A 144,179-nucleotide genomic window follows, 5' to 3' on the forward strand; every position below is an offset into this window, starting at 1 on the left:
CCTAGGGTGTTAAAGAAGATAGAGGCAGTGGACTTGGCCCAGTGGTTAGGGAGCCCGTCTACCACATGGGAGGTCCGTGGTTCAAACCCCGGGCTTCCTTGACCCGTGTGCAGCTGGCCCATGCGCAGTGCTGATGTGTGCAAGGAGTGCCCTGCCACGCAGGGGTGTCCCCCAGGTAGGAGAGCCCCATGCACAAGGAGTGCGCCCCATAATAAGAGGCGCCCAACGCAAAGGAAAGTGCAGCCTGTCCAGGAATGGTGCCGCACACACGGATTCCCATGCCGCTGACAACAGAAGCGGACAAAGAAGACACAGCAAGCAGACACAGACAGCGGACAATTGGGGAAGGGTGGGGGGGGGCGGGGGAGAAAAATAAATAAATAAATAAATAAATAAATAAATAAATAAATAAATACATCTTTAAAAAAAAAAGAAGATAGAGAAGATATCCAAGATCCCAGTCATGGGCCCTTCACTGTTTAGAAAGAGCCAGGGACCGAAAGCAAGAAGGAGCAGTCAGTGAGGTTGAAGACAGAGCAACAGTCACAGAAACCAAGCAGAGGAAGTGTTGGTAGAAGGAAGGGGTTGTCAAGAGAATCAGTGCTGCTGAGGGCAAAGAAGTGAAGAATGAACTTGACCTCATTGAGGTCACTGGTGTCCTTGGTAAGAGCAATTTCCATGGCATGGTGGGAGCTGAGGCTGGACTGAGTGTGTTTGGTGGACTAGTCAAGTGGAGAGGGGAAATTCCAGATGCTGGAGAAAAGGGAAGTGGTGTGGGGCAGGATCCAGAATGCAGACCAAGGGTTCAGCTTCAAAAAGAAGAAAGAACATTTCTACCATTTTAACTTGAGGAAAGCAGCAAAGGTTGAATGCAGATGCAGGCAAGTTAAGAGGTTTGGCGATGGCAAGATGAGGGAATTTCCATTTTGAGTCTTTTAATTTCTAAGCCGAGTATGTACAAGGTAAGTTTGAGGGAAGTGAGAAGTCCTGGGGAGTCAGGCCATGACAGGGAAAGAGAGGAGAGGGGGCAATTACAAGATGCGTCATGGATCAGAGGGCAATTGGGAGGAGAAGACAAATGCTTCAGGGAGCTGACTGATGGTTGGACTGAGCTCCTGAGAATAGGAAGCGTTTGGTTCAGGGTCTGGCACAAAATAGGTGCTCAGGAAATAGTAACCAGAGGCCCCTGGAGAGATGCAGTTCTGACAATAAGCGCCAGGGGGAGAGAGATGACAAGAAATGAGTCTGGCCATACCCTGCCCAAAGTTTAGGGGTTCTGTGGCCCCGGTCTCAGTGGACTTCCTGTCTGCTTTGAGCTTCCCTAAGGCTTGGAGGAAAGTGACCCTGCCTCTCGAGCTGAACCCTGCTGTAGAAACCATCAGCTGGTTAGTGGAGGGTGAAGGGACAGGGACAGAAGAAAGTCCACTGGATGCTGCAGTCATGAGCTCTTTAACTGCAGATAAAGGCTTCCCTTTTATTTGTTCCCTCTTGTGCTCCTGGCCCACGTCTGGGCTCTGGGCAGCGCCCCAACCCCAAGTAGCCACAGAAAACAGCCTCTGAGGAGTTCTGGGCACCCAAAGGTACTGGAGCTGGTACCAAGAAGTCCATCTTAATCCTCCTTAATCCTTAAAAGCCTAGGGCCATGGAATATTTTCTCCCGCTGGCCCTGGTCCAGAGGGCTCCTCAGCCGGGAAGTGTTTTCTAGAAAGGCTCTAGTGGAGGGAGCCCACTGAGCAATAGACATTCCCTGACACTCCAGAGCTGGACCTGGGGACACAAGACAATGCATTCATTCATTCACCATTCATTCATTCACACTCTCCCTGCCAAGGTGACAGGCTTGCGAGGGGGGCATGTGTTTAGCTTGAGTGACAGGGAGGATTAAGGTGCCCTTTCCACTGAGGAACAGCCATGGGGAGATGGCCAATATGTGTCTGGGGGCCAGGGGGGAGGGCCGGGGTGGAGGTCCTGAAGTCTGGGGGTCATAGGTCACTTCCCAGGCAGGCACTGGGGTAGGAGGCACAGGAGTCAGACTGGCAGGAAGATAGCCTGGCACTCTTCACTCAGTCACTCATCAGTTCCTCGGTCCAGAAGGGCTCCAGTGCCAGCCCCCACTCTCAAGCAGGAGTTTTATCTTCTCTGCTCTGTTTCTGGGAGTCAGCAGAGGTTTCCCAGCAGGTGGGCAGTAGGTAGCATCTGGCCTCCCCCTGCACCACACCCCAGATGGAGGCTGGTTGGGCAGGACAGGCAGGCAGGTGAGGGGAAGAGCATAAAGTGAAGCACTGCACTGTGTGGCCCCACCACCTGTCTCGGGGCTTCCTGCTGTCCCAGCAGACCACAGGCTCCAAGGCCCTGAATGCAAATCTTCCTGTGAGCCTGACTCTCACCCAGAGTCTGGAGCTTATTTCCCTGTGGTTGCTAGGGGTAATCTGTGGGCTCCTTATTCCCTGCGGAAACCCTTTCAGCTAAACTGCCGGCACCTCTCCCACCTACCTTCCCCACAAGCCGCATTTGCTGAACTCTACACATAGTACACACATACTTTGCTGTGCTCTTGTAATACAGCGATTTGCCTGTCCGGTTTGCCGACCTTTGCCTCACTGCATTTGTCATGTTTTCATTCTGCAGCGTTGTTGGGATTGTTTCATCAACCAGGTGACCAAGTGGCTAATTACCCTTTGAGCTTCAGGATCAGGGCCTCCATCTGGGCTGGAAACATCTGTGGCTCCAGGAGTTTCAGCCCTCCTGGCAGTCGGCTGTTGCTGCCAATTCCCCCAAATTCTGGCCTCGCGTGTGCCCAAGGGTCTCTACTGAGGTTGATCAGAGCCACCACTGGGGATGGCACCAACTCTTGTGCAGGACTGATGTCCACAGAGTAACCCCCCCACCCTGCCCCGTTCCCTCCCCTCCCCTGCCTCACCAGCTTGAATATCCACTAGCAGCTGGTTCTCCTTTGTGAAGCATTTTCCAGGTGACTGCTAAGGACCTAGATTACAAAGATGTTCCTTTGCACATTTGTAGAGGGAAGATAGTGTACTACGAGGCCTCCAAGATCTGCCACAATCGATGCCTTAGCTGGAGCTGGGGAGGGAGGCATGCTTTGGGGAAAGGTTTGGCAATGTAGATGGAGGTAAGGGCATTCAGGTGTAAGGGACAATGACAAATAGGTGGGGGCTTGTGTCAAACCCAATGGCTCAGTGAGCGTGAAGGAAGGAGATGCTGCTGCAGAAGATCAAGGCCGGATCATGCCAGGCTGAGTGCTTGGATTTTGATAAGCCATGGAGAACTGTGATGCTTACCCATCAAAACAGGAAAACATCCCAATTATTTAATAGCCCATAGGGGACATTTACTCAAGTCTTAGCTGAAAACCAGAGTTTTCATGAAGGTTGCTGGGGCAGGTATTGAGAGATGGGGCTGATGCTTGCTGAGGTCTTCCCCATGGTCCTAGGTCTTGGAGGAGCAACAATCACCTTCCCTCCCTTCCCCACCCCCTGACTTTTCTCCCTTAACCTTTCTTCACAGTGATTTTGGCACACATACCAGAAGAGCTTCCTAAGGCTACTTTTATTTTTATTGTCTTCAAAATATTTTGCGCACTCAAGACACTGCTGCGACTCCTTGATTTGAAAAAATGTTGGGGAATAGGTACACTTATAAATGTTTGATGCCGTTGGAAACAAGAACCTTCAGTCATGAATCTGAGTGTGGGATGCTATGTTGCCACAGCCTTGCTCTGTGCTGGCCATGCCGCCCCCCTGGGAATGCGCTGCCACGGGAGACACAGCGCATCTGGAAACTCTGCCCTGTGTGGCACCTGGGGCACTTCTGCCATGTTTTTCCAACCTCCCCTTCCCCACCCCTCCCCATGTATAAATGCACCTCTCTTCTTTCCCAGACAGGTGAAGCCAATCAAAACCAAGGGCAGCCCTAACTCTTGCTGGAGGGCTGAAGGAATCCAAACCAACACAAATCAATGGTTCTTTTGATGAACTCAGCCAGGCAGAAAAGTGCATGGGAATGGGGGGGGACAGGGAGATCCTGGAATCTTGGGGCCTGCTGGAGGCTGTGTTGAGGGATGGAAGAGGCCAGAGCCTAAGTCTTCACTTCCAGGTTTCTTACCTGGAGATGTGGTACCTGGCCCCACCCCTGCTGTAGGACCTCCATGGCCCCCAGGCCTGATGCTCTAGGCCCCTCTGGTCCTTTCCCTCCCTGCTCTGGACAGAAAGGCAATATCAGGAAACTGAGGGAACAGGCAGCCCCTGTGTCCCAAGCCCAATGTCCAGATACTGGGGAGTGTGTGGGCCACTGTGCTCAGGGCATGGGGCTGCCCAGGACAAATGCTGACACCAAGGAGACCACGAGTGCTAAGGGTGGGGGTCTGGGGGGGCCTGGGAACCAGGCCTGCTGTGCGCTGGATTCTCCCAACCTGGGTCCTGTCTCCCTCTGCATGTGGGGGCTGGGGAGGTGAAGGACAGGAAACCTCTGCCCTGAGAAGTGCCCACTGCAGCATCCTTTTGGAGGTTTCTCTGGTGAGGCTTTGCAGAAACAGTCTTCCAACACGGTATGGTCTGCATAGGCCCCCGAGCTCCAGGAGAGTTCAGTACACATCCCGGGAGCAGTCACAGCCATTTCTGGACTGAGCTGGGGCCCTGGGAGCATGTCTGGGGTGGTTCTTCTTGACCCATGTCATGTGCAGATTTCTGTTGTGCCCTGGAGGCTGGCACCAGCCCCACAGCTCATCAGACAACCCAGCACCCAAGCAAAATACTCTCCTTTGTGCTGGCAGCTCTCTCCCTGGGCTAGAATCATCAGGAACTCCTCTGGAGGTAGAGGAATTGGGTTTCATGCCAACTGACTGCCAAGTCTAAGGTCTTGACTAGAAGCAAGACAGAGGGGGCCTTGCAGCTGCACCATGGTTCCCTCAAGGCAGGGATTCACCTGGGACCTGTGTAAGAAGCCGTCAGTGACACACAAAAGAAACTCACAAGCAAATGAGCCAGCCCATGGGCACTGGTACTGGGGCTTGAGGCCCCTGGAGCCCCTACTCCCTACATCCTATTCCCCTCAGACAGGCTGTTTTTGGACCTGCCCCTCTGCTCTCAGCCCACAGGAGCCTGGCATTGCCCAGTGTGCAGTCCCCTCTCATTTGAGCTTGTCACTGCAGGCCACGGGTGCCCAGGCTCACTTCTGAGGCAGGAGGCAAAGCTTGAGCATCATCAAGCCCAAGTGACCATCTGTTCTGGGGCCCCATGGGACAAGTGTAGCAGGGAACTGAGGTGTGAACCAGAGGCAGAGCAAGCCACCCCCAAGGGGCCCATTTCCTGCTGAGCCAGCACCATTTCTAGGTTCCAAAAGTCAGGCATAAAATTCAGAGACGGTTGCAGCGAAAACCATTTTTATTGAACAGTAAAACTCCACACCAGTTATTTTAACTCTGAAAACGCCTCTGTTCACCTGATGTCAGGTCCCCACAGCTGGAAACCTGTTCCTTCTGGGTTTCCCCACCAAGAATGTAGAGAGGCAAGGCTGGATCACCCAAGGCCATGTCTCAGAATGTTTGCGGCTGAGGCAGAATAGCTTCCTACTAGGTTCTAACCACTCTGAAAACTTTGTTTTGGCAGAAAGGGCCTCCCAACTTGGCCAGACTCTCTGCAGCTTGCCCAGCAGGGCAGGCAGAGGACAGCAATTACACACGACATCTAAGAAACAGGCTGGTGTGCAAGTAACAATTACAAAAATAACGCATCAATTACAAAAATAACGCATCAACTACAAAAACAATGCATCAACTACAAAAACAACGAATCGACTACAAAAACAACGCATTGAGAAGAAAAGTAGGTCCCCTCCCCCCGCCCCTCTGGCAGGAGCTGTGCGCACCCAGATGCCCCAGCCCTGCAGCCCTGTTTCCACGGTCGGCCACCCCTCGCCTCTCACAGCTGAGTGTGGAAGTACTGCTGCTGCCCCACGTCCTCCTCGGGCTGCTCCCCGGGCGGGAAAATCCCCATTTTGTCTGGTAGCTCTGCAGTAGGGGCCGGGAAAGCTTCTGGATCTGGATGTTCCTGGGCTGCCGCCTCAGGAACTTGCATCTGCAGGGAAAACGAGAGACAATATAGAGGTCTTTGCCCCCATTCCTGGACCCCTGCTGCTGCTGTGGGAGGACCCCTTTACTTCAAGTCAGCAAGTTGCCGAGAAGTGACTCTGGAGGGTGGTCCTGCCAGGTGGTGGTAAAAGGCAGAGCTGGGGAAAATGGGGTTCCTCTCCTTACCTCCCACCCAGCAGAAGCAGGCATGGGCCTTCCTAGAGTTGCCCTAAAGCATCTGGTGACTGGGTCTTGTCTGGGTCTGACCTTCCCCTGCCCAGCCTCTCTGTGAGCCACAGCTAGCCGAGGCCTTAGAAGGCCTTCTTGTCCCTGCCCTTGGACGTCGCTATCACTCTGCCTGGATTCAGTCCCACCAATGTTGGGGAAGGGGGGGTGGTAGTGGAGGACCGACGACACAAAGAAGAGTGAGCTGCAGGGTCTTTTCTGTTTCAGAAGGAGGGACCCCTCAAGCTGGGTTTAAAATGTGCTGCAATATTTCAACAAGCAGACCTCAAGAGGAGTGGAGAAGAAGGCCAAGGAAGGCTGGATGGAGCAAATCTGGGCTCTGGGCAGGAGGCTGGAGGTGAATGAGGACCTGCCAAGAAGATCCGGTCTGGGCAGTGGGATAAACTAGGGGTGGGGGGAAAACGCTAGAAAGCCCAGGGTAAGGTGCCAGAACTTCATCCTGAGGACTGTGGGGAGCCACTGCCGGCAGAAGTGGGGAGCCCACACGAAGAGACCAGAATGGTCAATGGTCCTGCAATTAGGTTACCAACCTCTTCTCTAGAGCCTCTTCCTAGCAGCAATAGTGGCCCCAGACAATCAAAATGTGTGTGTGAAAATAATCACACCTTTAGCCATTTCAAATATCCAAACCCCATTCCCCCTGCCTTAACTTAGGTGTAGGCGTTTTTTTTTAAGTCTCTAGCTACATTACAATTTCTAAAGCCAGAAGAAAAACACTCTTTCTAAGTGAGTCAGTTGGTCAGTCAGATTGAGAGTTTGTGGTCCCCACAAGGCCTGCAGGGAGCCTACCTGGGAGCAAAACCGGCTCCACGACTGCTATCTGTACACACTCCCACCAGGGCAGTTCCTGGAAACAGGGAATTCCAGATGGTGCCCAAGGCAGGGTCTGCCTTGCCAAATACAGGGCACCCTCACACCCCCTGAATGGACATCAAGCATGTTTGAAAGAGAGACTGCTGGTTTATTTTCAAGTGTGGGGAAAAACACCCAGGGTGTGTGCTCCACGGGGAAGGGACCCATGCAAGGCAGAATCCCCTTGGCCTTGGGCTAGAGGGAAAAAGCAAGGGCTGTGGCTTACCTGGTGCCAGAGCACGGGGACAGGCTGGACTGTCTCCTCACTGGCTGCCTCCCCACTGTCAGGACAAGAATTCATTTTGATGTAAACATAATGCTGTGGATCTGGTGGCTGTTGCCAAAGTTGGATGTAATCCCTTTCGTCCTTCAGGATGGGAAGTTTTGAGTTGGATTGTAAAGAAGACTGATCAAGGCCTGGAGAAGATGTCACCTCAGAGATCGGGCCACAAGCCACTGACTGCAGATCCATGGCAGGTGCCTGCTGCCCCTCAGGAAAAAAACTGTAAGAGAAACGATGGGCTTTGCTAACTCAGATGCTCTCTCCTCCGCATCTGCCCCAGCATCAGTACAGCACTTCAGGTATGCTGGATTTTCATGGCTAGATCAGATCAAAATAAGACTGAAAGTACCTAAGTAAAGCTACTATAGAAACTGAGAGAAATTACAGTCCTTTATCTCCAAAATTAAGAGAAACTCTTTTATTTCTTTTATTTGGATGGCACAACTGTCACCTCTGTGGCCTTGTGCAAGTCATTTGCCTACCCAAAAGCATCAGTGACTTACAGTTAGTCACCAAATGAGTTAGAGATGGAGTGGAGACTACAAACCAGATTTCTTCATCCCAATCCACTGTTCCCTCACCATTACACTAAGCCTGGAGGCCTTGTGATAAATACAGATTTCCAAGTCCTGTCCCGGATTCTGAAGAGGGGCCTAGGGATCTACGCATTCAACAACCTTTTTTGGTGGATTTCCATGATAACACCAGTCAGGAAGCAAGGCACTAACCTACCCATGTCAGGGTCACTGATTCCAATGTGATACCCAGAAGAAAACCCAGAGAGCTTTTTGGAGGTCTGTCTCAGAGAGGTGGCATTCATTCATTCATTCAAAAAAATTTGTTGGTCACCAAGTAAGTACTAGGTAATCCTTTCATTTCTGTCCAGAACCTCCTCTTTCTGGAATTTGGGACCAAAGACATTATTACTGAGCAGAAAATGGGTTCATGTCCTCATACTGCTACACAGGACTTAGCCCTGATGAGTTCTTGGCCTACTTAGAGACCAAATGGCAATCTAGGAACTCTTCTGCCCCCACTGCCCTCACACTGATTGTCAAGGCTATGGAGACCCTTTTGCTTGGTCTCTCCTGAAGGCAGGGAAGTAACCCAAGAGCCCAGAAGTTATTTGGCTGTGGGCATACAAAAGCTCTCTGCAGATACCTCAGATCCATCACGGGATGGTTGGCAGGGTGGCCAATGGCCACAAGGAAACATGAATGAGATCAATCGTTTTTGATGAGGGGCCTACTGGTGCCCATGGCAAGTGATCCATCAGCTCAGGCTGGGGTGCAGCCACAAGGAGAGATCAGTGACCTTACGTCTATGGCCATGTAATGAACTTCTTACCTATCATGCTCATTTCCATGGTTCTCAGCCTCCATCTCAGATACTATCTGGACAGGAACGAGGATGGGCTCCACAACCTGAATTTGGTTACTGAAGAATGCTACAGGTAGGTCGCTGTGGGTTGGCAGGCATATCTGCACTGGCTGGCTTCCCATCAGGACAGCCTGCTGCTGCTGCTGCTGTTCCTGCAGCTGTTGTTCCTGCAGCTGCTGCTCCTGCAGTTGCTGCTCCTGCATCAAAGGGCAAGCCATGAAATGCATCAGAGCCCTCAAGAGCCTCCCCCCAATTTATTTCACACTCCCACTCCATGCCCACTAAGCAGAAGATGACAGTCCTCTTTGCCTGGGCACACCCAGGTGCAGTCACACTCCTGGCTGGTGCTTGGGTCTAGTTAGTCCAGGATTATTTACTATCTCAGGCCAATGAATTGCAGTCACCTGGGTGGTCACTGACCCCTCAGAATCAGGTGAGTCCAAATCCTCATGGAAACGAAATCCCCTTTCAATTCCACAGTTATCATACGTTTTTCCATACCTGGGGGTAGGCAGCACAGGGCTCTCCAAGGATTCTGAAAGAGTGGGCTGCACGCGAGCCACAGAAATATTTGTCTTCCATGTGATCGGGTTGATCTCTCTTTGTTGGCGTAGAGGGTTGTTCGTGGGGCATCATTCCTGACGCCTGGAGCTGGGAACCATCCACTTGCAGAGATGTGCTGGACTGCATCTGTAAGGACACAGCATCACAAAGGTCTCACCCAGGCTCCGCACCTCTCCTTAAGGCATGGAGAAGGGCTGCCCACAGGCAGCCTTGACTTTATATGAGCTACCTCTGCCACTTTGCAGGCCCCCAACACATGCTTTACTTTGATAAAACTGTACCCAGTTCCCACAGCCAAGAGGAAAGGGGAAAAGCCATTGGTCTTCATGGAAGATCAATGCAAATGTCCCACGCCAACCTGTGAGTGGTAACACTCCATACCAGCAGGCTTTATTCACTACCTCCTCACCCTTCTGCCACTTCTGTGGAACTGGGCTTTTACCTGAAACTTAAAATTGTGTATGGTCTGAAGCTGTCCCTTGATCACCTCCAATGCTTCCTGCTGGCTTCTTATGCCAGACTGCAGAATCTGAGTCCTTTCTTCCAGCTGCTCCTCAAACTTCTCTATCATTTGCAGCTCACGGTGCTCAATGTAGGATGCAAGTGATGGTGATGGTAGTGGTGGCTGTGGGGAAGAATCACTTAGGGTTCATCCATAGAACACCAGACTCCCTAAATCCAACCAGAATGGGGTTTTCCTTCAAAATTTGAGAGACCGTGGCACTCCAATCCTGAGCTCATTTATTATTAGAAAGTTTGAAAACAACAGAAGACTTCCAGAATCCAGTAATTCTAGATCAGAAATGGACCATGAGCATGGGATCATTCAGTCTGAAATTTTTTCCTCAAAAGACAGATGAAGAACTGGCCCAGATCACAAACCACTGTCCAGCAGTGAGCCATGCCAAAAACACCTAATTTGACCGATTCCATGGTTAACAATGGAACCATGATAATGACAGTAACTGGGTCTTCCTCTGCTCCAGAAATTCTTCTCAGCCCTGAACAGAAATTCACAAATTTCATCTTCTCAAAGCATTATAAAATAGGTGCTGTTATCCTTCCCAGATACAATAATAGTATCTGGGCGAATACTTTCCTCTTGGACCTGGAAGTGTAATTTTTAAACTTGGGGAATGCCTCAGATCTGGAAATGAACTCATCACTAAGGTAGAACTCTACCACAAAATGCATCGCTATATAGTAATAGCTTGTTACAACATAAGAAGCCTACAAATCCAGTGCAAGGTTCCCTTTTCTCCCTAATCCCCTCTCCTCTCTCACCCTTTCCTTATCTTTCTGTCCTCATTCACTGTCTTGGTTAGTTACTTACTACTTCCTAACTGTAGATTATGAGATTTAGCTCCTGCACAGCATTGATGTTTGAAGAAATCTGTGTTAAAAAATTTGGGGGGATATGAAGAAACAAATGAAGAGGTCTATTTTTTCTCTTTTTTTGCAAACTCCAAGGGATTGCCAAACATTTATGAAAACTCATCCCTTCACTTGCTCTTCTGTTGCACTATGAACTGGTGTCACTGTCATGAGCCCTAGGACAGGAGACAAAGGACCAGGAAAGCTCAGAGGAGGAGGAAAGCTCTTGTACTTGAGGGGATCTGAAAAAGTTTTGTGAAAGGTGCCATCTGTACTTGGATGCACAAATCCAATACACTTGACTATGCCTATTGGTCAAGTGGCTGAGCAAATGGTGACTCCAGCAGAGGGAACAGCATGAAAAAATGTACAGGTTTATCAAAGTAGAGAGTGTGTTGGGGGGTAAAGCAATGCTCCCGGTTGTCTGGAATGGAGAGGACAAGCCAAGTCATAGGTGGAGAGGAAACGAGAAGGCTTTGAGCAGACCATCCAAGGCTGTGGGAGGGTGTGTCCTATTACACAGAACTGATCAGAGAAGGTCAGGCCCAGATACGCATGGTAGAAGATGCTTTCTGGTGTGCAAGATGGACTGATGGAGAGTGTGAGCACAGAACCAATTGGGTGTAGCTAATCAGGGCCTGAAATATTCCAGGGGCAAGAGACACAAGAGAGGAAGAACTTATTTGAGAGAAATTAAGAAAGTGGAGAGGAGTTGTCAACTGATTAGCTGAGGGAGGCAGGAAAGAGACAGGATCCTTGGAAAAGAACTGGCAAGCTTTTCAGGGGGCCTGGACACAAATGCTGTTCTATTGCACTGTGGCCTTTCAGTGCCCTTTATGATTGATGTAAGCACATGGCAGAGTTAGCAAAAGAGAGAAATCACCAGATGAGCTGTTTTTTGGAATGAAAAATTATACATGTTTTTAATCCATTGACAACTGCCCAAAGGCCTTCATTCACCAAATACCTGTATGTCTCTACCTATAAGAAAGGAGGCATTCATTAGACAAGAAAAACTACATTTCAGACTGAAAGAGACAACATTTGAAGGTCATGGCATTCACCCACCCTCTCCAGGCAAGAACCTTTTCTCAGCTATCCCTGGCAGATGAGCTGCCAAGCCCTGGCCTTAACATTTCAGCATTTTAGGAGCAACCCAACCCATATGAGAAAGGCTAATCATGCTAGATCACTTCCTTGTAGGTAGCTAGAAGCTACACGCCCTGGACATTCCAGCTCTCAGCCCTGCTTTGATTCTCTGGGGCTGTATGTCTTCCACTTCATGAGCCTGTCAGCCTTTCAGCTGTTGGGATAAAGTTGTCTTATGCCTCCTCAGTCTTGCCTTTTCTAGTTCTTTCAACTACTGACTCTATGATGTTTTTCAGCCATCTTACCATCATGGTTTCCAACTTCTGGATACACTCCAGGTTGTAAATGCACGACAGACAAAACTGAGACTAATAGATTCTCTCATGCAGAGTTAGATTCCACACATTCATTGCCAGTTATTTAGGCCCTTTTAAGCACAAGATTTAATTATAAATTAATTCTAAACAGGAGAGAAACAGGTTGACAGTGAAAGATTAACCATAACTTTTAAGCATAAATAAGAACAAAATGGTTTTACCCAAAGATTTTCTTTTAAATAATTCATAACAAACGTACCATCCACATATAAAATGTTATTATAGGGCAATGGGAAAAAGAGGGAGGATACTGGGTATTTGGGAGTCCCCTGTATTTGGTATGTGACTTTTCTGTAATCTAAAACTTCTTTGAAGACAAAATGAAAAAAGTAAAAACTTGTTGAATAAACTGAAGAAAATGTCACTGTATGTAGAGGACAACAGATCTTACAGTGATGAAAATGTTAAAGAATTTTTAAAACAAATATTTTTCATTAGTTTATATTACACTAAATTTTTTTAAAAATTGTATTTTATTTCTTATTCTTATTTTTTATTTTTATTTTTGTCTTTATTTTTTTAATGTTACATTCGAAAAATATGAGGTCCCCATATATCCCCCACCCCCCTCACCCCACTCCTCCGCCCATAACAACAATCTCCTCCTTCATCATGAGACATTCATTGCAATTGGTGAATACATCTCTGAGCACCGCTGCACCCCATGGTCAATGGTCCACACCATAGCCCACTCTCTCCCACAGGGCACCCAGTGGGCCATGGGAGGACATACAATGTCCGGTAACTGTCCCTGCAGCACTACCCAGGACAACTCCAAACCCCGAATTATTTCTTATTTTTAAAACTGCCATTATTATTTCATTATCTTATTAATTGTATTTAGCTATTTTATTGGCTTCATTTTTGAAGAAGTTCTGGATCACAAAAGGGTTACAACTGTGGCAGGGGAGGATCACTGATGCGGGGTTGGAGGAAGCTCACTTGGGTATACGTATAAAGCATATGAATGTGTTCAAATGTTCATGGGGCATTGTCACAATAGGTGGAGATTCATACAATAACTGAAGGAATATAAAATTTCCATCCTGGGGCGCTCTGCCACTTTCTCTAATGAAACTCCAAGAATCTCCCGAGTACAGGGGCATGACTAGTGAGGGAGGATGGTCCTTTGACAGGCCCTTGATATTGATGACTGTGCTTATGAACATTTACTCTTAAAATGGAAACTTAGCATAGTATTATAGGGTGCCTAAGAGTTGACTCCTGGGAGCCTCCTGGTTGCTCAAATATGGCCTCCCTTTAAGCTGAACTCATCATATAAATACATTACCTTCCCCCCAGTAGGGGCCATGACTCCTGAGGAAGAGCCTCTCTGGCACTGAGGGGGTTACTACCAAGCACCAACTAGCAATGCATCTGGAAAAAGACCTTGACCAAAAGGGGAAAAAGGTAAAGACAAATGAGTTTATATGGCTAAGAGATTGCAAAGTGAGTTGGGAAGTCATTCCAGAGGTTATTCTTATGCATGTCTTAGCAGGATCTCATTGACTGCCAAAGTAGATACAACCCCAAAGAGGGGAGTTCCTGAGGGTTCTGAAGACATCCAGACACTATAGTCAGGGCAGATATCTCAAGAGTTTGGTACCTTGCCAGTTGGCCCTACTTTGGAATTTACACTCCCCAGAGTGACAGAGTCGGACTCAGTTATGGTTTCCCTACACATAGCTCTTCGGCTCTTTTATTTCAACCTATAATTAGTACTAGAGTTGGTAGGTGTATGTCCAAAAGACTTAAATCTTTGGGCTGTCCATGTGCCAGCTTGGCCTCGAATCTCAACAGAGTTGTTACACTTGCTCTCCAGTTCACTGGACTCACCCAGGACAACCAACAAGGAGGTGATGATGGACAGCTACCATACAAAGGAACTGAGAGAGTTTACAACTGCAAGCAAAAGAGTCCCATCCATCGGCCCTAATGGATCATAGCCCCCTTTCAGTTAGAGGTGGAGTGGACATCATCATCCCAGAATCCTCAAGATTGGGGAATGAACTATAGACAAAAGTAAATGTGCTGGTATTCTCCTATAGACTTACTGCAAGTCTAGCAATGGAAGAAATTATATCATTGATGTGGAGGCAGTGGCCACTGGAGGTTTTAAGGGCAGGGAGAGGGAAAAATGTGTAATACTGGGGCATTTTCGGGACTTGGAACTGTCCTGAATGACACTGCAAAGACAGATACAGGACATTATATATCCTTCCATAACCTACAGAATTGAGTGGGAGAGAGTGTAAACTACATTGTAAACTATAATCCATGCTAGTGACAATACTCCAAAATGTGTTCATCAATTGCAATGACTGTACCAGACTAATGAAGGATATTGCTTATGTGGGAAAATGTGGGAGGTGTGGGGAGTAGGGCATATGGGAATTCCCTATATTCTTTATGTAACATTTTTGTAACCTAAGTATCTTTGAAAAAAATAGACGTAATATGGTGGCATTTTTGGGACACTGAAATTCTCCTGAATGATGTTGCAGTGACGGATATAGGCCATTATATATATAATCTTGTCATAACTTATAAAAATATGTGGGAGAGAGTTTAAACTATAATGTAAACTATAATCCACACTTAGTGGCAATGCTCCAATATGTGTTCATCGATTGTAACAAATATACCACACTAATGAAGGATGTTGTTAATGTGGGAAAGTGTGGGAGGGGTAGGGAATGGGATATATGGGAATACCCTACATTTTTATGTACATTTGTGCAATCTAAGTATGCTTTAAAAATAAAAAAATTAGTAAATAAATAATTCAAGTAATTTTCATAGGAGTCTAAAAATCCCTACATGGCAAGCAGACCATTTCAAAATGGAGAAACTGAGGCTCAGGGACTTGCCACGGTCATACTGTTGGGAATGAAGTCAAACAATTGTCTTCAAACCCCTCAGTGTTTTCATGAGATTAGGATGCCTTTGGCATTAAAAATGGAGTGACTCATCTTAGGCTCAGAACAGACCATAAACTCATTATCTTGGCTACCAATCCTGATTTTGATAATTCTGTCTAATATAAAAGATCATTCAAATCTGTGTTTCTGTACACAAATTGCAGGGTGGAGAAACAACAGAATAGTTAATCCAACTGTTCTGACTTGGCTTTGGACCATGTATTGATACTAATATCTTAAAGTTGGTTATGTCTAACACTCTGAAGTGCACATTTAAAACCTAATAAAAATGTCACTGAGGAAACCTAGCTGGGAGTGGGGGTGGAGGTGGGAAAGGCAGGTAGGAAAGTTGTCTTCTCTTGAAGTGGCTAGCATTCCCTCAGAGGTGATGAGAAGCAGGGCTCTTAAAAAGACTGCTTTTTCTTAATAGTTGTTCTTCCTATTTGGCTTAAAATCTCTCTCAAGCACAAAGCGTTCTGGGGTGTTTCACATTTGAGGAGAGCAGGGGTTTGGTTTCTCTGCCAGGGCCCACTGGTCTCAGTTACATTTAATAGTCCAGGGAAGACAGAAAAGGCAACACAGTTTAAAAAGCAAAGTTCATGATTTCTGCAAAGTGAAGCTGAGCAAGAGAGTAGACAGGGCCTTTGAGGGGTTAGAGGTAGAGACAAATATGCCAAGCAAGATTCCCGGAGGTACCTGATAGCTGGTGCTGACAACCACACTGGAGAAAGGGAGGGTCTCTGGCCCCACACAGCCCATCTGGCCCATTCGACGTCTGACTTCAGAACACCCCATACATAAGGCAACTGAGGAGGAAAGCACAGTGGAATTTATGACCAAAAAAGCAAAAGTATCAACATGATTAGAGAGATTATACCGGTTTCTATTTCCATATACATACACACATACATATGTATATACATATATATATATATATATATATATATATATATATATATAAGTACATACTTATAAATCAGAAAAACAGGAGAGTCCATTTTAATCCATGTTAAGGCCGAGATGTACCAGGGGCCAAGAGTCATTCCTTATTGAAATCTGTCATCATTTGAAAATGAAGAAAAGGGAGGTAGTTTCAATTTTCCTTCTCCCACCCCAGCATTAGCTGGTGTCCAAACCCGTTTACTCCACATTGGCACCTAGTTGTCAGTGCCTTTTCACTGTAAAATTCTTTTGGCTCTGCTTCATGCTGATAAAACCAAATTCAACCTTTTCATAAATCACTTCGGAACAACTGGCTCCCCAGAATGTGGAGCCTCAGGAGAGTCCAGAGTGCTCTAGAAGGTGTTATGACATGACCCTCCTTCAACAGCCCCGAAAGGCTCGGTGGAGAACATTATTAGGGTAAATAATGTCGTTTGCTGTCTCTCAACAACTCCACTGGCCTAATCCCATGTCCATCAATTGCTAGAGTCAGAGACTGGTCTTTGAGCATCTTCACTAGATACTTATCTTGTCATCAGACCTATCTCTATGCTCTCTGCTTTTCATCCTTATAGACACTTGGCCCTGTCACTGATGCCACAGGCACAGAGCATTAAATAAAGAATTCCATATCTCTTGTGTCCCATGCCCAGCAAGGCTGTCTTGCTTCTTGACTATTGGTTTCCTACTCAAGATAGCTAAGATTTGGCTGGATGGCAAACAAAAGGGCTCTGTGACTCCTGGACCAAGAAACCACAGCTACTTTCACTCGTTACAAGTGCCTTGGTGGTTCTAGAGCTTGAAGGCATTTTCTCCTCATCACATTAGAAGCCAGTGAGTTTGGCCTACAATGGAGATAAAATGTAATTAACTTCAGTCTTGAGTCAGAGGTTCACAACAACTATAAGCTTGTGAAATTTGTTTGTTCAATATGATTGAGGAACAGACATCGAATTTACCCTCCCACCTGAAACAACCAAAAGAAAAAAAAAGCCAAATAAATGAAACAAATGGTTTTCAAGACACCAGACCGCAGGCAATGAAGAACAGTGATATGAGAAACAAAGTGAACCCTATGATTGTCACGGTTTATATCCCAGATAGTTTCCAGGTCTTGGAAAGAAAAGGGGAACTAAGGCAGAGGCCTGAATTGAGAAGATGAACCTGAGAGTCCAGGGATACCAAAGTGGCTAGAGTTGGCAAGCTAGAGTGCAAGAAAAGAGAGTGCAACACAGAAAGCAAACTCAAGAGACCTGTGCAAAGTCCTTCTTGAGCATCCAGCAGAGTAATGAGTGGTACGTGTGTATGAAGAAACACTCAAGACCAGAGAAAGAACCATCTGGAAGAATTAGAGGAAAAAAACACTAGGTGCTCACCCAAGGTCAAGAATAGAGCCTGGTCTTATTGGTCAGCCCAGAAATCCTCATAATTCACAGGGCACTGGGTAGAGTACTCAGAAGGGTCTTGCCTCAGTAGTGGGGAAACATTAGTCCTAGACAAAAAATTGCTCTACTCTTGCTTAGCAATCTTAAAAACAAGACACGAAAGGATCATCCAGTTGCCAAGCAACTTAACTGTATTCCCGAAGACTATATATATAGGAAAAATACAATATCCAGTACTTGAACAAGGTAAAATTCGCAATACCAGGCATTTAAATAAGAACTGCTGAAGCATGAGAGGAGGCTTTAAAACACGATAAAAATTAGAAGAGTTCATCAAAACAGACCCAGACCTGACACAGATGTTAAAATTAGTAGAGAAGAATATTACAACAACTATTAAAATTGAATCCCATATGTTTGAAAACATGGTTTTTCACAAAGGTACCAAGGCAATTCAATTGAGAAATGTTGGTCTTCTCATCAAATGATGCTATTACAATTGGATGTCCATATACATTCATATAAAAAATCAACTGAAGATGGATTTTTAGATCTAAATGGAAAACATAAAACTGCTAAACTTCTGGAAGAAAATATAGAGGAAAATCTGCTTGACATTGGGTTTCACAGGTAATTTTTTAGATTCCACACAACAAGCATGATCCATAAGAGAACAATTTTTGATAAACTGTATTTTGCAAAAATTTTTGCTTATGCTCTGCAAAAGACACTGTGAAGAGAAAGACACTGAAAAGACAAGCTACTGAGTGAGAAAGTATCAGCAAAGCATATATATGGTAAAGGTTATATACAGAACCCACAAATCTCAAGAGATAAAAAACAAAGAATCCAATTTTGTAAGTGGGCAAAACGGTATGTTGGTGAAGGGTTGTTGTATGAGAATTCTATACTTGCCTATGACGATTGTTTTGTAAGTTCACAACTTCTGTAATAAAAATATTTTTTTGAAAGTGGGCAGAAGATCTTAACAGACATTACTCCAAAGAAGACATTTGACTATTAAAAAAGCACATGAAAAGATGCCAAGCATCACTTTCATTAGGGAAATGCACATTAAACCACAGATGAGATACCACTGAACACATACTAGAATGGTTAAAATAGTTACAACAAAAATATATGATGAACTAAGTGCTGATAAGGATGTGGAGTAACCAGAATTCCCATACATTGGTGCTGGGGATGGCAAAGTGGTTTAAGCTTTTTGTAAATAATTTTGGCAGTTTCTAATAAAGCTAAACACACACAGAACATATGACACACATGAGGCCCTCCTCCTAGGTGAGTTGCACTCCCAACTTAATTAAAAACTATACTCACATAGCAAACCACTATGCAAATATTTATAGTAGCTTTAGGTATAATCACCAAAAATTAAAAACTAACTTAGATGTCCTTCCATGGTACATTCACAAGGTGGAATTTTCAGCAATAGAAAGGAATGAACCACTGACTCAGGCAACAACATGGATGAATCTTAAATACATTTTGCTAAAGTGAAAGAAACCAGGCCTCAAAGGCTAGATGCTATATGATTCCATTTACATGACATTCTGGGAAAGGAAAACCTATGTGGATGGGAAGGAGATCAATGGTTGCCAGGTATTCAGGGGACAAAGGTTGACTATAGAGAGTCAGCACAAAAGAATTTTGTGGATGATGGAGTTGTTCTGTTTGGTATGTGGTGGTGGATGTAAAACTCGTTGCCTTTGCCAAAACCCATAGAACTGTACAACCCCCAAAGTGAATTTTACTGTTTGCAAACTTAAAAATAAATCTACCAGGATGTGGGGGCAATCCAAAGATGGAATGCAAACTGTGATAAGTAAATCTAACCATATTACAAATGAATGACATATCCACACTGAAAGGGTGAGGAATAAAGAAACTGACCTAAGTAAATTTGGAAAAGTGTTTTGCCTGGATACTGTACAGCTAAAGACAAAAACAATTACACACATGCTGAACTTAAAGGGATGTGGGTTAGCAAACTTAAAACTACTTTCAGTTATACTAGTCTTAAGCAAGTCAGTAAATATAGTCAAGATAATAGAGTCAGATTTCTGTCAGAGATAAAATTGACAAGAAAAGGGAGAAGGCTAGAATGAACCCTGTGGTGCTGGACTGGAAATAGGAAGTGTTGATGTGAACTCCTGCTGTTTTCTTGAGATCTACATACGACTGTAGAGATAACTAAATAAATATGGATGGGTGAGTGTGCATGCATGGCTGAGTAGGCATGCATCTATTTTCTAGCTTTGTCAACTGAGAAGGCACAGAAGCAATGGCACACCAGTGCCAAGAGCACATTCAATGCCCTGAAATTTCTTTCTATCTACCACTCTCCAATAAAAGGACCAAGGGCTCCTTGAAGAAGAGGCTGATGGCAGTGGCAGGGCTGGGGCAGGTGAGCCTGGAGCATCTTGTGGCACCAGAGGTATGGAAGTACAAAAAGAAAAAATGCAAAGATGTGGCCTCTTGAAAGGACATGGGAGCCAATCTAAGAAAAACCCCGATGGCCAAGCTGGAACAAATTGAGAACGAAACACAATGATGGTATTGGGTTACAAACCAAGGGTTGAAATAAATATCCACAAATCCATCTTGATATAAAGAAATAACTGAAAGAAAATGAATGAAAGGAGGATAAGGAACAACTCTTCCTTACAGAAGGACCCCAGCTAATAAAACAAGGGATGTAGAAAATCATCATTAGGACACAGTAATACCTGCTGCAGGCAAGAGCCACCGATATGCCAAATGTAGTGGGTGAAAGTTTAAGGAGAAACAGGACATCTGCATATTCTCAGTGGAAAAAACAGTAAAAACGATATATCAACATCATGTGCCCTTGATATAAGGCACTGGGAACGATACATGACACTTTTTTCTGAGCTCAACCAACGTAAATTTGTTCTCCGTTGAGCTTCTTTCCATTCACCTCATCCACAGTTTTCTGTTACTCTTCATGCCTTTTGAAGTGCACAAATCCAGAACCTTCAGATTTCCCAATTCCATCTGACATGACTTTCACAGTTAAGGCAGGTACAAAGAGATGCTTAAGACACTCACCATGTAGGTCTTACAACTTCTTATGAAAATATTGGTGAGCTCTTTTGCCCTAGCTCTGAGTTCTGCTCCTAGTTCTTTATAAGAATTAACCCATTCAACAAATACTTTACTATCATTTAGAAGCATTCCATTCATTTAAAACATTTTTTTCAACTGTTTCCTGTGTCTCACAGCATACAAATCTACAGCCCTTGGAACCATTTTCATTGCAAACCACCTCACATGAAAAAAATATTACCAAAAGCAGAAAATATAACATACAGTGCTTTATCAATGGATTTGTCCAAATTTTTAATGAGTATGTTGCTCATAAAAAATATGGAACACATCACAAAATTGCATGTCATCCTTGTGCAGGGGCCATGCTAACCTTCTCTGTATCATTCCAGTTTTAGTATATGTGCTGCTGAAGCACAGTACAGTCTGTTAACAAGAGGTTTTTTGGAACGAAACTACTGTGCCGTAGCAGAATAGCCTGCATGAATATAAAAAGATTAAGTGCTATTCCTCCAAGGACTGAGATTTAGCACAATCTTTAGAATATTAATATTAAATGGGAGAGAATAATACCATTTCCAAGCCCTTGAACCCTTGATGAGATATCCATTCTACTGCTCTCAAATCACTGACTCACAAAACTTACAAAAGATAAAGGAAGAATTCCCTCTTGTGATCTCACACCTTTATAAAAGAGAATATGATATTCATTTCAAAACTTTATCTACCTTGTAGGGCACTATTTTTCTTCTGCTATCCCTCATTCAAACACCCCAATGTACTTACCTTGAAAATCAGGAAACCCTTCTGTGGGGGGCGGGTTGGCCTCACCAGATGTTTCAAACTCGTCCTTAATGACAACCTCATAAATGTTTTCATGTGATCCACAGTGCTGGATCTCTGCACTATTATTTTCAACCTATGACATTCCAAAAGAGAAGGAGAAAATGCCATTTCAGTTTGGAGATAAAGAGATAAACAGTAGGAAATACAGGCAGAACACTGAAAATTTTATTCATTTCACAGTCCCAATTTCTAACCCCTGCTTCATTCAGTGGAGTAACAAAAGATCATTATCTGACATGTCTTTGAATAATATGGCTGAAAGAAAACAAGCAGAGATTATGGGTGCCTCTTGCTATACATTGTCAAAACCAAGACTAAAAGCACAAGTAAAAGAAAAACATTTAGAGATCAAAGGCATGGCAAAAAAAATTGCTTTTCTGTGGTGTTGGTCAAATGCTACATGGTAGTCAAGGATAGCAATCTATTCATCTTCCTTCTTCATCAGTAGACCCAATCCACGGGGTCAAAGAGAGGTGGAAAGGTTGTGGGAAGACTGTGCTATCACAAATGGGGCCATTTCTTCCAGAGGTGCTGCAGGGGCAACTCAGGGGGATAAAAGGCCAACTGGGGGCTGCTTAACAATTACTGCATGTTCTTTAGGCAGATTCAAGTTGAAAGCATTATTTGAGAAAGTACATTTATTATAGTATCAGAGAGATGGAAAGATACCTGGAGAGCACTTAGCACAATCTCTCCATTTGACAGTGTCAAAGAGGGGGAAGTCATACAGCAAGTTAGGAACAGTATAAGAGACAGAATCCATTGACTTCAAACCCTCTCCTCTTTCCCCTAACTCAGGCTGCCTCAATTCCAGCCATTTGTTGCTAGACTCCTGGATGAGGGCACGAGTGAAGTAGGTGTAGATAGAGACAAGGACCTAGGACTGAGCCGTGGAGTATTCCCAAAGGTAAGAGACTAGGGAGAAGAAGAGGAATCAGCAAAGGAGACCGAGAAGAAATAACCAGTGAGGTAAAAGATAGACAAGTGAAGAAAATATTTCCAGGAGGACAGAAGGAGAAACAGCGCCAGATATTGCTAATAGGTTAGGTGGGGTGACAAATGAGATGTGACAGTTAGATTCAGGACTTGGAGGCCACTGCTGATCTTGTCAGGGTGAGTTTTGGTGGAGTATGGAAGTGTATGGGGAGAGAACATCTAGTAAGCATTTCAGACATAAGCATGTCCAAAATGAAGTCTCTGCTGTTACCCTACTTGCCCATACCCAAATGCCTCTAAATTTTCAGTTTCTTCCCACAGTTTTCTCCATCTCAGTTAATGAAACACCATCTCTATTTCATGCATTGGTGATCTGAGCACAGAATATACACAGTGGCCAAAGCAGTTAACCCTCCCACTGCCTTATCTCCTCTATGTATAATACAGGTCACCTGGTTCTCCCATTTGGAGGGGTGAGAGCCTCTTTTGTCTCTCATGTCTGAAAATTAAGAGAAATGAAATAAACCAGGGTTCACATCTCTGTCTCTCACCAAATACGTTAGTAATCTCAGACTTCTCTCTTTTTCTCACATCCTTCATCAAATGCCAGCAAATCCTGTGGGTTCTTCCCTCAATAGATAGCTAGAATCCAATCACTTCTCACAACTCCACTGTAACTGCTTTGGTCTAAACCACCATCATCCCTCATCTGGATTGCTGAGAGAGCTTTCTAACTGGGCTACCAGCTTCCGCACTTGCTTCTCCTCCCCAGAGTCTATTCTCAACACTGATTCTCTTTTACATTTTTTATTAGAGATGTTGTGAGCTTACAAAACAATTATGCATAATGTGCAGAATTCCCATACATCACCCCTCCACCAACACCTTACATTGTTTTGGAACATTTGTTACAGATTATGAAAAAACATGACCAGACCATCACCACTAACTATGGTGCATAGCATACACTTGGTATATTTTTTTCCATACAGTCCCTATTATTAACACCACGTAGTTGTATTTTACATTTGTGATAGTTCATGAGAGAACCCTCATCTTTGTATTGTTAACCACAGTCCAAATTTCACCACATGGTTCACTATGTTATCCAGTCCCATTCCTTGTACATTCTAACCAAAATGTACACTCGGTGGCTCTTACTGTCATTACAGAGTTCTAGTCATTGCCCCAGTAAACAGTTGAACCTTTCCTTTAGTCCAAAAGAAAAAATCCCATATCTCCCTATTATTGACCCTTAGTGTTGATATAGCCCTTTTGGCACTGATGCAAGAACATTACAATATTGCTGTTAACTACAGTCATAATATACATTAATTATATTTTTCCCATGCATCTCCATATTCTTACCACTTTATAATTGTGATGTACATTTGTTCTAGTCCATAGAAGAACATTCTTGTATTTATATTATTAAGCAGAATTCTCATCCACCTCTGGGTTCACTATGTTATTCAGTCCCTAGATTATTCTCTAGCTTTCTTTCAATTGACATTTGCATCCCAAGACTACCTTTTTCAGCCACTATCCCACTGATAAACCAGCCATGTTAGTTATGCTCACTATAATGTGTTACCATCAACTTTATCCATTTTCACACTTTTATGGTCAAGTTCATTGAAAATTCTATGTACATCATCAGTACCCCTTCTCAGCCCTCATCCTATCTCCTAATAACCTGTAATCTAGATTGTAAATCCATGTATTTATTCTTCATATTTAGTTCCTATTAGTGACACCATACAATATTTGTCCTTTTGTGTCTGGCTTATTTCACTTGGCATAATGTCAAGGTTCATTATCATATGTGTCCCAATTTCATTTCTTCTTACTGCAGTCTAGTATTCCATAATATGGATATACCACACTTTGTATTTCCTCTTAGGAGAAATATCTAAGTCTTTGCAGATTTTTAAATAGGATTGCTTGCTCTTTTATTGTTGAGTTGTATGATCTCTTTATATAGCATGGGAATCAAATACTTATCAGAACATTGACACTTCTTAATAAGTAAATCATACCATCTCACTCCTCTCTGTCATTCAGAGTAAAACCCAAAATCAGTACAGTGGCATTCAAGGCCCTACTCAACTCAATCTCCATTATGTTGCTGATCTCATCAACACATACTCATAACTTTTCTGACTTTGCCCCAGCCCCATGGCCTGCCCGCTGTTCCTCTAAACACCTTAAAGCCTTGGGTTGGTTTTCCTTTTTCTTGGAATAGTCTTTCTCCTGGATATCCTCATAGCTAGCTTTCTCACCTGCTTCTAGACTTTGCTCAAATGTCATTTTCACCATATTTAACACTGCACCCTCCAGTTGTTGTAGTCCAATGTGCAGAATTCCCATACATCACCCCTCCACCAACACCTTACATTGTTTTGCTACTCTTTTCCCATAGCTACTCTTTTCCCATGCTACTCTTTTCCCATAGCTACTCTTTTCCCATGCTACTCTTTTCCCATAGCGTTTATCACTTTCTAATATATGATTTATTTACTGAATATGCTTGTCTTGTTTATTGTGTATCTCCTTCTGCTAGAATGCAAGCTTCTCCAGGGCAAGGAAAATTTTCACTCTTTTGTTAACTGCTATATCCCCTCCCCTCCCTTAAAACAGTGTCTAGTACATAGTGGGTGCTCAATAAATATTTGTTCACTGAATCAATAAATGAAAGACTATGAAGTGGCCTTTAAAATAAATGTTTAAATTGTTCAAAGATATAAGGAAAGAAAGGGAAGCCATATAACAAAGAATAGGACTATGTGGAAAAATCAGTAGCTTTGAAAGTAGATGTACCACTGTGCACATAAGAAACATAGATTTTTGTGTGAGGCAGCCCTGGATGTGGCCAGTCTTGAAGCCAAACTCAGCATGAAAATGTGTTGCCTTCCCCCCAGCGTGGGACATGACTACCAGGGATGAGCCTCCCTGGTGCCGAGGGATTACTACCAAGTATCAGCTGATGATGTAACTAGAACATGACCTTGAATAAAAGGGCCAACTCGGACCAGCATAATATCTCGTCTACATATAATACCAGGAGTTAAAAATGCTTTTTGACCTGAATCAAAGGGGGAAATGGAAAGGACAAATGAGTTTATATGGCTGTGAGTCTCCAAAAAGAGCTGGGAGGTTATCCGAGGGGTTGCCCTTATGCACACCTCAGCAGAGTCCCAGAGACAGATAAAGTAGAAACAACCCCAGGTATTGATTCTTCTGAGGGCTACAAAGACCCACAGGTTCTATGGTCATGGCAGATGGAGTTCAGTGCCATGTCAGTTGGCCCTACTTTGGAGTTTGGGTTTCTGTGTGATGGAGCTGGACTCAGATGTGATCTTTGTCCACAAGCCTCTCCTGTTACTTTTACCGGATCTGTAGTTGGTGCAGGGGTTTAGTGTATACCCAGGGGACTTGAATCTCTGGACTGACCATGTGATAGCCAGGTCCTGAGCCTCACCAGACTTGCAACCCCTACACTCTAGTTTATTGGACTTACCCCAGTCAGCTAACATGGAGGTGAAGAAAGTCAACCACAACACCAGGAAGCCAAGAGTGCCTGCACCTGAAAGCAGGAGAATTGCATCCAGCATCCATGTGGAATCTAAGCCTCCTCTTGATACAGATGTAGAGTGGACACAACCATTCTAAGGTCCACAGGATGGAGGAATAGAGTATGGATTAGAGTGGACTTACTGATATTCTATTCATGAACTATTGTGATTAGTAATTGAAGAAATTGTGGCATTGGTGTGGAGAAAGTTGCCATGGTGGCTGCTGGGGGTAGGGAAGGGGAGGAAGAGGTGTGATGTGGGGGCATTTTCGGGGGTTGAAGTTGTCCTGGGTGGTGCTGCAGGGACAGTTACTGGACATTGTATGTCCTCCCATGGCCCACTGGCTGGACTGTGGGAGAGTGTGGGCTATGGTGTGGACCATTGACCATGAGGTGCAGCAGTGCTCAGAGATGTATTCACCAATTGCAATGAATGTCTCATGATGATAGAGGAGGTTGTTGTTATGGGGGGAGGAGTAGGATAAGGGGTGTGGGGGTATATGGGGACCTCATATTTTTTGAATGAAACATTAAAAAAATAAAGAAAGACCAAAAAAAAAAAAAAAGAATCCTGGCTCTGCCACTTATTGTGTGACTGTGGGCACGTTTTTACATAACAGGAGCCCAATTTTATCATCTGTAAACTTGGAATGGCAATACCTCATAGGACTGTGGTGGGGGTTAAGCACTTAGCTTAATGCTTGATACATAGTAAGTCCTCAGTACACTTTTTAATTCTTAGTATTACTCTTATTCTATAAGGACCATACTGTTCTCCAGGTTGAATGAATGCTGACCTTCTTAGACCACATTTTAGACACTAACATATTTGTTGAATGAATAAATGATTAAGTGCCTACCATATAATAGGTGTAAAATCAACAGAAGTTGCCCTCATGGTTACTCTCTAAGTCAGCTTTGTCTTTTCCTATCTATTTACTCATAATCATTTTAGGTAGACTGCTTCCTAGTCTGATGTGTACTATGGCCTTCCTACCCTACCCAGTCCCTGGTTCCAGCTCAGGGACAGGTGCTTCTGAAGACTCGCCTGCAACCTCCTGCCACACTGGATTTGGATGAGAAATAACCTAATAAAGTATAAGCTCCAATTCTTCGAAACACATCTTTTATTCCAATGCAGTCCAGGAGCAACAGATTTCTAGGAATGGATGGTAAACGTCAGCTGCTGCTAAGATAAGTCACCTAAACTTGTCATCAAAAGAAATTATTAAGGATAGAGTCAATTACGAAGAACTTGCCTTGGATTGCCAATGATGCTGAATTAGACACTGTTTGCCAAACGGTGATGTAGTGGTTTTGTGAAGATGACTTTGTACCTAACAGAGCCACCCTCTTCTCATTTCCTTGCCAGTCAGCAGCTTTTCTCAACAGAAAATGCTTCTTTAAATATAGGTTTGTCTACAACAGCTGGCAGAGCAGAAGCTGGTGATCTCTGGCAGAAGGCAGGGAGGGGCACTCTAGAAACTTCTCAGCAGTGACATAGAGGCCTCAGATACATGAGTGTGGCTAGTGAAAACACAGATGGGCAAGCCCTCCTTCCTTGCACTAAAAGTCACCACTGCCACTCTCAACCAGACTGGGCACACCAAAAGAGTAGGAGGCTGAAAGGATAGTAAAAAATCTGCTAATAATGCATAAGTCTGGTAATAATGTAAAAAAAATGCTTATGCATTCTTCAGCAGGGTCCCAGAGACAGCCAAAGTAGATACAAGTCCAGGTACTGGTTCTCCTGAGGGCTACAGAGACCCACAGGTTCTATGGTCATGGAAGATGGCTCTGGAGTTCAGTGCCATGTCAGTTGGCCCTACTTTGGAGTTTGTGTTCCTGAGTGTGATGGAGTTGGTCTCAGATGTGTCCTTTTTACACATGCCTCTTCTCTCACTTTTACCGGACCTGTGGTTGGTGCTGGGGTTGGTGTATACTCAGGAGACGTGAATCTCTGGACTGTCCATGTGACAGCCAGGCCCTGAGCCTCAGCAGACTTGCAACTCCTACCCTCTGGTTTATTGGACTTACCCCGGCCAGCTAACAGGGAGGTGAAGAAGGTAAACCACCACACCAGGGAGCTAAGAGTGCTTACAACTGCCAGCAGGAGAATCCATCATCCATTTGGAATCTAAGCCCCCTCTCAATATAGAGATCGAGTGGACATAACCATCTGAGGGTCCACAGGATGGAGGAATAGAGTATGGATTAGAGTGAACTTACTGATATTCTACAGTGGAACTATTGTGATTAGTAATGGAAGAAATTGTAGCACTGATGTGGAGAAAGTAGCCATGGTAGCTGCAGAAGGTAGGGAGAGGGAAGAAGAGATATGATGTGGGGGAATTTTTAGGACTTAGAGATGTCCAGGGTGGTACTGTAGGGACAGATGCTGGACATTGTATGTCCTGCCATGGCCCACTAGGTGGAGAGGGGGAGAGTATAAACTACAATGTAAACCCTTATCCATGTGGTGCAGTAGTGCTCCAAAATGTATTCACCAAATGCAATGAATGTGCCACGATAATGGAAGAGGTTGTTGATGTGGGAGGAGTAGGGTGAGTGGGGTGGGTGGTATATGGGAACCTCATATTTTTTTAATGTAACACTTTTAAAAATAGAGAAAAAAATAATGCATAAAAGGTGTTATCAGAGGCTTCACAGCCTCTGTAGAATACTACATTAAACAACTCATTCATTCATTTCCAACAAGTGTAACAAGGCAAGAAAAAGAGACAAAAGGTAGACAGATTGGAAAGGAAGAAATAAAACTGCCCCAGTTTGCTGGTAACATGATTGTCTAGGAATAGAACCCCAAGGAATCTAAAAGAAAAATTTCTAGAATAAGTGAGTTTAGAAAGGTTACAGGATACAAGAATCAATTACGCAAAAATTAATCGCATTTATATATACTAACAATGAACATGTGGAAACCAAAATTCAAAACAGAATACCATTTACCATCACTCCACAGAAAATGAAATAAGTGAGTACAAATGTAACAAGCCATGTACAGGATCTGTAGAGTGCAAACTGTTGAGAGCAGGGCACTGAAATATCTGGCTATATTTGTGTTTCTGTCTGCTGCTGCTTGCAGTTCCATCAGTTTTTGCCTCATACATTTTGAACCTCTTTTAATAAGGATATGAACATCTAGGATTGTTATGTTCTCCTGATTAATCCTGGCATCATGTATTATGAAATAACTATTTTTATCTCTGGTCATATTATTTGCTCTGAAATCTTCTTTGTCTGATATTAATATAGCTACTTCAGATTTCTTTTGATTAATGTTAACAAGGTATGTAACTTTCTATTTTACTTTTAATCTATAAATATTTTTATATTTAAAATATGCTTCCTGTAAGCAGCATATTGTTGATCTTGCACCTTTTTAATTCAATTTGACCATCTCTGACTTTAAGTGTTTATACAATTTATATCTTCCTATATAATCATTGACAGGGTTAGTTTTATGTCTGTCATGTTACTTGTTTTTTATTTCTCACATTTGGTCTTGGTTCCTTTTTTCCCTCTTTTTTGCCTTCTTTTAGATTAATTTAACATATTTATTATTCCATTTTATCTACTTTGTTGACATATTAGGGCACTCATGTTGTATTATTTTAGTGACTGCTTTACAGTTTACAATGTAAGTTGTTAACTTACCACAGTCTACCTTCAAGTGATAGTATACCACTTCACATATAGAATAAGCCTCTTGAATAGTGCATTGCCATTTACTGGTTTTGAGCAACTTTATGAGGAGGTAACTTGGTGTGATTTTCTTCATGTTTCTTTTGTTTTAGTTTAGTTGAGATCCCTGGATCTGTGGGTTTACAGTTTTCATGAAATCCGGAAATTTCCCAGCCTATATTTCTTCAAATATTTTTTCTGCCTCTCCTCCCCTGCTTTGGACACTCCATTTACAAACATCTCTAGCCATCTGATGTTTTCCGCAGTTCATTTATGCTCTTTTTTAATTTAAATTTTTTCTCCATATGTTTCATTTTGGGTAGTTCCTATTTCTGGGTCGAAAATCCACTAATTTTTCTTCTACAGTATCTAATCTGCTGTTAACCCCGCCCAGTGTATTTTTCATCTCACGAATTATAATTTTCATCTCTAAAGTTTCAATTTGAGATTTTTTTCATATCTTACATATCTCTACTTAAATTCTTAAACAGACGTAATACATATATAGGGGCTATTTTAATGTCCTTGCTCACTAATTCTAAAAATCTGTGTCAGTTTTCATTGATTGATTTTTCACTTCAATTAGGGTCATATTTTTCTAGTAATCTTTGACTGAATGCCAAATATTGTTAATTTTACTTTGTAGGGTACTAGATATTTTTGTGTTTCTAAAAATATTTTTTATATTTGCTCTGGAATGTAGTTCATTTACCTGGGAACAGGTAGATCTTTTTGGGTCTTGCCGTTATGATTTGATACCGGGGACCAGAGCAGCATGTAGCTTCAGGCTAATTTTTCCCCACTACTGAGGCAAGACCTTTTTGAGTACTCTCACCTAATGCTCTGTGTATTATGAGAATTTCCTGTGTGGCTAGTTGGAATGGGCTTTTCAGTTCTGTGTGAGTTTCCCTGTAATCTTCTAGGAGAGTTCTATCTCTGACTCCAAGTAGCTTCCTCAAGTGCATGCATTAATCAAGAAAGATGCTGAATATTCCAGGCGGACCTTCCACAGACCTCTAGAACTCTTTCTCTACACAGCACTCTCCTCTTTGGGGTGTTTTCCTTGTTTTCCTCCAGTTCCAGCTACCTTAGTCTGCCTAGACTCTCAGCTCTGACTGCTCCACTCAGTCAATCCACTGGGCTCCATCTGTGTTCTTCCTCTCTGCTACATGGCCTGGAAAGGCACTAGATATTAAGATGTGGCAATTGTAGGGCTCACCTCGTTTCTTTCCCATCTCTCAAGGGTCACTGTCTTCTGTAGCCTGATGTCCATTATCTTGAAAAGCATTATTTATATATTTTGTCTGGTTATTTTTGACTGGAAGGTTACTCTTGGATGGAAGCAGAAAGTTCCCCAATTCTATGGGATATTGTACCATTATTGAAATGATCAAAATCAGAATTGTAGGAAAATCGAACTTATTAGTGATAAGTGACAGCCACAGTATGTAGCAGCATGCAAGCTGTCATTATAACTGTGAAAAATATCTATGTTGGCTAAGACTGAATCAGAAAAAGAAAATTAAACAAGCAGTTGTGCTAAGGTAGGGGAGATTATGGGTACTTTTAAAAAACAACGAAGCAGGACATTAAATATCCTGCCATAACCCAATGAATGGACTGGGGGAGAGTGTAAAATGAGAAGTTTTAAATCCAGCTTCCTCAAAATCGCAGGACTGAAGGACTCTGGATTCTTTACACACAGCATACTTTAGACCTGAGTAAATATTTGTTGACTGACTGATTGATGAAGTAGGTTGACAGCGGCATGAATGTTGGACTGATGGCTGGGCTCAGCTTCCTTTCCATAGCAAAACTGCAATTATTCTGTGTGTAAACAGAACATTTCTCTGTTTAAATTAGCCCTCTTCTGCTATTTTTCTCCCCGTTTTTATGCTTTCTTGAACAGAATGTTAGGTCAAGCAGAGGGGCATCTTGAGAAGGGAGAGTTTTATTTATGTAGAGGGAGCTCATTAAATGAGCAATAGTTGAAAAATGCAACAGTTGAAAAATAGGATTCCTTTGAGTCTTATTACATTCCTATGAGGTTGCCTGGCAGAAATTATTTCCCCCATTTTGCAGGTGAGGGAACAGAGGCTCTTCTTGGTAAAATAACTTGCTCCAGGTCACATAGGTGGTAAGTGGAGGAATCAGGAATCCAACACTTCTCTTCTGAGGCCCAGGCCATTCTTTCGCCTCCACAGCACTGTCACTTCTGCAGCAACCCAGCCTAACAGCATGTTACATGTACCCATGGAGTGGCAGGTAAGGTTAAGGACCATGGTGCCACTTTGCCTCTTTTGTCCTTCTAGACCTCTTCTATTCTAATCTCATTTTCCTCTCAGACTAGAGTTTCAGATCCTTGAGGGCAGATCCAGGTTTTATACTTATATTAATGTGTATCCCTACAGGACATAGGATTCTCTCCAGTCATATCTGGTGAATGCATTAATTGACGATATACTGGATGACTCAGGGAAAGGATGGCTAGTTTGAGACTGGGTTCTGCCCACGATGGATGATGCAGTGTGGTGTAGCCTAATACAGCAGACAGGTCAGAATACTTTCGTTATGTAATGCACACATAAAGCAAAAAGATCTTTTTTTTTTTAAAGATTTATTTTTATTTATTTCTCTCACCTTCCCGCTCCCCCAGTTGTTTATTCTGTGTCCATTTGCTGTGTGTTCTTGTTTTTGTCCGCTTCTGTTGTTGTCAGTGGCACGGGAATCTGTGTTTCTTTTTGTTGTGTCATCTTGTGGTGTCAGCTCTCCTTGTGTGCAGCGACATTCCTGGGTAGGCTGCACTTTCTTTTGCGCTGGGCAGCTCTCCTTATGGGGCACATTCCTTGTGCGTTGTTCTCCCCTACGCGGGGGACACCCCTGCGTAGCAGGGCACTCCTTCTGCGCATCAGCACTGCATGTGGGCCAGCTGCACACGGGTCAAGGAGGCCCGGGGTTTGAACCGCGGACCTCCTATGTGGTAGATGGACGCCCTATCCACTGGGCCAAGTCCTTCCCCAAAATGATCTTGAACAATGTCTTTAATAAGCTACTACAGGGGCCATTTCAAACATGGCTGCTATTGGCTCCTAATAAGAAATGTCTACAAAATGGCAATTGTGGGACACTGCTTGTGTGCCATGCCCTTATGGGGTAATTCTCAAAAGTAAAACCATTATATTATAACACACATTAACTAAAGAATCAGCACTTCAGGAAAAGGGTCCAAACTTTTAGTCTATGGCTTTCAGTGTACATACATTGACGTCGACATCTTCATCAGGAGAATCAGCAGGCTCATCTTCTGTTCTCGTATCCTCTCCTTCATCTTCAGAGCTTCTATAAGTAGGTGAAAAGAGAGATGGTAAGCCTATCGTACTTTCTACCGAAGTCTAAATTCTCTATAATGCAATAAAATAATGCTAAATAAGAAAAAGTAGTTGTTTTAGTTTCCTTAATATATATTAACACCCATTCTTGGTTGAAGTCTCACTTATCCCACAGAAAAAGTTGTTTGCACCATATCTACAAAATAAATCATCTGGATCCTCATTAGAATGAAGTTTTCTGCAGGTCTCATGACCTAATGCCCCTTTTTTGACAGCAGTGAGCAAAGCAAGCTAAAAAAAAAGCCAAGGTGCATGAGTGAAGTTCTTTCTCAATTTTAAACCAACAGAAATGACAAAGAATGCCTTCAGGTCAAATTTAATTTTGTTTCCTGTAATTAGAGAACCTCTCCATTCTCTGGTTCATTAACAATTCATTTCTATCAAAATTAGAATTTCTATGCCCAAGGTGAGACTGCAACTCCATGGAACATTTGAGTCTAAATACTAGTTTACTTCATACCAACGAAGTGGAAGATGAGAGAGAAAAAAAGGGAAAGAAGGGGAGAGAAGGAGATGGGGAGATGGGGAAAGGGAGAAAGATAATGGAACTTGTTTTTAATATTGAGAATAGCATTTAAAACCTAAAAATAATAACTTAGAATCTGTTATTAAAATGATACTTTTTGTTTTCAAGAAATTTTCTTTTGCAAACCAGAGTGAAATGCACCATCACTCAACAAAATGAGAAAACTGAAGTTTGATAGCAAACATGAAAAAAAAAAGACCTCAGAGTAGCAAGGTGGTGATATCTATGAACCTTTCCAATGCATCCATTCAGAGTACGCAAATTAATGAAATAACTTTAATATTTTGTATAATTCAAAATATGGATACTTATCCAACTGAGAGAAATTTTCCATTCTAAATTTTACAAGTCCCAGCCAAAAATTCATTTAATATATTCGTTTTTAATGCTAGAAAATACATCCAAAAGATGTATTTTAGATGTTTAAAGATGTACATTAAGGAAATATATGTTTACACAGCATGAAAGAACTTAATTAATTCAGTCATCTGTGTGTGTAATTGATTGGACTAGAAAATATGTAATGTCTTTCTTATCTAATATGACTTTCAGTGCCAAGTAACTTAAATACAAACTGAGTTACCCATAAATTTTCCCATATCATTAAAAATAATATTCTTAATAAAGATAATCTAAATTTTTTTCAGTATTTGACTTAATTTAGTCAATTGTTTTCAAGGTCCACCTGAGGAGTATATCTGTTCCTCAAAAGCAATTTAATGGCTCCACACTGGCTTTTAAGTAGTAATTATCTTTATACCTGAGATAAAAGGCATGCAAATGTTATTGCTGCCCTATCCAATATGGTTGCCACTAGCCACATGTGGCTAAATTAAAATTTAAATGAGTTTAAACTAAATTAAATTGAAAATCTAGTTCCTCACTTGTCACAGCCACATTTCAAGGGCTCAGTAGCTAAATGTGGCTACCAGATACTATACTGGACACAGCAGATTACAGAAAATTTCCATCATCTCAGAAATTTCTATTGGACAATGTTGTATCAAAGGATGCAGTGAAGACTTTTATTAGCCAAGATACTGACTTCGAGAACCAAACACTGAGATGATTATGCTTTGCTTTAAGAGCACTAACTTGGATATCAAAGATGGTAGAAGTAAAGGAAAGCAAATGTTTCCCAAAATCTTCAGTGAATTTATAGTTCATGTATTTCTATAAGTCCATATAGGTGGCAGATATCTGACTTAAAATCATAATGTACAAGTGACAAGTAAGCACAGACATTTCGGAAAAAAGCGTTAAGGACTGTTTCATGCCTACCTAGCCAGTGCGTGTAAAATGAGTTCAGCATGGGCATAAGCCATGCAACAGCGGGTTTTTTTGCAATAGGGTTTGCAGCTATGGCCACTGCTAACCTTTGGTAAGGAACAGATACAAAAAGAACATTCCTTTTTCAAATTTCATTATGTAATTTTCAAAAAGAGAGAAAGGAAATGATGAAAGAGCACTTTGTTGGTTTTGTTTACACAACCAAAACACCTTCTAATTCAACCAAGTAAAGTACTTCTGTCTCGTTATGTAAAATCTCAAAATATTACTCTCAAAATTGGGTCCTTGATGTTTCTTATTCTTTCTCCATTTTAAATCTTTGCCTTCCTTTGGTAAAGTACTCAACACTGCTGAATTACTTTAATGCAAGGTTGTTCTTGGCTCAAAAAGTCATCTACTTCTACTTGCTATATAAATGAAGCTGTAAGTATGAAAAAGACATTGAATGAATACTGTCCTTTCATACATCGATGGAGTACAAACCAAGGTGTGTTTTGAACATATTGTGGCAGAGAGTCAGCAAAGTGATGACAGTAAAAGATATAATCCTAAATGTCCCCCCTTGTTTAACTTACAGATGAGATGATCTAATCTGAAGCAAAGAGAGAAAGGAAAATCAGATACATCTTTTTGGTTGCAGGTTGTGACCAAAGTTTAAGGGGCTAATATTTAAGACTACTTTAACACTAAGGCTAGTCTGCAAACTCCCAAAGGGAGCTCACTACCGGGCCTTGCCTGTAATGTGAAATCAGGGGTCAAGTGGCAGGCATCCCTCTTTCCTCCTGGCCCACCTGCATCTCTGTCAGCCCTCACAACCAGATTGGTTCGCCCACCTTCGGAATTACCATGTTCTTAGGAGAGGATTCTTGTTAAGGGACTCCCCAGAGACCAAGCTGAAACAGCCCCCTCTCTGCTCCAGCCCACACTATCCGTGCCCAGTATTCCAGAGATGTCATGGAAATTTGACAGATTTTGGGGTCACACAGACTTGGGTCTGAACGTCAGCTGTGAGACGTACTTATTAACTGTGGGACTTTGGGCAAATCTCTTTGTCTCTCAGAACCCCTATTTCCTAATGTTTGAAAGTGGGACTCATAGCACATGCCTTGCAGGGTTCTTGGAAAGAAAAAATAATGCTTGGAAAAAGTGCTTTGTAGTCTGTACAGTCCTATACAAATGTAACCATCTCAGATGCCCTCATTAACCCTTCTCCCTCTGATCGTTCCTGTCATCTAAGTTTCTTCTTTACTTACATACAGGATTTGGGACTTACGATACTGTAAAAGTTGCTTTGCGATTGTACTTTTGTGATTTTGATTCTCTCCCCTAGAAAAAGTGTTCCTCAAAAATGAGTTCCACATCTGTGATCATTTCTCTATTCCCTTGGAGTCAAGAAGCAGTCTCTCCAGTGGAAAGAGAAGCTTTCTGGGGACTGAGAGAGTCTGGGTTTTGCAGAAATGCATCGAAAGAGTTTCAAGTGTCGCCACCGCTATAGATCTCCTAGGCCAATACCCTCACTTTGGGGGGTGGGGGTTGTGTGCGCACAGGCTCTGCATACAATGCACACCTGTAACTGCCCACTGACTCACCCTACACATCCTGATCCTTCCTAATAGGAAACAGTTGCCTTGCCCTTCAAATATTTGATAGCCCTTTCTCTTCCAATACAGCACTTTTTTGTAAATTACCCATTGAGAAATGTCATCTGGATATATTTGGTTTAGTCAAAGATGGAGTTAATTCATTTTAAGAAACTTATCCAAAGGCAGAAATTTAGGCAGTGGGGATAATTTTGATAGATGCAGGGAATCAGTTACTTAAATTAAGTGCTTCATCATGACCCTTAATTATCCTAAGGTACTGCTGACTAAACCTGCCCCTTACCCACCACCAGTCTTAGCCATCAGGCAGGGGCAATACTATCATTTACTGAGTTCCTGCTAAGTGTCAGATATCGTACACATATTATCTTTTTGAATCCTACAGTAACCCAATGACATGGGTTCTGCTATCATCCTCACTTAGATGAGGGAAATGAACTCCACAAGGTGAATAGCTTGTACAAGGTCATAACTTAATAAGTGGCAAAACCAGAATATGAACCCAGGCTTCCTGACTTCTTTTAACATTGTCGTCAATAGTGCTCTCACCACCATCAGAGAATAGGAGAAATGACAGTCTCTAGTTTTGCAGAACTCCAGCCAGAAATGTCTCAATTTTGCCATGCACCTGTTCAATATGACTTCATTTTCATATGACATCAAAGTGTGAGTGGGGCTGCATGTTAATGTCCGTTCCACTCCTTTATAGTCACACCACAAGGTAACCAACGGACATCCTCCACAGAACCAACTGCAAGTTCAGAGTGAGCTATTACCAACTTTGCCAAATAGTTTGTGCACATTACCATTCTCTCCTTTCTTTCCAAAAAGGAGCCCCTGCTGGCTCCTTCTCCACTTCACTTCACTTTTGGAAATACTTTGCTTTTTTTTCCCTTTGCTTTTTGAGATGAGAACAGACCAATTTACCAAAAGTCAATCTCTTAACATTCAATTTGCCAAAAGCCAACTGGGCAAAAGATGAAATTGCTGAACTGGCCAGGATGAGAAGAGCTAAGCTTGTGATAGGGAATCAGGATTTCAGGGTTCTAGGGCCTGCAGACTCCCCCTGGACTCTAGTCTACCCCACCAACCTCTGGGATGGGCAGCCCAGGCTATGCTGGATGCTGGGCTCTACTTTATTTCTTTTTCCCAGCACAAGTTCCCCTCTTTTGACTCCTGCTCCACCTAGCTACAGCAGTACAGAGCTAAGCTAAAGATAAATGGAACCTTCCCTAAAATGTTAAAAGGAAAAACGATCAAGCAAATTATCACTGCTGTCTTCAAAAAAGCTGTTAAAAGCTTTCAAGCTACTATATATCACTGAAATTTATTAGAGTGAAGATAAACAACAGTTTGGGTAAACTTGGAAAATGAACCTTTAGTGACATGGGTGATGGAATCTGAAAAGTGCTAAATCATCAAAAAAATAGAAAGTGAATTCTTAATATAATTAATACTGACTTAGTATAAACTAAAAACTCACATGAAATGCTAAAATTCTGTTTCTATTCATAAGAAGAATAGTAAAACATTCTGTGGATTTTTACGTTTTGATAAATTGAACATTCCTCAAAATGCTAACAAGACTATATTCAAGAATGTAGTCATTGCATTTAATTAAGAATAATATATCCTTATGAAAAATATTTAAATTATTTAACAATATAGGGGTCTGGTCCTCAAACTGTGACCTGTAAGCCAAAGTCGGGAGCTAAGAATGTTTCTTAACCTTTTTAAAGGTTATAAAACAGATCAATTATGAACCTGCATGCTGATACATTTCCAGGGAAAATGGTGCGGTAGGAGTAGGAAGCTCCAGAACTCACCAAACAACTATTATATGGTAGGAATAGTCTGAAAAAATTATTTTCCAACTCTGGGGGCCGGAAGAACACTGTATAGCACACAGGAAGAGCAGGAGGAAGAGGCAGATAAATTATGGTAAAGAACTATAAATTGCTCTATGTGGCAGCTATCTCAGAAAGCTAAGTACAGAACTACCATATGACCCAGCCTCCCACTAGTAGGTAGAGACCCAAATGAATTGAAGGTAGGAGCTCCTACAGATACTTGTGCACCAATGTTCATAGCACCATTATGTTCAATTGCCAAAGATGGAAGTAATCCAAGTGTCCATTAAGTGATGAATAGATAAATAAAATGTGGTATACACATATGATGGAATATTATTCGCCATAAAATGGAATGAAGTCCTGATATACGCAACAACAGGGATGAACCTTGAAAACACCATGCTGAGTGAAATAAGCCAGACACAAAACGGCAAATATTGTACGATCTCACTGATTTGAAACAATTAGAATATGCAAATTATAGAGTCAAAATCTAGAATATAGGTCTCAGGAGATGGGGCGAGTTTAGGGAATGGGAATGGGAAGTTAAGGCTTAATATGTTTAGGGTTCCTATTTGGAATCATGGAAATGTTTTGGTAATGGATGATGGTGCTGGTAGCATAAAACTGAATGCAATTAACAGCACTGCAGTATATATCTGAAAATGAGTAAACAGAGAAATGTACGATTGTATATAGAGTAACAGAAAAAAAATTAATCTATGGAACTACACTACACAGTTAATTGTAAATTAAACAATGTACTTTAGTTAATAGTACAGTTATAAAAACGTGTTATCATCAATTGCAACAAATGTTCCACAGCAATGCAAGGTGTTGATGGTGGGAGGGGGGTTACACAGGAATCCTGTATTTTAAGCATGATTGTCCTGTAAACCCACAGCTTCTCTAATAAAGAATAAATAATTTCTAAAAATTATACATGCTATCCTACAGAGAACTTCTGTAGCCTGCAAAGCCTAAAATATTTACTATTTGGTTTCTTTCAGAAAAAAAATGTTTTCCAACATTTTTAATATATTCAAGAAGATTATTTCTTAAAACATGCTTTTTAATGAATCAGTAAATTTGTAAAATTGGTCATTTAGTGGATTGCTTTCAGTGAATTGATTTTGGTCACTGGACAAACCAGTCATTTTGAAGAAGGCTTCCCAACAATTTATTTTTGGTGAAATCATCTAGAGCTGGTCGTGACATCTCTCCAATGAAAGATTACGGATAAATAGACATCTCAAAATTTGAAAACAACACAGGCAGGTTAATTGTTTCTTTCCACCTAATGACTGCTGAAGGCAATGGGAAGTCCAGTCAGTTTTAACTTGGGAAAGATCTTGATGGCCTGAAATTCTTCAAGATCACATTTTCTTACTAACAAATGGACAACAAATACCAATTTTTACCATTTTAGCATTTGCTTATGTAAGCACTTTCTGAACGACTGCTTCCAGAACTTTTTTTTTTTTTTTTGCCTTTGCTGAAGTGGCCATTTTCAGTCTTGCAAATTTTTCTTTTCTTTCTTTCTTCTTTTCTTTATTGACCGTGTGTGTGTGTATGTAAGAGAAAGAGAGAGAGAAAGAGAAAGAAAGTATGACATTTCATTCAGATATTTTGGTAGAAAGAGTGGGCTATTTGAATCTGCTAAGTCTACTCCCATGGAGTAACTTAGACCATTTGTTAGCCTATATTTTAAAGACCTTGGCCGTTTTTAGGTGCAAGTTCTGGCAAATAGAGTATGGATTTTTTCCACCGAGTACTCCAGAGACAAAAAAGGATGGATTGATGTGAGTGTGTGTGTGTGTGTGTGTGTGTGTGTGTGTGCCTGTGTGTGTGTGTGTTGGGGCTGGAAGACAGGAAGAAAGGGAAATAAGATTGCTTGGGAAATAATTGGCCTTTCTTCTCCTCTCCAGTTCCCTGCTCTGAGTACCACACTCCTCACTGCTCCTTAGCCACAGTGAGAAGAGGATGGGTGCTCTTACGTGGAAGACAAATGTGCCAATGGCATCTTTCCCCTTCAGCCTTCCCTTTTTCCTGCTCAAGCCACAAATATGGGTGATATTTGTATAAGTGAACCTACAGCATACAGAATAGTTCAGATGAGTTTACATATTTAAAAAAGTGTTTAAAACAAATAAAATGTTGAGTTTCAACTATTTAGAATATGTGGTCCCTTTAAAAATCATCTGGCAAGCAAATAATTTTATCGCATAGGTAAGAAAACTCAATTCTGTTTTAGTTGTAGACTAACAGACTTGCTTCCAACCACTGTTATTATATAACTAAAAAAGAACAAAACTCAAATGCTCCACCCTTCATATATTTCAGGCGATTTGCAATGGATGGAGTCCAAATGGAGGAACTGCTACCAAAAGTACACTCCATTTCATGGAAAACACTACTCTCTAAAGGGTCATCCTGAATGCCTCTAATGTGACTTTTGGTTAGACCAGATTTCCAAAAACACATCAAAAGAAGAAAAATCTCTAACAGCACTCACTGATATTTCCTCACTAAAATGGAAAAACAAGAAATGCACAATATTCCTAACACTTAGGAAGTACATACAGATCATCCTAGCCTGATGTCCACAGTTCCTCAGAGGGCAAAGAACTTATGATAAGTATTACCTTAATGCCAAAGAAAATACGCAAGTAAATAAACACCAGACAACAAAAACCTTCCTGCAAAGATCAAAGAATCATCTCAAAAACAATATTGCTGATATTTACCTCTTCTGAACACTGCAGAAATATTACACAAACAGGAAGCACCATTAGAATCTGATTAGTGTTCTGTGGTCTGCTCCTTTTTCAAATGTAGAGAAGGTAACATATAGTGTTGGCTGGTGAGTCACTGGAACATGCTTGGATCCCAGCCAGAATCCCAGTTGCTAACACTAAAGACATTCATAGGCTAAATGAATGTCAAGGCCGCACAGTTTCCCATCATATATTTGTGGAAAACTCATTCCAGGAGAAATTCATAAATCAGACAGTAGACTATACTAAGACCAGCACTGTGTGGTAAAATATAAAGAAAGTTTGCTCTGTTCCCGCTAACATAACTCTTTAAGGCCAAGCCTTCCAGCTGAAGACAGGGTGTTCTATAGGGATGCATCGCCCAATCTAAGAGTAAATAAGGGATCTAAAGGACTCAAACAGACAGTTCAGCTTTGATTTTTATAATTCATCTGGTACCTTATTTGCTTGTATAGTTTCTTTATTTCATATTTAGTTCTGTTATCAACTTTTTTTTCCAGCATGAAATGGCCCCAAAACTATTTTATGAATTAAAGTGTATTATTGTTTTTCAAAATTATGCCCTTGACAGCACTTCAAAGGAAGGAAATGCACACATTTTTACATCACAAAACTCAACAGAACAACTTTTTAATACAGCCGGTGGCTTCAGAGGGCCTGGCCCGAGTACATATGTTCACTGCAAGGTTTGCCAAGCAGCCCATGTTTTATTTGGCATCTCGCTCTTTCTACTTTATAGTCTACTCGCTCAACCATTTCTCCAAGATGACATTCAAGGTGTGTCTTCTGTTACTTTTATAAGATGATTCTTAAGCCAGTTGGAGAAATAAAGCAACAGAGACTGGTCAAGTCCCAGAACAGGTTAGAAAGAAAAAGTCTTTTATGTGTGGAGCTTATTAAAACAATGAACGGTCTAAGCATTGGCTATATAAATATGATATGACTTTAAATTTGGGCTAAAACTTATTTTTCATTCTGCAGATAAGTCCCGTTAGTTTTTGTGGCAAAGCTGGGCGCACAGCTAATCACATGAATGGATACTAGAAATCAGAAGATGAGTTAATCAGATATGCAGAGTGGCTACTCTGTTTTGAGGGAGACATAAGCTGAATGCAGTTTGGATCCTGCCCTCATGGATCTTACTATTCTTAAGAGAAGAGCTAAGTCAGTTGCTGCAACCTCAGGGCAAACTGGAGAGTGACAAAAGAGCTCTCCCAACCACAGCATCAGGAGAACTTCAGAGAGTGGAAGCACTGAACTGGGTATTGAATGATGAGAAGGATTTGAGTGTACAAAATACAGAGAGGAAGGGCACTGTAGACATTGGAGAAAGCAGTAACAAAGGTACTGAAAAAGAGCCTAAACAACATTTATATGCTATGGTGACTTTACCATGGTTGCTTGTTTACTTGACATTTCCTCACTAGATAGTAAGTTTGATGGGGGCAGGCACTGGAATCCATACAATGAACAAATAGTTCAGAGATGGGTATACAATTATAAATTTTAATATGCATAATGAAGGGAAAGGGCAGAGTGCTATGGGAGAAAGCCAAAAGTGGATCTAAGGGGATCAGCATAAGCCAACTATGGGATAACACAGTGGGAAAGTATTCCAGTTAAGGAAATACCTGTGCATAGGCCCAAGGTTGGAAAAGAACTTTCAGAATTCACAGAATAGAGGGGAGGCCAGTGTGGCTGGCGTATGGTAAATAAGTGGAAGTGCAGTAAAAACTGATGTTTGAAAAGTAGATAGGCAGGAGAACATGGATGTCTTATGGACCACAGGAAAGAATTTGAAATTTATACTAAGTAAAATGGGAAATCACTGAAAGTTTCTGAGCATAGAGGGCAAGATCATATTTCAGTTTAAGATCTATTATAGTGACAGGTGAAGAATGAATGGGAGAGGGACAAGAAAAGAAGCAAGCAGGCTGTTTTCCGTAGTCCAGGTGAGAGATGATGGTGGCTTGGATCAAATAAGAGAAAAATCTTATAATCAGCAGAACCTGAAGCCAGGCTCTACCTGTGTGGAAGGGTGACAACAACAGGGCTATCGCTGATGATAAACTGACTTGATGTGGAGTCATTATTCATAATAGCCCTTTTCTCAAACTTCATTTTGTGCCATATTCCTTCTTACCTACCAGAAGGCACAAATTTTAGGGAAAGAATCAAGAAATTTGTTTGGCCATGTTACGTTTGTGATACCTATCCATGGAAAGGTGTAAACTTAGTAGAGAGATTTAACCTGATCAATAATAGTACATAGATGGACATTAAATCCAAGGAGAAATCATCCAAAGAGGCAGAGACAAGAGAGTGGTCTAGCACAAAGCCTTGAAGAATTCCAGCTTTAGGATTCAGGTAGGGGAGGAGGAGCTAGCCAGAGAGGTAGGAGGTAAGAGGTAGGAGAGTGATTGCCAGGAAAGCCAAGAGAAGATTTCAAGAAGGGAACAGTCAATTGTATTAAATTCTTCCAAAAGAAGAACTGCGATAGGGAAAGAGAAGTGACCAGTGGGTTTGGCGACATGGTGTAGTCTTTTGAAGACCTTAGCCCAAAAGTTTCTATAAAATGGTGGAACCAAGTGAAGCTGCTGTGGTCTGTGTAGTGCAGCATCTGAGCAATTAAGAAAAAAAAAGTATTTAACATTTCATAGGAATGTGTAACAGTGAGCTGCGTTGGAGTTCCTATGGTTAAAAGAAGAAGAGCATAACAAATAAGTTGGACTTTAGTTTTGGTAGAGGTATGGGACTGGAGGGTGATAGAAAATAAATATTTCTCAATAAAAGGCAAATGCTGTATGTTGAAGCATTCCTAGTTCTTGAGCAACTTTCAAACTGTGTGAGAACACAGTAAGCTCTCCATAGGTATTATCTGATTTCAAATAACTGTAGTAGAGACAAAAGTATGTTGGAATGAATTTAGGAGCTGTGAAACAGATTTCTAGTTTTAAGACAGAGTGAAACCTGGGAAAAATCACTTTTACTGTGCTTTATTTTGTACCTTTATATAGTGGATGCAAATCAATATTTATTACTTATTTTTCCTTAAGCATGCTGGGAAGGTTAAAAAAGGCAATGGCATTTAACACCACTAAATTGTATAATTCAAAGCGGTTTAAGTGGAAATTTTAGGTTGTAAATATATTACCAGGACAATTTAAAAAAATAACACCACTAAAGAACAGGGCAACATAAAGAGTGAATTCTGATGTGAACTATGGACTATAATACATAGTGTAATTATATTAATATTGGTTCATCAATTTTAACAAATGTACCAAACTAATGCAAAGTGTTAGTAACGGGGAATACTGTGGGAGGGAGCAGTATATGGGAACTCTGTATTTTCTGCATTATTTTTCTGTAAATCTATAATTGCTCTAATTTTTAAAAACAGCAATAGGGGGAATCTCCATTTTAGGAGTCAGAAAATGGAGTTCCAGATGCCAGAGAGACTGGAAAGTGAAAGAGGAAATCCTTGAAAGGAGGAAAACACATAAGGGAAAATCCCCAAATCCTTGGTTATTACTGAAATGTGCACGCATGGGGGATAGTCTAAGAGACCAACTAAAATCTCAATTGAAAGGCCAAAAATAGACACATAGAAATATGCCAAGTGATTTTTGACAAAGATGCAAAAGCAATTCAGTGGAGAAAGGATAGTCTTTTCAACAAATGATATTCAAAATATCAGATATCCGTAAGTACAAAAGACTGAAACTTGTACAAAAATTAACTTAAAATATATCACAGATATAAATTTAAAACCCTGAACTATAAAGCTTTCAGGGTCACACGGGTTTATACATTTGTCAAATCTCATGGAATAATACATTTAAGAGCTGTGCATTTCATTTTATGTAAATTTTATATAAAAATGAACCCTGTGGTGTTGGTTTAGAATTGGAGGTATCAGTATGAACTCGTTTTTGTATTATTTTATATAATAAAAAGCGATATTGAATTCAATTTAGGAGGTGTATTTTTCATAATGACATGAGCTAGAAACCCTAAAACTACTTTCTGGGCATTCTAGACTTGAAAAAGTGAGGAAATACATTGGGGTTCATGGGAGCCAAGAATCTGACTGTTGGAGAAGAGTGTTGGAGAAGCATGGCTATTGGAAGACTAAAATGAAACCTGTGGTGTTGGTCTGGAATTTGAGATATCAGTATGAACTCATGGTTTTTATTATTTATTACTATTATTATTATATACACATGCAAACATACACACAAAGGATCTCACAAAGATCAATGGACAGATATGAAATATACATATATATGTAAACCTATATATATACAGTTATATACATGCCTAAGTGTGTACTTGTATTCTTTTCCTATTTCTAAAAGTACCTAGAAGCAATAACATTTGTGTAGTTGTGAGTCTTGGTAAAGGAGTATACATATGGTAGTTTTGGGCAATATTCAAATGAAAAGGGAAAAAAAAAGGTAATGGCACCAAAGCAAGGGATTGCTCTAGTATAAAAACTGGAAAGGCAAAAATCATTAAGTTAAAAGACAGCTGGATCCTGACCCATTTCTTCAGATGGTTAATACTCAGCCCAACATCTTCATTGCAGGATAACAAATGAATGCCATGAGAAAAAAATCACATAGTTAATTGTCTGAATAGAGAAAGCAGCTGCCAGCATATTTACCCAAAATTACTCTTCATGAAATAGTATAATACTTCAGATAATTTGGCCCAGATTTTTCTAAGCTTTGATATTTATTAGACTCCTTTTCATGAGTCTTTAAACCTTTAGTAATTTATGTGTTGCTTCAATGAGTTTTGAGTACAAACTCTTACATATAGCTTCTCAAAAATATTTTAATGACTAAATTGTTCTTATCAATTCTAAATATGAATTTAGAATATATTAATTCTAAATCAAGTTAATAATTTTATGCTTCTAGATGAACAAAAAATTTGTCATGTAGCTAAAGATGGAATATGGGTTGGCTAGAGGGCACATAAGCACAATGAAATATAAAATCTAAAATCCTGGGAATGTCCCTTCTTCTACATACTTCTTTTGATGTCTTCCATTTTGAAGAACCAAAAGCCCTGTTCATGTCAGAAGGAAGAGTTAAGGGGAAATTGAGAGGTTGGCTCCAAATCTAACAATGACAGCTGTACTGGGATGGGCTTGAGGATTATTTTCCTTGATGACAGGCTGAAAAGCAACAATGCCTTGCCTCATTTGCTAATGCCAGGTGTCAACCTGTGAGCATCTCTCAGGTGGGTATGAGAACATGGAATCATCTGCTTGGAGTTGGGAATTCCACCATGTTCACTCTTGGCAACAGCCCTTTCCTACCCCAAGACATGGATACTTTTCATGGAAAAATTTGTGTGTTAATAGATAAAGGGGGAAAAAAACTATCATAAGGATGGAATTTCAAAATGTGCTGGCTCTAAAGAGCAACAACAAAGAACAACCTTAAATTAATAGAAAAATAATAATGGTATTGATGAATCACTGTACACAGACTTTGGACCATATGCCTTTCCAAACTTAGCCCCTTGCCCTTAATGTCTTTAGAGCTCTGTGTAGAAATAGTAGTTTTAAAATATAAAATGTGAATATAAAATTTAACTTGAATTTGTGACATATTTTACAAGGCTCACAGCTTCTTGGGAACACGTGGCCTGCAAGACCCTATGTGATCTGATCCTCTGTTCCTCTCTGCCCTGCTGGCCCACCACTCATGCCCTGCTCATTCTTCTCTGGTCACACAGGCTTCCTTGCTGTTTCTCGAGCACGCACACTGTGCTCCTGTGTCAGGGACTTTGCATCTGCTCTTCCTTCTGTCTAGAATATTCCCCCCTAAATATCCTCCACTTTCTTCATGTATTAAGTTAAAAGTCCCATTCTTATTGAGACCTTTTCTGGCCACCATAGCTGTGACATTTTGAAGCAGGGTGGATCCCAGAAGATCATATCCTTAGAGCTAAGCCATTCCTATGGGCATGAACGTGTTTTAGGTGAGACCTTTTGATTGGATCACTTCAGTTAAGAAACTTTGATTGGATCACTTCATTGAGCAATGACCAAGGGTGGGTCTTAGTTCTCTTGCTGAAATCCTTTATAAACAGATGAATACAGAAAGAGGGCTATAGAAACAGAAAAATTCCTAGAAACTGAGAGAAGGCCCAGGGAACCAGAAGCTGAAATCAGTGGAACACAGAACCTGACAAGTCACTGAAGCCAGATGCTGGAAGCAAAGAGGCCTTGAGGAGAGGGGAGAGGTGAGTGGACATCACCATGTGCCTGATGGCCCACAGCTGCACATCAGGGAGAAAGCATCGCCTGATGATGCCTTCATTTGGACAATTTCACAGTCTCAGAATTAAGTGTATAAGTTAATAAATCCCCACTGTAAGAGTCAACCCATTTTTGGTATATTGCTTGGCAGACTGTAGCAAACTAAAACAATATATGTTAGGTTGAACCATAGAGAATTGCCAATATTAGACCATTATCAAACTTGGGAAAATGAGAAATTAATATTGTAAAAACTTAAATTTTTACCACACACACGCGCACACACACACAACATGCCCTATTTCCCTTCATTGCTTAATGTTCCCTTGAACCTCATCACCATCTAACCTACCCTTTAGTCTCTATAATCTATTGAAACACACGTAACAGTCAAAGTAAGAGAGCACCTATTGTGGACTTTTGCCTCCAACAGTGGTTAATTTAGGAGAAGGCTACTAAGGATTCTCTTCTCTACCTATCCCATTGTAACTCTCATGTATTCCTCTCTTCACTCTACCTTCAGTGGTCTGAGACAGCAAGACCTTCCACTCCAGTGCATCTTCAGTTTTAATGGAAAATACTCCAGCTGTCAAGTGTCTCTCCTGGAATGAAAGGCTCTGTAAGCCTCAAATCTGAAACATGCAAGGAGGAAGATCTTACATGGAAACAGACCCTTTCCTCTAAACACTTGAAAGCCTCCTCTTTGTGTTTCTTTCAGGAGCATGGATAAAACCTTCAAACATCTTAGCAAAATGCTCCTTAACCTTTTAAAAATATGTGGAATTACAGAGTAAAGGGAAGCATTTTGGTAGCTCTTGGTCCCTATGACTTTGGTACCTTACTGCTTTTTTAACCATCTCTCCAATGGTTTCTTAGTTTCCTAAAGGCTGCCAATGCAATATATCAGAAATGGGTTGGCTCTTTTAGTGGGAATTTATTAGCTTAAAAGCTTACAGTTCTGAAGCTGTGAAAATGTCCAAATCAAGGAATCATCTGAGATGTTGTCTCCACCAAAGGTCTTCTCCTGATGATCATGGACTCCTGCCACGAGGTCAGGCAAAATGGTGGCCAGGCTCTGCTGTCTCCTCCAGGCTCACTTACTCTCTGAGCTCAGCTGTAGGCCAGCAGGCACATGGTTCTTCTTTCCCTTCTCCTTCCCGCCTCATCTCTTTCAGCTTCAGGCTAAAGTGGCTTCTTCTCAACATCTGTGTTCCAGTAATTGCAGCTTCTGGGTTCTTCTCTGTTTCTGCCACTTCTTTCTCTGTGTCTGCTGTTTTTAGTCCTCCGTTTATAAAAGACTACAGTAAGAGGATTAGGATCCACCCTGGGTCCGGCAATCTAATCAAAGGCCCTTAGCTGAAGTGATCTAATCAAAGGTGATCTGATTGAAAAGTCCCTTAACTGAAAGTTACTGGACATTGTATGCCCTCCCATGGCCCACTGGGTGGACTTTGGGAGAGTTTGGGCTATGATGTGGACCACTGATCATGAGGCGCAGTGGTTCTCAGAGATATATTCACCAAATGCAATGAATGTCTCATGATGATGGAGGAGGTTGTTGTTATGGGGGGAGGAGTGGGGTGAGGGGGGTGGGGGTATATGGGGACCTCATATTTTTTGAATGTAACATTAAAAAAATAAAGACAAAAAATTAAAAAAATTTAAAAATTAAAAAATTAAAAAATTAAGTCCATTAAATGAATCTAACCAAAATGTCCCATGGACAATAGGTTTACATGCACAGGAATGGCTTAGCTTAAGAACATAATTTCTGGGGTCCACAAAAGATGCAAACCGGCATGGGTGGTAAAAGAGGAGCCAGAATATCAAAGGTTGTTTAGAGTGGATGCAAACCATGCCCCTGACATGCCACTATCTCTTTTCTTTTTCCTTGTATTTGAAAATGTCACAAAAACAAGGGAACAATCCATGAAAAAACAAGCAATTCTGGTTTGCCCTGATTTATAACAATAATGCTTTATATTTGAAAGGTCTCTCAGCATGGAATGGATTTTCATTTTGATAGAATCGATTAATCATTTACTCCATGAGAAGACATTCATTTCTGCCTTCTGGTGGTCAGGCCGTGTCCTCATCAGGGATGAGGAAGTGACAAGTCCTGCCTTACAGAGCTCAATGTAACGGGCCAGTCAGGTCCACCAACAATCAATTAAATGAGAACTGAGGAGGCTGGGGTCAGAGTTATGGCACAGAGATGGAGGAGAGTGGGGAAAGATATGAAAGGGACAGGAGATTTGGGGAAATTCTTAGTTAAATGCTGTTTTTCCTAAATGTCATTTTTCCATCTTACTTTCTATGCATTAAATAATCCATTGCTTGGTTTTTGAAAGGGTTTTAGTAAAATTTATTAAAGTATAGAATAGATGAATCTATAGTGCATTCATCTACACTTAAGTCGTAATTCCTTACAGTATCAGAAAAGATATGATTTTAAGCCTTAAGAAAAAGTTTTTCTTCTATTCTATGAAGAATGGTGTCATAGATGCATCAGAATATTTTTCCTCCAATTAAAATCTATTTAAAAATAAAATACAAGTGTTTCTGCCCTCTTAACTCTCACTATCTATTTGGTATAATAATCTGCTCATTTTTTACCCAAAATTTATTACCCAAACTTACTAAACAAATCTGTTTTAGGTTGTAAGCAAGAATATGTTTAAGAGATGCACTCCAGGTAAAAAGGGTATGGGTTAGCTGCCATTGTAGCTCAGCCATTCTCCTGGGAGAATAGTTTCTCATGTACACGATGTTAAACATGTTATACCTTATAGCAATCCTCTTCCCCACATTATTAAGTGAAAGTTCTTTTAAGAAAGTAGAGAAACCAACGGAGGAAAAAATTGTGCCTAAAAGGCTGATGTAAGCCCACGGACTACAAGAAAAGTTAGGAGAAAGTGCATTAAGAGAGTTACACGGCTAAAAGTCTTAAGCTTGGCCATTCACACGACCTCATCTCCTATGAACCACAAATATGAAGTCAAATCTTTATAAGGAATTTTAGATTCTGCGGAAATAAATGCAAGCTGGCTATCACATAAATGAGCCAAACAAAGATGGCTCCTGTGTACTGATCCTGTGTGCTCTTTAATCCTTTATAGCATCCTGGGACCATTAGCCCCAAAAGCCCACGAGAACCAAACTCAAATTCTGACAAATCCAATAGCTTTAAAATAGTCTAAAAAAGCAATTTGTAGCCATTTAGACCTGACCAGCTTTGCATACTCTGTGAAACTGCACCCAACATCTGTGAGTCATAGGTAAAATAAAAAGCTGTAGTTGTAAGACCCTAAGTCACTTCTATCCCTCAGAGATCTCTGGCCCAGAGGCTCCCCACTATGCTGACTGAGAGACATCACCATCTAGAGAGGTAAGCTCCCTCCCTGGATTTCCCTCTCTCCCAGGAGTTTCCGTTGCCCTCTTCCCCTTCTGGTGGTCTCTTATACCACAGACTCTGGAGGGTCTCCTGCTGAGAAGGAGTGCCCCTCCCAAGCAACCTATCAAAGTGTCACCCCAATAATTCGCTTATTTTACAATACCGCCATCTAGTGGTTATACCTTTTTTCCTTTACCTATCCCCAAATCCCTCAACTCCTTACACTGGGCAAGTGAATGCTATCAAGATGTAAGCATATATTTCACATTCAACACACAATTACAAGTGAGACATGTTAGCAATAGTTGTAGAACTTCAAAAGCAAAGGGTATATAGGCAGACAGCCAGTGTGAATTTTTCTTTTCATCCCACTTCATTCAAAGGTTCAATGATTCACAGCCATCCACCTCTGGTTCTATTCATTCCTTAGATCCAGACACAGATGAGACTCAGATATATACTGTTTCACTCATTTCTTCACCAGCCTTACTTCTTTAACTTCTCCCACCACTAAACAGTAACAGTGAGCACAGCCTCCATCTATCTCCTCTCACCACCAGACCACACAGGTACCCCCACTTCGATCACCAGAAACCTCCTGAAAAGTCTTATTTCCTAATTTTATTTTGCTAGATATTATCTGCATGAAGTGCACATCCTTAATGTATTACACTATTATTTGCTTGGAAGGACATGTATACTGTGAGTTAGAAGGAAAATGTAACCCCTATTTCTAATACTGTACCCCATACATTGTACAATGTACAATATCATGGCCTACTGCATACAGACATATTCATCAATGAGTTTATCAAGTGTTAAATAGCTAGATAATTAGCATTATAAATAGTTTCTTTTTTTGCAGAAATCCTTGGTGGATTGTTAAATAGGTGTTAGGGCTTTAGTGATACTTGGGAAAACTGATTGCTGTTTTCCTATGGATTAGAAATGTATTTTATTGTCTCATTTAAAATAATGGAATATAGGCTTCAAGTTCTCTAAAATTTTGTTAGCAAACAAATTTTGAGGAAAACATTAGATTCACAAAAGGGGGGACATCTGTTTGATTAACAGCTATCCACAATTTATACTCGCTCTTCCACCATTTGTGAATGTCGAAACTTTATCTTTACTCACAAGGGAAAAAAGGAATCAAGTGCTATACTGAAACTTATTATCTCAACTTGAAAATTATTAAATGTGTGTGTCAGTTAAGTTTGTTCTACTTATTGCTTTAAACAAATAAAAGCCAATCACCTGTGTTTTATATTCAGTTAGAAAATATGAATTATAATAGCTGGGAAAAGTAGCTCAGACTAATTAGAGGTTACTCTTCTAGATTCACTTGGATTTTTAAAATTTTTCTTCAATGTTATTTCTCTTGTTTTAGTTCTGTTTAATAAAACTGTCTTCTAGGTATCCATTACTCATGTCAACACTATCCTCTCACCCGTGATCCTCTGATTCATGTTCCTCATCTGAATTTTCTCTCACTGTAACGTCTTGACTTTCATCCTTCCCAGAGCAAAGTTCCTGCAGAAAAATTGGCATACTTAGATACTTAAAATATATTTACATAGTAAAAACATCTGCCATTGTTACAGCATGTAGTAATTTTCAAAGTATTCTCATATCCAATATCACAACTAATTTTTGTATTGATGTTAGAAAGGCACACGATTTTATAGATGTGAAAATTGAGGCTTATAGAGATATAATGATTTCACCCAAGACATATCCGGGAGAAGAATTTTAAAAAGTTTGAACCTTAAGTTCCCTGCTCTTCCCAAAATGCTACAATGTCACACTGTAAAAAAAAAATTCTTCCTCCAAAAAGCCCTCTATTCTCACAATATTTGTACTCAAAAATTCTACTAAAATGGAACAAGAGTCCTAGAAACCCAGAGACAAACTGTATGAGATCACCAATAGAACTCCTCAAGCCATGGTGTGGACTACTGTGAGGGTGGTGGGACTCACATCAGCTGAGGAAGGAGACATTGGGAGTGATCTCCAAGAGAGGATATCTACCTTCTCACGGCAAAAATGAAAGCTCAAATCCCAGTGTGCTGCCAGGAAGGAATAATGAATGGGCAATTAGACAATTCAACCTCTTTCAACTGCTTTTCTCTACGCCACCTTTCTCACTAACTTAAATTTGGGGAAATGATAACATATATCACTATTCTAAAATTTAAAATATAAAGACTCCCTTCACAGTCTCTGAAATGTGGTCATATAAAAGCCTGAGCACAGGTAGGTGCTGTCTCATTTACTGCTTACAACAACCCTGAAAAGAGGTACCTTTATCACCATTTATAGATAAAGAAACTGGAGATAAAAGATTTATTTATGTGACTTGGCCAAGCTCTTGCAGCTAGTAAATGATGAGAAAGGATTTGAACCCAGGTGGTCTGGATCCAGAGGCTTCCCTTGTAAGTTAAAAGGGTTGGATGTGTTGGATGTCACAATGTCATCATCATATTAGCATGACTCAAATGGAGCTCTTCCTCCTCCCCTCTACCCATTGTTCAATCCACACTGTCAGTCTTACTCAAGTGGGTTAACAGTACCTCCATTCACTGAATGGCTCAGGTTAAAAATCTTGGAGACATGCTTGAGTCTTTTCTCTCCTTTCTCCCAGAGACATACAACTCATAAGCAAGGACTTTGGGTTCTGTGTCCAAGTATATACCAGTTCTGTATCTTTGATCTCCATCACTACAATCATGGTGCAAGCCCCTATCATCTCTCATATTGGTCCTCTAGCTTCCATTCTTGTTCCCCTGTAGTCCATTTCCTACTCGAAAGCCAGACTGACTCATGCCACCCTCCTGTTTCCTACTGCCCTTGGAATAAAACCCAAACTTATTACTGTGGATCCCCAATGTTCTGCATAATCTGGGCCCCTGCCTACCTCTCAGATCTTATCTTCCACTATTCCTTCCTGCATCCACCTTATTCTAATATGGCTTTCTTGGTTCCTTGGAACTCTCCAGACTAGTTATACCTCAGGGCTTTTAAAACTGCTGAACCCTGTACCAGGATATTTTCTTCCCTTCTTTTCTAGGTTGGCACCTAATCGTCATTAGGTAGGGTCTGGGGGGAGTCTCTGCTCAAAATAGACCATCAGAGAGACCATTTCTGACTCACCCCTGCCAGTTAGTAACATGCTATTCTGTTTTATCATCTCCATGGTATTTGTCAACAGCTGCCAGAGACTTAGTTGTTGTCTATTGTCTAATATGGTCCCAGCACCTAGCACAGTGCCTGGCACATAGTAGGTGATTATTATATAAGTTACCAAGTGAATAAATCAAGCCTGAACTGATCGGATGGGTTCTACACACTGACTTTCCTTTTTGGAAACAGAATCTGTGAGTGCAAGTATTAAGAGAACAGTCAGGGAACAAAAGCAGCCAGTCACCTAGTGGAAAGAGAGATTCTTCCAAACTCAAAAGGCCTGTCTTTATCCACTTGCCAAAATGCTAGCTTCTTTTAACATGTTCCCAGCACCTGTATACTATTTTATATTTTATCAAAACCACCTGTACCTGCCCTTGTGCAGCTCTTCCAGGTGTGCCTAAATCTCCACTGAGATGCTAAGCCTTCTGAAATGCAGACACACGTATCAGGGGCTTAAGCAATGCTATCCAGTGGCTGTGAGGTGAAAAGGGACATGGCCTTCAAAGGAAGCCCACATCGCCACCCACAGGATACTCACCCATAGGATCTCAGACCTGAGAATACTAACAGTCCCAATGAGATAATACTGTTCCTCCAAAGGCAGTAGGGGAAGATTTGTAGCAGGGTATCCAGCACGGAGGCGTCTGTAGGAGTTGCCACCAAAAAGCACTAAAGGTTCTAAGGGAGACAAAGACACACACGTGATAATCTAACAGAGAAGTGGACCAGTTAAACAAGAAGACAGGCACCTGCCTATCAGCATGCTGCTTGCCAGCCCATCCTCACTTTTCAAAAATCTGAGCCACGGGATTTTCCTTGTCTTCCTGACTTTCCAGTCACGCTCCCCGCCCTGCTCCCCACCCCCACAATATGTAGAAGTCATTACTGAGAACAACTGTTATTGTTGCAAGCTATGGGTGGTTTTCAGTTTTGTGTTATTGTTACCCTGTGGATGGACTATTTTTCAGTCTCTATGAGAAATTTAGTTCCTCTTTTATTAAAAGCTAATGGAGGGAAGCAGATGTGGCTCAACAGATAGAGCATCTGCCTACCACATGGGAGGTCCAGGGTTCAAACCCAGGGCCTCCTGACCCGTGTGATGAGCTGTCCCATGCACAGTGCTGATGCACATAAGGAGTGCCGTGACACATGGGGTGTCCCCTGCATGGGGGAGCTCCACACACAAGGAGTGCACCCCATAAGGAGAACCGCCCCTTGCAAAAAAAGTGCAGCCTGCCCAGGAGTGGCACTGCACATGCGGAGAGCTGACGCAGCAAATGATGCAACAAAAAGAGACACAGATTCCTGGTGCCGTTGACAAGAATATAAGTGGACACAGAAGAGCACACAGCAAATGGACACAGAGAGCAGACAACTGGGCGGGGCGGGCGGAAAGGGGAGAGAAATAAAAAATAAATCTTTAAAAGAAAAAAAGCTAATGGATATTAAATGTGTGTGTGGGTAATTTGTGTGTGTAAGTAGTCAGGTAAGATTTTTAAAAGTGCCTGACCTTTAATTTCCAAGAAACTTGAGAAATATGCCAGCCAACCATTATGTGGGCTAATTTGCATTTTATTTATTCATTCATTCATCTGTTCTATTTTTAGGCCTCAGTGGCAGAGAAATGAGTTAATTATACACTTAGTTCATGGCACACTATGAAAAGCCCTCACTCTCATTTATTTTTTTCCCTGTCCATCAATTCCCTGCCTCCTTATCCACAGGCAACCTACTGTAGTGCAACATATTTGATACATACATGCATCCCTGTAAAATATGTGGTCTGATTTATGTATACGTGTTTATAATTTACACATGTGGCACTGTTACTTTTTCCAAACAAAACTATGGTTTGATGATATAACCATGCTGTGGTACGTAGATGTAGGGTCTGTTGCTTGAACTACTGCAAAGTACTCCAGGTTGTATATTTACCAAATTTTACTTATCCGTTTCACTAATAATGCACTCCTAGGTTACCTTCAACCCCCTACTACCACAAACAATACCATGACAGATCACATGCCCCCTTAGAAAGAGATCTTTCCACAAGTCCACCTCTGGTATATTTCCAGACAGTGTTGAGCTTGTTGGGTCATAAGATAATCAACATACTTAAGTTCACTGAGCACTGCTGATCTGTTTTTCAGGATGGCTTCATTAGTTTCAATTCCTCTCAGCACTGCATTAGATCGTTCATTTCTCACATCCTCACCAATATTCGGTATTACTCATGTTTCTAAATTTTCCCATTCCCATGAATGTGCAGTGTCATCTCATTGTTTTATTAATTTTTCATTTTTTGCTTGCTAGGGAGTTTGAGCATCTTTTCATATATCTGTTAGCTATTTGGCCTTCACCTGCTTGTGAAATGCTCATTCATATATTCTTTCCCATATTTCCATTGGATTTCCTATCTTTTACTTAATAATTTGCATGAGTACATTAAATATCAATCCCTTGATGATTTCAGGCACTGGAAATATTTTTATTAGGGTCTTTCTTCTATTAGTTAAATTTGTCCATAGTTCCACGCAAATCCTTAATTTTCTATGTAAAAATCTGTCCTTTTTTTTGCCTCATGTTTTGTTTTCTGGCTCAATTCTCCAATAATTTTTTCCAAATGATTTCATAGATTTAAATTTCATATTTATGTAATAAATCCTTCCTGGAGATCACTTGTGGTCCTTTTACCAGAACATAACATCTTCTTTCGGTCCCTTGTGATTTTTCTTTTACTTTTAATTCTATTTTATCTGATACAATTGCTACCATGGACTTATTTCATTTTTGGTTTATATTTTCCTGGTAAGTATTTTTCAGACATTTGTTTTCATCTTTCTCTATCCTTTCCTTTTAAGGGTCTATCAGTAGAAACCACTTCTGGATCTTGGATTGGTTTTTAACAAATCTGAAAGTTTTTGTCTTTTGATTACTGAGTTTACCCACTTGTATTTACTGCAATCACTATTATATTAGGTCTATTTCTGTCATCTTATCCTGATTTTCTATTTATGTTACTAAAAAGTCTTTATTCTTACTTGGTATTTAAATGACAGTTTAACTGGAGTTAACTCCTGGGTTCAAAATTCTTTTCCTTCAGTACCTTATTTTTCCTTCCCCTTTTACCTCCAGTGTTACTGTTGACAAGTCTGGTGCCAGTCTGATACTTATTTCTTCCAATGTTTTATTCTTTATTAGTTTTCTATTTCTACTGGCAGCTGTAAACAACACACAATTATTATCTCCCAGTTTCCCTGGGTCATGGGTCCCAGGCACAGCTTAGCTGGGTCATCTGCTCAGAGTCCCACAAGGTAATGACCAAGCTGTTGTTCAGACTGCCTTCTCTTCTGTCCATAAGTCTCAATAAAGCTTATGCCTGATTAAATGCCAGGTGTGTTCATTGGTCTTGAGGCCTCAAAAATTCATGCCCTTCAGGAGTTGGGTTGTAACATTTGGCAAGCCAGGCGGGAGTCCAAAGGACCACCAGCAGTAGTGGGCATGGGCTCAGGGTAAGGATATTCCACAGGGAAATCCCAGGTTGGCCTTTAACATCCATGTGGGGAGGGGTGGCTGCCCTCCTGCATGAGTGGGGACCACCAAGAGAATATGGGATCACCCACTTGCTTGATTGTGGTGGAACTCCATGTGAGAACAGGGACACCCCGGAAACACTGATGAGAATAGCAGTTAACTGAGATATGGAAAACCTTCTGGCAGCAACTCTGCAAACCCACTGCTACCTGGATGGTGAAACTGTGGGCTAGTGGGGACGGACAGGATTAGTTTCGTTGCTGAAGAAGTAGAAAAACTTAGCAGCATTAATGTTCTCTGTTTTGATTCCATGTTAATTCTAATTAGATCTGGATAGCCACCTTAATAAAAGCGGTGCTGTTAAATTTTAGTAACTTTGAACTAGACAACTTTATAAAAACAGAAAAAAAATGCTGGCAGCATTTGTAAGACTGCAATTTAAAATATATTACAAAACTGAAAGCTCCTAACACTTCTGTGAACTGTGGAAAAGTTTAAATGGGATGTTATTTTGAAAATGTTTTAAGCTTTATTCATAATTTATTTTGATCAGAATTTTTATCAAGGTGTTAAAAGGTACTTTCAGTTTTGAATCAATAGCTTACTCCTGAACCTCTAGTCTGTCTAAGTGTACTCCTGAAGAATAATCCAGAATATATAAGTATTAAATATCTGCCTGTCTAAACTATTAAATTAGTGCTTAACTGCATTTATACTGCTCAAGTATTCTTAACTGGCTACTGGTTACTAGTAAAAGTGTTTCCATGACAGAGCTTGCATATTATAGGCAACACTGATTCTAGAGGAGATCGTAAAAGCAGTAAAAATCAGAGATGTGGAATGATGAAGAGTTTGAGTTTGGACACAGCAATACCAAAGGAGTGAGAATTTTAAGTCAAATTCGGGAGCATTATGTTTTTGTTGGTGTATCTTAACTCTTTTTGTGTTTGTCTGTAATTCAGCATACATTTTTATACCTTGAAAAGGTAACACTAAATTAACAAATGGAAATTATTAAAAGAGCACTTATATTGCTAAATGAGTATTCCTGAAGCTCAAGTTGGAGAAGCCAAACAGGATAAAAAGTCACATAAAGTCTGAATAAAGGAACTATATAAAGGAAAGAAACTAAAAAGTTTATCCTGAATTCTCCCCATAATCTTTCTATAGCCTCTCCGACCCCCACGGTTTCCTTCTAACCTTGATTTAATTCCAGTAAAATCAGTTGAGGAAACTAAGGGGATGGGCTGCATGTGGAAAAGAACGTTTGATTAAGGGAATGTGTTTTTGTCCTAAGGGAAGATGGCTGGTTTTCATCAGGGTGGAAATATGTAAGAGCTCGAATGAATATAGAAAGATGTAGAAGGTATTATAGTAAGGGAGTGTGTTTTATAAAGGTGACATTTGTCTTGAGAGGAAGTAACTATAGTTTATGTGGTTATGGATAGTTGTGCGAAGTTTGTAAATGCATTTTCTAAATTGAAAGCTTATAATGTTACTGACTGATTTAGGAAAATCATTATTAAGTAGAAATCTAGGAGTCAATATTAATAACAAAAAGTAACTTATGGTTAATTATAAGAAGTTTGTAAAAGCATTGCCTAAAATGAAGTATTTAAATGTCTAATTCCAGGAAGCCATTATTAAATAGAAACTGAATTGATATTGATAACAAAAAGTAACTTCATAACAGGGAAAAAACCACATCAGAAGCCACATCAATCTGTATATTAAAGTGATGGTAGGGGGAAGATAATCTTGATTCCATTGGGAATCTTAATTTTCATAAAATAATGGAGAAAGTAGTTTTTTCTATACTGCTAAAGTAAAAACCTATTAATTAACCTAATAAAGTATATTTAATATGTTATAAACTGCACTAGAAGTATTTAGAAAGTGTATTAAAAAATTGAAAGACGGAGTTCAATATCATTAAACTCTCTTGTGCATTCCAACCAGGCCCAAATACCCTACATGGTGCCTCTCCATTTCAGTTATCACTAGGTTGGTCACTGACCCTTAAAACAATAAAGGTATCTACCACATCTCTGGTTATGCTCCTGAAGTGGATGGAGAGTATGTTGCAGTTTCAGACTCCTACAGCTGCCTCCAATGGCTCCATATGGTCAAATTTACAACAGACACTGCCTCTAGACTGACTCTGTTTCATAGTGCCAACGGGCACTATGCACCAGGCCCATGAAACATGGGAGCTTCCCTCTAAGGGTCAATGGCATTGCAGCATGCTGGCTGTGTGTAGGACACACCGCGTGGAGCAATAATTACCAAAGTAATGTGAGTAGAAACTAATCAGACATAATTGGCATTACTGTCTGCTCCCATGGAGAGACCACATCTATGGTATTGCGAACCTGGACTTAGATCTTTGAACACAAGTTCAAAGAGAAACTTGTGTATTGATTAGTATTAAGTACTGTACCTATATACCTGATGAATATGATAATATCTCTTAAATTCTAGGTCATATGCAGAGGTATACTGAACATGTTAAAAACTTGGTAAACTTTATTCATTTTCTGAGTAATTAGTGAATGTGCCTATAAGATTAAAGAATGGCTCTCTTAAATATTGTCTTTATTTTGCTTTCCACATTCTCATCCAGTTGTTGCCTATATTGCCTTTTGTGAGTTTATGTCTAGGGCAGTACCTCTCCTTGCTATCCTAGGCATAACCACTGCCGTGGGAACTGGGGTGGCAGTTTCCTAGACAACATTTGAAACTTAGAAGATGAAGCCAATCAGCTTTGGGAGGATGTAGCCTCTGGAAGCACCTGGCATTTCTCATTCCCATGGTCCAGTATGTCACGGCTGCCCCTCTTTTTCGGACGACTGGTTACACCATTTTCTTTATCCTCTTAGTAGGACCACATATCTTCAAAATTCTAACTTAAGTTTATTTCTTCCAGAATCAATGCCTTCCAGAACAAGATACTAGTCATGCGGGAATTTCATTCAGTTCCAACCATGGTGCCAGACTCATCTTCCCTCAACCTCAGTAGAATGACCACAGAGTTTCACATCTCATCAGTCAGGTTATACTGTCCCTAACCAGCATGAAGCAGCTACAGAAGAATGTCCATCACCCTTCAGCTTCCCTTAAGAATAACGGTGCAAACTCTCTGAGGGGAAAGTTGAGGCAGGTTAGTATAGGAAACAGGGAAGGTGGCTGGTCAGAATAAAGCTTGCCAAAGACCCTACTCAGTTTGAAAGTTCCAGACTACTTTGTTACCTACTAATGGAAATGATGCTTGTATACTGTTAGACCAGCACAATCTGCCACTTATTGTTTCCCATGAACATCTTTCTTTTTGCCTATTGTGCCCTTGCCAATACCTCTCTACAGTGGGCTTTGGCATTAACCGATGCCCACAACTGAACTCAATGTTGGGTTTGCACAAACTTACCATCCTCAGATGCTACTGGCCTTCCTTGGACCATAAATCTTGCACATCAAATAGTGTGGAACACCTTGCTCACATGGCACAATACGGCCCATCAACAAGTTTGAAACAAGACCTTCTCATTCAAGACCGAGGTTCAGCTTCTGTCTTTAAATTAGACTCATAATTATATTTTCCCTTGTAAGGGAACAGGTGACTAAGCCCAGGCCTTTATTAATATACCTGCATACAATGGTTTAGGATAGTTAACAGCTGAGTCCATCACCACAGATGGCATCACCACTGTCTGCATGGTATGACAAGAGGTAATCTGTGATGTGGGGCAGTTGCTGGCTGAGTTGTGTAACTTTACTATCAAGACAATAATGCACGCCCCCTGGTGGTTCTACCCATTGGCCGTTTTTGTGTCCTGTGGAACTGCAACTGTCACTGAAAAACACAGAAAGGCTTTAGCCAATCACACTGCTCATGCCCTTAATGATTCCAAAGTAGCAATTTCCTTACTAAACAAAGAAACTACCCAACTGCAAAAGGTAATTTTACAAAATAGGAAGGCTTTAGATATTCTTACTGCATTATATGGTGGGACCTGTGCCCTCATTAATGTTCAATGTTGTGTACATATTTTTATAGGTCTAATAGCTTTTGGTAGAGGACTCCTATTATTCTATTGCCTTTTATACTGTTTCTGTGGAACGTGGAAGCAATGCTTGTCCTATGGTCAGTGTAGGTCACTACATGGGTGTGGATTCTGGGGACCCAGGGCCCCCCTAAGTCCTCAGCACATAGCCGCCTGCATGACGTAGGCATAAGTTAAAGGTTAACAACCCTTCCCAGAGGGGAAAGAATGCATAGTATCATAAACTATGATTTTCTCAAAGCAGTAAACGTCCTTAGTAAACATCACCACACTCCATGTGTATGCTTCATATGACCCTAGCAGGAACCCTATGGAAACCCCTTATATATTACCCTTCATTTTCTCATCTCTTTGTGGAGTGGTAAATTTTTATCTTTGATTAGGTTCAAATCCCTCCTAACGCCTGTGGCCTCATGGAAGGTAGCCTCACGCTAGTTTGCTATATTGTTTGAATCTGTGGGCTTTTTATATATTTTTTTAATTTCGATACTGTTCTTTTTCATGTTAATGCCCTCTTCATGAACACGACTTGGAAAGCAGCCTGAGGCACTTGAGAACTGGAAAAATAATTCATTTGAAGACTATTTATTTTTACATTGCAACACTGAATGTCAATGGTGGAAAACCTTTTTACCAACTGATCTGCTCTTAGGAAAAAGGAGAGGAATGGCCCTGGATACTGAGGTGATACCATAGAAGAGAAATGAAGTTTTATGTTCTTCACTTCTCCCAACCCTTCCCCCAAATCTGTAGCCACAGGCAGTTTATCTTTCCTTTGCTGACAGTCATCATCTTACTGAATAAACTGTTCCTCTTTATGACCTCTTTATCCCAAATAATGACTACTGCTTGAAAGTCTATTTTGTTTAATATTGATGCATCCAGTTTTCTTTTCCCATTCCTTTAACTTTCTATATCAATATATTTTATCTACCTAGATTTTAAACTACTTATAGTTACAACATTTTTTTAAATCTAGTCTGATAGACTGATAAGCTTAGTTTTTAACTGGCAAGTTCACTCCATTTATATTTATCATGCTTACTAATAAATTTATTTTTACTATTTTATTTTACTGCATTCAAGTATTATTTTATTTTCTATATATATATTTGCCATAATTTTCTTTGTTCCTTTTTCTTTTTTAAAAAAAGATTTATTTTATTTATTTCTCTCTCCTTCCCCACCACTCCCATTGTCTGCTCTCTGTGTCCATTCTTCGGTGTCTACTTGCATTCTTCTCGTGCAGCACCAGAAAACTGTGTCTCTTTTCTGTTGCATCATCTTGCTGCGTCAGCTCTCCGTGTGTGCGGCACCACTCTTGGGCAAGCTGGGTTTTGTGGCTCTCCTTGCAGGGTGCACTCCTGTGCGTGGGGCTCCCCTACATGGGGGACACCCCCGCGTGGCAGGGCACTCCTTGCACGCAGCAGCACTTCACATGGGCCAGCTCCACACAGGTCAAGGAAGCCCTGGATATAGAACCCTGGACCTTCCATATGGTAGGCGGACACTCTATCAGTTTTGTCACAACCTCTTCCCTGCTCCTTTCTCTTTTTTCCTGACTTTTTTGAACTGATTGACTTTACCTTACTCCCTCTATTTTTTTCTTCCTACTGGTCTTGTAAATTATATATTTTAGTTTTATTATCTTAAAAATTATTTTAATATTTTACTACGTATACTTGACTTTAAAAATTCTAAAGCTTATCAATATTTCCATCTTCTTCCTCAACAGTACAAGAATTTAGAATACTTTAACTCCAAACTCGTTCCTTGCATCTCTTTGTATTTTATCCCTACCTTATTTGTAACTCCTGCAAATGACTCAAGGTTATAATCTCTCACTTTTACATTTGGCATTTATTTACATTTTCAGTATTTTTATTTATTTATTTATACATAATTGCTTCTTTCTTCTCATTCCTTCCTTCTGGGACAGGTTATTTCTTCCTGATAAACATCTAAGGTCAAAGTCTGTAGGTGGTAAACATTTGTTTGAAAATGTATTTATTTCATTTTCAATGTTGAGTCATGGTTTTTCTGTGTATAAACTTCTAGGTTGACAATTTTTTTTGTCTCAGAACTCTAGAGATATTATTCTACTATCAACTGGCATCTATTGCTACTGATGAAAAATCTGCTAAACATTTGCCATTTCTTACATATAATTCAAATTTTGTGTGGATTTTAAGACTTTATTGTTGTTTTTGCAGTTCCACAGTTCTTCAACGATATCTCTAGATATGTATATTATGAGTAGACTAGGGAAAAAATCTGCTTCGAAGCTCATTCAGATTGTTGGCATAATCTAGTTCCTTGTGACTGTAGTACTGAGGTTCACTGTTCATTGCTGGCTTGTTGGCTGGGGACCACCCTTGGCTCCTAGAGGTCTTTCCCTGGTGGTATATATGTGCCCTTTGCCACTTTTTGCCCCCCTCTGCCTTCCTCTTCTGCTTTTAAGGGTTCATGTGATTAGACTGGGTCCACCTGAATAATCCAGGATACTCTTCCTATTTTAAGGTCAGCTGATTAGTAACCTTAACTGCATCTACAAAATCCCTTCACAGTAGTACCTAGATTAGCATTTGCTTGAATAACCAGGGCATGGGAATCTTGCCTGTGGGGTCATCTTTAAAATTCCGTCTACCTATGATTTCAATTTGCCCTTATTTGAAAATGCTATATACTTCTGATTCAAGCCCCAGATGTTTCAATGATCTGAAATGAGTGTATATATTAGTTTCTCAGCTTGCAATTCTTGAAACCTCAAAAACTGTAAATCCACATCCTGTATGCACACATCACAGGTTTGGGTTATGAATTCCTGTAAATGGCATGTTTTTACCATTCAAAAGTTGAATTAATATTTGTAGCCAAAAACTGTGGTCATGGGGCTATCAGAGAGACTGAAAATACCAAGAGTAGAAGGGAATTTATGTTAGCAATAAGAGGCTTGAAAACTCATGAACTTTATCTAGATAAAATTAAAAACTGAATTTCTTACCATGACAAATATCTTTTATAGTCATTATGAATTTTGCATATTTATAAGTAGGTCTGTCACGACATTCACTGCTTCCTCTTTTGAAATGGCAGCAAAACTCAATATGATTTTCTTCATAAAATAAAAACAAATACAAATCAAGCTCATATTTGTTATTTTACAATATTCCGCTGAATTAATTCAGATGATTAATGTCTTACTTCAACTAGATTTTATAAAAATATTATTTTCTTTCCATGAACATTAGCACTTACATAGTTATATCTATAGTGTAGGGTACCAGCTAGAACATTATGCATAATGGTATGTCATTTACACAGTACTAATAGAATTACACAAGTGCTGAAATGATCAGGATTCCTGGTAAAGAACAAGATTTAATGGAGGAGAGATTTTTTTTTTGACACTAGAAATATAATTTGTGAAATCAACAGTAATGACACATTTATTAACACAAGTATTTATAAGATCAAAACCTGTATTAGTTTTATTTCTTATATTGCCTTTATTTTTAATTACCTCACTAAGTGATTGTAACTTTTCCCCTATAATCTAATAATTTAAGATTAGGAAAAAAATCTGTACCTGATTCTGACAAAGGAAGTCTGAAAGTAATGTGATTAAAGACTTCATTTTTTTCTTCATCAGGCAGGAAGCTTAGTAATTTTTTGCCCATGACCTCAGCCTAGAGCGAGAGGAAGAGGGAAGAAGTTTTGTTATACTTGATGATACTGTTCATTAGTTCCTCCAGTGAGCTTCTCCTCTGCCCGACCTCATGTACTTATGTTCATACCTGCGACTCTTCTGAAAACCACAATTAATTCACAGTACCCCACTCTCTGACTACTACCTCTTGTCTCTTTAGTGCACATATGCAAGTACCCCATCTCTCCAACAATAATTCTACCCACTGAGACCTCCAGTCTGCTCCTATCACATTTTCTCTGTCCATTATCTCCCTCAAATCTTCACATTCCTCCTTATCCAGTTCAGATTACATAGTCCATCACAATAATCACTCCCATGTGCCTTTTGCCTCTGCCATGCATGCCCATAAAAATCCCAAATCCGGTTAATTCCAGCTCTCCATCTGCCCTACATCTTCATCCAAGCAACTGGTTGAGAAGAATATACAACCATGCAGTATATTCTTCTCAATGGGCACTCGGCTCTGTCTAGAAATCACACTCTATTTCCTTAGACAGCTCATTCTCTTATTCTTCAATGTGACTAATTCTTGACTTTTCCTCCTTCCTCAAGCCGCCAAACCTCACAGTCCTTCTAATTTTCAGCTGACTTCCTATGTAATATCATTTCTTATTTCACTGTAATAAAAAGAAAGGGAAAGAAATGCAAACATCTTCTTGCCACAAAATCTACTAACTTAATTGTCTCTGTGTCCATAGACCTGCTTCCCTCCTATTACAGTGAATAAGCTGCTATTTACCTCTAACTGATCTAATTCTGTACTGGGCTCCCATCCACTCTCACCTATTAATGGACATCGTTCCAGAAATTCTCCCCCATCCTTCCATATCATCAAGCTTTCCCTTTCTACTGGATCTTTCACACCAACATAAAAGCACTGTATCACAGATAGTATAATATCTGACATTTTAAAAACAAGAACAACACAAAATTCCCTGAACTCCAAACCTTCCTTGATGCTACATCCTCTCTTCCACCTATAAACTCCACTTTTCTGGTCCACTTTGGAACAAAAAGCCTTGAAAAGGACTATGTTTGTTGTCTCTGCTTTCTTGACCTCTCACTCTCTTTGAACCCATCATAATTAAGTTTTTGTCCCAAGCACTCCACAGAAACTGCTTTTATCAAGGTCTCCAATGACCATATTGTCAAATCCAGTAGTCAATTCTCAGTCCTTATCTTACCTAACATCTCAACATTTCATACAATTGATCCCTCCTCCTTCCTTAAAATACTATCTTTACTTGGCTTCCATGACACCACATACATCTCAATATCCTTCTACATCAAAGACCACTCATTCACAATCTTCTTTGCTATATCATTATCTTCTTTCGGAATATGAGTCCCCATGGCTTACTTAGTCCTTGAAACTCTTACTTACTAAACTGTTACCCCGTCTCCTCCAGTTAGTTCCAATTCATTAAATACCATCTACTGTTAATGACACCCAAATTCATATCTCCCAAACCTCTCCCCTGAGCTTTTCTAAAAGTTTCAACCTGAATATCTAATTGGATTTTAATTTTAAGATATCCAAAAACAGAACTCCTAATCGTTTCATCAACAAAACACGCTTCCTCCTCAGTCTCCCCCATTTCAGTAAATGGCACCACCATTTACCATTTTGCTCATCCAAAACCAGAGTCATCTTGACTTTCATTTTTTCTCTTAAACCCCACATGCAGTCCATCAGCAAATCCTGTTGGTTCCATTTTCAAAGTATATATAGAATACAGAAGCAGTGTACATGTCACCACCTGGTCCAAGCCATCATCATCTCTAGCTTTGATTACTTCAACAGCCTTCACAGTCTCCCTGCTTCTATTCTCTACCTGTCTCCCTTACCACTGCCAATCTATTCTCCACAGCACAGCCAGAGCTTTTAAAACATAAGTAAAATCATGTTATTCCTCTGCTCAGCATTTTCCACTGCTTCCCCAACTCATTCAGAGTAAAATCCAAAGTCCCTACAATGCCTTTATGGCTCAATATTCTGGTCCATTGTTAGCTATCATCCAACCTTATCTCCTCCCACTCTCTCTCTTTTGCTTATTGCACTTCAGGTACACTAGATTGTTTGCTCATATCCAAAAATACCAAGAAAATGCTCATCTCAGGCACCTGAACATGTTCTTCATTCAGTGTGAGACTCTCTTTCCCACAGATCTGCAATGGCTTTCTCCCTCAATTCTTTCAGGTCTCTACTCAAAAGCCATGCTATCAAAAATAGCAGCAGCTCCCTGACACTCTCTACCTGCCTATTCTCCCCCCGTAGCACTTATCACCAACTGATCTAATAGTGAGTTTGCATTTGTTTATCCATTTATTAGGTGTCTCCCCCATTGAAATGTAAATTGCATTAGAACAGATTTTATCTGTTTCATTCACTGCTGCATTCTCAACATCCAGAACAGTTCTTGGCATAAAGTGAGCCCGTGATAAATATTGGTTGAATGAATGAAAAATGCTGTACCATGTAGTGAAATATGGTGACACATGGAAAAACTGAGTATCAGATATTAAGCTAAGTAAGGAGTTCTTAATGTGGTAGGAACAAAGTAATAAACAAAATATACTCTGCAGTTGAATAATAAGTTTAGGTGATGAATCACAAACACAATATTTTTAACTGATTAGTATTTAAAAACCTAAAGCCAATTTTCAGAAATTTATTTTTGTGGTTCATTCACAGAAGCCAGTCTACACACTGGCCAAAGCTCAAATGAGCAGATGGATCATGTGTCAGTCAAGAAAAAGCTTGGCTCAATTCAGCGTAGAAATATGATCTTAATTTAGTGAATAATCTTCATCGAATTAACAAGCAACATACTTTGATGGTGAAAGTCACACTTTGAAAAATTGACTTTCCAAAAGAAATGTAGATTTTATTCACTAATTGGATAAGGCACCAGGAAGGGAAAGATCCCCGACTGGACAGTCAGACTTGATCCTGAATTGAGCAAGACATATCCCTAGTAACTCTACTATGCTGTATAAGTCTCAGGGAGAAAGAAACAAACCTCATCAAAATGATCACAAACTAAACCTTAGACTTATGGTCAAAACCTTTTAAGTTCTCTTTCTTTAAACATCTGCTAAGTACTTTTATCTTAAACATTTAATGTTAAGAAACTCTTCCCATGAAGAAGTGTGTGTTTTAGAAGTTTCAGTTTGCTTAGGAAGTGTAAAAGAGAACTACATTTTTCCCATGTTTTAATTTCAGGGGAAGTGCTGGAGTACAGTGAGTGGGAGGGCAGGATTCTAGGAGCAGGATGTTGTGACCACAAGGAAAAACTGTCCAGGAAACCAATGACTGGGAAATTATGATGGCAGAATTCACAGATAATTTTAATATCACTTCCACTTTCACCTTATTCCAAATCACCACTATCTATTGCCTGGGCAATTGCAATAGTAGAGAATCATTTATTCTGAGTCAAAGATGGAGAAAGCTTGCCCGAGTGGGGCACAGCTCAAGAATTAGTACCCATTTTTGAATGCCATAGATCCTGACTCAGTTCATATGTACTTGAGACATCACTAAGCTATGCAATCATTTCTATATTTTTGTCTAACGTGAGACCATGATTTCTTCTTCAATATAAAGAAACAAATGACAAATCAGATCTGGAAATGGATACCATGACCCAGCATAAACAAGTCATGGCATTCACTGTGGAATCAGTATGTAGTGGACTCTAAAGAAATGTACAAAATCAAGCACACGTTCCGGAGCACATACATTCTGCCCAGTGAGGGTTGCCTCCCATCAAGGTAGTTGGGACTTTGGGGACTATCCACTGATCCTAAGGAGACTGCTGTTTCAAAAACCGCATTCTTTGGAGATTGCCTTCAGAGGCAGGTTTCAAATCACAAACCAAAAAATACATGTTTCATGACCTGATTGTTTTTATAGATTTAAAATTGAAACCAATGAAAATAACAATAAAAAACAGGTGCACACTGCTGACAACATGGAGAATGTCTTCTGTGATGAATCATATGCTTCTCAAAACAAATAATGAACCTCTAACAAAGAACCAGAATCATCCAGTTTCCGAAAAGCTGAAAGAACTTACTGGTAAATAGCCAAGGAGAGGAGAGATGTTTTCAGCCACGTAAATGATCATTCCATCTGTATTCAGTACAATCAAAAAGCCATCTAATGACTAATGAAAAGAGAATAATAATGTAATTAAATAGTGGAATAATAATGAAATGATAGCTTTATTTCTAAATGAACACATAATTATAACAGCACACTGCAAATATATTGTGGTTCTTAAATATCAATAAAGGGGGAAAATACCTAATTAAAACTCTTTTATTCTGGGTTTTCATGCTGCTAGCACTCCCACAAATATGATGAATGCTCCTACACCACCGGACTTTCTGTAAGAAGTGTAGCAAGCACCTACCCCACAATGACACACTACAAGGAGGGCAAGGGAAAGCAGAATTATGACAGGAAGCAGGCTAACACTGTTAAAATTACAACAAAGAGTGTGCTGAGGCTTGAATGTCTTGATCCTCACTGCATATCTAAGAGTGAATATTGGCCTTTGAAGACATTTTGAACTGGAAGGAGACAAAAAGAGTCCAAAGATCCAATTCTAAGTTTGAGTTTTGTTTTATTATGACAAAAGCTTGAGGTTATGGCTTACTTCATTTGGTTGCAACTGGTCTTTTGGGAGGGAAATAAACTGGGTATCATCTATTAGCCTCCTCTTGTAGGGAAATTTATGTTTGATGAGACTTCTGGGTACTCTATTCATTTTAGATTGGATTTGATTGTTTGCGCTAACACTGGATATTGAGATTGTCTTATGTGGTACTTTAATCATTTAGGGGTTTTATGGGGTTCCAGTTGCTGTTAAGAAGCCAGTGGTTATTGGTTATCACGATAGAGACCTGTAATTCGGGATAAGAAGGAAATCATTAATACTTAATATCCATAGTGAATATAAGTTAAAAGCATTAACCAAGAATGAAATAATCTCCTGCTTCACATACCTTTGCTATGTCAATCAAATATTCCCTTTAATAAGGAATTCTGGCCCAGTTCTCTAGGTGCAATATACTATAATACCTTTGTCTTCACACTTATAGTCTCATACTCCACTCTGCTCACATTTTAACACAGACATAATTTTTTCCCCATCAAGTTTAAATAACTTCAAAGGGGATAATTTCTGGTATACTACAAAACTCTCCAATGGACTCTAATAAGGAATATTCTATTTTTTAAAAATATCTTATTGAAAATTTTATATCATTTCTTTTCCTCTTTATATAATATATAGTATACTTTATACTTCAGTCTCACTGATGCTCATCTACAATAAAATATGTATGGTGAAACAAATATGCTACACATTTTGATAACATTGGAAGTGCACCTCAATGAGATGGAGCAGTTCATTTCCATATTTTGTATGTGATTGAACATCACTGTTAATCTAAGTCTGGCTGAGCTTAACAATTCTATTCTAATTTCTGTTTTTGTAGAAGTGTTGAGAAACCTTGTTAAGAAAACTAGATGGAAATGGAACCTTTGTTATGGCAATTTCAATCTTTATCATCAAAGCTATATTCTATCTACTGACAATATTAGGTCCTCCTGTTTTACTGAAAACAAATAATTGCACTTTGTATTTTGAAAATAAAAGAATTATTATTCTACATCCTACATAGACTCTACTTAACCTTACACATGTGATGTTTACCAAATTATCTGTCACTTAAACAAAATATTCCACGTACATTCAATTAACAAAAGAAACTGCAACACAAACTAGGAAAATTCATCTTCCATGTGTAGGCTGTCTTGCTTTAAGCATACCTAATTTCAGAAATGCTAAGAATATTGGGGGGAATTTTCATTTGTGATTAGTTTGTGTATATATATACACACACACACACGTACATACACACAAACCCACACGGATGCTAACATCACTTTCCTGATAGATGTAATAGATTTGGATATGCAGAGAATGCCTCCTGGCACCTAACAAGATGGAAAAAATATATAAAAATGTATTTTTAGAAATATGAATGAATATATGGTAAAGTAAGGGAAACAACCTGATGTCAGAAATGACTGGAACATAGGAATTAAGAGAATACTGGAGCCTGTATTTGCCTTGGGAGGATCTTCCCATATGTGTGGCCTAGAGCTTGGGGACAAAACCAAAGCTTGAGACTTGCACAAAGTGGAAGGTGAAATCAGAGTCCCCTGAATAAAACCAGGTATCCCAAGAGGTGATGTCATCAACAAAAGAAAGGGAAAGATCCCATCCAGCAAAGGGAGACAAGGCAGATGCAAGCCTGCCTCCCCCTCAACTCTGGCTAGAGTAGGAAAAAAGAAATAGCCTCTGTTGTTTATTATGAAACAGATTCAGGGCTGGAATTCACAAACTCCCTGTGTGGTCCTGGACACCTCAAGTCTAACAATTAATTTAAAGTGGTCCTAACCCCAGGTATATATTAAAAGGAAATACATATCATCTCCAGAGAATTATTTTAAACACAAGGCTCAAATAATTCATGAAGATAAAGTTTCAAATAACATGAGTTTACAATAAAAATAAATAAAAACAGAAGAAATAAGCCATCATAAATGAGAGGCAGTAGAAATAATTAAATGCAGAATAAGATTAAAAAACAGCAGATATTGAAATGATCAAATATAGAATATAAACTAACTATGCTTAATAGTCTTAAAATATTGAAAACATAATAAAAGATAAGAGACCTTTAAAACTGGTTAGGAACATTTGAAAAAAGAATTAAACAAAATATCTAGAAATAAAACTATTACCACAAAAAACAAAAAGGCAAAGCACAAGAGTTGGCATATTAGAATACAGCTAAAAGAAAATTTTTGAACTGGGAGGTAGAGATGAAGAAATGAATCCAACTGCAGCACAGAGAGACATAGGAATGGAAAACAAGAGAAATTAAAATACAGCAGGATAGAGTGAAAAAGACCAGCATATTTCTAGTCTGAGTTCCAGGAAAGACGTAATAAAACAGAGAAGAGGCAATACTCAATGAGATACAGGTTGAAAAATTTTCCAGAAGTAATGGAGTAACAGCAATCTTTAAAGTCAGGAAGTCCAAATAACTTCAAGCATGATTCCACATCTAGACGGTCTTGAGATCTGCACCTAGATACATGGTAATAAAACTGAAGAGCAACAAAGAAAAGAGGAAGATCATAGGAGCAGCAAGAGGAAAAAGACACATAAACCTACAAAGAAATGACTGGCAAAGAAGCCAGTAGACAGTGGAATAGTACCTTTAATGTGATCGAAGCTGTGAAACTGAATTTATATATCCATTAAACCTATCTTTCAAGAATCAGGATTAAATAAAGACATTTTCAGACAAAAATTGTATTAACCACAAACTGATAAATGTTCAAAGGATATATACTTCAGGAAAAGGGAAAATAATTACAGAAGAAAGTTCTGAGATGGTACAAGGAATGGTAAGCAAAACAAACAGTAAACCTGAAGGCAAATCTAAATAGACGTTAACTGTACAAATCAGCAGCAATAAATCTAAGAACGTTAAAAAAAATATGGAACTCAAAACCCAGGCAGCATTAATATGTAAGTGAAGGGACAGAACTGTGATTAAAGTATCTTTGCATTTTTTCAGGTAAAAGTAATGACATTGAATAAATTCAAACTTCTTCGATCAAATGGGCATTTTGAGTATTTCAAGAATAAACCTACAATAGAATAAAATTGTAAGAGTAAAGAAATAGTAAGGTGGGTGTGAAGAGCCTCAGTTTAATCCAAAACAATGCAAGAAAGAAGGGAGAAACAGAAAAGCAGGAAAAATCTAGATAGTGAATTATAAGATGGAAGAAATGCATCCATAGAACAATGAGAACTGACCAAGCTGCCCTTTTAGAGGACAAAGTTTGTCAAATTAGATTTATTTTAAAATCCAGCTATATACTGTTCACCAAAGACAAACCCCATAACATAAGAACACAGAAAATTTAAAGTCAAAGGATGGAAAAAGACAGATCAGGAAAATACTAAGAAAAAAAAGCTGATGTGACTATAGCAATAGCAGACATAATAGGCTTTAAGTCAAAAGCATTTATATTTATATTGACATTTATACTTATATTGAAGAGGACTACTTTATATAGGGAAAAGTTTCAACACATCAGGAAGACGTAATAATTTTAAACGTCTATGCATTTAATAATACTCAAAATATATAGGCAGTGTTGGTGGGGATTTGAATAAACAGGAATCCTCATACATTGTTGGTGGGAATGTAAAATGGTGGAGCCACTGTGGAAAACAGTTTGGCAGCTCCTGAGAAGTTCGACAAAGAATTACCACATGACGTGGAAATTTCACTCCCAGGTATATATATATCCCAAAGAATTGAAAGCAGGGACTCAAACAAATATTTGTACACCAGGGTTCATAGCACCATTATTCACAATAACCAAAAGGGGGAAGCAAGACAAGTGTCCATCAACTTAAGAATGGATTAACAAAATGTGGTCTATCTATACGACAAAATATTACTCAGCCATAGAAAGGAGTGAAATGATGGTACATGCTACATGGACAAACCTAGAAGATATGTTGAGTGAAATAAGCCAGACACAAAAATAAAAATAATGTATGATTTCTATTATATGAAGTACTTAGAATAAGCTAATTCATAGAGAAAGAAAACAGTATAGTGATTACCAGGGTCATGGAGAGAGAGGGGAATGAGGAATTATTGCTAAATGAGAATGAGTTTTGGTTTGGAATGATGAAAAATAGTCTGAAAATAGTAGTAGAAGATACACAGCATTTTCAATATGCTTAACACCAAAGAATTGTCCATTTGAAATGGCTAAAATGATTTTTATGTTAGGTGTATATATATAACCACAATTCAAGTTAATTAATCAAAATATATTTAAAAATATATAGATAAAATTGAGAGATCAAGAGGAGATATGGATAAATTTACCTTCATAGTGAAAGTTAATTTTTCTCAGAAATTGATAGATCAAGCATACAAAAGTCAGTTAAGAATAGGAAGGTTTAAAAAACATAATTTAAAAGCTTGATCTATGTGACATATATAGAACATTGCAATTCACAAGTGAAAGGACACATTCTTTTCCATCTCATACAAAACATTTACAAAATCAGTCATATTCTAGGAAACAAAGGAAATCTCAATACATTCTGAAGATTAAATTAAGTAGATGTCAATTTTAAAAAGATATTTCAAAACTAAGTCAAAAAAGAAATCATAATGAAAATTAGGAAATATTCCTAATACAATGATTTTTAAAAACTACTTATCAAAACATGCGCAATGGAACTAAAGCAATGCTTAGAAATCTTTAGCCATAGGTGCATATGTTAGACAAAAAAAATGGTTGCAAATCAAGGAGCTAAATAGCTAACCTAACACACTGCATAAAAGAACCAAAAACAAAACAAAAAAAGAGAAGACAGTAAATAATAAAGATAAGAGTATAAATTAATAAAATAAAAATAAAGACACAATAGAGAGAATCAAGGAAGCCAAAAGTTGATTCTTTGTGAAGAACCATAAAATGAAACATTTTGGTAAGATAAATTGAGGGGAAAGCACAAACAATACTAGGAATGAAAAGGGGACATCACTGAAGAAAAGTCAGACATTAACAAAGGTAATAAAAGAATAATATGAACAATGTTATGGAAATAAATCTGAAAACTTAAGTGAATGGAAAAATTTTTAGAAAAATATAAATTACCAAAACTGATTCAGGCATAAAGAGAAACCAATCCAATGTCCACAGAGAAAATGTGGAATGGGTGTGGGAAGGGTAGCCATGGTGGCTGCTGGGTGCGGGGAATGGGAGGAAGAGATGAGATGTGGAGGCGTTTTCGGGACGTGGAGCTGTCCTGGGTGGTGCTTCACGGACAATTATGGGACATTGTAGATCCCCCCAGGGCCCACTGGATGGAACGGGGGAGAGTGTGGGCTATGATGTGGACCATTGACTATGGGGTGCAGTGATGCTCAGAGATGTACTTACCAGGTGCAATGGATGTGTCACGATGATGGGAGAGTGTTGCTGTGGGGGGAGTGGGGGGTGGGGGCAGTGGGGGTTGAATGGGACCTCATATTTTTTAATGTAACTTTTAAAAATAAATAAATAATTTTAAAAAGAGAAACTATGGATAAGCCTGTATTCATTACAATATTGAAATATTAATTTAAAATATTAACTTTTTTTTTTGGTACTAATGTTGTTTTATTTATTATTTTATTTTATTTTTTTTTATAATTCTTTTTTTTATTGACTTTGTAATAATATTACATTAAAAATATATATATATGAGGTCCCATTCAACCCCACCACCCCCACCCCCACCTCTCCCCCCCACCCAGCAACACCCCTTCCCATCATCATGACACATCCACTACATTTGGCAAGTACATCTTTTTATCTTTGTAATGCCCCTTCCTCATAGCATACGCATACCACATGCAAAAATCAACTCAAAATGTTTCCACAACTTAAATGTGAAAGATGAAGTTTTAACCCTTTAGAAGAAAATATAAGGGTGTGGTAAGTTAAGAAAGCCTTGTGTTATGTAAGGCTTTCTTAAACATGAATGTACATGCCAAAGGAAAAGATTGCTCAATTTTTTTACTTTAAAATTAAGAATTTGGTGGCAGACTTGGCCCAGTGGTTAGGGCGTCCACCTACCACATGGGCAGTCCGGGGTTCAAACCCCAGGCCTCCTCGGCCCGTGTGCAGCTGGCCCATGCACAGTGCTGATGCGCGCAGGGAGTGCCCTGCCACGCAGGGCTGTCCCCTGTGTAGGGGAGCGCCACGCGCCAGGAGTGCGCCCCATAAGGAGAGCCGCCCAGCGTGAAAGAAAGTGCAGCCTGTCCAGGAATGGTGCCGCACACACCGAGAGTTGACGCAACAAGATGACGCAACAAAAAGAAACACAGATTCCCATGCTGCTGACAACAACAGAAGCGGATAAAGAAGACACAGGAAATAGACACAGAGAACAGACAACTGGGGTGAAGGAAAGGGGAGAGAAATAAATAAATAAATAAATCTTTAAAAAATAAAAACTAAAATTAAGAATTTGTTCATAAAAAGACATCATTTTTAAATGAATGAAATGACAAACAGCAAACTAGGTGAAGATATCTGCAACACATAACTAGCAAATTATTATGTCTCAGAATCTATTTTTAAAATATCCAAGATATAAATAATAAAAAGAGCAACAAATCAATTTGAAAAATAAAACAAAACTAGGCAATGTGTAAAAAACAAGTGTTTCACAGAACAAAAAACAGAAACATTCCCCAAAACATTTGAAAAGATGCTTATAGTCACTTGTAATGGGGAGAATTCAAATTAAACAATAAATATTATTCTATTCCCATCAAATGAAAAAATATATTAAAATCAGTTATTAGGAACTATTAGCAAAGGTGTGGATCAAGAAGAAATTCCATCCACTACTATTTGAAGAGTTAAAAAAAAAAGAGGTAAAACTACTTGGAAAGCAATTTGTCATTATCATATAGAGTTGAAAATGTGTATACCATCTAGCACCCAGCAATCCCACTCCTAAGTATTCACCTAGAGAGTCTTGCACACATGAAACAGGAGATATGGACAGAAATGTTCATAGTAGTATTGCTTACCACAAGAAGTCAGACACAACCTGTAACAGACCCAGTTTATGCAACACGGCAGATTCTTTCCCCACCTCCAAACAAGTCGTGGATGTTTGCTCTGTTGTTGCAGCCCAGGCCTGGTCTCTTAACATCAGCAGCAGCAGGGACCTTGGTATCTGTCCAAAGTGACTGGATCCATGAAAGCTAGGGCTTTGCCCACCTCTGGGCGTGGAATCTGGCTACCCCAGTGGCTATCCAGAAGAGTTGGCAATATAAACCAAAGGGCAGGGGACTGTCCTTACACCTTGTGTGGGACTTTCAACTAAATGAAAGGAAGACAGGAAGGAGCTGACAAATACCATCTCCCTTCCTTCTCCATACTGACTGTTCCAAAGAGGGGTAGATACATGGAGTCTAAATGGATGAAGTCCTAAGTGGCTGAGCAACCAGCTGTATTTTCCTGTGAAGCTGTACCCAACTTGATAGTAAAGCACCTTATCTTCGAATTCCTTCTGTCCCTGCCTTACATCTCTTTCCCCCTCACTCTTGCTATCCCGTGTTTGCATATTACACTAAAACCTTACCATGTAAGTTTTGCTCTAGTCTCTATTTTCCAGGAACCTGAGCTAAAACACAACCCAAGTGTCCATCAGCAGTAGAATGGATAAATAAATGTGCAGTATGTTCAAGCAACAATACAGCAGTGAAAATAAATGGGTTAGTGTTACATGCCACATCATGAAGGAGCTGCCAAAACAAGTCACAGAAGAATGCATGTAATGTAATTCCTTTTAAATAAAGTAAAAAAGAGGCCAAAGAAATACACTATTTTGAGATACACAGACATGTAAAACTATAGAGAAAACAAGAAAAATGATTGACACAAAATTCTAGAACTAGTTGGGTAGGAGATTATGATCAAAGCGTTTCCAAGGCTCTGGGAATGCTTTATTTCTTAAGCTCAGTGTTAACGGCATTATAATTCTTTTAACTGTACTTCCAAGTTATATATTCTTGTATGTGGGATCAATTTTTTAAGATAAAAACTTTTTAAAAAATGGATATTTCTTATTTCCTATTTGACATGAAAAGCTGAAGTCCAAAATGGCCATGAGCCTGAGGTGACCTTCCAGAGATGTGGGCTCACCCAAAGAACCTAGGCAGCTCTGCTTTGCTTTTCTACTCCTTTTTCTTTGTGCCAGCTTGCTTTGGCATTTTGATGACCACATTTTGCTTAAAACACTTGCTCTGAATGACTTTGGATTACAACTTGGTATAGAGTGGGTGGGGTAACAATGGTTTCTCAGCTCTGTTAATCAATAGTTCTTGAACCTGGGTAAGGCACAAACTCTCCAAGCCTTAGTCTCTTCTTGCCTAAAGCAAACGGTATCAACATTATCATTACCTACATCACATCACAGGGTTGTTGTGAAACCAGCTAGTGTACGTGAAAGCACTGTGTAGAGGTTGCTATGCAGATGTCAGGAGGTTTTGACATCTTTTACCTCTGACCAGCACTGTGGAAAAACAAGGGTCATGGCTTTGGAATGTTGGCCATAAGGAACAAGGCACCTCATGCTCGCCCTATCCCCAAACTTCTCTCTTTCATGCCTTAAGAGTGGCTAGAACCTTACTGAAACTGGCAAATGAAGAGAAATAGCAATCTACTGCCCCTTTTCTCAGATTCCCTAATGTTTTCATCTCTGTGGCTGAAGTTGGGACTGAGCTAGCTTGTTTGATGCATGACAAAAACTTCACCAAGAAAGCAGGCCTTTCCAGGGAAATTATTAATACTTAAAAGAGGAAAAAATTGTGGAAAGGAAAGAATCACAGAAGATATTCCTGTAGGTACAATTACACCTTGTCTAGCTTCTAAAATATTTCAAATATGCTTCTAATACCACGAGATTAGTAACAGGGTTTTGTATAACACATTTTAAAGCCTCTATATAGCAAATGTTTGGGTATATTAGTTCTAAAACAAAAACTCTTTAATGAAAATGAGGGAGCAGGTCTGTTGCTTGAAAGGAAGAAAGATGAGGGATAGAATATTTTATTTTATTTTTTTAAAGATTTATTTTTTTAAATTTATTTCTCTCCCCTTCCCCCCTCCCCCAGTTGTCTGTTCTCTCCGTCCATTTGCTGCATGTTCTTTGTCCGCTTCTGTTGTTGTCAGCAGCACGGGAATCTGTGTTGTTTTTTTTTTTGTCGCGTCATCTTGCTGTGTCAGCTCTCCGTGTGTGCAGCGGCACACCTGGGCAGTCTGCACTTTCTTTTACGCTGGGCAGCTCTCCTTACGGGGCGTGCTCCTTGCGCGTGGGGCTCCCCTACGCAGGGGACACCCCTGCATGGCACAGCACTCCTTGAGCGCATCAGCACTGTGCATGGGCCAGCTCCACATGGGTCAAGGAAGCCTGGGGTTTGAACCGCGGACCTCCCATGTGGTAGACGGACGCCCTAATCACTGGGCCAAGTCCGCTTCCCTGGATAGAATATTTTTAAGTGTCTGTGCTCATCCACCTTCAGTGCAATTTTGCCTCCAGCATGTTGATATAGGCTTGAAAAGATTCATCTACAAAATCCCTTCCATAGATCACATAAGGATCAATAACAGATCTGCTGACTGGTCAGGTAGCACCAAGGGGCAAAGGGCCTGAGTTCATAATTTCTGAGAATCTAATATGTGCAAAATTCTGCACTAGATATTTTACACATGTTCACCTTATTTTATTCTCACAACAATTCAATGAAATAGAGATAATTTTTTGCCCATCTTACAAAGAAACCAAGGCTCATTCTTAAGTAACTTAAGTGACAAAGGCAAAATTCATATCCCTATCTATTTAACTCAAAGGGCCATAGTCCTTCAGGCTGCACTTTGTGGCCTTTGAACTTAGTGGAAGTAGCCAGTTTCCCTGGAAAAAGGAGCCATAAGCACTGCATGCCCTTGAAGAATAAAATGGCTTGAAGCTTTATTCAACTGAGTCTATGCAGACTTGTTTGTATTTGCTGTGACTCAAGATCAGTCATTCTCAAAACTTTTTGGCCTAAGAATCATCTGGGGAGCCTGTTAGAAATGTGGATTTTTGTCTCTACCAGGTTCAAGATTCTGATTCAAAGAGTCTAAGGTGAGACTCAGGAATCTGTACTTTTACCAAACTTCCCATATGATTGTGATGCAATTCGAGAAAAACTGATCTTTATTTTCTACTGCAGGTAATTTATATATGAAGTAATCAGAACAAAACCTCTCATACCTGTAGAGTTGTATGGACAAATTCTTCATAGCTACGAAATGATGGAATCCAATCTGATTTGTCTTGACAGCCTTCTGAGTTCTCTTCGTCTTCTTAAAAGCAGGAAGAAATGATAGAAAAGTGTCACATTAAAATGATTAACATTTGATATTTTATTTTTCAAAATCATAGGGGAACTCTCATGAGAAAATGCTGAAAGCTAATGATGGATCCGATGTAGACTAAGTAATTGTTTATAAATTATCAACATAAAAGCGCATGGAATTGAAAAAGGCCTTGAAGATCATCCAGCTCAATGTCTGCTCTACACATTATGAATTCTCCAGCAACTTTCCAATTTTCAACCTCCAGTTCTTTCTTTGACTTGTTTACATCTAAAATCTGACCGAAGCCCAGTATTTATAAGGCACAGCCTTATCAAGGGTTATAGGCAGTCACAGACACCCCCAAAATCTCCCCAACCCCTGGATAAAACCAGGAATTCCAATGTTTAGTTTCACCTAATTGCATTCTGAGCAAGGGTCCTTAACTAAAATATCTTTACATCCTACCTCATAGTTCTTCAAAGCTGTTAGCACTGTTCTAGCTCTGATTTTCCTAATGGGCAGTGTTTCTGCTTTTGTGCTCACTCAGAGCCTTTGCTATCAATACCTGTCCCCTCCACCTCCTCCAACCCCACCTACTCCAGGCACTTCACTATCACAGCCCTTCAATCTCCAGTGATTCCAATAAAAGTCATGTCCTTTTCCTCACAGAAAAATTACAAAACCATGGTATAATACTCTGAGACCTACTAAAAATGTATAAGATAAACATGACAAGGATAATGCTGATAGCAGAAATTGCTTTCTTATAAATAGATTTGGAAAAGAGGTTGTTGTGCATAAGCAGAAGAGCTCGAGAACTTTCACTTAAGGAGGGAATGAGAAGAGGGTATGTAATAGGTGGGAAGTAGGGACAGTATGAAAAATAAACCATGCCAATTACACAAATGCCTCAGGATCAGTGATCTTGACCACTCTACCACTTTGGAAACCTCCCTTAACTCTGAGCCCAGCTACTCAAACTCAGGAGACAGCCCATGCCACACTTCCATAGCCAATTTCTGAAGCCATTTCCCCACTGCCTTATATCTCCTATAAACCTGCCAAAGAGATTTTAAAAATGGCCAAGGCCCTATGCTACCAGGAAAGGAGAACCAATGCATTTTATCTGTAAATCAGAGAACGCTTTTCTACCTTGCTATTCCCTGTGAACCTGCTCTGCTCTTGACTTGGAGCTGCTCTAGAGTGGGCACCATATCCAATTCATCACTAACATGGCAGTTTGAAGCTTTCAAGTACCCCAGAAAATAATGTCCTCAGGGCTAATCCTTTCCTGTGTGCGTAAACCTATTGTAGGTGGGACCTTTTAATTAAATCGCTTCAGTCAAGGACCTTGATTAGGTTGTGCTTGTGCAGGAAGACAGATAACACACAGACAACCAAGCAAGATAATTTCAGATATCTCTAAGTACAATAATTTAAAAACAGTGATCAAGGAAAGCTTTACAGAGATGGCAACATCTGAGCTAAGAACTGACTGACAAGGAGGCAGTCACATGGAGACTTGGGAGCAAAGTATCCCAAGCAAAGGAAACAGATGCAAAGTGAGACAGGAAAGGATTCCCTTATTTAAAGAACAGGATGGAAGCCAAAGTGACTCAAGTAGGGTAACCAAGGGCTAGAGAAGTAGGAAATAAAGTCTAAAAGATAGGACTAGATCACATTTGGTATGTGGTAAGGAGTTGGTTATTTTATTCTGAGTGGAACATGAAGTCACTGGGTGCTTTTCAGGAAGGGAATGATATGTGGCTTAAGCAGTTGGACTCCCACCTACCACATGGGAGGTGCCAGGTTCCATTCCTGGTACCTCCTAAAGAGGATGAGCAAGACAGTGAGCTGATATGACAGGCTAGCATGGCAAGCTGATGCAACAAGATGATGCAACAAGGAGATACAATGAGGAAACCCAACAAGCAAGGAGATTCAAGTGATTGGGCGCCTCCCTCCTACACAGGAGGTCCCGGGTTCAGTTCCCTGTGCCTCCTAAAAAAGAAGACAAGCAGACACAGAGAGCAGACAGTGAGTGCAAACAATGAAGGGGAAGAAATAAATAAATTAAACCTTTAAGAAAAAGATCAAGGCTGTTTGTGAAGAATGGATCAAGGTGGGAACAAGGATGTAAGCAAAGAGTATAGCTAGGAAGCTTCTTGAGCAGTAAGAAATGATGCTGGCTTGGATCAGTGTGGTACACAAGGCTATGGAAGAGGTGAGAAGTGGATGGATTTTGGATAAATTTTAGAGGTAGATCGCAAAGGATTTGCTAATGGATTGGATGGTAGGGGTGAGAGAATAAGAAGAAATAATAACGACTTTTGATATCTATGTCAAGCATCTGGTAAAATGACTGGTGATACCGGTTACTGATATGGAGAAGACCAGTTGTGGGGAGTGCAAGGGGCAATGGAGCGAGGGGGTATCAAGAGTTTCCTTATGGCCATCTTAGCTTTAAGAGGCCTTTTAGACATCCAAGGGAAGAAATCAAGTAGGAAATCCTCTTGCCACTTTAATAATGAGTATGATTCTTAAATATGGAGCTCAGATGGGAAGTCACAGCTGGACAAATATTCAGAAGTTGGATTTCATTGACATGCAGATGGCATTTCAAGTCAAAGGACTGGAAGAGATTACCAAGGAAATAAGTACAGATATAGGGAAAAAAAGGTCCAAGACTGAGACTTGGGGCACTACAATGTTAAGAAGTTGAGAGGGAAGGAAAAAGAAAAGGAGTGGCCAATGAACTAGGAGAAGAAATAAAAAACAGCTGAGTATGTTTTTCAGGAAGTAAAGAGAAAAGTGTTTCAAGAAGGAGGGAATGGTCACCTGTCCAGTGTTTTGGAAAGGCCAATAAAAGTAAAGGAACCATAGGAGCCAGCAATGTGGAAGGTACTGGTATCCTTGACAAAAGGAGATTTAAGTGGTAGGAACTAAAGTGAAGTGGGTTGAAGAAAGACTGGGCATGAGGAAGTAAAATGTCTATACACAGAAGTAAGGCAATAGCTGGAAGTATCATAGGGTCAAGGAAATATCTTTTAAAGGTTAGAGACTGTTACAGACTGATATGCTCATGGATATGGCCTGCCCAGGCGCTCTGAATTAAACCTACTTAAAAGTATTTATAGGTTACTACTCTACACAGCCTTGGAGCCATGCTCCCCTTAGAAAAATTTACTATGCATCTTTCAGTGCCTAAGATACAGAAATTTGCATTAATACTGTCCAGGTGAGTTTCCTATTCTTAATTCTAATTTCCTTATTATACTTTTGCCTAAACCCCAACATTTAAGCATCAATCATGAACAAACTTGGGAAGGGAGAGAACTAAAATATCTGTGTATTAGAAGGTGCTATAGGTGACCTTTTAGTCATCCATGACCACCCCCCCCCCAAAGATGTTTGAGATAGAATGAGAGACCCAGCTGCCCCATCCACAGCTAATTTTCAATGTGGCCAATTGAAAAGCGATAAGGATAGGTCAGGTTGCACAAATCCAACCTTCACTCTCCTCTGAAAGTTCGGCGGTGTTCTCCAGCATCCTAGACCTGTCTTCTTTCACAGGGTAACCATGACTTTGCAGCATTGCGCGCAGTTCTCTGCATACAACACTGAACGAAGGTTTCTTTTTCTTTTCAGCTTCATTACTTTCTTCCCTATTAACCAAAAATAACAACAAAACCAAAGCTGTTAGCAGTAAGAAGATGAATTCAGAATTCAGATGGTGGAACAATAGAAGCAGAAGAATAAAAAGAAAAGGGGATAGTTAATTGTCAGTATTAGTGAAAATTCAGTCCCTTGATTACCCATAGAACAACAAGAGTCATTATTAACACAAGAAAATAAAAATAAAAGTCAACATCACCTCCTTTAGACGGGGTGGTCCCTTGAGGTTGAGGACCATATCTGATTTTGTCTCTAGAGCAAAACCCAGCACGGTACCCAGCACAATGGAATGAGAATTATATAAAATAAATTAAGCCCAAATTTATATGCATTTAATGGCGGGTCTTCATTCTATCCTACATTATTACTTGCTTTTACAAGAGTGCTTCTGATTAAAGAAGAGCCTTTCTAAATGATCTGTAATTACTCAAGAGGCTCTTTCAAGCCAGTGCTGCTTCTCAGCGAATGCCAAGCAATAAAATGCAAATCGAGGATTTTACCTTTAAACACTCGCAGATCATATGGTAAAATTCTTACAAAAACTTTTTGATCAGTGAACTTGAATTTACTCTAAAGGCTTGAACAGGAAAAATAGGGTAATTTATCTTCTCAAACAAAAATGAACTTTAAGCTCTAGGCAAGCCAAGGCTCAAAAACAGGCTTCTAACATATCAGGGAGTATATACCTGTCAGTTATTTAACATCCATTTATTTAGTGTGAGCTCTTAGCCATTATTGTGCAAGATATGGAGGGCAGAGATGGATGATAGAGACTGTCAGGTACATAGACAATGTACTAAGTAAGTATGATAATAGAGTTGGAGCTAGGGTTTGCAAAAACCCACTGTAGCGACCAAATTTCCCTGAGTGAGTCAGGTTTCCCCAAGGAAGTAGGATTTTGCTAGATGTGAAATGGGAACAGAATGGCGGTGGGGGGGGGCTTTGGCAGAAATATCAGTGAGTTTGTAATTCATACCTTTTCTCTTTTTCTTTATCCTCATCCATTATTTAGCGATGTAAAAAGAATTCTGAAATCAAAATAGAGCAACATTTTACTAAGAAATCAGTCTATGGTGAATCACAGTAAAGCAATATGACAAATCAAAATTCCAAATTACATACTAACTTTCCCTCAAGAAATGCCTAATTCTTTTAAAGATAGAATTTCATTAAGTATCAATAACCTTCTCCTACACTATGTAGATGTTGAAGGTTTGCTTTATTATGAGCTCCCCAATGAGTATTTGTGACAATAACGTTATAACTGAATATTTGTAAAATATTTGTAAAAGTTACAAAAACATTCTGTGAAGTGGAACGATTTAATCCAAAAGTCCAGTATTTGTAAGTTTATTTCTATAGTTTTAATTCATTTAAATTCCATTAAATGTAAGAACTCTTAAGAAAACAAAGAGAAAGCTGAGTTGAAAACTTCGTATCTAGCATCTACATGCTATGCTAGACAAAATCCACATTTATTGTTTGTGTCACAGAAATCCTGAGCATATGAAAAATGGCCCTGAAATCATCAAATTCCTGCTTTTAACTGAATAATTAGACTCACACATCACCTCAAGGCCAAAGTCTCAAGTCACTTTGGTCTCAATACTCTCTTTTTTTATAAAGAGTTAGATATCATTTATTATTACTTGTCACAAAATGCTGCATGAAGCATTCCCAGGTCACGTCACAATGCCACATTTTAAAAAAATAACACGGTATTTATTTAGCCCCTCTTATATGAAGGAGATCCCAAGCAGGGAACTGAACTAAAACCCACCACCTCCCCTCTCCTAACATATATCCAGGACTCCCAGGGGCAATAATTGCATTGAAATAAATCTATCCACCATCAAAAGAAGAATACAAAGAAACTTGTCTGTCTCAGAATGTTCATACTCTGAGTAGAAAAAAAAATGTTACCAGACAGAACCGACTTGGAATTTCAGAAGAAGCAAAGACAAAATCATTCTGTAGGGATATTCTCTAAAGCCAGGTTCCCATAGGTTATCACAGATAAGGCACTGCTGAAGATGAGCTCACCTTTCAAAATTATAAAACACATAGGGAAACAATCTGCCATATGCCAGACTTGGGACAAGTGGGGATGCACACACACACACACACACACACACACACACACACATACATACCAGTACACCAGTAGCGTAAAACTTCCAAGAACTTTGAATAGCTAATATATCTGAAAGTCATTATAAAATAAGTATGTTTAAAATTATTAAAGACAAAATAGGTGGAACTGAAAATATGAGAAAACACCAGGCAGATGTGGAAAAGAACAAAAGCAAAATTCTGTAAATAAATGTATATTCAATGAAATTAATTTCAAAAGGATGAACTAAGCAATGTATCAGACACACTGGATGAGAAAATTAGTGAATGAAAGATAGATATTAGGACATTAACTGATGCCTTTACAGAGAAATAAAAAGATGGTAAATATGAAAAAGTGGTTATGAGACATAAAGGACAGAATGGGAGGCCCAATACATATCTGATAGGGGTTCTACATGGAACGAAAAACAAGAATGGAAGACAAGGAAATAGTGAAAGAGATAAAGACTGAAAGTTTCTCAGAATGGAAAATGTGATCCAATCTGGATAAATTAAAATAAACCCACACCTATAATCATAGGGTAATTTCAGAACACCCAAGACAGGTATACAGACCATAAAACAGATCTTAACAAATATCAAAGGATATTATCATACTGATCATTTTCTCTGACCTTAATACAATTAATTTAGAAATCAATAACAAAAAGATGTTATAAAACCCCATAGACTTGGAAATTTAAAAACCAAAAAAAATCCTAAGGAGCTCTGGAAATTAGAAAATATTGGGAAACAATTTATTATAAGAATACTACATGGCAAAACTTGTAAGATGCAACTAAAGCAATAATGAAAAATGTGCAGCATTAAATGCTTATTAGAAAAGTGAAAATAAATGAACTAAGTAGTGAATGCAAGAAAATAAAAAAATAATAAAGTATAGCTAAAGAAAGGAGAAACAAAGAAATAATAAAGATAGCGCCAGAAAACAATGCAATTAAAAGCAAAGATATAATAGAACAGATAAAAACTCTGTTTCTTAAAAAAAAACTAATAAAGTAGAAAACTGTTATACAAGATTGTTCAAGGAAGGAATAAGGGAGAAGACACATTTTGGAATAAAAGGGGGACACACTGTATACATAAAAGAGTCATGGCTATGAGTCTCCAAAAAAGAGCTGGGAGGTCATCAGAGGGGTCGCACTTATGCACACCTCAGCAGAGTTCCAGAGACAGATAAAGTAGATACAACCCCAGGTATTGGTTCTTCTGAGGGCTACAGAGACCCACAGGTTCTATGGTCATGGCAGATGGAGTTCAGTGCCATGTCAGCTGGGCCTACTTTGGAGTTTGTGTTCCTGAGTGTGATGGAGTTGGACTCAGATGTGATCTTTGTTCACAAGCCTCCCCTGTTACTTTTACTGGACCTGTGGTTGGCGCTGGGGTTTAGTGTATACTCAGGGGACCTGAATCTCTCGACTGTCCATGTGATAGCCAAGCCCTGAGCCTCAACAGACTTGCAACTCCTACCCTCTGGTTTATTGGAGTTACCCCAGCCAGCTAACAGGGAGGTGAAGAAGGTCAACCACCACACCAGGGAGCCAAGAGTGCTTAAAACTGAAAGCAGGAGAATTGCATCCAGCTTCCATGTGGAATCTAAGCCCCCTCTCAATATAGATGTGGAGTGGACATAACCATTCCAGGGTCCACAGGATAGAGGAATAGAGTATGGATTAAAGTGGACTTACTGATATTCTATTCATGAACTATTGTGATTAGTAATCGAAGAAAATATAGCACTGATGTGGAGAAAGTGGCCATGGTAGCTGCTGAGGGTAGGGAGTGGGAAGAAGAGATGTGATGTGGGGGAATTTTCAGAACTTGGAGTTGTCCTGGGTGGTATTGCAGAGACAGTTACTGGACATTGTATGTCCTCCCATGGCCCACTGGGTGGCCTGGGGGAGAGTGTAAACTATAATGAGAACCATTGTCCATGTGGTATAGCAGTGCTCAGAGATTTATTCACCAAGTGTAATGAATGCCCCATGATGATGGAGGAGGTTGTTGTTATGGGAGGAGTGGGGTGAGGGGGGTGGGGGGTATATGGGGACCTCGTATTTTTTTTATGTAACATTTTAAAAAATAAAGAAAGTAAAAAAAGGGACAGTCAAAAACAATAAGATCAACGCTACATTCGAAATTTGAAAAAAGATAAAAAGGAATACTTCCACAGAAAATGTATCTTACCAAAAACTTATTTAAGAATACAAAGAAAACCTGAATAAACCCTATAAATTTAAGAAATTAATTCAGTACTTAAAAATCTATCCAAAGAAAAACAGTCTTAACAAACCTAAACAAGACAGCTCAGATGGCTTCACATGATGCTTCCAAAAATTTAAATAACAGGTATCTCATATCTCATACAAATTATGCCAGAAAACAGATAAAAAGAGAAGCCACCCACCCAACTCGTTTTATATGATAGTATAATCTTTACCCTAAACCAGAAAAGGTCAGCATGAAAAAGGGAAATTATAAGCCAATTTTGTTTATGATCCAAACACACACACACAAATCCTACATAAACTTGGAAAACTCAAACCAGCAGAGTATTTTAAAAATTGGGTTAATCCTAGAAATTCTAGGGTAATTTAAGTTTAGAAAAAAACACAATTTAGCATATCAGATAAAAAGAGAAAAAACCTGTGATCATCTTAGTAGATGCAGAACACACATTTGATATAATTCAACACATATATATATGATTTTTAAAAATATTCATAAAAGGTTAAGAAGAGACAGGAACTTCCTTAACTTGAAAAGGGTATCAACCAAAAACATACAACCATTGTACTTAAATGGTGGAACATTAAAGGAATTTGTTAGATTTGGTAAGAAATAAGGGTACTGCTAAAACAACTTTATTTAATAGAGAGCAAAAGGTACTAGTCAATGCAGTAAACGAGAAAATAAATAAAATTAATAATTATTAGAAAAGAAGAAATAAAACTGTCCTTATTCATGAACAGTATGATTACCTAAATAGAAAATTCAAGCAATTCTGCAAATCATTAAAAATAATGAAATAGTTCAACCAGGTTGTTGTATGTAAGCTTAATATTTTAAAACAATTTTGTTCCTATACTCTAGCAACCAAAATTAGAAAATATTTGTTTAAAGATAAAATAGTAACAAAAAAAATATATAGGGACTTCAATTTATGGCCATGGCATAACTGATATGGGAATAGCCTTTCTGCAATGAGCAACTACGAAACTGGACAAAATACAGGAAATTCCTGTTTTCACACCTTGGGCAGCAAGCAGTATATGATTGTGATCCCTCAGATAAGTGCAATTAATGAGATGAGCCCTACAATAATCTCGGCTTTATAGCTGGAGCACTTTCAAACCGTGATTCAGGGGGAGGAACCTCAAACATAATACAGCAGTCTCACTTAAGTTTAAGAGACAGAGATAAGAGTTCAGAAAGACCAGTAAAACTGGAATTTGTCCAGCAGAGTACTAGAAACAAAGGAGTTATGACAAAGAAAGAGTTCTAGAAATCTGCTTGCAGGTCCTCTTCAGTCCTTGGCTAAATACCCAGACTGTGCTTGTGAAAAGTGACACTCCACAAAGCCAGAGAAGGAACAAATACTATAAATTCTAAATTAAATATCAGCCACAGTTCACACATGGCTGGAAAACATTTGAGTTCCATCTAACCAGAGTGGGGAAGAAAGACTGAGAAAATGAACAAAGTGTCAGTGGGGGATAATATCAGGCAATCTAAAATATATATACCTGAATTCCCAGAAGGGGGAAGCAGAAGCAGTATCTGAATAAATATTGGCTGAAATTTTTCCATACTCGATGAAAAAATATAAACTATAAGCACATTCAAGAAGCTCAATGAAGCCAGGAAAATAAATAAGAGAAACATACCAAGACACATCATTTGAAAATTTGCTGAAAATGGACAAGACGACACATTAATTACAGAATAAAAAGATGTACTCTAACTTCTTATTGGATCAATCCAATGGGACATCTATAAAGTGCTGGGGATAGAATCATCCTCAAATTCTATATCCAGCAAAAATACCCTGCAAAGATAATGACAATAAAATAAAACCATTTCCAAATGAACAAATCTGAAAGAATTCATGGCTGGGATGCCTCCATTACTAGAAATGTTAAAGAAAAACAATACCAAATTGAAACTCATGTCTACACAAGTGAATGAAAAGCACTGAAAATACTATATATATGGGTATATAAAAGAATTCTTCCCATCTTTAATTTACTTGAAATATAATTGACTTTAATGTAAAGTACTATAGGATTTATACACGTACATAAGCAAAACCTATGACAGTAATAACACAAAGGACAGAAGGGTGGAAAATGAAAATCTACTACTGTAAGGTTTTTACATTTTACATAAAGTAGTATAATACCAGTTTATGGCAGACTATAAAAAATTAAAGAAACATATTATAAATTGCCTATTGGGGATTGAATCATCCCCCCCCACACACACACACAAGGCATGTCAGGTCCTAACCTCTGGTCCAGTGGATGTGACCTATTTGTAAACAGGACCTTTGAAGATGTTATTATTAAGGTGTTCCCAAACTGAATGAAGGTGGGCCTTAATTCAATATAGATGAAGCCCTTTTAATCAGAGTGATTCAGGTAGAGAGAGAAGCCACAGAGAGCAATGAGAAGCTGGAAGTCAACAGAACCCAGAAAAGGAAGGAGTAGATACCACCATATGTAATGCAATGTGATGGAAAAACCAAGGAACCTAAAGATTGCCAGTCAGCCAGAAGATGACAGCCCTGGGAGGAAGCAAGCCTTCTAGCCTTTAAAACTGTGAGCCTATAAATTCCTGTTGTTTAAGTCAATTCATTGTATGGTATTTGTTTTAGCAGCCAGGAAACTCAAACACTGTCTAAAGCAACAAATAAAAGACAAAGAGATATAGCTTATAAATCAAAGGAGGAGATAAAATAGAATACTAATTAAGTACTCATTTAATACAAAAGAAAGCAGGAAAAGAAGACAGAGGAAACAAATTTCACATGGGACAAACAGGAAATATAGTAAGATGCCAATCTTAAATTTCACTATATTAACTATATTAACTGTAATAATTATATTAACTGTCAAAGGACTAAATTCTCAAATGAAAAGGCTGGGATTTGCATTGTCAAGACTGGATGGAAAAGTAAATCCAAACTGGGGAAGCAGATGTGACTCAACTGATTGGGCTACCATATATCATATGGGAGGCTCTGGGTTCGTGTCCCAGAGCCTCCTTGTGAAGGCAAGTTGACCCACAACCAAGGAAAGATGATGGCCCATGCCCATGGAGAGCTGATGGCTTGTGCCCATGGAGAGCTGGCACAGCAAGATGATGCAACAAAAGGAGATAAGCACACACAGAAGAATGTGCAGGAGGGAATGGACACAGAGAGCAGACTGCAAGCAAGCATTAGAGGGGTAGGGAGTAAAAAATAAATCTTAAAAAAAAGTAAATCCAAACTACATGCTGTCTACAAGAAACTCACTTTAATTATAAAGGCACAGATAGGTTAAAAGCAAAAGGACTGAAAAATAATACTATGCATCCCTAATTATAAAAAAGTTGGAGTGGCTCTATTAATATCAGACAAAGTAGACTCCTGGAAAAGGAATATTAGTAGGGAAAAAGAGGGATATTTCTTAATAATAAAGAGTCAATAAAAATGCATAACAATCCTAAATAAGTATATACCTAATTACAAAGTTTCAAAATGTATGAAATAAAAACTGACAGAACTGAAATAGACAAATCGACAATTAGAATTGGTGAATTCAATGCTCCTCTCAGTGTCCAACAGAACAAGGGAAAAGAAAATACTGAAGACTTGAATGACACTACCAAACAACTTGACCCAATTTATATATATGGAACAACACACTCTAACAATTGCAAAATATGCTATTTTGAATTGTTCATAACACTCACCAATATATTGCATATGCTAGGCCCGAAAATCAGTTTCATAATGCAAGAAAATTAAATTAGAAATTGATAACAAATAAATTATCTGGAAACTCCACAAATATTTGGAAATTAAATAACACTTTCAAATAATTTGTGGGTCAAAGAAGAAATTCCCATGGAAATTTAAAAATATTTCAAATTGTTTAATTCCAAAAACATCAATAGTTTGACTATAATTTATTAACACTGCATTATACAACCATACAGTATTACCTATTTCCCATCATGGAAAGCTATGTCCCTTCAATTATTCAAACTTTCTTTTTCATGCTCTTATTAAAATTGTATAGGCTTCTTCATAAAAATAAAGAATATAGTGCTTAGTAGTTACTTTCACAAAAATGTGGAAAAACATTACCCAGAAAATAATAAAGCTTTATTTAAACATGTAGAAGGCCTAAATAGTGGATAATTTGCCAAGCCCAAGGACAGGAAGTTTCAATATCATAAATTTGAACTGAACTCCCAGGTATGAAGAAACCAGAATTTGATGGTTTCAGAAATTCCAAGCTTCCAGAAAGTAAGACCCCAGAGGATAGAGCCCCATGTGAGGATTTAACTAAACAGGGAAACAGACAGCCATTTCCTTTCAAGTCAGGATGGGAAATGCAGTTATCCAGTAAGGATTTGTGGAAAGTCTTACTGTCCGATGGCTTGAACTCCTGAGAATTGCATGGTAAACCAATGAGCTATTTGCAAGATCTATATGAACAAAACTACTGTCGGCCTAGACTAAAAGGGACAAGAAATGAAGAGATGGAAGGAAAAATGACTTCAAGAGCAAAACTGACGTCTGGACTTAAGACATCTTTTCCCAGCAAGGGAGGGAACCCACCCAGGGAACCCACCAATACGTGTGGAAAGGGTGAGTTTACCCCAGCATTTGAAGAGGGAGGGACTTCTGCCCTGTCATTCAGGAGGACTTTTGCCACCCCAGGTCACAAAGAGGTGGGGCATATTCCCTGGAGATTGAGGAGAGTTAGGTCACCACCCCACATTCTGAGGGGGTTGGGCCTGTGTAACAGAGATTAGGGAGAGTATGGCCATCACCCCAGTATGGGAGGGTGAGGCCTAGGGCTCAGCCACCACCCAGATGCTTGACGAGAGTGGAATAGATGCTTGATGAGGGTGAAACTGAGAAGATGGTTGCTGAGCAAGCCCTTGGAAGGGGTCGGCCTCCGTGAGACCATGAGGAGAAGACGACTTCATTCTATAGGTGACTCTCAGACTTTCAAACATAATTGAGTAGGCACTGCAGGTTTTTGGAACTGTTTGTGACCCTTGACCCCTGTTTTCCTTCCAATTTCTTCCTATGGTAAAGCAAATATGTATCCTATGACTGCCCCTCCTTTGTATATTGGAAGCAGATAACTTGTGTTGTAAGTTTCACATGTCTACAGCTAGAGGGGAATTCTGCCAAGATAAACTGCATGCCTATAACTGAATTTTATGAGATTTTTGTATTTAGCATTGTTACTGAAATGACTTAAGGCTTTTTGAAATATTGTGATGTAATGAATGTATTTTGCACATGGATTGAACGTGTACTTTTGAAATTCATATGGTAGGATGTGAGAGTTTGAAGTTTTATGAATCCCAGCAAAGATCATGTTCTTAGAATGAATCCATTCCTGTGGGTATGGGGTCCTTGGATTGCATTAGATACAGTTAAGGGACCTTGATTAAATCACTTTTGATTAGATCACTTCAGGGCTTTTGATTGGACTACGTCAGTGAGGCATGGCCCAGGTTAGGTCTCTGCCCTCTTGCTGGGGTCTTATATAAACTGAGGACTGAAAGCAGAAATCAGCTTCAGAGAGAAAGACAGCTGACACTTTACCCGGAGAAGTGAAAGAAGACTCCAGGATCAGCTACAGCTGAGAGAGAGGCTGAGAGAAATCCCCAAAGGCTGAGAGAGAGGCCAGAGACTGGAATCAGCAGAGCACAAGGGTATGGAAAGAGGCCCCTCAGAAGCTAGGCAGGCCCACAGTGCAGCTCAAAGCTGAAGAAACAAGCCCTGCCATGTGCCTGATTTGGCCACAGCTGAGCTCAAAGAGAAAATAACACTGGAGGGGAAGGCAAGGACCAAGGCAGAGAGTGGCCACCATTTTGCCTCATTATGAGGCAGGAATCCATGAGACAGCATCTCTGAAGATGCCTTGATTTGGACATTTTCATAGCCTTGAAGCTATAAGATTTTAACCCAAATAAATTCCCTTTATAAAAGCCAACCCATTTCCGGCATATTACATTGGCAGCTTTAGCAAACACTCCCCAACTAACATATATATTCAATGCCTTCTGATAAAAACACAGTGGTTTCATGTTGTTGTTGTTGTTGTTTTATGTAACTTTGTAAGTTAATTAGAAGGGTCCTGTGGAAAGCAAAGAGCAGACATATCCACAAATAATTTCGAAAAACATTAAACAAGTTATAAGGATGTTCCCTACCAGATATCAAGACCTATTATAAAGCTACAGAATTTAGGATAATGCATAATGGTGTAGAAGAATGAGCAGAGACAACTCAGAACAGATCCCTGCATAAAGGGAAATTTGACTTATGACAAAAAGAGGAATTGTAATTTTGATGTATCTATCATGCAGTATTTTTTTATTGACTAGAGTCTTATCTGTGTGTGTTTGGGCGCAACTACTCCAAATTTGTTTGCAAGCTCCAACAACTCCCAGGTCTGCACCAGATACTCAAAACATGCTTCTAAATATCTGAGCATTCTACTTAGGATTGCCCAGACAGACAGGAACACTCAGCGATGTACTTTGTGTCTTTTTCATTCAGCAATCCATTAAAAAACTGAGACTAGGGCAGAAACTTGTAACAATTGATGAGCATACCCATACTGGAAATAATAAGACTAATTAAAGCTCTCAGGCCAAGAGTAACCAGACATCCTATGTAAAGTAATTAGTCAGAAGAGCATAGTTCTTTGCTGAGTACTTTTTAAAAAAATCAATGGGAACTAATCTAAAATCTCATCAAATTTTATTACTGAAGTACCATAAAGGTTAAGAGGGTCATGATCAGAAAAAATTCTTTTGTTTGAGAGGTGGGGGTTGATGTTTTTCCCATCCACTCTAGCCTTTTTAATTTTCTGGAATAATATTTATTTTAGTTCATAAGAAAGCAAACTGAACAAATGGATTATTGGAGTACAATATGAATTGATTTCTGTAATTAATCACCAGCTCTCTGTAGTTGAGAATCACTCAAGCAAATACTCTCTGGTGTGACAATTTTGATGACATGGGTTATCAGTGTTCAGTTGGTATAAGGTCAATAGTTAAAGGAATCCATACACTTAATTCTCAGTCTCAAAACCTCCAGGACCCAAATTAATGACCTGAATCCAGCTCAGGCTCCATGACAATACCAATGTTCTCTGGAGACAAGTGACTTGCTGATCAAATTTGTGCTCCTGAGGCCAATGTTCCTGAGATATTTTGCTGAGTCCATACATATCTGGGGCCTAGGTAACACACACAGTATGTGCCATCATCTCCCCATACAAATATTTCAAGACAAAATGATACTAAAGATTTCATCCTGAATTTGAATCAAAGTGGAACATATCTTGATAACTATTCAAGGACTCAGTATAAGGTTAGGCCCAAAAGTGAGAGAGACCATCCCTGGGCTACTTTAAGGAGTCTTAACTGTTAAGACACTTGGCAGCTATGCAAGGTGAGAAAATATACCGAGGAACAACGGAGCACCAAGATGCTGAGTTTCTCTGGATGCAAACCTAGAGGAATAATAGAGTCTCAGAATAAAGACTATAATATTGTAATTCAAGGAATTTACTTACATATCTCAGGATTAATAACCTTTCCAACAAAGTCAGATAAATACTTGGACTAATCCATCTTTGCTTGTTTTGCTTGAAGATTTATAAAGTTGAATATTAATGAAGTTCTCTGTGAAATGCTTACAAGTATTACTTTCTTTAATTTGAAATAGATTAATGTCTGCTCAGGAGTAGCCCCCACCACCCACCCATCCCTGCGGTTACATTTCTTATTTCATGGAAAAGTCTCAGCACTTGAAACTCTCAAATGGACTTTTTCTGCTTTTTTTTAAATTAATGCAGAGGCCACTGAAACGCATGTGCGTGAAGATTTTATATATTATGAAAAATTGCTTGTTAGGTAAAAAATACTTAGCTATACTTAATAACATTGATAACAGAAGAAATCTAAATGGCTAAAAGGAGGATGCACTCTTCTCAGAGGAGTAAGTGATGGCAAAATTTTGGCAATACATAGAGGTTTTCCAACGCCATCTATTGTGGTAAGAATGAGAGAACTGCGAGGAGACCAATCATCCTGCAGCAGACCAGCTGGATAATTCTAATGTGTCATGCAGGTTAGGGTAAAGAGGCAGGGCAGCAAGGCACTGAAGGGCATATCCTGCGCAGCGCAAACGAGGCAAGTAGTGTCCATGACGCAGTCAGAACTTTTTTTTTTTTAATATTGGCAATCACATATTTTTTATTTTTTTATAATCTTTTCTTTAAAGATACATACATCACACAAAAAGTTACATTAAAAAATGTAAGAGGTTCCCATATACCCCGGCTCCCCACCCCACCCCCACTCCTCCCACATCAACAACCTCTTTCATCAGCATGGCACATTCATTGCAATTGACGAATACATTTTGGAGCTCTGCTGCACATCATAGATTACAGTTTACAATGTAATTTACACTCTCCCCCAGTACATTCAGTGGGTTATGGCGGGATATATAATGTCCTGCATCTGTCCCTGCAATATCATTCAGGACAGCTCCAAGTCCTGAAAATGCCCCCATATCACACCTCTTCTTCCCTCTCCCTACCCTCAGCAACTCCTGTAGCTACTGTATCCACATCAGTGATCCAATTTCTTCCATTGCTAGAGTCACAATGGAAGTAAATCCATTTAATGAGTGTTTACAATGTGCCAGGACCGTTGCAAATGCTTTACATATATTACCATGTTTATCACTTCATGAGGTACGAATGATCATCACCATCTCCATTTTACAGATGTGAAAACTGAAGTTAATTAATTTGTCAAAGGTTACACAACTAGTAAGTGTAGATTTTGGATGTAGACTAGGCAGTGTGGCTCCCAAATTACATTCTTAGTCTGAGTTTCTCACATTTTAATGTGCACACAAGTCATCTGAAGATCTAGAGAAATGCAGATCCTGGTTCAGAAGGTCTGGGGGTAGGGGACTGAGAGCCCTCAAGTCCAATAGAACAAATACTTTTAATGTTATTTTAAATCGTATGTGCAGTGTCAAAATTCACTGAAGAGAAATATTGTGTCATTCTGTTTTTGTTAATTTTTAAAATTTTATTGTTAAATGCTTTCAAACTTACAGGACAATTAACAAAAATAATTTGAGCCCCATGCAGAGAACTCCACCATACCCCTATTCCCCAACATACCCAGAGCCACCAATTTCAACATTTTGCCACTTTTTTTGTATCATTCTATTTAACCACCAGTCTATCCATCTACCTATCTGTCCATCATTCATCTGTCTGTCTGTGAGGAACATGTATTGCTTTTACTTGTCATTGTCTCTTCAACTGCCCTCTCTTCCTTTCTTCCTTCTTTTTTTAAACTGTAATAACATATATACAACATAAATTGTCCCATCTCAACTACTCCCAAGCATACCATTCAGTGGGGTTAATCACATTCACTGTGTTGCAGTACTCTCAACACCCTCCCATCTCCCCAAACTGAAAAACTACACCTATTACCCAATGTGCTTTAACTCCACATCCCCCTCCCTGCACCCCACCCCTGGCACTCTGTACTCTAATTTCTATCACTATGAGCTTGCATATTCTTCAATATTTTTTGTAGTTACTTTGGGACTTAAATTTAATATTCTAAATCTATAACAATTTTGTTTCTTTGCTACCAACTTAACTTACACAAACTATGTTTTATATGCTTCCATACCCCAACCTTTATGCAATACTTGTCACAAATTATATGTTTATATATTATGAGTCCCAAACCACTGATTTCTTACTACATTTTATGTGGTTGCCTCTCAGATCCTATAGGAAGCAAAAAGTGGACTTACAAACCAAATATACAATAGTGCTAGCATTTATACTTACCCTGTGGTAACCCTTATGAGAGATATTTATTTCTACATGAGGGTTTGATCTATTGTCTACTGTCCTTTTCTTTCAACCTGCAGAACTCCCTTTAGCCTCTCTTGTTGGGCTAGTTTAGTAATGATGAACTCCCTTAGCTTTTGTTAATCTGGAAATGTCTTAATCTTGCCCATATTATTGAAGGGCAGATTTGCCCAATAAAGAATTCTTGGCTGGCAGTTTTTTGCCTTCAGCACTATATCACCCCACTGCCATCTTTCCTCCTGGTTTTCAATGAGAAACCAGCACTTGCTCTTACTGAGATTCCCTTGTATGTGACACAAATCTTCTCTCGGGTTTTCAGAATTCTCTCTTTAACTTCGGCTTTCAACAGTTTGACTATAATATGATGCAGTGTGGGTCTATTTGGGTTTATTTTGTTTGGAGTTCACTGAGGGTCTTGGATGTGTGTATTACTGTCTTTCATTAAATTTGAGAAGTGTTAGGCGATTTTTTATTTGAATAGTCTCTCTCTTCTCCTCTTGGAACTCCTACAAATGTGCATACTGGGAAGCTTGATGGTGTCCCACAGGTTCCTCATGCTCTTTTCACATTTCTTCATTCTTCCATCTTTCTGCTCCTCATACTGGATGCTTTTAATTGTGTTACTTTCAAGTTCATTGAATCTTTCTTCTGCCAGCTCCAATCTCCTGTTGAACTCCTGTAAGTAATTTTAATTTCTGTTATTGGGGTAGTCACCTCACTTTGGTTCATTTTCATAATTTCCATCTCTCTATTGATATTCTTTGTGTTCATCTATCATTTTTTCTGATTTCATCCTTTGTCCATGTTTTCTTTTAGCCCTTTGAGCATATATAGAACCAGTTTTTAAAAGTCTTAGTCTGGTATGTCCCACATCTAGTCCTCTTCATAGATGGTTTCTAATGCTTTAATCTTCTTCATTGCCTGGGCCATTGCTTCCCACTTCTTTTATGTTTTGCAACCATTGTTGAAAACTGGACATTCTGATATGTTAGTGTGCTATCACTGGTATTTAGACTCTAAAGCATCTGCTCCTTAAGCTTGTATCCAGCTAGTGTTCTGACACAGCTTTCCTTGGATGCAAGGAGTTCACATTAAAAAAAAGAGAAAAGGGAACACTTTTCCCAATTTGTGCAGATTGACCTGGGCAGAGCTCTCCTTGCTTATTCATAGGAATTTACATAATAGCTCAAAGTCAAAGTATAGAGGCCAGTTCAGTTCAATTCTTTTTTTTTATTGTTTTTTTTATTGTTCCTTTTTTATTTTTTATTTTTTTATTGTTTTTTTTTTGCAGATACATAGATCACACAGAATGTTACATTTAAAAATATAAGAGGTTCCCATATACCCCACACCCCATACCCCCTACTGCTCCCACATCAACAACCTCTTTCATCATTGTGGCATATTCATTGCATTTGGTGAATACATTTTGGAGCACTGTTGCACCACATGGATTAGCATTTACACTGTAGATTACACTCTCCCCCAGTACATTCAGTGGGTTATGGCAGGATACATAATATCTATCATCTGTCCCTGCAGTATCACTTAGGACAACTCCAAGTCCCGAAAATGCCCCCACATCACATCTCTTCTTCTTTCTCCCTGCCCTCAGCAACTCCTGTGGCCACTTTCTCCACATCAATGCTACAGTTTCTTCCATTACCAGTCACAATAGTTCTATAGTAGAATACCAGTAAGTTCACTCTAATCCATATTTTATTCCTCCAGTTCCTTTCTTCTTGGGCATACAAGTGTGGCCCTAGGAATTCTCTTATCTACATGGTTCCCAATGTCTCTTCTTCCCTAGGAAACAGTTTCCTCACAGTCGTGGGACATTGTACTTTATGTCCTACAGCCAGCAATCCCTTGCCCCAGGAAGCATGATTTGACTGTTCTCCCAAAGTGTTCTGCACAAGAGTTCTGATAGCTGCCTTCTATATGCAAGGCCAAGTCTTGGGATGGTGAATCCTCTGGCCGCCAAAAGACTGAGCCAGACATACATGCTCCTTTTATGCACATGATTGTTACTCTGATCCCTCCAGAGCTAGGTCCAGGAATCCACACTGGGAGTGTGGGCCTGATGTGAACCAGTGAGGGGTACAAGGAAGGGCCAACCAGAGTACCTCCCACTTTTAAGTGGCCTTTTTCTTGATCATTGCTCATCCTGTAATTACAGCCCTTTAGCTGTTTTCTGGAGCTTTGTGAAAGGTGTTTTTACCAGTTCTTGCTGACTGTTAAAAGCTACTTTGGAGGGATGAAGCCCTGAAGCATTTCATTCTGCCATCCTGGATCAGGGCAGATTTATGTCATTCTTTTTGAGCAGTCTCTCCTCCATACTATGTAGGTATTACTCCAAATTAAAATAATTAAACCCCAATAATGCTTCAATATAATACAACTTTGCAACACTCAATCAAACTGTTACCTGGGCCTCCAACCTAGGCTTTCTTAATAATCATGTATACTATATCCACACTGTAAAATGACATGCCCAAAACTGAAGCTCCAACCAAGATATATCATATTTCAAAGTAAAATGAGAATAATTTAGATCTGTTTTATAAGATGATAAAATTGAACTCTTATTTTATTTCTTCTCACAAAGATAAAAGGTTGTATTTTCTAATGCATTTTTAATGTCTCAGTGACAAACCTAAAGAATTTCTTATATATATAAATATTATATATATTATATATATATACTATTAGAGATGTTATGAACTTGCAAAACAAGCATGTATAATGTCCAGCATTTTCATACATCACCCCTCCACCAATACCTTGCATTGGTGTGGAGATTTCTTATTGTTTTAAAGAGACAACCAGTAATCCAACCTGTAAAAATTATTGGGAATGTAATCTGACTGCTAAAAGAGTCAACTAGAAGTTTGATAGCAAGATCTTGCAATCTTCGAGAGATTAAAAAATAGCAAAACTGTTCCCAAATAATTGTGATAGAAGCAGTGTCATGATTAGATGATAAGACTTGTACAGAACACTCAAAATTAACATCCAAGAAAATTCTTGATGCGAAGGGTTTCAGTTTTCATCATTCTCAAGGAAGTTCGAATGAATGAATGAATGAATGAATGAATGAATGAATGAATGATTATTGAATAAGCATAAGCACAGCCATAGGAAGCTGGCAAAGGACAGATGTTTTAAGGAAAAGGCAGCCCCAAGCACAGTGTTCCAGCAGATGAACTGGATTTCCTCTAGGATTTTAGGAGTCTCCTCCCCACCTCTGTTGCACCTCTAGTGCTTGCTTTACCTCACATGTCAGGCAAGACTTTATTGATGATCATGGAAGGCCAAAAAGAATGGAGAGATGTATCATGTTCATGGGGCAGAAGATTCATTATGTTAAAGATACCATGCTTGATGTAGCACTTGTGCCAAAAGCAGATTTACAAAAGCTCCTCTAGAGGTTAATAGAGAAAATTTTAGGGTTCTCTTAAAAGACATAAAGGAAAACCAGAATAAATGGAGCTACATTATGCTTAGGCATGGGATGAGTTAACATTGTGAAACTGTCAGTTTTCAACAAAATAATCTACAAGTTTAATGCAATTTTTATTTAAAAAACACTGTCATGTTTGTTTGTTTTTTCTTGGAATGTGGCATGCTAAATCCAAACATATGGAAAAATACAGGTACTTCAATGGCCATGAAAATTTTGAAAAAGAAGAGCAGATAATAGTGATTCTATCTAACAGATATAAACATTCTATCTAACAGATACTAAAGTAATAAAAATAAGATTTAAAAATCACATACTAATGATGAATAAACAAGTTAAGCAATGATACAAAATAGAAAGCCAAGAAATAGATCCTTGTATGCAATCAACAATCAGTTGGGAAAGGGTATATTATTTAATATAATGCAGTTGGAAAACTGATTCACATTATGCAAAAAATGCATTGATTGCTATTTCATACCAGATGATTTACCAGTTCCATACAGATGAAAACTCTAAATGTGTAATATAAAGAGTAAAATTCACAGAGAAATTCAGAATACCTTTGTTGTCTTATGAGCTAAGAAAGGGATTCCTAAAAAAAACTCAAAAAACACAAACCTTAAGAGAAAATCTTGATGGATTTAACCATAAAAATAAAAATTTATGGTCAATGAGGTCTCTCTTTTCCATTGCGAAGTGTGGCTTGAGAAGCGGCCATTCATCAACTCCAACCTGGAGTAGTTGCCAGCCACCCAGAAGACTGCCTTGATGGGAATTCTTTCCCTGCTTTCTGGAACACTTTGTGCTAAGCATATGTACTTTGGACTCTTCTGTAGCTGTCTGAAAAGTAACTGAATTCCAGCTAGTATGAATTCCAGTGATCTCCTCTTAAAGACTTCCAGGATGATGACGGATTAGAGAGGCAGAGGGATCACATCTCTCTCAGAAAAAAAATAGGTAGAGGACAGGCAGAGACGATCTGGAAGCCTACTCTGGGGCTCAGGACACCAGGGGAAAGTGGGATACCACCCAGCAGAGAGAGAGTCAAAGGAAAGGAGCCTCAGTTGGATGAAAATCCCATGAGCAGAGCTGCGAAAGAAGCAGCTGGTGCCCCTCCCCCTACCTGTGGAGCAAATAGCAATCAGCTTATTGCAGCAGCTGTGGAATGCAGTGGTTGTGGACTGAGGGGGTTGCAGGGGTCCTCTTACCAAAGAAAGGGGAAAGGGAGGGACACAGCCTACAGAAAATTCAGCTTTTGGCCAGAAATCTTGGTCTGCTGCATTGGAGGGGTTGCACGCTTCCAGGCTGGTTGGGGCCATGACATTGTTTGCTCTGAGAGCCTGCAGGAAACTAAAGATAATTTGCTTTCTCAAACATCCTCACTGATGGGAACGAGTGTTGTTGGGGGGGGGGGAGAGGGGGGGTGGGGGGGTGGGGTTGAATGGGACCTCACATATATATTTTTAATGTAATATTATTACAAAGTCAATAAAAAATAAAAAAAATAAAAAATAAAAAAAAAAAACATCCTCACTACTTCCCCAGGCTGGTGGCTGAAGAGACTGAGAGAGGGAGGGTGTGGCCAGCCAAGGTTGGAGAACCACCTGTGAGAAAGTTTGTTTGTGAGTCTTGGTCAGCCCTGAGGACTTTGCTTCTGCACCGCCCACCCGCCCAAGGAGTTAGACTCAATGCATTCCCCTCCAGAGCTAAGAACTCTGCCAATGAGTGCCATCTGCTAGTAAGATGAGAAAAGTGCATGAAAAGGAAAAAATAATAAAAGAGACAAGAGATTTTAATGCCACTTTCTCCAAGGGCCTTGGAAACTGTCCCGCACCCCATTACTTGGTCCTTAGCCTAATTTGAGCAGTTAAACATGGAAATCTTAAATATCTAGAAAAATTTGAACCAAGAGTCAAAGAACAGAGGTAGCAGCACACAGCTACTTAACAGTAAATCCCTAGGCAAGAGAAAGAAATTGAACGTCAGAATAAACTCAGTAACAGAATCATATGCCAAAACATCAGGAAAAAAATTACAAGCCAAATGAAAAAAGGAAGATACGACTAAGGCAAAAAAACAGATCAAAGCTCCATATGAAGCACAGGACTTGAAACAGCTAATCAACAAGTTTCATACAGATCTCCTAAATCAAATCATGGCACTGAACAACAACATGGTTAAAGAAATAAAAGACATTAAGAAGACACGGAGTGGGCCCCAAAAATATTTGAAATATTAGTAAAATAAGAGCTTATTGGAATGACACAATAGGTGAGAATAAAAATACAATAAAAAAACACAACAGCAGATTTGAAATTATGTAAGAAAGACTCAGCAACACAGACGAAAGAACAACTGAAACTGAAGAGAGAACAGAGAGAAAGAATGGAAAAAAAATGAGCAAGGGGGCTCAGGGAGTTGAATGATAGATAACACAAAATGCACCAATATATGTTACGGGAGTTCCAGGAGGAGAGAAGAGAAAGGAGGCAGAAAGAGTATTTGAGGAAATAATCGTACAAAATTTCCCGATTTTCATGAAAGACATGAATATACATGTCCAGGAAGCACAGTGTAGTCCAATGAGAATAAATCCAAATAGACCTACCCCAAGACATATAAAATGCAGAATGTCAAATAACATTTATAAAGAGAAAATTCTAAAAGCAGCAAGGGAAAAGTGAAATATCACATACAAGGGATGTCTAATAAGATTCAGTGTAGATTTCTCTTCAGAAATCATGGATGCGAGAAGGCAGTGTTATGATATAATTATGATACTGAAAGAGAAAAACTGAAAACCAAAAATTCTTTATCTGGCAAAACTGTCCTTAAATATGATGGTGAACATAAAATATTCACAGATAAACAGAAACTGAGAAAGTTCATAAACAAGAATCCAGCTCTGCAGGAAACACTAAAGGAACTTCTGCAGTCAGAAAAGTAAAGAGAAGAAAGTGAGGCTTGAAGGCAAATGTAGAGTGAAGAGTATCAGAAAGGATAACTAAAAAAGTAAAAAGATGGACAAAAATAAGATATGACATATGAAAGCCAAATGACAATATGGCTGACATAAGTAATGAATTTACAGTAACAACACTGAATGTTAATGCATTAAACTCCCCAATCAAAAGACACAGACAGGAAGGGGATTTGGCTCAACTGATAGAACGTCCACCTACTACATAGGAGGTCTGGGGTTCAAACCCAGGGCTTCCTGACCTATGTGGTGAGCCGGCCTATGCACAGTGCTGCTGTGCACAAGGAGTGCCATGCCATGCAGGGGTGTCCCCCACATAGGGTAGCCCCACATGCAAGGAGTGGGCCCCACATGAAATAAAAGTGCAGACTGTCCAGGAGTGGTGCCACACACACTGAGAGCTGATGCAGCAAGATGATGCAACAAAAAGAAACAGATTCCCTGTGCCACTAACAAGAATGCGAGTGGACATGGAAGAACACATAGTGAATGGACAGGAAGAGCAGACATCAGGGGGGGAAGGGGAGAGAAATAAATAAATAATAAATCTTTAAAAAAACAAAAGACACAGATACTCAGAATGGATAAGAAAACATGAGCCATCCACATGCTGTCCACTGGAGATTCACCTTAGACCCAAGAATGTTAACAGACTGAAAGTGAAAGGTTGGAAAAAGATATTTCACACAAATAGTAACCAAAATAGAGCAGGAGTGGCTATAGTAGTGTCAGATAAAACAGACTTTAAGTGCAAAAAAGTGATGAGATGCAGATGAGCATTATAGATTAATAAAATCCACCACAAAGGAGTAACAGTTAAAAATATCTTTGCATCTAACCAGGCTGTTCCAAATTCCATGAGGCAAACTCTGGAAAAACTGAAAGGAGAATAGATATCTCTATAACAGTTGGAGACTTCATCACGGCCCTCACATCAATGGATAAAACAATTAGACAGAACATCAACAAAGAAACAGAGAACTTGAACAATATGATAAATGAGTTGGAGCTGCCAGACATATACAGAACACTGTACTACAAATCAGCAGGTTATAAATTCTTCTCAAGTGTCATGAATCTTCCTTCAGGATAGACCATATGTTGGACCACAACAAAGTTCTTAATAAAGTCAAGAAGATTAAAATTATACGAAGCATCTTCTTTGATTATAATGGAATGAAGCTGGAAATCGATAATAGGTGGGAAAGGGGAAAATTTGCAAATACATGGAGAATAAACAATATTCTTAAACAACCAGTGGGTCAAAGAAGAAATTGCAAGAGAAATTAATAGATATCACAAGACTAATGAAAATGAGAGGACAACATACCAAAATTTATGAGATACAGTAAAAATAATGCTGAGAGGGAAATTTATATCCCTAAATGTCTGCATTAAGGAAGAAGGGTTAAATCAAAGAACAAATTGAACAACTAAAGAAACTAGAACAAGAACAGTAAACCAATCCCAAAGCAAGTAGGCAGAAAGAAATAACAAACATTAGAGCAGACATAAATGAAATTGAGGGAAAAAAACACAACAGAGAAAAATCAACAAAACTAAAAGCTGGTTCTTTGAGAAAATCAATAAAATCAATACACCCTTAGCAAGACTAAGAAAGAAAAAAGAGAGAGAAATTGCAAATAAATAAAATCAGGAAGGAAAGGGGAGACATTATGACTGAACCCTCAGAAATAAAAAGAATCATAGTAGGATATTATGAGAAACTATATGCCAACAAAATAGACAACCTAGATAAAATGGACAAATTCCTAGAAATGCACGACCTACACTGACTCTACAAGAAATACAAGAACTCAACTAATAGATCACAGGCAAAGAGATTGAATCAGTCATCAAAAATCTTCCAATAAAGAAAAGTCCAGGACCAGATGGCTTCACAGACGAATTCTAAAAAGCATTTCAAGAATAATTAATACCAACCCTGCTTTAACTCTTCCAAAAAATTGAAAAGGAGGGACAATTACCCAACACATTTTATGGAGGCAGCATCCCCCTAATGCCCAAGCCAGATAATGATACTACAAGAAAAGAAAATCACACAACAATTTCCCTAATGAACATAGATGCAAAAAAATTAAACAAAATACTTTCAAATTAAATCTGAACAATTTTACACATCAAGATCAAGTGGGTTTTATTCCTAGTATGCAACACTGGTTCAACATAAGAAAATCAACCAATACACCATATTAACAAACCAAAGGAAAAAATACATAATCATATTGATTGATGCAGAAAAGGCATTTGACAAAATCAAATAACTTTTCTTCATACAAACACTTCAAAAGATAGGTATAAAAGGAAAAATCCTCAATATAATAAATTGCATATATGAAAATCCCACAGCCAATATCATACTCAATGGGGAGAGGTTAAAAGCTTTCCCTGTAAGATCAGGTACTAGACAAGGATGCCCACTGCCATCACTGTTATTCAACACTGTGCTAGAAGTTCTAGCTAGAATAATTAGGCAAGAAAAAGAAATAAAAGTTATTCAAATTGGAAAAGAAGTAAAACTCTCACTATTTGCAGATGACCTGATCCTATATTTAGAATATTCTGAAACATCTACAACAAATTTACTTAAGGTAATAAACAAGGTCAACAAAGTGGCAGGATACAAGATCAACATGCAAAAATCAGTAGTGTTTTTATACACTAGCAATGAGCAAGTTGAGGAGGAAATCAAGAAAAAAAATTCCATTTATGATAGCAACAAAAAGACTCAGATTTCTAGGAATTAATTTAACCAGGTATGTAAATGATCTGTATTCAGAAAACTACAAAATCCTACTAAAAGAAATCAAAGAAGACCCAAATAAATGGAAGGACATACCATGGTCATGGATCGGAAGATTAAACATCATGAAAACGTCAATTCTACCCAAACTGATTTATAGATTCAATGTAATACCAATCAAAAGTCCAACAGCCTGCTTTACAGAAATAGAAAAGCCAAGTCAATTACCAAATTTATTTTGAAGGGAAAGGGTTCCCAAATATCCAAACACATTCTAAAAAAAAAGGGCAAAGACAGAGGACTCATGCTCCCTGACCTTGAAGTGTATTATAAAGTTACAGTGGTCAAAACAGAATGGTTCTGACATAAAGATAAACACATTGATCAATGCATTCAAATTGATAGTTCAGAAACAGACCCTCCCCTCTATGATCAACTGATTTTCAATAAGCCTTCCAAGTCTACTTTTCTGAGACAGTCTCTTCAATGAATGGTGCGGGGAGAACTGAATAGCCATAACCAAAAAAATGAAAGAAGACATTGTCTAGTAATCATCCAAAGAGATGTTGATGCAAATTACCAGAAATCTGTTGGCTTAAGGTTATTTATTTGGGATAGCAATCTTACATTTACAAGACCCTCAAGAGCCCAACCCAAGGTTCAATTCTCACCAAAGTCAGTTGCCAGATGTTGAAGCAAGATGGTGGGTGATCTCTCTTGTTCTTTCCTTCCTAATTCCTCTTAAGGCTCCATGGGCCCTGCTTCTTCTGATCTCAACTGTAGGCCAGCATAGGACTTATCTCTCAGGGCTTCTCAGCTGCTCTGTTCTCTTCACAAGGTCAGCTGTAAATTATCAGGTGAATGGCTCATCTCTCCCTGGGTCTCCAGGATCAAAACCGACAAATTTCTCTCTTCTGTTATCTGCTGAGTGTCTTCTTGAGCAAGTGTCCATTTATATAGCCCACCAAGGGGGCAGAGATTTAACCTGAGTTACACCCTACTGACATAGTAGAATCAAAGCCCTAATCTTAACATAATCTAATAAAAAACAGCTGAATTTAATACAATAAAAGGGTATTACACCCAGAGAACAGATCTGTTAACAAACATAATCCATATCTCTTTTAGGAATTCATAATATCAAACTGCTACACCTTATAACTGTAAGATTTTACCCCAAATAAATACTCTTTTTAAAAGCCAACAGATTCCTGGTACTTTGCATCAAGACCTCTTTGGCTGACTAATACAGAATTTGGTACCAGGAGAGTGGGGTCATGCTTTTGCAATTACCAAAAATGCTATAACAGTTTTATAAATGGGTAAGGGTTATTTTTTGGAGGAATTGTGAGATTCTTGGTAGAAAAGGCCTAGATTGCTTTGAAGAGACTGACGGTAAGAATATGGATGATAAAGAGACTTTTGATAGATTTTAGAAGGAAACAATGAAACTATTATTGCAAACAGAGGAAAGGCAATCTATATTTCACAGTTGCACAGACTTAATATGATTGACTCATGATGTTATATGGAAGACAGAATTTGAAAATGCTGAGTCTGGACATGTAGCTGAAGAGCTTTCCAAAGTAAACTCAGAAGCAGCAGACCTGGTCCAGTGGTCAGGGCATCTGTCTAACACATGGGAGGTCCACGGTTCAAACGCCGGGCCTCCTTGACCTGTGTGGAGCTGGCCTATGTGCAGTGCTGATGCGCACAAGGAGTGCCGTGCCATGCAGGGTTGTCCCCCGCGTAGGGGAGCCCCACGTGCAAGGAGTGCGCCCCGTAAGGAGAGCCGCCCAATGCAAAAGAAAGTGCAGCCTTCCTCAAAATGATGCCGCCCACACAGAGAGCTTACACAACAAGATGATGCAACCAAAAGAAACACAGATTCCCTTGCCACTGACAACAACAGAAGAGGACAAAGATGATGCAGCAAAATAGATACAGAACAGACAACCAGGATGGGGTGGGAAGGGGACAGAAATAAATAAATAAATAAATCTTTAAAAAAAAACAAAGTAAACTCAGAGAATGTAGCTTGGCTTCTCCTTGCAGCTTACAGTAAAATGTTAGATGAAAGAGATAAACTGATAACTGAATTGTTGGACACAGACAGAAATTCCAAGCCTCTGTAAATCAAGCCCCCAGATGATAGTGCCTCATTTGATGAATTAACTAAAGTTGAAACTTGTAAGCCAGGATTGAAAATGCAATTATCCATGAAAGATTGTGGAAAGTCTTACCGTCTGATGGCTTGGACCTCAGCTTCTTGCATATTAAACCAAGAAATTATTTGTGCAATCTGTATAAACAAAACCGCTGTCAACATGGACTAAAAGATACAGAGAGGGGAGAGATGGAAGGGAAAATGGTTTTAGGAAGAAAACCGTGGAAGCTGAGGTCTGGAATTAAGACATCTCCTTGGACCAAGAGAGGAACCCCACCCATTTGTACAGAGAGGGTGAGTTTATTCTGGCATTTGAAGAGGGTGGTTGTTCCAGCCCACTGTTCAGGGAGAGTTTTTACCACCAAAGGCTAAAAATAGGGTGGAGCGCATTCCCCAAGGATTGGGGTGAGTGAGGTTGCCACTCCATTGCTCTGAGAGAGGTGGGTTTGTTACCCAGATTAGGGAAGGCCAGGTCACCACCTCACTGTTCTGAAGAGATGGGGCCTGTATGCCAGAGATTAAGAAAAATGTCACCACCATTTCACTGTACTAAGGGGATTGAGACTCTACCCCAGAGTTTGGGTCAAGTGTGGCCGTGACCTCAATGTTCTTGGAGGGTGAGGTCTGAAGTTCAGTTGGCCACCCAGATGCTTAATGATGGTGGAACCAAGAAAAAGGCTGTTGGGCAAGTCTGTGGAAAGGGTGGACCCCCGTGAGGCCTTGAGGAGAAGAAACCATTATCTTAAGAATGACTCTCAGGTTGTCCTAGGTGGTGCTGCAGGGACGGACATTGGACGTTGTGTGTCCTGTCGTGGCCCACTGGCTGGACTGGGGGAGAGTGTGGACTACAATGTGGACCACTGCCTGGAAAGAAATGAGGTATATGCAAGACTGATAAAGAAAGCCCTGAGAGATGAGCCCTATGCCAGCCTACAGTTGAGATTAGAAGAAGCTGGGCCCACAGAGTCTTAAGAGGAAGAAGGAAGGAGAGACCAGGCAGAAATCACCTGCCATCTTGCTTCAACACGTGACAACAGACTTTGGTAGGAAAGCAGCCTTGAGTTAAGACTCTTTCGGGCATTGTAACTATAAGATTGCACCCCAAATAAATACTCTTTATAAAAAGCCAAGATATTTACATCAGTACCCCTTTGGCTGACTAATACAAACTGAATATACATTTTTCTAAATCAGAAATACAAATGGTAAAGAAACACATGAAAAAATTTCACTATTACTAGGAATTAAGGAAATGCAAATCAAAGCAACAATGAGATACCTTTTCACACCTACTGGAATGGCCACTATTAGCAAAACAGGAAGCTAAGTGTTGGAGAGGATATGGAAAGATAGGAATGCTTATTCACTGATAGGAATGTAAAAACGGTACCACCACTGTGGACAATGTTTGGCAGTTCCTAAGGAAGCTACATATAGATCTACCATGTGACCCGGCAATACCACTACCAGATATATATCCAGAAGACCTGAGAGCAGTGACACGAACAATCACCTTCACACTGATATTCATTGCAAAATGATTTACAGTGCCAAAAGATGGAAACAACCCAGGTGTCCATCAAGTGACAAATGGATAACCAAACTGTGGTGTATATATATGATGGAATACTCTTCAGCTGTAAGAAAAAAAATGAAGTCATGAAGCATTTGACAATGTGGATTGACCTGGAGAACATTATGTTGAGTGAAGCAAGCCAAGCACAGAAGAACAAATATTGTATGACTTTGCTATTATGAACTAAATATAATGAGCAAACTCATAGAGATAATAGCTAGAATATAAGTCACCAGAAAAGAATGTGATTAGAAAATGGAAAACTAAGGTTTAATCTGGAGAGAAATGGTAAAAAGTTGTTTGTAAATTTTGGGAAATAAATAGAAAAAGTGAAAGCACATCATAGGATTTGTAATTAGTACTACTGACTTATGGGTATGATAGTGGTTTGTTTTCTTTGTTGCTTTATTTTTAAGTAATAAAAATATTTTAATATTGATTGAAGTGATGAATGCACAACTTGGTCATTATACCAAGTGCCACTGATTTGTACACTTTAGATAAAGTGTATGGTTTATGAACAAAAAATATATAATAGAGCAGGTTGCAGAAAAATACACAAAATACAAGATATGGACTATTGTTAGTAGTAATACTTTGAAGATGCTCTTTCAAAATTTGTTACGAACAGTTCACAAAAATTCAAGGTACTTGCCCTCTATAATATTATGCATGATCGTTTTGCAAGTTCACAACTTTTACCATACAATTATTGTTTGTGTACGTTCATGTATGAATGATATACTTTAATAAATCATTTTTGAAAGGAAAAAAATGTTTAATGAAATTAGTAAATTAATGATACAAGGAGAAAATATATTTGCAATACCTAATGTTGGCAAAGGATTAACATCTAAAAACCAAGTAAATCCTACAACAAGAGACACATACACCCATGAAACACTTGAAACCCAATAGAAATCGGACAAAGGATAGAAATAGGCAATTCACAGAATGGCAAATCCAAATATCTAGCTAGTTAAGAAAGATTCTCAAACTAATACTTCTCAGAGAAACGCAAATTAAAACAAGAAGAAACCATTTTATACTAATCCAAATAGCCAGAATTACAAATGAGATAATAATGAGCTTGGGGGAAGATACGGAAGAACAAGAATCCTTATGTCATGCAGATGGGAATGTAAATTTGAGAATCCATTCTAACCATCACTCTCGCAAAAAACGATTGAGTGGGGGCAAGATCCTGCCGGAGAGAGCTGTTTAGAAACCCACAGGGTAGGAGACTTCAGGGCATCGATCCAGAGAGAACTTGACAAAAAGATAAATTGCTCAAGGTAAAACCTTGAGTTTCTTGCCCTTGAGGCTGGAACTGCGGCATGGCTAAACCCCAACCTCGAGGCAAAAAGCCACGGTGAGCCCGGACTCCCGCCAGTCACCCAGCCAGATGAGGTGATCGCCCAGAGTGAGAGGCTTCTGGCGAAGTGTGGAAAGGGGTTTCTTTTCTGTGAGTTTGGTTGCCTGAACCTCCTTCTGAGCTTTGATGAACATATCAGCTGGCTCAAGACCAGGAAGAAGGGAGAGACGAATCTGATCAAGCAGCCTGATTTACCTAACTGCCCTGGGATAGAGAAACTTGGCCTGGGAGAGGGCGGAGTCACACAATTGATTAGTCCCATGATGAAAAGTATCAAAATTTCAACTCCCCTAAGGGAAATGGGCGGTAGGAAGCACTTAATAAGCTTCTAAGAGCCTATTTAGGGTCCCCTGGGGGGAGAGGGTGGTCTGGAACAGAGTTGAGTCATTTATTTCTGTGGTGAGAGAAGTCACCAAGTTCCCACTTGAATTTCAAAATGGAACACTCAAACAGGCGACTGTGCCATGCTGCCCTGGGAGAGAAAGTAATAAGAATAGAAAGGGGGCAGAAACAGGCTCCTAATCAGGAGGAATTTATCCAACTTCAGAGAGTCAAACCTGTCCAAGGGAAAGTGACTAGATAGATTTCTGGAGAACTCACTGACCCAATAAGAAAGTTTAGCTCAGTGGAGGAGTTTCCACATTGAATATAGAGGTCCCCAGTTCGATTTCTGGCTCCTCTTAGAATAGTGATCCACTGGGATATCAAACAGCCAGCTGATACTTTAGGACAATGAAAACATAGACATTATTGTATTAGCTTCACTTGGGTCTCTTATTTTTCCTTAAAAAAAGATTGCTTTTGCTTTAAAATTTAACTTAGTTTACGTGCTAAAGCCTACTTCAAAACCTGCAGATGGAAGGCTGCAGGGTAATTGACAGATGAACACTGGCAGCCTGAGAAGCTCCAGAGGGGCCTAAGAGGGAAGGCTGTTTTTCCTTAAGTTTTTTTTTTAAACTGTTTGCTTGTGGACTGATGTGTTTGTTTTGTTTTCTTGGCTTTCTTTCCTCTTTTTCCCCACCCCCCTTCGTTTAAATTAGGTACTGCTGGTTTCTTTCTTGTTTGCTGTGTTTCCTCGATTTCCCCTTTCCCATGTATAACGATTTTGTCTGCCAATGCTATCTCTTTTCCTTCCTACATCTTTCTATCTTCTGCTTTCTGTTGTTGTTCTTACATTCCACCTCTCTTTGTTTAGTCCTCAATTTTTCTGGTTTTTTATCTCTAACACTTCTATTCTGTTTTCTTTCTTTATTTAACTTTTTCCCCTTTTTATCCTTTCTTTTCTCTTTCCCTCTCATCACTCTGGCATTTTAATTCATTCTACATACTTTTCTATGCTCTGTTTCCCATTTCATTGTAGGTCCTCCACTTTTTTTTATTCCCATTACTCTACACTGCTTGCATGAGTTAAATATTCATTTTCCTAGGTCCTATATGGTCCCTCTTCTAACTCTTACTATTATTACTACTTTTATTCTTTTTCTTTTCTTACCCCTTTTGCCTTCTTTGGTCCTAATCTTTTTCTTTTAAGGAACATAGACAACAGCAAGGAAATAGGATAAGAACAAGTGTCAAAGAGAAAACTTAACACACATACAAACACAGCAACTAAATAAAACCCTAGAGTAGAAAGAGAAGTAAATCAAGTGAACAAACCCTTCAAGAAAAAAAGGTGACCAGACAACCACAAAAAATTACAAACCATACAAAGAAACAGGAAGACATAGCTAAGTCCAATTAAAAAACTAAAAACCAGGAAGAGATGAAGAACGTCAACAACTAATCAAAGCTGCCCAAACAAATATCATGGGCCAACTTAATGAAATGAAGGAAAACATTAAGGATATTAATAAAACACTGGGAAAATATACTGAAGAAATCATAAACATATATAAAATGATAACGGATATGATGGTGATGAATGGCAAAATCCAAGAAATCAAAAATATACTGGAAGCACATAACAACAGATTTGAACAGGCAGAGGAAGGAATTATTATTGTGGAAGAAAGTACATCTAAAATCAAGCAGACAAGAAAACAGATAGATAAAAATACAGAAAAAAATACAGCAGGGGCTTATGGATTTGAACGACAACACAAAATGCACAAACAAACACACTATAGGCATCCCAGAGGAAGAACAGAAGGGAAAGGGGACAGAAGGAGTGTTGGAGGAAATAATGGATAAAATTTCACAACTTTATTGAGGGAGAGGGATATACATGTCCATAAAGTGCAGTACATCTCAAACAGTATACATCCCAACAGGTGTACTCCAAGACATGTACTTGTCAAACTGTCTAATGCTTAAGAAAAAGAGAAAATACTGAATGCAGCAAGAGAAAAGAGAACCATTACATACAAGGGAGCTCAATAAAATTAAATGCTGATTTCTCATCTGAAACCATGAAGGCAAGAAGTCAAGGATATGACATACTAAAAGAGAAAAACTTCCAACCAAGAATTCTCTATCCAGCAAAATTGGCATTCAAAAATGATGGAGACTTCAAAATATTCACAGATAAACAGAAACTAAGAGCATGCCAATAAGAAAACCGACCTTCAAGTAATACTAAAGGGAGCTCTGTACATTGAAAGGAAAAAAACAGGAGAGAGAGAGTTGGAGGAGAGTGTAAGAACAACTAAAAAGACAAAAAGAGGAATAAAAACAACATATGACATAAATAAACCCCAAAAAAATATGGCTAATGTAAGTAATTCCTTGACAGTACTAACACTGAATGTTAATGGATTGAACTCACCAGTCAAGAGACATAGATTGGCAGAATGTATAAGGAAATATGATGCATCTATATGCTGTCTACAAGAAACTCACCTTAGATTAGGGATTCAAGAAAGCTGAAAGCAAATGGCTGGAAAACAATCTTATAAGCAAACAATAACCAAATAAAGGAAGACGTATCTATACTACTATCGGACAAAATAAATTTTAAATGCAAAACTATTGTAAGAGACAAAGACGGACACTATATATTAGTAAAAGGGGGTAATCTTACAAGATGAATGAACAATCATAAACACTTATGCACCTAACCAGGGCACCTCAAAATACATGAAACAAACACTTGAAAAACTAAGTGGAGAAACAAATTCATCTACATTTATAGTGGTGGACTTGAGTATCCCATTATCACCATTAGACAGAACATCTCAACAGAGAATTAATAAAGAAACAAAGACTTTGAATTATATATTAGAGGATCTGGATCTAATATACATGTATAGAACACTACACACAAATACAATGGGATATACATTCTTCTCGAGTGCACAGAGGTCATTCTCCAAGAAAGATCATATTCTAGGCCACAGAAAATTTCTCAGTCAACTAAGAAAAATTAAAATTATACAAAGTAATTTCTCTGACCACAATGGAATGAAGCTGGAAATCTGTAAGGGTGAGAGAATCAGATTAGGCACAAAGATATGAAAGTTAAACAATACACTCTTAAACAGTGGGTCAAGGAGGAAATTTCAAAAGAAATCAGTACCTACCTTGAAATGAATGAAAATGACAACAAAACATATCAAAACCTATTGGATGCAGCAAAATCTGTGCTAAGATGATAATTCAGAGCCATAAATTCATATACCAAAAAAGAAGAAAGAGCTAAAATCAAAGACCTAACTACACGCCTGGAGGAAATAGAAAAACAACAAAAAACTAACACCAAAAGAAGTAGACAGAAGGAAATAACAAAGATGAGTGCAAAACTAAATGAAATAGAAAATAAGAAAGCACTAGGGAAAAAAAAACTGAAAGCTGTTTCTTTGCGATCAATAAAATTGGCAAACCCTTAGCTAGACTAACAAAGAAAAAAAGAAAGATGCAAATACACAAAATAAGAAATGAGAAATGGAATATCACGACTGACCCCACTGAAATAAAGACTATCATAAGAGAATATTTTGAAAAATTGTATGCCAACAAGAAGGACAATTTAGAGGAAATGGACAAATTCCTAGAAACACACAAGTAGCCTACATTGATGAAGGAAGAAGTTGATGAACTCAACAGACCAATCACAAGTAAAGAGAGAGAATAAGTCATTAAAATCCTCCCAACTAACAAGAGCCCAGAACAAGACGGTTTCACAGGTGAATTCTACCCAATATTCTGGAAAGAACTAATACCAATTCTGCTTAAACTCTTCCAAAAAATAGAAGTAGAAAGACATTGTCTAATTCATTCTATGATGCCAAAATTTCCCTAATACCAAAGCCAAACAAAGACTCCACAAGAAAGCAAAATTACAGCCAAAACTCTCTAATGAACCTAGATGTTAAAATCCTCAACAAAATACTTGCTAATCATATTCAAAAACACATCAAACTAATTACACACGATGATCAAGTTGGTTTCATCCCAGGTATGCAAGGAAGTTTCAACATAAGAAAATCAATCAATAAAATATACTACATAAACAGATCGAAAGAAAAAAATCACATGATCATCTCTATAGATGCAGGAAAAGCATTTGTCAAAATACAGCACCCTTTCCCAACAGGAATAGAAGGAAACTTTCTGAACATGATTAAGGGTATATATGAAAAACCCACAGCTAACCTCATATACAATGGTAAAATCCTAAAAGCTTTCCCTCTAAGATCGGGAACAAGACAAGGATACCCACTGTCATTGCTCCTATTTAACATGGTGTTAGAAGTACTTGCTTGAGCATTGAGGCAAGAAATAGATATAAAAGGCATCCAAATTGGAAAGGAAGAAGTCAAAATTTTATTGTTTGCAGACGACATGAGCCTATACATAGAAAACCCTAGGAAATCTACAACAAAGCTTCTAGAAAATATAAATGAGTTCTGTAAAGTCGCTTGTTATAAGATCAATTTGCAAAAATCAGTAGTATTTCAGTACACCAATAATGAGCAATGTGAGGAAGAAATCAAGGAAAAAACCCCATTTACAATAGTAATTAAAAAAATAAAATACCTGGGAATATATGTAACTAAAGATGTAAATGACTTATACATAGAAAAGTACACAAAACTGTTAAAGTAAATCAAAGAAGACATATAAATGGAAGAATATTCCCTGTTCATAAATAGGAAGACAAAATATCATTACGATGGCTAGACCACTCAAACTAATCTACATATTTAATGCAATCCCAATAAAAATCAACACAGCATTTTTTTTTCAGAAATGGAGAAACTATGAAATTTATTTGGAAGGACAAGAGGCCCCGAACAGACAAAGGCATATTGAAAAAGAAAAACGAAATTGGAGAAATCACACTATCTGACTTTAAAACATTCCACAAAGCTACAGTGGTCAAAACTGCATGGTATTGGCATAAGGATAGACATAGTGACCAATGGAACTGAATTGAGAGTTCTGATAGAGATCCTCGCATATGCAGTCATCTATCTGATATTCTACAAGGCCACCAAGCCTACTCAACTGGGAGAGAATGGCCTGTTTAACAAATGATGCTTGGAGAACTGGATATTCTTATCCAAAAGAATGAGAGAGGAATACTATCTCACACCTTATACAGAAATCAACTCAAGATGGATCAAAGATCTAAATACAAGAGCCAAGATCATAAAGACCTTGGAAGATAATATAGGGAAGCATCTACAGGACCTTGAAATAGGAAAAGGCTTCATGAACTTCCCACCCAAAGCACGAGCAGCAAATGAAAACATTTTGTACCACAAAGGAGTTTGTCAAGAAAGTGAAAAGACAGCCTAACCAATGCGAGAAAATATTTGGTAACCCTTTATCTGATAGGAGCCTAATATCCAGCATATATAAAGAAATCTTATATCCTGAAAATAAAAAGACAAACAACCCATTTAAACATGGACAAGTGACTCCTCTCAATTAGAGGTGGACTGGGCATCGTGATCCCAGAATCCTCAGGACTGGGGAATAAAATATGGACTAGAGTGGACTTACTGGTATTGTACTATAGACTTATTGTGATTCTAGCAATGGAAGAAATTATATTATTGATGTGCAGACAGTGGCTCCTGGAGTTGCTGAAAGCAGGGAGAGGGAAAATGAGGCGTACTATGGGGGCATTTTTGGAACTTGGAATTGTCCTCAATGACATTGCAAAGATTGACACAGGACATTATATATCCTGCCATAATTTACAGGAGGAGTGGGAGAGAGTGTGAACTGTAATGTATAGTATAATCCATGCTGTGTGGCAATGCTCAAAAATGTGTTCATCAATTGCAATGAATGTACCACACTAAAGAAACAAGTTGTTAATGTGGGAAAAGTGGGAGCTGTGGCAAGTGAGGCATATGGGAATCCTCTATATTTTTATGTAACATTTTATGTAAGCTAGTATCTTTTAAACATAAATTAAAAATACAAATTTTTTTAAAACGGGCAAGTGATTTGAACAGACACTTCTCTACAGAATACATACAAATGGCTAAAGAGCACATGAATAATGCTCAACATCACTAGCTATTAAGGATATGCAAATCAAAACTACAATGAGATACCCTCTTACACCCATTAGACTGGCAGCCGTTTAAAAAACAGTACTACAAGTGTCGGAGAGGATATGGAGGAATGGGAACCCTCATCCACTGCTCGTGGGAATACAGAATGGTGCAAGTATTGCAGAGGTCAGTTTGGCAGTTCTTCAAAGAACTAACTATAGATCTGCCATATGACCCAGCAATTCCACTGCTGGGTATATACCCAGAAGAAGTGAAATCAAGGACACAAAGAGATACATGCACACCAATGTTCATGGTGGCATTATTCACTATTGCCAAAAGGTGGAATCAGCCCAAATGCCCTTGAACAGATGAATGGATAAACAAAATGTGGTATATGCATACAATTAAATATTACTCAGCTGAAAGAAGTAATACAGTACTGACACACGGGATAACATGGATGAATCTTGAGGACCTTATGTTGAGTGAAGCCAGGCATTGAAGGACAAATATTACATGACCTCTCTGATATGAATTAAGCAAATCGAACTGACTTAGAGAGCTAGAGTCTGGAAGATAGGTTTATAGGAAATAGGGAGAATAAGGTTGTGAGCCAACGCCCACATGGGTTGAATCTATAAGTTGGAAGTGACTAGTTGTGCTTTGAAGGGATATGACAGGGTTGTAGTATTGGGCTGGGCAGTGCAAGCTTGACAGGGATGGTTCATGGAACTGGGGGGAAAATTGGGGGAGGAGGCACGTTAACACTGGCAATTGGCAGGTACATGGTGGAAACTGCAATGTTGAGAAAACTCTTGTGACAATATAACAAGGAAGTGTTGCTGGTTTAGGGTGTTGGATGGGGGGACATTTGGGACAGAGCACATGTCGGGCAGTTTTCTACAGAAAGTGTGAGGGATCATTTTGTCATAGTGTCTTGTATCAGTGAGAGGAAACTCACACAATGAGTCGGAATGAGTTGGATGCCCATACTGAGCAGGCCTGATAAGTTCTCAAACAAAGGGGAAGGTGTCTAGAGAGCATGAGCAATTCCTAATAGGGGAAGACAGACCAGTGTGTCAAGACCTCAGTGTTGTTGCAAGTATCTATAAATCTTGTCTTTCAAGGAGTGAAGACTGGTGGTCGCTGTGGGCCCTGAGAGCAGGGGGAGGGAGGAAAAAAATAGAAGGAAAAGGGGGTAGTTAGAGGGCAATGAAAGTGTCCTGCATGATCTTGCAATGATGGAAAGAGAACATGTTAAATTTCATCAAAAATTTATAAAGTGTATGGTCTAAAATGTAAACCATAATGTAAACTACTGACCATGGTTAATAGCTATATTTCAATATTTGTATATTGTTGTAAGAAATGTACCATCCACATGTAAAAAAGTCATTAATAGGGAAGTAGGACAAGGGGGAGGATGTTGGGTGTATGGGAGTTCCTTATATTCTGTATGTGATTTTACTGTGAAGTAAAATTTCTTTAAAGACATAATGAAAAAATAAGTAAGATATTGAGGAAGAAATGGAAGAAAATGCCACTATACATACAGGCCAACAGTTACTACAGTGATGAAAGGCAAAAACATCAAAAAAAATTTTAAATGTTTTTCATTTTTTTAATGTCCTAATTTTGTTACCTTATTTTAGTTTTAGTTTTTTAAAATTATTCTGTATTTTATTTCTTATGTTTAAACCTAACATTACTATCTCATTTTCCTATTAATTGAATTTGGCAATGTTCTTGGCTTCATTTTTTAATAAGTTTTGGATCACAGAAGGGTTATTTCTATGGCAAGGAAGGATCATTGGTGTGGGGTGTCAGTGATGGGAGACATATGGGAGGACATTCACCTGGGCATATATATAAGGTATATAAATCAGTTCAAATGTTCATGGGGCATTGCCACAGTGGGTAGAGTTTCATACAACAATAGAAAGAATACTGAATTCCCATCCTGGGTAGCTGTGCCACATTCTCTAATGGAACAGCAACAATCCCCCAATTACAGGGGCAATGACTAGTGAAGAAGGATGGTTCATTGATGGGCCCTGATAATGACTACTATGCTCATGAAACTTTTGCTCTCAAAATTGCAACTAGCCTAATGTTGTAGGATACCTAAGAGTTACAATGGAGTTGGTACGTGTATGCTCAAGAGACTTGAATCTCTGGACTGTCCATGTGCCAGCTGGGCCTTGAGCTTCAGCAGAGTTGCAACTTCTGCTCTCCAGTTCATTGGACTCACCCAGGGCAACTAACAAGGAGGTGAGGCTGGACCACCACCGCCCCAGGGAACTGAGAGCGTCGACAACTGCAATCAAGAGAGTTCCATCGATCAGTCATAGGGCATCGAAGACACCTCTCAGTGCGAGGTAGAGTGGGCATCACCATCCCAGAATTCTCAGGATTGGAAAATGAATGATGGACTAGAGAGGACTTACTGGTATTCTACTAATAGACTTATTGTGATTCTAGCAATGGAAGAAATTGTGCCATTGATGTGCAGTCAGTGTGGGGAGTGGGGCATATGGGAATCCTTTATATTTTTTTATTTAATCTAAGTATCTTTTAATGATAAATAAAAATATATTTTAAAATGTTAAAACATTTTGAAGTAGTAAGAAAAAATCAGATGTATTAATATTAGGAATTAAGGGAAAGAGATGAAATGTGTGGAGAAAATTATACATGTTTTAAGGGTTAGTTATTATTTTTATGCATAAAATATTTCAGTAGTTAAAAAAAAATCCATTGTAGAAAGCCATGTGATAGTAATAGTACTTTGTGAAAATAAGTATGTGTATATTATGATCCAGCAATCCAAATCCTAGGAATAAATCCGGGAGAAATCCTTGCTTAAATCCTAAAGGGGACATGTGTGAGGATGTTCAGTGCATATAGTGGTGAGCTAATGGCACAATGGCATTCATCACTAGGGCAGATAGTAAGTTAAATATGATGGGTGCACACTGTGGAATTCTGCAACAGTCAAAAAGAAATAACTTAGATGCACACAGATGAAAATAAATATTCAAACATAGTATTTAGCAAAAAATTAAGAAGCTTTAAGATCTATAGCACAATACCATTTATGAAGTTGAAAAACACATATATATATAAAATTATATTAATTTCATAAGGACACATATATATGGAAGAACAATTTAATACATTAGAGCAAGGGCCTCTTCTTGGGAAGGGAGGGTAGTGGGAGTTGAGATCAGAGATGGTGGAAAAGAAAGAGAAGAAGGGAGAAAAGAAGGGAGAAGGGAGAGTAGAGGGAAGGAAGGGAAGGGAGGGGAGGGAAAGGCAGGGAAAGGCAAATAAACTCACAACATTAAAATAGTTAAAATGGGAGCTTTTATGTTGTGCATGTTACTACAATAAAACTTGAAAGAAAAATCATCTTTCTCAAGAGAGAGAGTGGGAAAGAGTGCATATCTTCTTCACTCATCCATACTTATGAGGCTGCAGTTAACTAGTTAGTCCTCTCTAACTGAGGCCTAACTTCCCCCTCTGTTGGGTCACCTGAACCACATGTAGTCAGTGGGAGGTCCCATCAGCTACTCAGCAGAGTTAATCCTATTTCAGCAGCAGGCAGAACTGTGGGCCACTGCTCAGTCCAGCCACCCCTGCCTGTCTGTCAGCTCAGCCAGACTGACAAGAGAGAAGGTATCCCCTTTGGTCTCCACAGGGCAGTAATGGCCAGAAAGTGTTTGGCTCATGTAAACATCATTTAAAGTGCTTACATGGATTTTTTTTAAAGAGGGAGTCTGAAGAAAAGCTGAGTGTAGAGATGAATAAATCTTTGGCTATTACCCTGGTGATAATGTTTATTTTAAGAGTAAAAAACTCAAGTGTTTACAATGCCGACGTGGAAGACAATCATACCATATATCTGTAGTTCTAAAACTCTCTGTACATGATCAAAGATCAACTCTTTCTTTATATATTTTATACACAGAGAGATGCACACACTTTTTTTCATAAACAGATGCTCAAGTAGAGGAAGTAAGTCTTTCAATTCTCAAAATTCCAGAGATTTTCAAAAAGTTTATAGAGGAAAATATATTGATGGCATGTTTTATCAATTTGAATGAAGTCATCTTCTCTTACACATTTATGGCTTATTAAAGGCATTTAATCAGTGAGAAGGAATGAAATATTTACAATTTTCAGGTAGACAGTAATGTTGAATACATATGACACAACTGTATCAGCCAAGTGAGGGGAATTTTTCAATTTGTTTTCAATCAAAACTTTCCTCAAAAATTATAATGCATGAGACAGTTACTCATCCATCTTAAGGGAACAAAATTTAATTATAATTCTTTATTTTATTCTTTGGAAAATTTTGTAGTATGCATGCCGTGCCCCATACCAAATAAGCCAGGGATGGCCAGTGGCAAAGTCATGCTCCATAAGAAAACCAGAAACACGACCAGGCTTCCTGGTTCTTTTGGGGTATCCCCAGCGAGTGGTTTTTTTTTTCCCTCTGACCTTAATTCTTTCAGTAAGCTCTCACCACACAGGCATGTGCTTTGACCCGGGCAAGTTACTAGGGAGGGTGGGAAGCCAAATAATGAAAGAAATGAGCCCAGTCCCACAGAAGCATGCACACACTCCTGCACAAGTAAAATGCCTAGTCTTTCCTAGCCCAAAGCTGAGGTTCATTCTGACCTGAATTACATGTTCTGTGGCCCCTTCTAAGGGCAAGGATAGGTGAATTTTGCCCATTGTTGTAGTCCCAGAACCCCAAATTGGGAATGACAGAAAACAGGGCTGAATAAATATTTAATAAATGAATAAAGGAATAAAGGAACACTGAGTCCTACTGGGCAAGAGGCTGATGAGCAGCCAAAGATTGCAGAATTACCTCCCACCCAGCTAATCCTGTTCTTAAAAAACAAACACCCCACCTGCCCATCCCCATTCCCCCAAAAAATCAAACTAGATCTGCAAAGAAATAAAGTCAGATCTAAAAGTGTATCTCTTTTTTGTTTGTTTTCTACATTTGGAAATTCTGTATGGCATGTTCTCTTCACCTGAGGCAATGTTGATACTAAGAAGCAGGAGTATTCTAGCAGAATTATGTCCAGTTTCTACATGGTTCAGTAACAACTTCTGCAGGAACTGAAACAAATCAGCAACCCATTAAGTTCCTGTTAGGGACTGAATGATGTCCCCCACAAAAGGCAAGGTGAGGCCCCAATTTCTGGGCCTGTGAGTGTGAATTCATTTGTACATAGGACTTCAAAAATGTTATTATTAAGGTTTTCCCAAAATGAATGAGGTAGGGCCTTAATCCAATATTGATGAAATCCTTATAAGTATAGGAAATTGGCCATAGAGAGAGAGAAGTCATGGAATAAACAAAATTCTGGAAGTCAATGGAACCCAGAAGAGAAAAGAAGATGGCGCCATGTGCACTGCCATATGACAGAAAAGCGAAGGAACCCTAAAGATTGCTAGCCAGCAAGATGATGCCAACCCCAGGGGGAAAGCAAGCCTTCTAGTCTCTGAAATCATGAACCAATAGATTTCTGCTGTTAAGTCAAACCATTGCATGGCATTTGTTTTAGCAGCTAGGAAATGAAAAGAGTGCCTAACCATAGTCTTATTCCAGTTTATTATCTGGAGTTTCTATAAAAAACCTTCCACACTCCTGCCAGTTTTGAAATTTCAGCAATTAATCCAGCCCTTGTCCTCAGTGACTCTTCTTATTACACCCTGGCAGCACACAGGCTTGTGGGGGAAGACTGGAATCCACATAAATCCACTACTTCAAGGCAAGAGAGTGAATGGTGCCGGACTAGAAGCTTTAAAGATGATGGAAAGTGATCAGTACTGGACTAGAAGTTTAAAGATCGTGGCATCTGAGATAAGTGGGCAGTGGATACAAAGGATAAAACTTGGTTGATAAGAAGGAAAGCACATTATTGGCAGAAAACAGTCTGCACAAGGGCACCAAGGTGGAGCATCATGGTATGGTGGGATGGAACTCTGTTCTGACCACTTATTAACATGTGAGTTTGAATTCAGGCCAAAGTAATTCTGTCTGGATAACATTGCCTAAAGTTACATGAGCTTGCCTAATAGTTTTCATATCCATTTTAGCTTGGGAAAGCTTTCTAGCTACTCACTTGGATGCACTATTCTACATCCTGTCTGCTAGCCTTCATCTGGGTTGTACATGAAACCACTAAGGGATCTACTTCTTCATTTATGGTCAAACCTAAGTGATCCTTCTACATCCCTTTACTCCAGAATCCCGGGGTCAAGTGGGAATTCTGCTGATCGGCAGCGGGGAGTTGATTTAATCGTTTGGTTACCAATATATTTTCATTAGCACTTGTATTATGTTCTATAGGTGGCTTACAGCAGTAGTCATGTGATAAACCAGCATAGAAAAGCAGAGATGTTTTTTCACTGCTGATACTATCTCCAAATAGCCCATTACTTGGCCTTTTAGACTGAAGACAATCATCAAAGTAGCCTGTCTCCACCTTGAGGGAAATTACCAGACTCAGGAATTGGCCTTTGAGATGAAGCCATTTAAGAAGGAGCAGATTAAAACTCGCTGACATTATTCCATACACCAAGAATTTCAGCACAAGAATATTCACTAATATCCGAGAGGCAAAGTTTAGAATATTTTGTAAATAGAGAGTTAACAGAGAAATAAAATTTGACAAACATCAGATATTTATGGAAAAAATTGATTCACTTGTGGATCACATGTTAATCCCCTGATTGCTAAATATGCTACTTAAGACCAACTGAGAAGATTCTCCTCAGGCTCAAAAACAGTCAAGAATGTTAAGATTCAGCAGCACATATACAAAAATGGGTATGATGCAGAGAAGATTATAGCATGGCTCCTGTACAAGGATGAAATACAAATTTGTGAAGCATTCCATATTTTTATTGTATATGTAAAAGTGGCAAAATGGTTAGTCCCAAAAATGCCCCCACATCACATCTCTTCTTCCCTCTCCCTGCCCTCAGCAACTACTGTGGCCACTTTCTCCACATCAATGCTAAAATTTCTTCCATTACTAATCACAATAATTCCATAGTAGAATATCAGTAAGTTCACACTAATCTATATTTTATCCCTCCATCCAGTGGACCCTGGGACGGTGATGTCCACTCCACCTCTATATCAAGAGAGGGCTTAGATTCCACATGGATGATGGATGCAATTCTCCTGCTTGCAGTTGTAGGCACTCTCTGTTCCCTGGTGTGTTGGTTGACCATCTTCACCTCCATTTTAGCTTACCTGGGTAAGTCCAATAAACCAGAGTGTAGGAGTTGCAACTCTGCTGAGGCTCAGGGCCCAGCTGGCACATATTGCAGGGATAGATGCTGGACATTATATATCCTGCCATAACCAACTGAATGTACTGGAGGAGTCTGTAAACTACAATGTAAAGTATTATGCATGTGGTGTAGCAGTGCTCCAAAACATGTTCACCAAATGCAATGAATGTGCCAACATGATGAAAGAGGTTGTTGACGTGGGAGGAGTGGGTTGTGGGGAATGTGTGGGGTTTATGGGAACCTCGTATTTTTTAATGTAACATTTTTTGTGATCTATACATCTTCAAAAAATACAATTAAAAAATGAAGGGGCTGGGGTATATGGGAACTTATGTTTTTTAATGTAACATTTTGTGTTATCAATTAATTTTTAAAAATTTTAAAAATAGATTACAAGTTGTCAGGGGTGGGCAGAATGGGGAACAGAGAGTTAAAGCATAATGAGAAATGGGCATAAGTGTTTCGGTTTGGGGAGATGGTAAGGTGGTGAGGGTACTGTTACACAGTGAATGTGATTAACCCCACTGAATGGTATGCTTGGGAGTGACAGACATGGGAAATTTTATGTTGTAGATGTGTTCCCACATTTTTTTAAAGAACAATTAAAGAGACAATGGCAATTAAACACAACACATAATCCTGGATGGGATCTAGCAAGGAAGGAGAGAACATTCAAACAGACATTATTAGGACATAGGAATAAGCTGGAATATAGACTGCAAGCTTTATATAAATGTTAAGTTTCTTGAACTTGATAACTGTACTTAAGGTGGATACATAAATGAATATCCTTCTTAGGAAATGTGAATGGCAGTATTCAGAGTTCAAGGAGCATGATATATACAACCTTCACTCACATGTTCAGAAAATGGTTTGATAAATATATAGGCAGACAGATGGATAGATAGATGGACTGATAGATTGATAGACAGAATGATACAACAAAATGTGACAAAAATGTTAAAATTGGTGAATCTGGCCAATAGGGCTATGTTGGTGTTCTCTGTATTGGGCTCTTATTTTTTAATTGTCCTATAAGTTGGGAAATATTTCAAAATAAAAAGTTATAAAGATAAACATAAACATTTCCACTCCACCCTTTTTTTTGCCTTTGACATTTCTATTTTTTGAATGTATTAACTAACCAAAAAAAGTAAATTTGTTTTTGAGAAAGAGAAGATGTATATATTTTCCACAGTGCCAGGCAGAAGCTCAATAAGCTATAAATAGTGCCATTTTATTCTAATATAAAACCAATTTTAAAGCTTTTAGAACAAAAAGAAAAATGTAAAACAACTGAATTTATTTTATGCAGAATGCACATACTTTTATTAAACAGCTTCAGAAATTAAACAATAAAATATTTTTAAAAAATCAAGATCTTGCCTCAGCTTTTCCCAGAATAACACTACTCCAGGGGCATAAGCCAAACCTTTCTTTTCCCATGAATTCTATTTATTTACCAAATGACTACCCCAATCAAAACTGTACATGACCTTGTATTCATTCAGTCAACAAAGAGTTAAGCACATTCTGCTGGGGGAAGGCTGACAAAAAGTAAGCAAATAAAACAAAGAATGATATTTATTCAATTAATTAACCAAATCTCAACTGATCACATGGCATGTTCCAGACCAATTATCAAGGCCCTGGGATCCAGAGATGACCAGCAAAAAACTCGCAGATATTTCTCAGGCAGTTTTCAGTCTAGTGGGCAGTAGCAGACAGTATTGAGTAATAATGGTTATATGAATAAACTCAAAGAATAAAAAGTAGCTAATGAGCCAAAAGTATAGTCAAGTATTGAGACCTTTACATAGTGCAGTGGAAAGAAAATAGGATTTGGAATCATAAATGAACAATTGCCTGCCTTTGATTCCACTACTTACTTCTTTGTGTCTTGGCTGTCTATATATGAAACAGACAGCAATACAGAGATGAGGACTCAAATACGTGAAATTCCAAAATGCCTAGCACAGTACCTGTCACACTGTAGGTTTTTAATAAACATTCGTGGCTTCCCCTTCCTTTTTTTCCTTCTTTATTATTATTTTTTTAAATGTTACATTAAAAAATATGAGGTCCCCATATACCCCCCACCCCCCTCACCCCACTCCTCCCACATCAACAACCTCTTTCATCATCGTGGCACATTCATTGCATTTGGTGAATACATTGTGGAGCACTGCTGCACCACATGGATCGTGGTTTACCTTGTAGTTTACACTCTCCCCCAGTCCACCCAGTGGGCCATGGCAGGACCAGAAATCAACATTCCCTCCCCTTAGTTGAAATAACAAAATTTCTCCATAATTAAATTTCTTCAGTCATTGTCTAATAAATAATTGTCTATTTCTAATAGAAATAGCAAGTCAAATTCTCATCTTTACGAAGATATAAGCAGAGAAACATACAGATATCTGACAAACCACCACAAATAGGAGTGTCATCTACCTATTCCTGCAAATGAAGGTTCCCAGGTTACCTTTCATAATTCCCCGTTCCTTCTCTGTCCTTTTTTTTGGTGCCCATCCGACCAGCCTGCCTATAGATTCCACCTGCCTGCTCCTACCTATCCCCAAAGTCAGGCTGAGGCACTTTCACCTCAAATACTGCAACCACCTCTCTCCTTGATGGGCTTCACTCTTACCCCATTCTAAGCCAGCAGGATCTGTCCAATACACCAACGTGATCCTGTCCCTTCTCCTCAAGCCTTTCCATGACTCCCTCACTATCCCCAGATTCATTGCAAAGCCCTACTCAAAGGACTCTGTGGCAAGTAGCTTACTTGATTCTCACTACATATCTGTGAGGTAGACTCTGATGTTACTATCTTCACTTTATGGTTTGAGGCGCAGATCACCTAGCTAGTAAGTTACATATCAGATTTTAATACAGAGAGTCTGGTCTGGTATCAGAGTTAAACACCAAACTAGATTGCCTTCTAAACCTATGTCACTGCTTCCAAGAAGTCTTCCCAGATTTCCCTTAAGTCTTTTCTTTGAAGATCCCTACACAAAACTTACAGCTTTTACTGCATTTATCCCATTCTGCCTTGAGTGAGTGTATTTATCTCATTCTTTCCCAAGAAAGTAAGCTTTCTGAGAGGAGGAATTATATTTAATTTAACTTTGTATAATCTAAAGCATCTAACACCATTCTCCATATATGCAAAGCACTGGATGTTTGTTTAGTCTAATTTAATGTGCAGAAGTACAAAAAATTATATAGAGAATTAATTTGTCACCTATTGTGAGTGTGTCTGGTGAAAACTGTTTGACCTTGAAAGCTTTCCCTTTTCTTTGCAAACACTACAGTGACAGAATATAGTCCTATATACCCAAATAGAAGAAGAGAGGAAATGAAAATTTAGAATACCAAAAATTATGAGAATGTGGTCACTGAGAATCCCAGTATTTCAGGAAAGAAATGTGTGATGGTTAGGCTAATGTGTCAACTCCACCAGGTAATTATGCACAGTTGTTTGGTCAAGCAAGCAATGGGCTAATTATAATACAAGGATATTTATGGACTTTAGTCACCAGTGAGTTTATTGCATAGATGGCTGACTACACCTAAAATCAACCAAGGAGATTGCTATCAGCAATGAATGATGAGTTATCCAATCAAATGAATGCCCTAAAAGGGAAAGTGATTTCAGCATTCGGAGAGGATTTTCCAGGTTCACTTCAGACAGCCAATGTCTCTTGGGAATTCATCAAGTACCTTCATTGGAGTCCCTGGTTTGTAGCCTGCCCTGTAGAATTTGGACTTGTGTATCCCCATGGTCACATGAAAGAATTTTATAAAATCTTATACTATTTACAGATACCTCCTGTTGGCTCTGTTTCCCTAGAGAACTCCAACTAATACAAAATGCTTTCAAAGACATGCAGTCTACCCAATTTCCAAAGTGACTTTTGTGTGAGGTTTATCAACTCTATCGTGTCTCAATCCATTTTAAAGGGCTATAGGATGGGTAATGGCACATGGAAGTGTTTATAAGATAAATGGATTCCAAGTTTCTCACACTGAATGCTGTTTACATGCTAGCTGTAACAGTCCAGTGCTACCGCCAGCCCTATCCCCAGTGCTAGGCAAAGAGAAGTTCAGCATTGGTTTGATTTCCACTAAAAGAACAAAGGCATCTCAGAATGACTTCACTTCCTAAAAAAGTATAATTGATCTGAAGTTTCTGCTGCCTCAAATGTGCAAATTATCTTTGCTAACTGCAATAGCTGGACAAGGACCAAATGGAGAAAATAAGTCATATAGAAATCTAGGTGACAATATTTTTAAGTTTATGTGTAGAATTCAGTCTGTAGAACTTCATGATTTCTTCATTATTCCCAAAGCATGTCCTAGTAAAAAACATAGAAATAAATCCTTACAGGAATCACTAACCACTGAAATGGAGGAAAGGAGCTCAAATGATAGACAATACATGGGGACAGAGCCCTTTTTCTTCTGGGTTGCCTGGCTGGTGCTACCTTCCCCTGGCCAATTCTTCCATCGGTATTGCCAAGTCTAGCCTTTACTTCCCAATGAGAGTGCTCTAGTGTTGGGTTTGGAGGGCGATTCCAAGACATTTGCTCATGGTCACTAAATTTCAAGTTATGCCACTGTAGAGCAACCTTGATTTTCTATTACTACATTAAATGTATACACTTCTCCAAATTGGCATTTTAAAAAATCTAGTTAAGAATTAATAGGAACCATCAGTATTATCACATATCCTTTACATTTCTTTTTGGTTTTCCCTGCACTTGGTCTGAATTCTTTTACAACTAGGCCATATGAAAGCACCATAACTTAAAAAGCTAAGTACTGTACTTATTTCCAACACATTCATGCAGAGCCCAATATGAGCCAGGCTTGGAAATGCCAATGACATATTCTCTGCCCTCCTGTGGGTCACAGTCAATAAAAGGAGGCATTTAAATCAATGATAACCTTTGATTGAAAAGGATTTCATCAACATTAAAAGAGCCTTTCAATCCAAAAGAAATGTATAATTGAAAAATACTGCAAAGTTTTCCATTTACTAATTGTATTAGTCAGTCAAAGGGAGCTGAAACAAAATACCAGAAATTTGTTGGCTTTTATAAAGGGTATTTATTTGGGGTAGAAGCTTACAGTTACTAGGCCATAAAGTATCCACCTGCAAGTGTTATATGCTGCCTCCTGTCCACCTTCCCTGTGACCTCTGCCCAATTCTCCATTCATGAGTTTCTAGTCCACAAGGAATAAGTATGGATACACCATGGTTTACCCAATTTCTCTTACCCTATGTATCAATAAATTACTTTGATGTTCTGTTGCAATTTCATTTATGTTCAATAACCTTTCTGCAATTGGTCTCCTGCCTACCACATGGGAGGTCTATGGTTTGGTTCCCAGTGCCTCCTAAAGCAAGAGTGAGCTGGCACAACAGGTAGGCATGGCAAGCTGACACAACAAGAGACACAAGAAGAAAAAACATAATGAGAGACACAGTAAAGCAGGGAGCAGATGTTCCCGGTGCCTCCTAAAAGAGGATGAGCAGCATGGCAAGCTGGTGCAATGGGAAGACATGGTAAGCTGATGTGACAATATGATACAACAAGAGACAAGAAGAAAACATAATGAGAGATAAAACAAAGCAAGGAGCAGAGGTGGCTCAGTTGCTTAGCCGCTTCCTTCCCACATCTGAGGTCCTGGGTTCAATTCCCAGTGCCTCTTAAAAAGAAGACCAGGACAGAGCAAATGCAAAACAATGAGGGGTTGGGGAGAAATAAATAAATTTTAAAAATAAATTTTCTGTTCTTTTTAGCTCCTGGCACTCAAAGAAATTTCAGTCACATCACTTGCTGGATACAAGACACAAATTCAGAAACCATCAAGGAAAAAGACCAAATTTGGGGCATACCAGAGAAAGACTTTGAAAAACTGATCTTCAGTATGCTCTAAGGATAAAGGGGAACATGGAGAAAGAAATAAAGGATATGAGGAAATGATGCATGAACAATATGAGAATCTCAATAAAGAAATAGAAATCTCGAAACTTCTGAGAAGAGGGTATTGGAGTAGGCAGAGCTAAACTTTCTCACACAAACAAAGGGAAAAAGGCAAAAAACTGTCCGAGGGACCTGCTTTGGGGGTCAGCAGACCAGGACATTGCTGCTCAATCCTCAGGAAAGCAGGGAACAGAGAGAAAAAGAAATCAGAATGACAACCATGAGTTGTTAAACCCCTGTGGTGGCTGGGAACCATACCCAGACCCCATTCTCAAGGCACACAACCTGAATAAAAGTTGTGGTTCACTGCAGCTGACTGAGAAGGGAACAGATATCTTCCTTCCTGGGAAGAGGGAAGGTGTGGCAGAGGGCAGAAGTGGTTTCTCTTCAGTGAATTTGGCCAGCAGAACCCACTTTAAATCTTGGCTCTGGCTGGACAAATAAGCTGGGGTTGAAAAAGACATGTGAAAAGGTTCACAGATAAGTGCTGTTGCTGGACGGCCTGGAAATTGCAAAACTGCTTTTAGATCTTTCTTAGCTCAAACAACTGGGAGAAAATTTTTGCCCCATTAGTGAGTCTCAGGTCCAATTTTTGATAACTTAAGCTGGGTAATTTTAAACACTCAGAATAAGTTAAATCAAACATCAAAGAAGAGTCATGAAACAAAACTACTAGGCAAGAGAGAGAAACTGACCATCAGAGTAAGTTCATCAACATATTCAGTTGCCTGGACATGAGCCAAAAAATTGACCTAGCCAAAGGCACACACTAAATATCCTGATGAGATACAGGATTTAAAGCAGTTAATCAATTATAATCACACAAATCTCCTGAATCAATTCAGAGAGTTGAAGGATAATATGACTAAAGGAATAAGGATATTAAAAAGACACTGGGTGAGTGTAAAGAATAATTTGAAAGCCTGCAAAGAAAAGTAACAGAGCTAATGGTAATGAAAGACACAATGGAAGAGATTAAAAATACATTAGAGGGAAGCGGACTTGGCGCAGTGGTTAGGGCGTCCACGTACCACATGGAAGGTCCGTGGTTCAAACCCTGGCCTCCTTGACTCATGTGGAACTGGCCCATGCACAGTGCTAATGCGCGCAAGGAGTGTCGTGCCACGCAGGGGTGTCCCCCGCATAAGGGAGCCCCACGCGCAAGGAGTGCACCCCATAAGGAGAGCTGCCCAGCGTGAAAGAAAGTGTGGCCTGCCCAAGAATGGTGCCGCACACACGGAGAGCTAACACAGCAAGATGACGCAAGAAAAAGAAACACAGATTCCCCGTGCCGCTGATAAAGATAGAAGCGGTCACAGAAGAACACACAGTGAATGGACACAGAGAGCAGACAACTGAGGGGGATGGGGGAAGGGGAGAGAAATAAATAAAAAATAAATCTTTAAAAAAATACATTAGATGTACATAACAGAATATATGAATTTATCAAAGACAGAATTAGAGATATTGGGGACAGAATATCTGAACTTGAAAAGACAAGAGAACAGAAAGAAAGAAGAATGTAAAAATAGAACATGATCTCAGGGAACTGAATGACAATGTGAAACACAAAAACATACGCATTATTAGATTCTCAGAAGAAGAGAACAGAAAAGGGGCAGAAAGAATATTTGAGGAAATAATGACCGAAAACTTTCCAACCCTTATGAAAGATATAAATATCAGTGTCCAAGAAGGACAATGAACACCAAACAGAATTAATCTAAACAGACCAACTCAGAGATACCTACTATTCAGAACTAACAAATATCAGGGATAAAAAGAGAATTGTGAAAGCAACAAGAGCAAAGGAAAGCATTAAATACAAAGGAACCTCAATAAGATTGTCAGCCTCTGATCAGAAATCATGGAGGTGAGCAGTAAGTGGTATGATGTATTTAAGGTACTTGAAAGAGAAAACCTGCCAGCCAAGAATTCTGTATCCCATAAAACTGTCCTTCGAAAATGAGAGTTAAAGTCTTCACAAACAAAAACTAAGACAGTATGTTACCAAAATACCAGAACGACAAGTGATACTTAAGGGTCGTGCTGCAGCCAGAAAGGAAAAAAAACAAGGGTAAGAGTCTTGGAAAATAGTGTAGAAATGGAGATTATTAGGAAGGGTAAATAATAAGGTAAAAAAAATAGAAAATAGTGAGATATGACAACAGAAAGCCACAAGATAAAATGCCTTTACAGTAATAACATTAAATGATAATGGTTTGAACTCACCAATCAAAGCATTTAGATTGCAAGAATGGATAAAAATTAAAATATGAGTCATCTATATGCTGTCTACAAAAGACTCACCTCAGACATAAGAACACAACCAGTTTTAAAGTGAAAATATATTCCACACAAATAGCAACCAAAAAAGATCTGGAGTAATGACACTAATATCAGACAAAATATATTTTAAATGCAAAACTGTCATAAGGGATGAAGAAGGTCTTTATATATTAATAAAAAAGGAAATTCTCCAAGAAGAAATAACTATAATAAATATTTAAACACCTAATCTGGGTTCCCAAGATGCATGACGCCCACACTGGCAAAACTGAAGGGAGAAACAGAAGTCCCTACAGTAATAGTTGGAGACGTCAGTATACTACTCTCAATACTGGATAAAACATCTGGACAGAGGATGGATAAAGAAACAGATATTTTGAATAATATGATAAATGAACTAGGCCTAGCAGACATTTATAAAGCACTGGACCCCAAAACAGCAAGATATACATTCTTTTCAAATGCTTGTGGATCTTTTTCTGGGATAGGCCACACATTAAGTCACAAGACAGGTCTCAATAAATTTAAAAAGGTTGATATTATACAAAACACTTTTTCTGGTCATAATGGAATGAAGCTGGAAATCAGTAACAGATGGAAAAAGGGAAAATTAATAAATATATGGAGATTAAACAAAACACTCTTAATCAAGGGGTTAAATAAATTGCAAGAGAATTCAGTAAATATCTCGAGACAAATGAAAATGAGAACACAGCATATCAAAACCTATGCAACACAGCAAAGGTAGTGCTAAGAGGGAAATTTATAGCCCTCAAAGCTTACATTAAAAAATAAAAAAACAGCTAAAATTGAAGATCTAACTGCACACCTGGAGAAACTAGAAAAAGAACAGCAAACTAATTGCAAACCAAGCTGAAAGAAATAGTAAAGATCAGAGCAAAAATGAATGAAGTTGAGAATAATAAAACAATGGAGGGAATCAACAAAACCAAAAATTGCTTCTTTAAGAAGATCAAAAAAATCGACAACTCTTAGCTAGACTGGCAAAAGAAAAAAGAGAGAATATGCAAACAAATAAAACTAGAAATGAGAGGGTGGATATTACCATTGACTATGCAGAAATAAGGGAGCTCATAAGAGGATACCGGGAACAACTGTACACCAAGAAACAGAAATCTTAAAAATGAACCAAACAGATATACTGGAGTTGAAGACCACAATAAATGAAATGAAAATTTGCCTAGAGAGATTCAACAGCAAGTTGGAACTGGCAGAAGAAAGAATCAGTGAATTCCAAGACAAGACAATGCAAATGATTCCAGCTGTGGAACAGAAAGAAAAAACAATGAAAAGAAGTGAACACAGCCTAATAGACCTGCAGAACACCATTAAGTATACCAATATATGCATTTTGGGAGTCCCAGAAGGGAAAGAAAGAAAGGTACTGAAGGAACTTTTAAATAAATAATGTCAAAAGACTTCCTAAATTAAACAAAAGACCTATATACACATTCAAGAAGCCCAACAAAACCAAAACAGGATAGATTTGAACAGAACCATGATTAGTCAAGAGAACCATGCCTAGGCAAACTGTTGAATGCCAAGGACACAAAGCGAATTCAGGAAGATGTGAGAGAAAAGCATCCCAAGGAAGCCACAATAAGATTAAGTGCCAATTTCTCATCAGAAACCATGAAGACAAAAGAGAGTGGGACAAAATATTACAGTGCTCAGAGAAATCAACTGCTATCCAAGAATTTTATACCCAGTGAGACTCTTTCAAGAACGAGGGAGAGATTGAGACATTCCCAGATTCAGGAAAGGTAGTGCTGAGAGGGAAATTTATAACTCAAAAGGCATACATTAAAAAAGAAAAAGTATCTCAAATTAGAAACATAACTTCACAACTGGAGAAATGAGAAAAAGGAGTGCAAACTAAACTCAAAGCAAGTAAAAAGAGCGAAATAACAAAGATTAGAGTGAAGATAAATGAAATAGAGAATAAAAAACAATAAAATCAATGAAATCAAAAGATGGTTCTCTGAAAATATTAATAAAATAAAAAAACCTTCAGGTAGGAAAATAAAGAAAAAATGGAGGACACAAATAACTAATATCAGAAATGGAAGCGGGTCATTACTGCCAGCCCCACAGAAGTAAATAGAATTATAAAACAATTTTATGAACAACTGCATGCCAACAATTAGATAAACCAGATGAAATAGACATAATCCTAGTAAAACACAAACTGCCTACACTAACTCAAGAAGAAATTCAATATCTTCACAGACCAATAACAACTAAAGATGTTGACTCCGTAATCAAAAACCTCCCTCAAAAGAAAAGCCCAGGACCAGATGGATTCACTAGTGAGTTTTAGAAAAATAACTAAGAAGAATTAATACCAATCCTGCTCAAACTCTTCTAAAAAATTGATTTCAAGTACTATTATGTATTTGTTCAATCATTCATGCCCCAAATACTATCTATTACAGGCAAGGCACTGTGACAGTTAGTTTTATTAATATTATTGTTGCTGTTACTGTCCCTTAAAGTTAAGAGACCTAAAATGAAATAAGAACCATTGTTGTTGTTATTATTATTATCTCAAAGAAGAGCTACATAACTGTCAAAAATTCTCTAAAAAATTGTCAAGAGCTGGGTGTGATGCTGAAAAGTATACAAAGGATCAAATAAAATTAAGATGGTCATTTCCTTATTAAGTTGGGTTCCCTAATCCAAGATTTTAACATTTTTCTTTCATTTGTGAGGTGGCTGACAACTCTTGCAAATTTCTGAGAAGGGCTTAACAAGACCAAGCTCATTTAAAATGGGATGATGCAGGGAGCTCAAGAAGACAAGCTGAGGAAAGGCTATAGGTTAGAAGGCAGTTGTTGCAGAAAGGAAAGAAGCTAGTGGGAAGAGAGAATGAATTTCCAAAATTCTATGAAGAAAGAGGATGAATGTGAGAAAGGACAAAAACTAAAGATAAATGTCAGGTGTTATACTACTGCTATGGGCCTGGGACATAAAAACTCCTTCAGAGGCTAACCTTCATATGGTCAGGAGAAGTCTTCAAGAAAGGTAAACTGGTTCACAGAAAAGTCTCAATGAAACATGCAAGAAAACCAACCCTCTACTAGACAAGATTCATCAACCTGACCATGGAGACATGAGTGAACTGTACAGATGACTTGGAAACCTCTTCCAGCCTGGAGAGTCCATGACTCACCAAACTTGAGCACAGAGAATATATGAAGTCAGACTAATCACTATAGTGCCCCAAGGGAGTGTCTTGAAGAGGAGAATATAAAACCTTGAAATAGTCTATTAGAAGGACAAAGGTCGTAAGCAGCAGTAAGGAGAGGGAAGACAACCAAAGCAACTGAGGAGCGGAGAACAGGCGGGAGGAGCCTGACCCTCTCCACTCAGGACAGAAATTAGAAAGCTTGGGATCAGGGAAGAAACTGGGAAAGAACTGGAAACAACAGAGAAGATGTACTATATTTTGCACAATGTCAGGAAACAACAATTTCAGCACTCCAGGATTCTATGTCACCTCAATCTGTCCCATTTAAGGGATAATGTGTTCTTCCTATATAATATCTTAAATGCAAGTTTTACCAGCATTCAATCTATTAACAACGGCATTTACAAAACCATCTCAATGAGCTTTCTTCCTAGAAACAGCTCACCTAGGTGATCTCCCAGGCCTGCACAAAGCCCATCTGCCAAGAAAGGCTTAGGTGGTTTCTGATGCGAGAGTGGGCACCTTTGGACAAAGAAGCAAGATTTGTATAAAGGTGGCCAGCTTAGTACAGGTACTTTTGAAAGGACCATTCTCCAACTTGGTGAATGGTAGAGTAATCCTAATGATGAGCTTTTGTCCCTGTGGCAGTGGTAGGCGCTTTTTTCAGCTGACAATCCACTGTAAGAGAATAAATGGTCCGCCTCCTTTTGGTAAACCTAGGGCAATTGGCAGTCCTCAAGCCTGAGAGCTTACTGAATAAGAAACAAGACAATTGTCAGCCTCAGACCTCAAATGTGCTGTATAAGGAAGTGCCCACTGCCAGTGCTCCTGACTGCATGCTGGGCATTTACCACTCAAGACAAAGGTGAAATGGGCTTTCCACATAGGAGTCGGGCTGTGGGAGTGCCAGCAAAGCTGTTACAACGCTTATTAAAAAGACCAAACACCTTGCATCACTATAGACCTTTATAATCATTCCTATTAGAATGCTGGGAAAGAATCAGGTTTCTTGTTTTATTTTTCCATTTCATTTTTTAAGGAAATATATTTTATTTTTCTTATTTTTAGGAGTGATAAACTTCAAAACAGAAAAGAGAAATAACACAAATGTAATTCCTCCACTCAAAGGCAAATGTTACCTAAAATCTTGGAATATTTCTTTCTAGTCTTTTTTACAGAGGTGCAAAAATTCTCCAAGTAACCCTACCAGGGCAAATTTTACTGGTCCCTATATTTCAACTAAGGATCAAGTCCTTTCGAAGTTAGATGATTTCTGCTAACTTACTTTAAATCCCTTACCTGAAGGTAATTCCCATCCTGAGCTCCAGTTCTCCTGAATCTTACACAGTCCCATATACCCTGGGCTGCCTTATCTAAAGAAGCATAGAAAACGGTCTCTCAGAGTCACTCCTTTGAATCAAGATTTTTGTTATTTTTTCCTTATCAGTGAGAATATGTCCACTCTTGAAAATCCGTATGAAACAAAAATAATTTAAGATAAAAAAATTAATTAAGTGTCAATACCACATGAAAGATTTTTTTTTAAATTGGGTAAAATGGTTCAAATTTATCAGCCTCATAGCTCTCAGATTAGGAAGAGGGACCAAGAAATGTTTCGTTTCCCAAATGAAAGGCTGACTGTCTCACTTAAAGTGATCCCGTTAATTTTTGCTGACTCTTGGCAGTGTCTGTGATAAGACCCCTTCCCTGCCACCCTTTTTTTTCTCTCAATGCTGATGGTTAAAACATAATGCATATGAAAGTGAGGCTTGGCAAATGCCCTGGCTGCCAGTTACAATATCCTTCCTTTTTCAATCAATTTCAAATACCTTCTGGGATGACATATGCTGGAACTTCACATGAAAGGTTCCGAGCTGCTTCTTTTTTTTTTTTTTTAACAATTCAATTTTACCGATACATATTAATAAAGCATAATACCATCCGAAGTGTACAGTCAATGAATGGTATTTGGTGTAATCACATATACGTACATTTATCAATTCAATCATTCTTAGAGCATATAGGAAAATGAAACAGTTCTCACTGGGGATTTCCAGATTCTTCTTGTTGATTGACTTGGTGAATTTTACCTCAAAGTACAACCATTTTGTACAGCACAGACCTTTCAATTTCTCAGAGTCAAACTGCTGCCTGTTATATTAAAGTTTTCTCGTTTCAATGTGCTGTGTGGTCCAGACCACAGAGCATGGCTCTTACCTAGAAGCGTCTTAGGATGATGTGCAAGCTAGTACTAGAGAAAGCAAAGTGAAAACAGCACTTACTGAATCCTTTATTCAGAGTACACAAGAATGTTTCAAAGTGGACTTAACCCAGCCCAAGGAGGGCAGTGAAGCTTCCACTATTTGTGGGCTACACGAAGAAATATATTTATCACTTTCTACTGGGATATAACATCAACCTAAGTAAATCTTCTCAACTGGAAGACCTGAAGTTAGAGGTTAGCAAGCCAACAAAATATACTTGCTTTAGTCCACATTTTAAAAATTATTAATCCAGTGGCATAACTAGGGGGAGAGTTTGCAAAATAAATAGAAATCAACACCATTCTTAAGTCAGAATGCTTGGAATCCAGTCCCAGCATTGCACTAGCTGTGTGACCTTAAGCAAGTGACATAGCCTCTCTGAGCTTGAGTCCTCACCAGAAAATGGTGCTAAGTCCTGACTTCCCTATCCTATAGGGTCATTCTCAGGAGGATCAGATCTTAGCAAGGATGGGGACATTCACTGCAAAGTCTAAGGTGCTTTGCACATCCATATATTTGGTGAGTGCTTCAAATAATAACCTTACACCTCCAAAGTGAACAAGGAGACAAGCTGCAGGAAAACACACTGGGAGCTCAACAACTATAGGGTCGCTTTCTCTGTAAAAACAACAGAGTTCATGCATTCATCAAATATTGCAGCAAGTGAAATATACATCCTCAAAAAAATAATAAGGAAAACTCTTGGAACATTGTTTGCCTTCATATATTATGGTTGTATATCAATGCAGAGACAAGAACACTAATCAAAAGCATGAATTTATACTTTAATTCTCAAAGCCAAATATTAGCTGGATTAACTAATATCTAGTGTGCCTTGAACTCAGGTATTAGCACATGAAAAGGCTAACTGACCTTAGCTCCCTGTCCTCCCAGAGGCACAACTTGTATATTTTGAAACGGGGAACTTTTATTAGTGATCATGAACACACTATAGTCAAAGAACAACGTGTTACTTAAACAACATGCTTAACTGTTAGAAACAGAATCAGAAGAAAAACTCATCACCTCCAAAGCATCCTGCTCCAGTAGGGCATTAGCTAGACTCAAGTCAGAACACACACACTCCAAAAATACTTATCGAATAATAAGAACAATATTCAATTTCTCATAAACAGCATTTGCATAGCATTTGGAAAAGTCTTACAGAGATCTTAAGCTCTTAATAAAGGACAAATGGAAAACGTAGTTTCTTTACAGGCCAAGTGAAAACTGGGAGACCTTCTTCAAAGGCTGTTTAGGTTTTCTAAGAGAAATCCTAACAATGGTCTTTGTTCATACATGTCCTTCTCTCTCTCTGCCTTCTTCTAGCGATATGGAACTCATCATTTAAAGTCCAACTTAATTTCCCCTGTTCAAGGGAGATTTTCCTGAGGCCCTCCTCCTCAAGGTAAATTGGTCACTTCTTCCTCTGTGTTAGCAAGGTCACACATTAAAACACCAAGCAAAGCACTTCAGGGTACAATAATTTGTTTGCAAGTCTTTCTCTCCCACTAGCTTATGGGCGTCCTCTAAGTAGGACCTTTCCCACTCGCTTGCCTTATTCCTTTCTCCCAAATTTTTATTTTACCACCATTAACCAACTGCTCTCCCGCAACTATAATTACCATATCAACACAGTCAGTTTTCAGTTAATTTAAGAGGAGTAAGAGGATTTTCACTCATTTCATTTATATAATCTGAAAAATTGGGTACTGGAGTATGCACACAACTCTGCACACAAAGGTCAGCCAAATGGCACATTCTGAAGGCTACTCCACACCCACTGCTGACATGCTGGAAAATGGGGTAAGAGAAAGAGGCCACAAGGCTGTGCTCTGCAGCCCAGAGAAGAGACCCTCAAGGCAAGGAGATTTTGACACCAGTTGTCCTGGGCAGGGCCAGTCCAGGCCCAGTGGCAGGTAACTCTAAGTGTGGACTAAAGCATTAGGCGGCCCAGGCTTTCCCATCACTAAACCTCTCCAACCCATCCACATCAGCCTGGGTACTTTCAAAATCATGAGTCAAATGCTTTCCAACCGTACTCTGGAGTTGAATGGAAAGGATTCTCTTTTGCTGCCTTGGTGCTGCCACACCTCAATGCTCCCTTTTCTTCTAGAACAGGCACAGAAATAAGCACAAATCCATGTACTTCAGACACAACTGGACTATTTTCTAGGAAAATGATACCTCAACAACTTCAGTTGGCAGTAATATTTCAGACACCATTAATGTCTTCTGGTGTAATTAAAATAAACTGGCTACCTATTTGACTGCAAAGTTCCTTCATTTTCTAAAACAGGAGGGATTTATGGCTGTTTGGGAAATTACATTTTTTTTCCTTTCCACAGTTGCAGCCCTGAGTGAATGAAGAAGGAACCTGCTAAGGGCAGACATCACAGGCAGCAAGGCCTGCCACCATCTGGGATGGACTTACAGCCTGTGGATCTCCCTCTGCCATGGTACTCAGAGTTAAGTGACTGACCTCAAAATAAGGAAGACTAAGTAGGGTCAAAGCTGTAGTTCATCTCGTTAAGAACAATGGGGAGAATTTCATTACCATGTTATTTTATTTATCTGTGAAGATATGCCACACATCAGTACGATGCCTTAATATATCACATAACCTCTCTCAGCACTGTTTAAAAATTTATTTTTTGATAGAAATAAAGAATATTTACAAGGCAATGATCCCAGAGAGAATCATTTAGCAGTAGAATAACCAACAGGATGAGAAAAGCTGCTTTCCCCACTGACCTCACCCACTGCCCAAGCTCCTCTGTCACAAAGAACCTCAAACCATTCCAAAGTACAAGGGAAGTCCGTCTTCCATAGGGTTGCTAAATATCTTTTGTGTCACAAGTAATTTTAATTTCTTTTCAATGGTTTTAAATATAGCTTACATTTTAAAAAGTAATTTTGATTCTATTATACACATAATACATGACCACATGCACATTCTCTTTGTAAATAACTAAATAACTAAAAAAAACTTAACCTATATCAAGTGGCCTTTTCTAACTCTCACCAGGGTAAAGAACTGCATCCTTCCTTTGCCTACAAGGCCCTCCAAGATTTGGCCCCTGGCCTCTCTTTGCAGGCCCCTCTCAAATCACTTCTTCCTTTCAGCCAGTCCTGATATTTAAAACATCAGCTGTTTTTTATGGCTTTGCATTCGAATTCAATTCAACAGATCCTTGCTATGTTAGGTGCCCAGGACACAACCTTGAAAGGCAGACCCAGAGAAAGGCACACCATTAGCACACCCTCTTCTCTCTGCAGCAATTATCTCGCTCTTCTTCTTTTCCAAGTAAAATTTTGCTCCTTCCTCAACATAGCACCTACTCTGGGCAGCCATTTCAGTGTTTGGCTTTCCCTCCTCTGGGCTCCATTCTCATAGCCCCTGACTTTGAGCCACTGAGAGGGCATCTTCTGAGGCTTTTTGAAGGCGAGGGGGACCTACAGCAACTAGCATGGCACCACGCACATAGTAGGTACTCAATAAATGCTTGAAAAATAAATGGATTAAGGGCTACCTTCAAGCCCAGACCCAGAGAAGGCTCATATGCTCATATGCCAACCTCAACAAAATGCAGAAGGCACTGGCGCTCATGCTCTTATTTGAATCTTTATGGCTTTGAAAGAGTTATATCTGCTAAAAAGCTCCAGAAAGAGATAAATACAAGCTGTCCAGCGAGAAACCTGGGTGATTAGCCCTCCTAGCACTGCTCCTCATTATCAAGCAATATGGAACTCCTCAGGCCATTTTAAATAAGAAAGGGGAAAATACACACACATACAATCCCTGGAGAGAGTAATTAGTCCCTTAAAAAGCCAATCTCTTATTTCCTTTGATTTTTTAAATTAGTTGAAAAACAATAAGGCAAAATGTCCTCATAATTTGTATAACAAAAACATTATTCTCACTTTCCTTTGTCATGTTTGGGGTCAGAGAAATTAGCTATCTACCTCTGGATAACTACTGACAAGTAGGCGACACAGGACTCCAATGCCCCAGAAAAAGTGGCCTGAGAAATATCCTTCTTTTCCAGGAC

At 39.2% G+C, this 144,179-nt stretch overlaps 1 protein-coding gene and 2 non-coding genes across 3 annotated transcripts; 1 reads left to right on the forward strand and 2 right to left on the reverse strand.

The window, feature by feature from the left end:
- Positions 1 to 5,451: 5,451 nt before the first annotated feature.
- Positions 5,452 to 83,941, reverse strand: PASD1 (PAS domain containing repressor 1). The gene is made up of 15 exons (XM_058291216.1): positions 83,791 to 83,941; positions 80,195 to 80,286; positions 69,332 to 69,421; positions 65,127 to 65,226; positions 64,542 to 64,652; positions 54,481 to 54,620; positions 52,207 to 52,289; positions 32,907 to 32,985; positions 21,375 to 21,507; positions 15,868 to 15,977; positions 9,853 to 10,035; positions 9,348 to 9,536; positions 8,814 to 9,043; positions 7,410 to 7,686; positions 5,452 to 6,092 (listed from the first exon to the last, which is right to left on the reverse strand). Exons 1-15 carry the CDS (start codon positions 83,873 to 83,875, stop codon positions 5,937 to 5,939), a joined length of 2,058 nt encoding a protein of 685 aa, XP_058147199.1. The 5' UTR covers positions 83,876 to 83,941; the 3' UTR covers positions 5,452 to 5,936.
- On the reverse strand, positions 20,904 to 21,006 carry LOC111765544 (U6 spliceosomal RNA). Its single transcript, XR_002797853.1, has one exon. It is a non-coding gene; the product is annotated as a U6 spliceosomal RNA (small nuclear RNA).
- A 41,919-nt stretch (positions 83,942 to 125,860) lies between the features above and the next one.
- LOC111765549 (U6 spliceosomal RNA) lies at positions 125,861 to 125,970 on the forward strand. The gene has a single exon (XR_002797854.1). It is a non-coding gene; the product is annotated as a U6 spliceosomal RNA (small nuclear RNA).
- The last annotated feature ends 18,209 nt before the right edge of the window (positions 125,971 to 144,179 follow it).

This window comes from Dasypus novemcinctus, chromosome X (assembly GCF_030445035.2).
Source record: "Dasypus novemcinctus isolate mDasNov1 chromosome X, mDasNov1.1.hap2, whole genome shotgun sequence".
NCBI lineage: Eukaryota > Metazoa > Chordata > Mammalia > Cingulata > Dasypodidae > Dasypus > Dasypus novemcinctus.

Bases quoted from the DNA above. Each gene is read 5' to 3' on its own strand.
- PASD1 (XM_058291216.1), bottom strand. From the start codon at position 83,875: ATGCTGCAAAGTCATGGTTACCCTGTGAAAGAAGACAGGTCTAGGATG. The intron at 54,621-64,541 runs GTAAGAAATTCA...TGTCTCCCTTAG, and splicing joins TATAAAAGATATTTGTCATG to AACCTTTAGTGCTTTTTGGT. The intron at 10,036-15,867 runs GTACCTCCGGGA...TCTTCCCCACAG, and splicing joins TTGTCAGCACCAGCTATCAG to CCACCACTACCATCACCATC.